This window comes from Mobula birostris, chromosome 1 (genome assembly GCF_030028105.1).
Source record: "Mobula birostris isolate sMobBir1 chromosome 1, sMobBir1.hap1, whole genome shotgun sequence".
Taxonomy (NCBI): domain Eukaryota; kingdom Metazoa; phylum Chordata; class Chondrichthyes; order Myliobatiformes; family Myliobatidae; genus Mobula; species Mobula birostris.
In genome coordinates this window covers 46,158,344-46,280,239 of record NC_092370.1, presented here as the reverse complement: position 1 = coordinate 46,280,239, position 121,896 = coordinate 46,158,344, and the positions used below count along the sequence as shown (strand labels likewise).

General features: G+C 39.5%; 2 protein-coding genes across 8 annotated transcripts; one reads left to right on the top strand and one right to left on the bottom strand.

The window, feature by feature from the left end:
* Positions 1–2,983: 2,983 nt before the first annotated feature.
* tmem68 (transmembrane protein 68) lies at positions 2,984–61,031 on the bottom strand. 4 transcript variants are annotated; one of them, XM_072254844.1, is made up of 8 exons: positions 60,896–61,029; positions 59,851–59,938; positions 55,769–56,187; positions 43,803–43,970; positions 32,412–32,605; positions 15,086–15,146; positions 12,666–12,805; positions 11,460–11,684 (listed from the first exon to the last, which is right to left on the bottom strand). In XM_072254844.1, exons 3-8 carry the CDS (start codon positions 56,091–56,093, stop codon positions 11,580–11,582), a joined length of 993 nt encoding a protein of 330 aa, XP_072110945.1. In that variant the 5' UTR covers positions 56,094–56,187; positions 59,851–59,938; positions 60,896–61,029; the 3' UTR covers positions 11,460–11,579. The 4 variants fall into 4 exon arrangements, with proteins under 4 accessions (XP_072110965.1, XP_072110945.1, XP_072110955.1 ...); XM_072254854.1 differs by having other exon boundaries at positions 59,860–59,938; XM_072254864.1 differs by lacking the exons at positions 11,460–11,684; positions 59,851–59,938 and adding an exon at positions 2,984–3,797 and having other exon boundaries at positions 60,896–61,031.
* A 72-nt stretch (positions 61,032–61,103) lies between these two features.
* Positions 61,104–118,042, top strand: tgs1 (trimethylguanosine synthase 1). 4 transcript variants are annotated; one of them, XM_072254810.1, is made up of 13 exons: positions 61,104–61,301; positions 64,072–64,133; positions 78,209–78,372; positions 78,859–79,630; positions 89,256–89,370; positions 90,421–90,507; positions 94,706–94,859; positions 95,290–95,701; positions 96,857–97,018; positions 101,404–101,547; positions 104,262–104,478; positions 105,722–105,800; positions 117,878–118,042. In XM_072254810.1, the coding sequence occupies exons 1-13, from the start codon at positions 61,186–61,188 to the stop codon at positions 117,986–117,988; spliced, it is 2,595 nt and encodes an 864-aa protein (XP_072110911.1). In that variant the 5' UTR covers positions 61,104–61,185; the 3' UTR covers positions 117,989–118,042. The 4 variants fall into 4 exon arrangements, with proteins under 4 accessions (XP_072110911.1, XP_072110904.1, XP_072110915.1 ...); XM_072254803.1 differs by having other exon boundaries at positions 89,253–89,370; XM_072254823.1 differs by lacking the exon at positions 61,104–61,301 and adding an exon at positions 61,332–61,406 and having other exon boundaries at positions 89,253–89,370.
* The last annotated feature ends 3,854 nt before the right edge of the window (positions 118,043–121,896 follow it).

Genomic DNA, 121,896 nt, shown 5'->3' with positions numbered 1-121,896 from the left:
TATTATATACACACTTACTGTAATTCAGTTCTTTTCTGTATTTATCATGTATTGCATTGTGCCGCAAAGTTAACAAATTTCACGATATATGCCGATGATATTAAACCTGATTCTGATCTTGATTTTTGAAAAACATTATCGTTCACATTTCCATTGAGGACAATATTATATTACACATGACAAAAAAGTCATTGGACAGCTGTATTTAACAGAAAGCACGATTGTTACCACTCATTTCCCTGTTTGTCATTATAGGGCGACATTTTTAATTGAACTTCCATAATCTAAAGAAATCCTCAGGAAACTCAAGGACAGGAGAACAATAACAATCACAGAATTTAAAACAAAATGGCACATAGGTACATCTTATTACAACAAATAGTTGGTAACATCTAATTATGTTAGTCATGGGGTTCTGAAAGAAATGTAATGGCACTCAAAAATAATTCCCCTCTGCAATAGTGCAGCTGTCATATGCTGTAATTTTGCTAAGAAATTAGTAATGATAAAAGTATTTATTGGATCCTGTTATTGAACATTTCAGATTTCTTCTGTTAATGACTATACTTAATCTATGCTCCTTTGCAAATTTAGGCTTCCATCTATTTAACAATATATAGTAATGGCATGTCAACCGTTAAGTTGGATATTAAATTATTTCATTATCACACAGATTGAAGTACATAATGAAAAAAAATCAACAAATTCATCAAGATCTCTGGGAACATGTCATATCCTGCCACAATATCCCATATTCCTTCCAACCTACTGTCATGTGAAAATGGTACTTCCAATACCTTTTGCCCAGATCTTATTGAAATGTCATTAAATCTTGGAAATGACATCTCCACCTCACTGACAATCAACACTGGCGCACCTCAGGGATGTGAGCTTGGTCTACTGCTCTACTCTCTCTACACCCATAACTGTGTGGTTGGGCAGAGTTCAAATGCCATCTACAAAGTTACTGGATGATACAACTATCGTTGGCAGAATTTCAGATGGTGACAAGAGGGCATACAGGAGAGAGATGTATCAGCTAGTTGAGTGGTGTCACAGCAACAACCCTGCACTCAGCTTCAGTAAAACCAAGGAACTGATTGTGGATTTCAAGAAGGGCAATATACCAGTCCTCAGAGGGATCAAAAGTGGAAAGAATGCGCAATTTCAAATTCCTGGATGTCAATACATCTGAAGATCTAACGTGGACCCAACATATCGATGCAGCTACGAAGAAGGCACGACAGCAACTGTATTTCATTAGGAGCTTGAGGAGACACTCGCAAAGTTTTACAGTTGTACCATGGAGAGCATTCTTACCGTCTGGTATGGGGGCGCTACTGCACAGGATCAAAATCAGCTGCAGAGTTGAAAACTTAGTCAGCTCCAACATGGGCACTGGCCCCCATAGTATTTAGGACACCTTCAAGGTGTGATGGCTCAAAAAGGGGTCATCCATCATTAAGGACCCACATCACCCAAGTCGTGCTTTGTTCTCATTGCTACCATCATGAAGGACGTACAGTAGCCTGAAGGTACACACTCAATGATTCAGGAACAGCTTCTTCCTCTCTGCGATCTGATCTCTGAATTGACATTGACCCGTGAACAGGTCCTCATTTTTAATTGCTATTTTGCATTAGTTATTTAACTATTTAATATATACTTCCTGTATTTTTTCTGTTATTATGTATTGCATAATAATATGCAATACACAAGTTTCTAACTTACCACACTACTTGTCCAATATCTAAAACAGATAAGAAATTTTATACAGCTATTGTGAATACTAAAACCAAGGTCTTAGCTGTTCACTGAAAATATAAGCCGCACTCCAAAGCCACAGACTGCACTTCCATCCTAAGTAATACTCGGGGCAGCATGAGATCCTTGATGTTATATTCACCTAAGAACTGCCAATGCAAATCCACTTAATCAAGACAATGTACTTCTGCTTCCATTAGTCTCTCAGATCAACCACCGAAACAAACACTCATGAGATATGTCAAGGTTTTTTCCCAACCACAAGAAACCCAAAAGAACCCAATTAAAAAAAAGACCAATAGTCAATGCCCAGAGAAACAAAAACATGCAAGCAATAAAGCAAGCAACATTATTCAGAACAAAATTGACTCCATAGACCTGAAGCCTAGAGCAGGCCCACAGACATAGTCTATCATACCATGGGGCAAATTGCTGCAAAGCTCACAGACACTAAGCCTAGAGCTGCACCCCTGCATGATTCACGGATCGGTATCGGTCTGTGGCTCGGAGGTTGGGGACCACTGGTCTATCATACCATGGGGCAAATTGCTGCAAAGCTCACAGACACTAAGCCTAGAGCAGCCGGAGCAGGGCACAGCCTCAGCGCTGAGGAGAATCTCAGAAACGTCACAGAGCAGAATCTCAGGTTCGTAAGGATTTTATTCCATCTGCCTTTTTTTTACCCATTTCAACACATTATCTCTTCGTAGCCTGGCTACTTACCATGCTCTCAGCTCCTCTATCATTCTGCATGTCATCCACAAAATTACTGGTCTTGTCTCCCAAATGCACATTATTCATGTATACTGTATTACCAACAAGGATCCCTACACCAATCTTTGTAGGGTACCACATCACAGGCATCTAATTGCATAACCAATCCTCTGCCATCAACTACTACCAAACTAACACCTATGTGGGACCTTATCCAATACTTAACTAAAGTCCATGTAAATCCAATCTACTTCCATTTCTTCATCAACACTTTATTAGCTCTTCAAAAAGTTAATTTAAATTGCTCTGCCCTTGACAAAGCCATGTAGGCAGTCTCTGATTAGTCCCTGCCTTTCCAAATTATCATTAATATCATTCCAAATTATCTACTAAAATGACAGTAATCCCTACATTATAACAAGTAAATAATATTTCACACAGTCAGAAACCATTAATTGACAGTTCAAAAAGGTATTTTATTGGAATGTATTAAAAACAAGTAACTTTAAAAATTTCAAAATAAGCCCGATTTTACAATGATCAAATGCATTTAGCAATTAAAATTGTTAATCAGTATTTAATCACTAGATAAAAAGTTTTTAATCAGAATAAAACAGCTGACAGCATGTTTCTTACAATTAAAATAATCATTACTGTGCACGTTGTATCGATAGTAGCAAGATTAGTTACAACTCCATTTCCATTTCACTATAAGACTTTTAACACAGTATAATGAAACTCTACAGAACAGATAGCAGTGTGCTGACATGATAACACTTATGCCATTTGATATCCACCGATTTTGGCTCCTGACCAGCAATGAAATTTCAACAACTTGAATTCGGTATGACCCTCATAATAATTGCTTTACAAATGCAAAATTAGTATCCACACCCTGATAAACTTGAGTACTTTTTCCGGAAAGATTTAAGCATCAGAGAATACAAATCTTAGAACAAGATCTCAGTATATCAGAAATATACCACTTTGCCGAACTATTTCATAGGTAACATTAGTAAGGGAGGGACAGCTTGTGTCAGTACAATGTATTATAAACCTTGCTTTCTATCGAAGCACATTATGATTAGACCCATCATTGCTACTTTTATAACTCCATTAAGGACACATGGTTGTTTCAGTTGGAAACGTAACAAAAAAGACATTCAATTTTTTGAATCAGTACCTTCCCCTGAATAACAGCTTCTGTCACCAGTGCTAAATGATTGCTGACAATACCACTTACAGCAGAAATGCCTTCCACCACACCCACTCCAGCTGTAGGCAAATACACAGCCCTCTCTCCACATTCACACAAGGAGCTGTTGATAAAAAGGTAATGAAAATGTCACAAACAATCCTTATGCTTGGAAAGATCACAAAATAGCACTGTTACAAATAAGCTATTAATTTTAATTCCTGTCAGAGAATGTGAAGTTCTGAAGTGTACTTCTGGATGCACAAGACATCAATACAAAGGCTGTATATTACAGCTTTTATGAAAAAGAACTCAGAATGTTACTGTCACTGCCAAATTATCTAAACTATTTAGCTTTGTCAACACTAATACATTTTCCAGACTGGCACAAGTGTATTTTAAAAGGCAATTTTAAATTCAGTCCATTCTCAATGAACTCTTGTATACCAGCAATTTAAATATAATACCACTTATAGGTATTTTACATCATTATGGTAGCCAATTTGGGTGAACATATTACTTATTACATTTTTCCATATTCATTGTAGTTCTCTGCAAAAACCTTTTAAACATAACTGGTCTCTTTGATCTTATTTAAGTTCAGTTAAGCAAGAAAAGTGGCCTGAAATGTTTTAACACATTGGATTTACACAGAATTTCAGTAGTACGCAGTATTTGCAGATGGAAAACTTGATATACAAATACAACTGCTGTACAAAAGCAATTGGAAGAAGTAAATTTGATGAGTTGTTGATTTTTGAATCCTGATTTTGTACATCACCAGTTCAATAGAAAATCCAACCTATTCAGATGTCACAAGATCTTTCAGTAACTGGAATAGAACGGCTTTCTAACGTTAGTATCTGCTCAATTACATAAAATTGATCATTTAAAAACAATGGGAAAGAGACATTACCATTATCTTTTACATGCTGGCAAAATACTTTGCTCTGCTAAGTTGGCTATTCCTCATGATGAAGCATAGGCAGTGATAGTAATACATTAGGCAGTCTTCTGAGAACACTTTCCTTCATCCTTTTCGGTTATTTATTTTGATTTACACAATCCTAATAAAAAATTAATGCACAGTACTCATGATATAACAAACTTTCTAAAAAGGGATAAAAGATAATGGTAATGTAATAAAAACTACTTTGCGGCCAATTATGCACACAATTACTTTACCACAATGAAGGATTCAAAATCAATCATGTACATAGAAACATTATATGTGGTGTACACCTCTGTCCCTGAACAACGTAAGATTTTATTTTTGTGCTCCTTTGGTAAATATGTAATCTTAGTAGCTTAACAAACTTTGTGCTCATTTCATTGTGCCACCAATACAAGTATAAATGCCTGCACCTTCGCAAGCTTTACCCAAAGATGTTTGGTTTCTTTATCCTTTTCTAAAGCTAGTGTCTCACATGATGCATTAGTATGGTCTGTTACCAAACCAAGATTGAGACTAGACATTGATTGATCACTCTACTTAACCAGGATACAGGCTTCACATTTTTTACACTTTGTCAATTAGTTTATTGACAAGACCTTAACAAAACAGCTTTCTTTACATCCCTAGCTCAACTATTGAATTGACCTAGATGTCTAATATAAACAGCATGAATGTTAGGCAAGTCTGAGAAACAAATCAGGGCCTCAGTAGTCTGTTGATTTCATTAACTGATACTGTTAACAAATGAGGGGGGAATAAAAGTGATTTGCATTTAAATTCAGTTGGGAATAACTTGATTGGAATTTTCAGATGATTTTTGTATTAGAACACTTTATTAAGACCCATCTAAAGAGAACACCATGATTATAACTAGAGAAAAACTTCACCTCCGAGTAGCAGAAAGTGGTGTTTCATCTTTTCTACTGAACTTCGATTTCAACCCTACATGAAAATATGCATTGGCTTAACACTATTATGGACCAATTTCATTTAAACCTAGTAAGCTCTGGATTTTAATAATTGAACTCAAATACCTAATTAAATAAATACTATATTGTTTTCTTTTAATCTTTTAGGTATTCTAGATAACAAATATTTCAGCACATTTTCATGCTCAAACATAAATTATCCGATACTTCTCAAACAGAAATATTCTGAAAGTTGAAGAGCTTTAAAAGGCAGAACCTTTTCTCTCTAAAAATTGTATTAAAATGGCTTTGTGCAAATTAGGTCATGTCTAAGTTACCAGGAAAGTTGATGAAGGAAAGGCAGAAGATATGGTCTACAGAGACTTTAGCAAGGCCTTTGACAAGGTCCGTCATGGGAGTTTGGTCAAGAAGGTACAGTCACTTGGCATGAGGTAGTAAATTGAATTAGACATTCTTCATAGGAGAAGCCAGAGAGTGGTAGAAAATGGTTACCTCTCTGACTGGTGGCCTGTGACTAGAGGAGTGCTGCAAGGATCTGTGCTGGATGCTGTTCGTCATCTACACCAATGATCTGGGTGGTATGTAGTAAACTGGATCATCAGATTTGCAGAAGACACCATCATTTGGGGGTTAGTGGACAGCGAGGAAGACTACCAAAGCTCACAGTGTGATGAGGATCAGCTGGAAAAATGGGCAAACCAGGGTAGGACTTACTCAGTGATCAGTAGGACATTGAGGAATGTGGTTGAACAGAGGAATCTGGGGATATAGATTCATAATTTGTTGAAAGTGGCATCACAGTAAGATAGGATTGTAAAGAGAGCTTTTGGCACATTGACATTCATAAATCAAAGTACTGACAACAGGAGTTGGGATGTTATGTTGAAGCTGAATAACACATTGGTGAGGCCTAATCTGCAGTATTGTGTGCAGTTCTGGTCACCTACCTACAGAAAAAAATCAATAAAATTGAAAAAGTGCTAAGAAAATTTACAAGGATGTTGCCAGGACTCAGGTTTGGGCCCAAGTTACAGAGAAAGGTTGAATAGGTATGAATTTATTCCCTGGAGTGTGGGAAAATCGGAATTTATCTGGACTAGAACCAGAAGTTTCTCTTTTTAAAAAATTACTTGGTTCCCCTGCTGCAGCATAGTAAGCCTCTCAATAGAATCAACACTTTAAAACAAATAAAGATACTCAAAAACTCTCAGGAAAACAATTGTTAAAATAAGATCTGTTCCTTCTGAACGATATTGCTACTGAAATTTTATATTGCTCTGAAAAAGGTGCTTAATGGTAAGATGCAAAGTCAAGTCTTATTTCAACAAGTGGCAAAGGCATTTCAAGTTTCTGAATAGCAGGCATTGGCACTTGTATTGACAAAGGAACCAAGCAAATTACATTATTATAAATCATATTTATAAAAGCAATATAAAGAGAGAAATAAAACAAGTTGAGAATTTAAAAGTTTTCATCCCTAACGAATACAAGCAATTTAGATACAACTTTACAAAAAGTGTCAAGGAAGAAATCAGAAATCTGCAATAGCCAACTTAAAATAAGAACCTACAGCAGAATCTCTTGTGTTAACAAAAAATATTTGCAATTTGGCATTTCCAATGGTCTGGGAGGAAATAATGAAGAGTCTGTTCTAAACAATTAAATGTCAGCAATAATAATCAATATTTAAACTTTAGCAAGAAAGACATTTTAAATATACATACAATAATTAAATTCAGGATACGATATAAGCACAAATACCATCTAAAGTAGGTTTGAAATTTATAAGCCAATTTCCAACCTCAATTTATGTGCACCTGAGTAATCCATTCCAGACCATTTTTTTCTTCAAAATCTAGAAATGCTTTATAACTTTAATTTAAAAGCAGTATACAGTGAATTCCAGTTAATTGGGCCATCAGTTAATTAGTGCAGCCGCTTATATGGGACAACTCTTAAAGAACAAAAACTAATCGAGAAAGTGGTCAGGATTCCCTTCATTTAGTTGGGGCACTGTGCTGCTTAGTTGGAACAGGATATTGTTGCCCAACAGTTTCTAACTAGCGTCAGCCACATGCATTCATGTGGCCATTAGACACCACACCATGCTCAGAGTGAACAGCTTTTAAATAGCATCAGTTGCATGTGTTGTATCAAAAAGCAGTGATTTTTGTTATTGATAACTTGGTGACAAATAAGCATCAAGACAATTCAGAACTGTTTTGCTCACCGTGGTTTCAAGTATTTAGGCTTAGATGCCAGAAACAGCCAGGAGTTAAAATGAAATGATTTCACTACTTCAGCAAGTTAGGAACTATGAAGAATTAAGGTACTGACAATCATCTTGAATGTCACAATGAAAAAAAAGACTTGAAGGATATAATCATAGAAAACATTGGATGAAGGCAGTCCATTATTTGCACGAGGTGCCTACGCTGATTTTGTTCATTTAGTCAATCAAAAAGAATGCAGCAGCGTACACTACATGAATTCCTCCATCAATAACTATTTGGAACTAACACACAATTTTATAGTACTGTAGTAGTATTATTAATATTCTAATTTGTTCCGTATTTCATTTAAATATATAATTTTGCAGTTTGTCTTTCTTATACCATTCAACTATTTTCTTGAATCTTTGGCTTATTAAGGCAGCCGCTTTATTGGGCCAAAAATGTACTGGTCCCAATGTGTCTCAATTAACCAGAACCCACTGTATAAGGATTATCACAGCAAACAAAGTACAGATCAACATTACTAAGAGAATTTATTAAGGAATGCAAAAGAAAAATATTTTGTCAATGTTATGACATCAGGACCCTAGAATTTCAAGTACAATTTCCTACTTACAAATATTGCAATCAGGATTTTAAATTTTATACGAGGAACATGAATGAGCTATGACTGGCCACAAACAGGATCACTGAAAAAGTAATCAAAATATATTAAATGTTTTGACCCATATGCAAGCAGAATCTGCTCACATAGAATATTACAGCCCAACATTTGATATTGTTCAATTCAAATAAAAATTCCATATTTAAATACATTCATTCCATGGATCAGCAACTATGGATAATCTTAAAGGGATATTCACATTAAAAAAGTGAACATTACAAAAAGCACCAAGAGGAAGTTTCTGAAGCTGTGCTTCTCAGAATATTTAGTGCAGTGAAGTGCAGCATATGGATCATTCATTCTTTATTGTGTAAGTGCTCTGGCTCACAATGCAAGAGTCTTGTACAACTGGGAGCCAAACCTGAAATAAACAAGTTGTCTTTACTAAATGTAATGGCTGTTCTTTCCATGCCTGCTTTCTTACAGTAAATGGGATCACATTTTATACTTGGAATATTTTGTTATGCAAAATATCAGCTTTGTGAATTATTAAAAAACATAATTTAAATCTAATGTTTCTATCTTTTTAAGTGTAACAAGATGAAAAACATATTTTGTGTGTATTGCTTTGCAATAAGTACTATATGTTATCAGAACTCTTCAAGCAGCCATTACAAGTTAGATAAATTTGCTGCCCAATTACTTATTCCTGTATTTATTAATTTGGTTCAGTCTTGGAAAAAGAAAACACTTTGGCAACAAATTAATGACAGCATTGCTAGAGGTGAAATTTCTTTAAATCTTATTTGGTATCTGGATTGATCATGTAGAAATGGAAAAAAGAATTTAAATAGATGGAAAATAAAATTGCAACTGTGATTTCATCCAGAATTGGTCAGTACTACTTCTACTCACCTATACTTTACTATAGTGCTCATCTAACAGGAAAATTTAACTTCCACATTGTTCACATTGGAACACAAGATACTAGTCCAAACAATAGAAATACCAACTGTAGGACAAAAAAAAAGCTTCCGCAAGCTCAAAGTTGACTGGATTTAATTGGAATGTTCCAATTTGCATATAAATATCTAAATGTTGAATAAAATGGGACGATGACGGCAATCTCAGCCCCAAATTAGAATGTTGCAGGACTCATGATCAGCAACTCTTAAGACTTGACAAATAATACTGCTTAAGACAGCAAAATTGACTACAATACACAGCATGTACTTGAGGAGCTCAGCAGGTCAGGAAGCATCTGTGGATGGGGATAAACAGCTGACGTTTCAGGGCCCCTGATGAAGTGTCTTGGCCAGAAACGTCGACTGTTTATTCTCATCCATGATGCCTGACACACTGAGCTCCTCCAGCACATTGAGTGTATTGCTCTAGACGTCCTGCATCTGCGGTACCTAGTGTCTACGTTCAACTATGTGTTTTGAATGAGTTGTTAAATCAACTTGCTATCTGCTTGTTCAAGGTACTGCAAAATATTTCATTAACATTACTCAAAAAGTCAGGGGAGTTCTCCTTGCCCATGAACATTCAAACCTGGCAATGCTTCCAAAATCAGATTAGTAGCACATTTGCTGTTTGTGGGAACTGCTCAGTACATACAGGCTCCTGTATTTACTAAATGTGATTATATCAAAAGAAAATCATTGTAATGTGTTCTGGATTATCCTATTGTAAAATAAACTATATAATTTAAATTTCTTTGAGGCCTGTATTATAAAACATTGTTTTCTTTAAGAAACTGTCCAAATTTCAAGAGATGGCCAAAAAAAAACAAATCAGCCCAACTTAGTTAAATTCCACTTTATCATGCAATGACATAGGCATGTTATTATAGCTTAAAATTTATAAGGGTACCATCCAGATACACTGAGAAAAATATGTATTTTAAATAATAAATTCCTTAACTTTTAAAATTTAGATCTATGGTCATGTCACTAACTGAAACAATATAGTCGTTTTTGAATTAAAGAAATAAAATTGTAATGCTTTGAATTAAAGAAATAAATTTGTACTTAGAAAGGTTATTTTAAATAAAAATGATTTCAAGTTGTCAAACATGATGGCCAGATCATACAAAAGTGATCAACACCAGTTAAAATATGGATTGCTGGTTCCAGTTATGGTGTAAATGCATTTGATAGGCATATTCCCCGCCCCCCAGTAAAGCTGGGTGTTGAGCATCTTAGACAGGAAATGCAGAATAATTTACAGTAACTTTTACAAATCAATTTATTTCCTACAATTTTGGAATTGTATTCTATTTATCTTAGACTCTGGAAATGCTGAATCAGTGCAAGATCTCTTGATGTCAGATTGTAAATTCACATAAAGCTACAACCTACAACTCATTAATAGTAGGCCAAGGTAAACCGAACAGTTTTTGCTACACGTGATCACCTCGAACATTCTCAAAACAGATAAAAGCATTCAGTTTTAGGTGGTATGCACTGTAAATATATCCCAAATCAATGAGAATTACCTCGCCGACTGCTAAAGAGCATACTATTGGGAGAAGACTACTTGTTTTATTAAAACATTACTATGTGCACAAGCTGCATTAATGGGTTATGAGCATAGAATGAAATATCAAAATGAGATAATATCATCTATTTAAAAACAAAAACTTGGAGACAAAAGAGTGACATCTTTAATGCATGTGGACGTTCTGGTATCAGCCTGGCATCATTAATAAACATTTCCAATATTTAATTTGGTGAATATATTTTCAGATGTTTATAATTATATCCACTACCCACAATTTGACAGGTATCCATCTCCTGTGGAGGTCGTCTCCATTACTCTAGCAATCCTATTCTCCAGCCCACTTATGAAGGCATTTAGCACCTCCGTTTATGACCACCTACCAACAGATTCCAAGGAAAAGCTTCTGGTCCTTCCTTCCTCAGTGTATTACACTATATCTATATCTAACTGAGGTCAAGAATGTAATGGAGAGAGGTATTTGATACAGCATATTGAACATCCAACTTTTCATACCAAAGCTGATAGGAAATTGATAAGAACATTAATACTGGCACAAAAGAATTGTTCAATAGAGTAATTTTAATGCATAACAAGAGACATTATTCAGTATTTGTATAGATTCTTGAAAATGAAAATGTTTTAAAAAGTGTTCTTTAAATGAGTTCTTAAAAGCATACAATCATTCATTTTTTTGTCTCCAGTGAACACGCTCTAAAAGGGCTCGTAGAATATTTCCAGGTATTATTTGGTGTTTGTCTATTAGGTTCTGCACAGCTTGCTTTGCCTAGGATGAAAAAGTTACATGTGAAAATGTTACAGCCTTGAGCCTTATACAATAATAATGCTAACTTCAAAACATATTACAGTTTGCAAACAACCTGCCTCAATTCACGCGGGAACCAGCAAATACCGTTTTTAAATTCTTCATACGTCCACCAACTCAAACCAAATCTTGCTGCTCACTTAAACTGCACAAGATAATAATCACAAACTTGCCTTTGGATACTGCAACAACTACACAGGTGAGCATTCTTACGTCTTTCTTCATTTCTGGAGACAACTTCCAAACACAAAGTAAAACTAGGAACTTGTTTCATGGAATCCTCAAGCATATAATTATGTGAAATAGTGAGGCAAAAAAAAAATCAACCAGACAAATCACACTAGCTATGGCTAGAATGTCCAAGGGAATGCCAGGTATTCAACATTCCCACACAAACATGCCTTAGACTTATGTTGCTCGATTGTCAATCCAGACTTTTAACGGTGCGGTAGACATCACAAGATTTGGCACTCTGCTCCATTATCAGACTCCAGATTAGCCATCTATCTCAGTCCTATGCATTTCAGAAGCTGCCATCAAAACTGATAACCTATTCACCTTGCTGACTAGAGAAATTGAAAGCATTTATTTCAACAATTTACTGATGTTTAACGTGACTATTTGTAACTTTAAAAATCAATTCATTGAACACTTCTATCAGGTTTTAAACGGGTCAATATCAGAAGCATAAAAAGTTTTAAAACCCTTACAGCCTTTGACAGAAGACAAAGTTCTGATCCCCAGCTTAGCCTTCTATCAAAGGTCATCACACTGAGGTCTTACTTCGCTTCAGAACCCAAATCCAGGGTGAAGGTGGTCAAAGAGATTAACTCTCTAGCCCTTTTACAGTGCAAGAAGCAGGGATCATAAGCAGTAATTCCAGAATTTGTCCCATGCTCATTATGAGAGAACCCAATAAACTGTAACAGAAAAATAAGTTACCTTTTCAGCCAGCTCAGCAGCAGTTATATTGGGATCATAAGGAATAGGGTCACCCAAATAGGTGCAAAACTTGACAGGAAATCCTCCATAAATAGGAACAAATGGCCATTTAAACTTTTCATACATCCATTTACAAATGCCTGTTAAAAGATTAAACGTGATGAAGTTAGTCTGCCTTCCATAGAGCGTGTCATTTCAATATGAAGAAAGTGAACAATTTAACAAGTCTGATAAATAAGCGTTTGGCTTAAATATACTACTTACAACTGAATCTAAAAACCTGCACAAACCAACTGTCTATTTGTTTAGGAATATTGTTCATTATTTGTCACATTATTAGCATTACTATTGTTACTCATAAGTTGTTTTTAAAAGTGATATGGAATTGCATCCTACTTTTTCCATCAAAGCCATTTTGATTAAGAAAGGGATTTCTAAATTAAAAGGCATACATATTAATTTATACAATGTTAAACATTCATTCAATTATGGAATTGCTATCTCTTTCATCTCAAATCCACTTCTTTTTCACCCATCTTCTTATCAAGACATTCCTCAAATCCACACCCCTCTGGTCCCCTCCCACACCTCCCTGGGCCCCTGTTACTCAGTTTCTTCCCCCCCCCCACCAGATTCCATCTGCCTATAATGCATACACTGAACCCACAAGTTTACCTCCACCCTCCTACTACTGTCCCCAACTTGCTCATCATCTCTGTCAGCTGGTTCCATTCAACACCTTCCTTGCTTATCCGATTCCATAATCTACAATCTTTTTTGTCTCCACTTATCATCTCTGAGCCTCTGCTGATATACAATATCTATCCTTCTCTCCCCTATCTGCCCATCAACCCCTCATTACCTGGATCCACCTATCATTTGACAGCTCCTGTCTTAGCCTCCCTTTACCTTGTTATGCTGGCTCTCTCCTCTCAACAGCCTCAGTTCTAATGTAATGTCTCAGTCTGAAACATCACTACCCTTTTGCCGCCACACATGCTACCCGAGCCGCTAAACTCCTCCAGCAGCTTGAATTTTTATTCCTGAAAGGATCTATCACTTCCGCAAGATTATGTTATCATTTCGATTACTATCAGGATTACTCCCAATTCACATGTAAATCATTCTTATTCAGTCAAATGCAATTTATGTAATAAGAATGCTCGAAATTCAAAGATTGAAGTAAAAGTGAAACATTTTATTTATCTTATTTTGTTTAACAGTACAATATGAAGTAGGTCTTCCGGCCTTTCAAGCCATGCTGCCCCAGCAACTCCCGACAAATGTCAGACATCCCAACCTGCAAAAACTCATTTCAGGGAGGTAGCACCATCAATTTGCGGGAGACTTCCGGGAGAGGTGGGATGTCTGCAATAGAGTAGCTCCTTAGCAGCTAGCCAGCTAGTTTAAATAATGTTAGCTATGCTAATGAACGAATGACTCCTGTTAAACTCACCTCAACATGTCTTTTACAGTCTTAACCCACCATGGGCAATAGAAAAGTCATTGTTGCAAACAGTGCAGCGAGCAACACTGTCATTATTTTGACCCCTATTAGGCAGGGGTACACTTTAGTGTAGTCTGGGGTGACATACATTTTATATTTTTTTGGAACAGTCTGCAATGGCGCGCTCTCGCTCTCTCTCTCTCTCGTGGTCGCTCACACGCTCTCACTTGCTTTCTCTCTCGCTCACGCACTCACTTGCCTTCGCTCTCGCGCTCTCTCTTGCTTTTCTCTCGCTTGCTCTCAAAAAAATTGATTTCCGTGATATTGTATATAATTTGCGGGCATCAGGGAGCCACTATTAATATGCGGGAGACACCCGGAAGTTCCGGGAGAGGTGGGATGTCTGAAATGCTAACCTAATCACGGCACAATTTACAATGACCAATTAACCTACCCAGTACATCTTTGGCCAGTGGAAAGAAGCCGGAGGACCTGGAGAAAACCCACACATTCCACAGGGAGGAGGTACAGAGACACCTTACAGAACAGCGGCAGAATAGATCACCAAACTCTGGGATGCTCTGAGCTGCAATAGTGTCGTGCTAACCACTACACCACCCTGGCACCCCATATAACACAATGCAGTAATTGAAATCCACATCTTTCCCAAGATTCAGCAACAACTGTTCGCTTATTCTGAAACACACTGGAAACTCCAGAAGATAATAAAACTGGAGCAAAATGTGAGCTGATGCAAGACGGTGTGGTCATTCCATCAGATATTTGAATATGCATATTACTCCAATGTGAGTATTTTTAAAAACAAAGCCCTTTAACTGTAGCAACACACATAAAAGTTGCTGGTGAACGCAGCAGGCCAGGCAGCATCTCTAGGAACTTTAACTGTAGACAACATTGCTAACTCTTCAACTGTGCACTTAATACTCAGCAGAACAACTTTGAATCTACTTACCAAAGCATCCAAATGTTCTAAATCCTTCTCGAATATTCCGTGTAAACATAGGAATAATGGGCTAAAATTGTAAATAATCATAGAATTAAACAGACTATTTAAAACAGATTACAAAAACATTTCACACCTCTGAAAATCTTTATGAAATACATCTTATAACGATATAACAATTACGGCACGGATACAGGCCATCTCGGCCCTTATAGTCCGTGCCGAACGCTTACTGTCACCTAGTCCCACCTACCTGCGCTCGGCCCATAACCCTCCATTCCTTTCCTATCCATATACCTACCCAATTTAAAAGAAATTTTTAAATCTTAAACAGTAATAATTTTGCAGAGCTGATTCATTGAGGAATTAATGAGAAAAAAGTTCCATTTAAAATCAGAGAAATGCATAAACATCCTGAAATTCTTCTTCTCCTCAGACATTCACGAAAACAGGAGTGCCCCAAAGAATGAGTGACAATTAGAATGTTAGAACCCCAAAGCCCCCTACTCTCCCTCCCATGCACAAGCAGCAGTACACTCTCCCCCACCCACTTCCACAAAAAAAGCATCAGAAACTTCCACCCGCCAAGCATGCAGTAGCAAGACTTCTAATAAAGACCATGATCTGCAGTATGACATAAACTAATCGTTCACCTGACAATTTGACATGCCAAAGGTTCTCTCTCTCTCTCTAATAAAGGGAAAAGGAGGTGTTCCTTTTTCACAAGAGAAAAAGCAAAACATTAACATGCTTTTGCACTATTTCGAAGACTTGCGGTCATGCGTGTTATTTACAACACAGAAAGCTAGATTTGAGCAAATATCATATTCAAATAGGTTCTTCTGAAAAGACTTCTATATGAAAGAATGTTTTAAACTAACCGATGCAAACATCTAAAAACTTTAAAATGGAATATTCTTTTAAAATTAAGGTGATCTTCATTGTGATGTTAATATACTATACATTCAAAATGTTTTTAATGGTACAATACTGAGTCATGTCATCTGCAGAAATTCTCTGATGACTCAGCAATAGTTGGGTGAATACAGGGCCCTGGTGGCGGACTTTGTCAAATGGTGCAAGTTGAATCATCTGCAGCTCAACAGTAGCAAGGCAAAGAAGATGGTGATGGACTTTAGGAAGACTAAGCCTGCACTGAGCCCTGTTACTATTGATGGTGAGGATGTGGATGTGGTGAGAACCAACAAGTACCTGGGGGGTGCACCTGGATGACAGACTTGAGTGGAGCACCAACACAGAGGCTGTGTACAAGAAGGGTCAGAGTCACCTCTACTTCCTTACGAGACAGGTCCTTTGCAGTATGCAGGCCTATTCTTCACGTGTTCTACAAGTCTGTTGCCACCAGTACAATCTTCTATCTGGTGTCATCCTGGGGCAATAGCATCAACACAGGTGATGCCAACAGGCTCAACAAACTGATCACAAAGGCTGGCTCTGTTATAGGAGTCAAACTGGACATACTGGAGGCTGTGGTAGAACAAAGGACACTGGAAAATCCTGGCAATTCTGGACAATGTTTCTCACCCTCGGCATGAACCCTTGGTTGAACAGAACATTTTTAGTAATAGACTAAAACAACTGTGCTGCTCCAAAGAACACTATACCAGTTCATTCTTACCCTCTGCCATTAGGCTCTATAATGAGATGACCAATAGTGATGATCCCCTCCTGTTAGACTGTTTGAGGTAACTTTTTTTTTTATTCTTTCCTATTTCTCTTCTAATATTTGTATGTTTGTAATTTCATTTGGGATCAATAAAGTATCTATCTATCTATCCAAAACCTGTGCACAACAAACACGATTCCTGAGGTTCTAATAAAGCCAAATTAACCTCAAGATCTCGGGATGCTACAATTAAGTTAACATGGGTACTTCTTCCAACTTAGGTATGTACTTCTTATCCAATTATGGAAAATGTTGCTGTATTTATCACCAGATGCTTATGGACACAATAAGGCTAACCCGTGGTTGTGAAGAAATTTGATTGCTTCATCAATAGTTTGTTTCCAATTAACTTGCTGGATGAATTGTAAATGCAGGGCTATTAATCAAAGATAGCAATTACTTCCAGGAGGCTTTGACATAGAAGGGGTCGTAAGATTCTCCATGTCAAATCGGAAAGACTGAGCATTGAGGGTGTAACTGAAAGCTTAGGATTTTAAAAATGGTCAGCTGGAGACCAAAGAAAAACAATGAAGTTCAAGGACAAAAAACCACCAGGCTCTTATACAGCAGATACACCCCATAAATTTGATCATCATAGCTTGTCACACCAGACAGCCAGCCACACTAGTGTTGTTTGGTTGATGTTGAGCAGGCCAGTGTCAGCTAAATCAGGTGAGAGTGGGCAGTTGCGCAGAACGTCTTCATGTTCTGCACCCTTTCACCACATTCACAGGATTTGCTGGTCTTTAAACCCCACTTTACCATATTGTCTCCCATCCTATAAACTCCCACTCTCGCTCGGTTGAGAGTGCATCACCTCCATCTGTCAAGCAGTGCCCCGTCTGGTAACATTTCTGTGGGGTCTTGCACTGTATTGTTTGGTGGGGTTCTGGCTTCTGTTTATTGCCAGAGGTCAATCCTGTATGTTTGGGAGGATGTTCTGTGTGGTAGTTCCTCCTCTGTAGCAAAGTTTTTCCTCGATTTTAGGCGGTGGGAAACTGGCACATGATGGTGTAGCGGGTGCCATGGATCAGAGTTCTGTTTAACTGTTTCAATTTTTGTTGTAGTGTGTCTTCGGATCTCCGGGGGAGCGATGCCTGCAAGTCTCTAAATGATGTTAGTGGAATTGGGGTGCAATGTGCCTGTAATTATTCAGCAGGCTTCGTTAAGCAACAGGTCTATTTTCTTAGCATGGGCTGATCTGCCCCACACAGGTGTACAGTATTCTGCAGGTGCATAGTAGAATGTTAGGGCAGTTGATCTAAGTATGTGAGCATTAGCTCCCCATTTCATGCCTGCTAATTTTTTCAAGAGAAAATTGGGTTGAGTCAGGAACATTCACGCCGTAACCCTCTTAATCCGAAAGGAGACCAATCCTGACATTACACACCAGACCAAATGATCCAGTGGGTGGTAAAAGGATAAAAGGATAAATTTGATGACTGGCAAATATGACTTAAGTTAAAGAGGATGCAATAAATCCATAACTAAAGCTAACCTTTTCCCTTCGTCATTTTTTTGCAATGGGAGATACTTTCTTTCACTCAACTAATAGGAACAACAATCAAATTTTCCAAAACTCCGACACTGCTAATCTTGAATTGACAATATGACAAGAGCTGCCACAAGTCAACAAGTAAAGTTGTATGACTGCTGAGGTTTAAAATTAAGTTCCAATTTAGAGCTCAGCATAAATTTTACAAAGACTTATTTTAAATTACAAACTACTTAACTGTGGTATTCCTGAATCCATTATTTTCCTTTTCACAAAAACAACCTATTCTCATTAGGCATGCTCCCCAATCCAGGCAACATCCTTGTAAATCTCCTCTGCACGTTTTTTATGGCTTCCGTATCCTTCCTGTAGTGAGGCGACCAGAAATGAGCACAGTACTCCAAGTGGGGTCTGACCAGGGTCCTATATAGCTGCAATATTACCTCACGACTCCAAAATTGATTGATGAAGGCCAATACACCGTATGCCTTCTTAACCACAGAGTCAACCTGCGCAGCTGCTTTGAGTGTCCTATAGACTCGAACCCCAAGATCTCTCTGATACTCCACACTGCCAAGAGTCCATAAGACCATAAGACAAAGGAGCAGAAGTAGGCCATTCGGCCCATCGAGTCTGCTCCGCCATTTTATCATGAGCTGATCCATTCTCCCATTTAGTACCACTCCCCCGCCTTCTCACCATAACCTTTGATGCCCTGGCTACTCAAATACCTATCAATCTCTGCCTTAAATACACCCAATGACTTGGCCTCCACTACCGCCCATGGCAACAAATTCCAGATTCACAACCCTCTGGCTAAAAAAATTTCTTCGCATCTCTGTTTAGGATGGGTGCCCTTCAATCCTTAAGTCACGCCCTCTCGTATTAGACTCCTCCACCATGGGAAACGACTTTACCACATCCACTCTGTCCATGCCTTTCAACATTCAGAATGTTTCTATGAGGTCCCCCCTCATTCTTCTAAACTCCAAGGAGTACAGTCCAAGAGCGGTCAAACGTTCCTCATATGTTAACCCTCTCATTCCCAGAATCATTCTAGTGAATCTTCTCTGTACCCTCTCCAACGTCAGCACATCCTTTCTTAAATAAGGAGGCCAAAACTGCACACAGTACTCCAAGTGAGTCTTACCATTAATACTATATTCTCCCATCATATTTGACCTACCCAAATGAACCACTTCACACTTAAACAACAGGAATTCTGCAGATGCTGGAAATTCAAGCAACACACATCAAAGTTGCTGGTGAACGCAGCAGGTCACCAGTAACTGTGAAGTGTGTCACTTCACACTTATCTGGGTTGAACTCCATCTGCCATTTCTCAGCCCAGTTCTACAACCTATCAATGTCCCGCTGTAACCTCTGACAGCCCTCCACACTATCCACAACACCTCCAACCTTTGTGTCATCAGCAAACTTACTAACCCATCCCTTCACTTCCTCATCCAGGTTATTTATAAAAATCACAAAGAGTAAGGGTCCCAGAACAGATCCCTGAGGCACTCCACTGGTGACCGACCTCCATGCAGAATATGACCCATCTACAACCACTCTTTGCCATCTGTGGGCAAGCCAGTTCTGGATCCACAAAGCAATGTCCCCTTGGATCCCATGCCTCCTTACTTTCTCAATAAGCCGTGCATGGGGTACCTTATCAAATGCCTTGCTGAAATCCACATACACTACGTCTACTGCTCTTCCTTCATCAATGTGTTTAGACACATCCTCAAAAAATTCAATCAGGTGCGTAAGACACGACCTGCCCTTGACAAAGACATGCTGATGATCCCTAATCATAGTATACCTCTCCAAATGTTCATAAGTCCTGCCTCTCAGTATTTTCTCCTTCAACTTACCAACCACTGAGGTAAGAATCACTGGTCTATCTCTACTCCCTTTCTTGAATAAAGGAACAACATCCGCAACCCTCCAATCCTCCGGAAGAAATTTCATTTTAGATATAGTCCTAATGATTGGAACATTGTCTTGCAAGATAATTTGAAAGACTACTAATACAATCATTTGACATCAATGAACAAATATCAAAATAAAATGCTGATAAAGATCAATCAACACAAATTAAAAAGTTCCAAAGTTGACAGGACAGAAAAGTGAATTGCATACATGCATGCTAATGTGGTCCAACAAATTAATTTTCCCCAATCACTTAGAAAACATAGAAACAAAGAAAACTTACAGCACAATACAGGCCCTTCAGGCCACAATGCTGTGTCAAACATGTCCTTACTTTAGAAATTACCTCGGGGTACCCATAGCCGTCTATTTTTTTAAGCACTATCTACCTATCCAGGAGTCTCTTAAAAGACCCTATTGTATCTGCCTCCACTACAGTTGCTGGTAGCCTATTCCATGCACTCACCACTTGCTGCGTAAAAAACTTACCCTTGACATCCCCTCTGTACCTATTTCTAAGCACCTTAAAACTGTGCCCTCTTGTGTTAGCAATTTCGGCCCTGGGAAAAAAGCCTCTGACTATCCACACGATAGCCTCTCATCATCTTATACTCCTCTATCAGGTCACCTTTCATCCTCCATCGCTCCAAGGAGAAAAGGCCAAGTTCACTCAACCTATTTTTCTAAGGTATGCTCCCCAATCCAGGCAACATCCTTGTAAATCTCCTATCTGCACTCTTTCTATGGTTTCTACATCTTTCCTGTAGTGAGGTGACCAGAACTGAGCATAGTACTCCAAGTGGGGTCTGACCAGGGTCCTACATAGCTGTAACATTACCTCAGCTCTTGAAATCAATCCTATGGTTGATGAAGGTCAATGCACCGTATGCCTTCTTAACCACAGAGTCAACCTGCGCAGCAGCTTTGAATGTCCTATAGACTCGGACCCCAAGATCCTTCTGATCCTCTACGCTGCCAAGAGTCTTACCATTAACACTGTATTCTGCCATCATATTTGACCTACCAAAATGAACCACCTCACACATGATTTAAAATATTGATCCTATTCAAAACTATAATAGGCTGGATCATGCTGGACTATGCTCAGTGCACAACTTTGCAAAGGAATTATATTGCCTCAAACTGAAGCCCAGATTATTGTGTTGTGTAAAATGACTGAAGAGCATGAAACTTAAACCAGAAATCCTAGAGTAGCCTAACATTCTGACCAAAACAATATATCTGAGGTAATGTGAGGAGCCACAAAGAAATAAGGAATGTTGCAGCTACATAGGACCCTGGTCAGACCCCACTTGGAGTACTGTGCTCAGTTCTGGTCGCCTCACTACAGGAAGGACGTAGAAACCATAGAAAGGGTGCAGAAAAGATTTACAAGGATGCTGCCTGGATTGGGGAGCATGCCTTATGAGAACAGGTTGAGTGAACTCGGCCTTTTCTCCTTGGAACGACGGAGGATGAGAGGTGACCTGATAGAGGTGTACACGATAATGAGAGACATTGATCATGTGGACAGTCAGAGGCTTTTTCCCAGGGCTGAAATGGCTAGCATGAGAAAGCATAGTTTTAAGGTGCTTGGAAGTAGGTACAGAGGAGATGCCAGGGGTAAGTTGTTTTTTTTTTTTTTTTTTTTTTTTTTACACAGAGTGGTGAGTGCGAGGAATGGCGGCAGTGGTGGAGGCGGATACGACAGGGTCTTTTAAGAGACTCCTGGATAGGTACATGGAGCTTAGAAAAATAGAGGGCTATGGATAAGTCTAGGTAGCTCTAAGGTAAGGACATGTTCAGCACAGCTTTGTGGACTGAAGGGCCTGTATTGTGCTGTAGGTTTTCTATGTTTATGTGAAATGTTGGGAAGCTCTACAGTGGAATAGTCAACATTCAAAGGCATGACTAACAACACAGATACAGGCTATTCAGTCCAACTCATCCAAGCTGACCAAAATGTCCATCTAAGTTAGTCACATACGCCTGCATTCAGCCCAAATCTCCAAGCCTTTCCTTTCCATTTATCAGTTAAATGTCATCTAACTGTTGTTATTATATCTGCCTTTACCACCTTCCCTGACAGTTCATTCTGTGTGAAGCAGCTGCCCCTCAGGTCTCTTTGAAAGATTTCCATTTTCACCTTAAATTTCTTGACAAGTTCTTAAACATGCAGTAACAACAATTAGAAAGTGTTTAGCTAAATATCATTTAATTAAAGGCAGCTTTCTATTTTATTCTAGCTTCTAAAGGCAATGCCGCAAAAAAGTGGCACCTGCCATTAAAGACCCTCATCATCTAGGACGCGCGCGCACACACGCACACACACAAACAAAAGTCCTGGGCACATATTTGTAGCTAGGGGCCTAAGACTTTTGCACAGTAATGTACTTGTCAACGTGGAGCAGACAGTGAGTATGTAAATCTGGTAGAAGCAAAGGATGTTGAGAATAGTGAGGGTGGAGCGCCGCGGGAGGGATGTGGGAGAGGAGTGCCAGGAGATGAATTCTGATGTGGGTGCAGATACACTCAGCCCTGAGACATAAGGCAAGGTCATTTGCTTCCAAACAATAGGTTTATTGATCATTACAGAATGTCTCTCCGGTGCTTCTTGTTCCCTCCTCTCTCCCTTCCCCTTTTCCCAACTATAATTCCTCGCTCCCTGCCTCCTTCCCACTCTCCATCCACAATAAGAGATCGAAATCAGAATCAGGTTTATCATCACTGACATATATCATGAAATTTGTTTTTTTTTTTGTGGTAACAGTACAATGCAATACTTAAAAATTATTACAGTACTGTGCAAAGATCTTAAACACCCTAACTATATATAAATGTGCCCAAGATACTTGCAGTAGTGTGTGTGTATATATATATATATATATATATATATATATACTCTATTGTAATTTATAGATTTTTTATTACATATTTGTAAAGTACTGCTGCCACAAAACAACAAATTTCACAACAAATTCTTGTGATATTAAACCTATTTCTGACTCTCAATTATAGGCTTAAAAAAGAGAAAAAATTACATCACCAGCATGACCAGGACTAGGATGTGGTATCCTGCAAGCACCAATGAGGCAAATACAGCATGGGATTTGACAAGCAGATGGAAATTTGGCAATAGTTCAAGAAACAGAGTATGTAATAGCTGTGACTGTAGTAACACATAGCAATCAGTGGACTACAAGATTTAACCTTTTGAATTTATTGCCATTGCATCGGGCCGCTTACTTGAAAACAAAATCTGGGCGTGAAACTTTAATCACCAGATAATGGAAGTCTCTGGTCCCTTGCTGTTTTCCAGAAGAAATTAAATGGATGCAGGACTGAAGCTGTTATATCTATGTAACATGCTGTAAGGTTTCACTGCTAATGTATGGTTTCTCTGTAGCAGCAATGTTTGGGTTATGACTAGAGATTATAGGGTTTGGAATGCTGGGGCTATCCAATGAGAGAAATGTTCTTTCTTGCGAGTCTGGGGGAGAGATTTTCCCTGTCTTTTGCCAGAGAGAGATGAGGACAGAAGGCACGAATGGAGAGAGTCAGTAGACTGCCGGACGGAGTGGATTTGAAGTGAGGGTCTGAAGGTCAGTGACGATCGGAGGAGGTCGATGGTGGACGACCGCCTTATCAGTAAGCTCCAACGTTGTGCAACAGACTGTTTCATGACAATGGGCCCTTTTTCTAATTTTTGTTTACTAACCATATAGTCAAAATAAGAACTATAAAGCTCAATTGTTTAATCGCATATTGTGTACTGTTTGTTATTTCGGGGTACTGATTTGTAATACAGGACACATCACGTAGCATCCACCCAAACGAGATTTCTTAAGTTTGGCTGGGCCGAGGGTTATCACCCCATATATAAAGCTGCTAGCTGAAGCGAGAGTTACAATTGTGGGGGCTACGTTTGGGATTGATTCCGTTGGATGCTGTGTGATTACCCTGAGCAATGAACCAGTGGGGTAGATATTTGAACTCCAGATGAATTGTTAATTCACCTGTTATGTACTGTTAAAGTTGTGATTGTGGGCAGAGGTTTGATAAAATGGCTGGCGCAGCTCTCATTTTAATGCAGACCAGCGCTGACGTAGCAGTAGCTGGGAGCGGAGATTTCAAAGATAGAGTTTGATTGTTTCTGAGGAGCGAGGGGAAAGAGTGGTTGGATTTGGAATGTCTAATTAGTCCACATCCACCAGTGAAGAGTGAGAATTCTGAGTTAGTATCTGCCCTTACTTCTCTGGCGAATTGATAGAAAAATCAGATTCAAAGTCCCAGCTATGGCAGGCTCCGCCTATTTGCTGGAATAACACCCACCCCTAAAGGGGAAAGGGAGTATGAGGCTTGGGCGGAGCAGTCCTCTCAGTTGCTGGATGAGTGGCAGTGCTCGGATGATGTAAAGCGGCAGAAATAGGTTGAAGGTTTGAACGGGTGGGCCGCTGACATTGTGAGAGCTGTCAGGTTGCAGTATCCCGTAGCGACATCTGTCGATGATCTGCAAGTACTGGACAACGCTTTTGGCCCAACAGGAAGCTCAACGGAGCTCATGGTGGGGTTTCAGAACATGCGTCAGGAGAAGGAGAGAAGCTTTCTGCTTTTATTTTTTGGCTAGAGAGGCAGATAAATTGCTTGCAGTGCAGAGGAGTCATTCAGGCAGCTGAGGTGGATCAGTTAAGAGTCGACCAGATAGCCAGGGGCGCCCAGTCCCATGACCTGATTGCTTGGGGTCTCCAACAGTCTCGTAAGATGCGCCCCCACCCCCATCTTTTGTTGAGCTGATCAGAGAGGACAGGAAGAGAAGCGTCTGAGGCACGTGAGGGCTCCATCAGCAGGGTACAGTCATCAGTAGTAGCCCCCTGTGGTGAAGTGACCACAGATAGTCTACCTCGGGGAGCAGTAGAGGAGATTGTGGTAGAGTTGAGAAAGGAGATATGTCAGCTGTTATCACAGGTGTGACCCCCCCCCCCCCCCATATGATGGAGCTGATGACAACGCGGAGGGCTGCTGGCAGCTGGTGTCATGCCAGTAGGAGAGTGAGCCCTCAGGTACTTAAGCAGAAAGAGTCATTGGGAAAACTTAGAGGAGACCCAGTGAGGGAACAGCCTGGTGTCTTGGGGGAACACGTTCCCAGCAATGTACCAAGGAACCCCGAAAGCGAAAGGCCCAATTCTTGAAGGCTTAGTGGGTCCATGCTTCAGTGTGTCGCTACGAATAGAAGGTATTTATGCTAAAGCCATACTGGACACCGGGTCGCAGGTCTCATTGTTGTACCATTCATTTTATAAACAGTATCTGAAGCATTTACCATTGACACCATTCAGGGCACTGGAGATCTGGGGGCTTAGTGCTAGTGATTATCCATACAAAAGTTATTTGTCAGTGAAGTTGGAGTTCTTGGAGGCTGATGTGGGAGCGTCTGAGGTCCTTGATACATTTGTGCTGGTTTGTTGAGAAGGGTAGTGTTTCAGTTCTGGTGGGGACCAACACCCCTCTTGTGAGGAGGCTCATGGGGGCCTGCAAGGAGAAGGCTGGCAAAAGCTTTCTGGGAACATTGTCTGTGCACCTGGTGTTTAGAGCTGCTTTTGAGGAAGTGCATCAGGCCGGATACCAAATTTAGACGAAGGACTGTGTGGTTCAACCAGTCGAAGACAATGGTAGTACGGCCCAGGGAAGTAGTGAGAGTGATGGGAACCCCCAAATTTCCGGAAGTACCTGAGGGTGAAGCCCTCCTAGTGGGTGCTCTGGCATACCACGAGGGGGAGTTGGGATCTCTTGCTGGGGTACTGGTGAGACCCAAATTGCAGAAGCCCTCGGTTGTACAGACAAGCAGGACGGCAGTGATTGTCAGGAACACTACGAAGAGGGAGGTCACCTTCAAGCGGGAAATGTCCCAGTGCATTTGTTCCTGGTGACTGTAATGCCTAGTGCCCCTGTGAGACATGCTGGGAGAAACTATTGGAAAAAGGGGGAAAGTTGACCGCTGAGTCATTCAACTTCGGGGACTCCCCGATTCCTGCGGATTGGAAGAGGAGGTTGGTAGAGAAGATGTTGAAGCTGGAAGGTGTCTTTTCCACTGACGAGTTTGATGTGGGTTGTTCCAAGAGCACGTGCAACACTATCCGGGTGACTGAGGATACCCCATTCAGACAAAGGTCTTGGTGACTGACTCCTGCAGAGGTCGAGGACATTCGGCAGCACGTGTGTAAGTTGAAGGAAGCTGGGATCATCACCGGGTCCTGAAGCTCCTATGTGTCCTCAGTAGTAGTGGCCCGAAAGAAGAATAGGAAGGTACGGATGTGTGCCGACTATAGGACTCTGAGCAGGTGCACCATCCCTGACCAGTATACTGTCCCAAGGATAGAAGACGCGCTGGCCTGCCTGAGTGGTGCGAAGGGGTTCAGTGTGCCGGACTTAAGAAGTGGCTATTACCAGATGCCCATGAATGAGACCGACAAAGAGAAAACGGCATTTATATGTCCCCTGAGATTTTTCCAATTCGAAAGGATGCCCCAAGGCATCTCAGAAGCTCCTGCAACCTTCCCGCGGGTCCTGGAGAAGACGGTGGGGGATATGAACTTGCTTGAGGTACTGGTACAGTGGCATGAAAAAGCTTGGGCACCCCTGGTCAAAATTTCTGTTACTGTGAATAGTTAAGTGAGTAGAAGATGAACTCCAAAAGTCATAAAGTTAAAGATGAAACATTCTTTTCAACATTTTAAGATTAGTGTATTATTTTTGTTTTATAACCATATAACAATTACAGCACAGAAACAGGCCATCTCAGCCCTTCTAGTCCATGCCGAACTCTTACTCTCACCTAGTCCCACCGACCTGCACTCAGCCCATAACCGTCCATTCCTTTCCTGTCCTAATATCTATCCAATTTAACTTTAAATGACAACATGACAACAATTTTGTACAATTTTAGAAAGGAAAAAGGGAAAGGAGCACCATGCAAAAGTTTGGGCACCCCAAGAGATTTGAGCTCTCAGATAACTTTTACCAAGGTCTCAGACCTTAAGTAGCTTGTTAGGGCTATGGCTTCTCACAGTCATCGTTAGAAAAGGCCAGGTGATGCAAATTTCAAAGCTTTATAAATACCCTGACTCCTCAAATCTTGTCCCAACAATCAGCAGCCATGGGCTCCTCTAAGCAGCTGCCTAGCACTCTGAAAATTAAAATAAATGATGCCCACAAAGCAGGAGATGGCTATACGAAGATAGCAAAGCACTTTCAGGTAGCCGTTTCCTCAGTTCGTAATGTAATTAAGAAATGGCAGTTAACAGGAACAGTGGAGGTCAAGTTGAACTCTAGAAGACCAAGAAAACTTTCCAAGAGAACTGCTCATAGGATTGCTAGAAAGGCAGATCAAAACTCCCGTATGACTGCAAAGGATCTTCAGGAAGATTAGGTAGACTCTGGAGTGGTGATGCACTGTTCTACTGTGCAGCTACACCTGCACAAATATGACCTTCATGGAAAAGGCATCAGAAGAAAACCTTTCCTGCGTCCTCCCCACAAAATTCAGCGTCAGAAGTTTGCAAAGGAACATCTAAACAAGCCTGATGCATTTTGGAAACAAGTCCTGTGGACTGATGAAGTTAAAATAGAACTTTTTGGCCGCAATGAGCAAAGATATGTTTGGAGAAAAAAGGGTGCAGAATTTCATGAAAAGAACGCCTCTCCAACTGTTAAGCACGGGGGTGGGTCAATCACACTTTGGGCTTGTGTTGCAGCCAGTGGCACGGGGAACATTTCACTGGTAGAGGGAAGAATGAATTCAATTAAATACCAGTAAATTCTGGAAGCAAACATCACACCGTCTGTAAAAAAGCTGAAGATGAAAAGAGGATGGCTTCTACAACATGCCTCAAACACACCTCAAAATCCACAATGGACTACCTGAAGAGGCGCAAGCTGCAGGTTTTGCCATGGCCTTCACAGTCCCCTGACCTAAACACCATCGAAAATCTGTGGATAGACCTCAAAAGAGCAGTGTATGCAAGATGGCTGAAGAATCTCACAGAACTAGAAGCCTATCGTAAGAGAGAATGGGCAAAAATCCCCCAAACAAGAATTGAAAGACTTTTAGCTGGCTACAGAAAGCGTTTACAAGCTGTGATACTTGCCAAAGGGGGTGTTACTAAGTACTGATCATGCAGGGTGCCCAAACTTTTGCTTCGGGCCCTTTCCCTTTTTTGTTATTTTGAAACTGTAGAAGATGGAAATAAAATTAATCTTGCTTAAAATATTAAAGAAATGTGTCATCTTTAACTTTATGCCTTTTGGAAATCAGGTCATCTTTTACTCCCTTAGCTATTCACAGTAACTGAAATTTTGACCGGGGCACCAAAACTTTTGCATGCCACTGTATATCTGGATGACCTCATAATATTTGGATCCGCCTCGGAAGAACATGAAGTGAGGCTGCTGAAGGTGCTGGCCCACCTGAAAGCTGAAGGATTAAAACTTTCCCTGGACAAGTGCCAGTTCTGCCAAACGTCTGTTAGCTACGTTGGCCACCCAGTCTCATGAGATGGGGTAGCTACAAACCCAGCTAAGATCAAGGCGGTTACCACGTAGCCAAGACCCCAGACTGTGAGCACTCTGCGCTCGTTCCTTGGGTAAAGTGGTTACTGGTGGAGGTTTATGAAAGGCTATGCCAAAGTGAGTCACCCTTTGAATCAGCTTCTGTGCAGTTACCCTTCCTTGGGGAAGAAAGGGAGGGGAAAAAAAAGGACAGGAGGGTGGAGAGTATCTTGGCCCGTCGGAGCCCTTTAGACCAAGGTGGGATGCAAAATGTGAGGAGGCCTTTCAGTCACTGAAGGAGCTGCTGACCCACCCCCCCCCGACTGCCGTATGTACTGCACACGGATGCCAGCCGAGAGAGTGTTGGGGGTGTCCTGTCTCAGGATCAGGGCTCCAGGTTGAGGCCCATTGCGTTTATTGGCCGGAGTCTATCGCCCGCTGAGAAAAACTGTCTGACGCACAAGTTGGAATTTTTGGCGTTGAAATGGGCGGTGGTGGATAAGCTGAGTGACTACCTCTACGGGGCCAAGTCTGAGGTGAGGATTGACAACAACCCCTTAACTTATATCCTGACCTCAGCAAAAATGGATGTCACAGGCCATCAGTGGTTTGCAGTGTTGTCTGCCTATGATTTCAGCCTGAAGTACTGGCCGTGAAGCAGGAACGTTGATGCTGATGCTTTATCTCGACGGGCACATGAGGGACTGGTCAGGGACGAGAAGTGGGAGAGCGTTCCTGCTCCCGGGCCAAAGACCCTGTGTCAGTTTGCCAACCGTGAAGGCAGAGGAAAAGGAGGGGCAGGAGAGAACGGTGGATCAATTGGGGGCTTCTGATGACACCATCCCCCAAGTTTATTGTAACCTGACTGCTCAGAAGATAAATCAGCTGCTGAAATTGAGTTCCGGGGAAGTGGCTGCCGCTCAGCGAGATGATCCAGGCATTGGTACCATTTGGGCGGCAATCGAAATGGGAGACATGGCTCAGGCGGAGAGGACGAAACATGCCTCAGTGTCCATTACTAAGAGAATGGCCTCAGTTGGAGTTGAAGAACCAGATCTTATACTGGAGTCACGTCACCCCTAGACCGACCCCGGTGTTGCCAGCTGGTTCTGCCCGAGAAGTATCGGAGGAAGGCGTTGAAATCACTTCATGATGATTCTGGACATTTGGGGGTGGAAAAGACCTATGCATTGCTCAGAGACTGGTTTTACTGGCCTCGAATGAAGTCGGAGGTCAAAGAATACTGCAAGTCATGCATTCGATGCATATGGCAGAAGACACTGCCTAACGCGGGCAGCTTCCTTGTCCCACCTGCAGAGTGCAGGCCTCTGGACTTGGTGTGTTGGATTTCCTGTCAATAGAACCCGATGCCAGCAACACGGCAAATGTCTTAGTCATCACAGACCACTACACCAGATATGCTCAGGCTTTTCCTACCAAGGACCAGAGGGCATCTACGGTAGCAAAATTGTTATGGGAGAAGTATTTCATTTATTATGTCCTTCCCAGTCGAATACATAGTGATCAGAGACAGGATTTCGAAAGCAGACTCATCCATGAGTTACTGGGCATGCTTGGAGTCGAGTAGATGAGGACCACAGTCTATCACCCGCAGGGTGATCCCCAGCCAGAGAGGTTTAATCGGACCTTGCTAGACATGCTCGGGACCCTGGAGATCAGCAAGAAGAGCAGGTGGAGTCAACATATCAGGCATCTGGTTCATAGTTATAACTGTACATGAAATGAAGCTACTGGGTACTCACCATATCATCTGATGTTTGGGCGCGAGGCAAGGTTGCCCATTGACCTTTGTTTTGGGACTGACAAGGGTGACTTACCACCGAAGACTTATCTGAAGTATGTGTCTGACATGAGAAGAGAGTTGAAAAGGGCTTATGAATTAGCTGGGGTCACGGCTGCCAAGCAGAATCAAGGGAATAAGAGGAGGAATGATCAAAAGGTGAGGTTCTCCTGCTGGGAGACCGAGTCCTCATAAGGAATTTGGGGCTACCTGGAAAGCAGAGTTGGCTGACCGCTGGGCGGCTACGCCCTATGTGGTGGAGAGTCAGATGCCAAACCTTCCAGTTTTCCGGATGAAACCAGGGGATGGGAATGGGCCTGTCAAGATTCTCCATCGGAACCACCTGTTGCCTCTGGGTCAAGAGGTGCAGATAGACCCAGAGCCCGACTTGGAGCCTACACCTAGTAAGAGGACTCTGCAGGAACGCAGGGCGACTACTGGGCCCCCAACAGGCGAGGTTAGAACGGCCCCCACCCCTGAGAGGGATACTGATTCGGAGGATGAGGACCTGGACGTGTGGTAACATGCTGCCTTTCGCTAACTCCCCATTGATTGAAGAGACTCCCGGCCCTTCTCCCATTGAGACAGGTGAAGTGGGGGGGGGGGAAACGGGTGTTATCTGTGGGCAGCCTAGGTTGCAGCGGGACTCTGCATGGGGATGAAGTGAGGTTTGACCACAGGACAGAGGGCTCCGAGTTGCAGGTGGCCTCGAGTGATAGATCAGGGGAGGCCTCGCCAAGTAGACTGGAAATATCCCCAGTAGTGTCGGAACCTGAAGAGTTAGATGAGGGGGTGCGGAGGTCTCAGAGAATTAGGAGAGCACCAGATAGGCTGGCTTACATAGCACCAGAGGAACAGAGTGTGTTGGGGAGCTATGTCACTGCCTTTTATACCTGGATTGGGCTTTGTGTTTTGCAGGAAGGGGTTGGCGAATTATCTCAACATAATGAGGACATCACTAAATTTGGTGAGGGTAGAGTGTAACATGTTGTAAGGTTTCACTGCTAATGTAGCAGCAATGTTTGGGTTATGACTAGAGGTAATGAGGTTTGGAGTGCTGGGGCTATCCAATGAGAGAAATGTTGTTCTTTTTGTGAGTCTGGAAGAGAGATCTTCGTGGTCTTTTGCCAGGGAGAGATAAGGAGAGAAGACGCGAATGGAGAGAGTTGGTAGACCGCCACACAAAGTGGATTTGAAGCGAGGGTCTGAAGGTCAGCAACGATCGGAGGAGGTCAATGGTGGACAACTAGCTTATCAGTGAGCTCCAACATTGTGCAATAGACTGTTTCATGAGAATGGGCCCTTTCTCTTTTTTTTTTGTTTTCTTTTCTAACTATATAGTCAAAGTAAAAATTATAAAGCTCAATCATTTAATCCCATATCGCGTACTGTTTGTTACTTTGGGGTACTAATTTGTAACAGGGGACACCGCGCAGCATCCACCCAAACGAGCTTTCTTAAGTTTGGCCAGGCCGGGGGCTATCAGCCCCTATATTAAGCCGCTAGCTGAAGCGAGAGTAACATCTGAATGCATGTAACATATGGAATAAGCCCTTCATTGGGACAGCTGGACTCGCTGTCCCATCCTGAAAAATCAATTGTACATTTCACTCCACAGATGCTGTTTGACCCACTGATATCTTCCAACATTTTGTCGGCTGTTCCAAATTATAGCATCTGCAGTCTCGTGTCTTCCATGAAGGAACACGTAGACTACTTTTGGCTGGAAAGATCAGGAAACAGTAACAGCAGTGAGGGAATTCATCTTCGAGGAGAACATTGAAACAATATGGACAGACACAAAGAAAGGCAAAATCATGTTAAATGGTAAATACATTCTCCAAAAAGAGAAGGTTAGTTTAGTTATACTCACCACTTGAGCATCAATTGCCACCTGGGCAAATCCTTTTCGTCGTCTCCAAAAGATTCTATAGGTCTCATCACTGAACAGTGCTTCCCGGACTCCACCTGGTGAGATGGCCAACAAGTGTCCATTTTTCAAAGCTTTGACACATTCCTCTTGAGGACCATGCATTGCACTAAAAACTTCCAACAACAATTTAAAACCTAAAAAAACAAATTTTAAACTCTGTTAGTAATATTAACTATCAGTTATCAGAGTGACATTGAAGACAAGAAAGTGAAGAAACTGAACTATATAGTACTATAGTCTCAAAAGGGTTGATTGCTTAATACTTAGCATGGTTTTCAAAATCTACTAGTTTTCATACTCTTACTTGAAATCTTATTGTTATTTTCCAGCTGCTTGATTCATTTGACGTCATCCATCAACACTTAAATCTTGATTGATTCCAAAGGAAATTCAGCAAGGAGAAAGAATGGAGGATATTGTGCAACTGTAAAACTGAAATTGGATTCTAGGTTACACAAGAATTTGTTACTAGGATGGGTCAAGTTATAGAAGGTTCTTGAAGTATATTCTTATTCAGACGTAGAACCAATGAGTATCAACAATAGGATGAGACACAGCAAGACAGTATAACAAGTTATTGTTCTGAATGTTTTATTTGTAAGATAGAGCTGAAGAGAGCACAAAAAGCACTGAAAATAAAAAGCAACACACATCAAAGTTGCTGGTGAACGCAGCAGGCCAGGCAGCATCTGTAGGAAGAGGTGCAGTCGACGTTTCAGGCCGAGACCCTTCGTCAGGACCTGCAGAATTTCCAGCATCTGCAGAATTCCTGTTGTTTGCGTGAAAATAAAAAGGATAGCTTTGAAGATGAAAGCGCATATGAGTGAGGATTTCAATGGTAATAAGACAAGATGAGATAAAACTTTATTTATCCCAAAGGAAATTATTGTTGCCCAGTTGCTCAGTCAAAAATATATACTTTAAAAAATACAAAATGTAAGCATTGAGGTATGAAAAGAATAGGAAATGTGCATTAAAAAGTAATAGTACAAAATACAGAAGTGCAATGAAACCACATACTCCTATACTTAAGGAGGAGTTGTAGAGTCTTAACCACAGGGAGAAATGATCTCCTGTGGAGTTCAGTGGTGCACCTCGGTGAATCAGTCTGTGGCAAAAGGTGCTCGTCTGTTTGCCTAGTGTGTCATGGAGGGAGTGAGAGGGGTTGTCCATAATGCTCTGTAGCTCCTGCATCCTCCTCTCAGACACAACCACCAGGTAATCCAGTTCCACCCCCAAAACAGAACCAGCCTTCCCGATGAGCTTACTGATCGTCAAAATAGGAGAAGATCTGATGCAAGATCCAAGTAGTATTGCCAACTGATATATGGTGGGTTTCAAGTACTTAGCTCAAAACAGACAATATGCTGATTTTCTTTAAACTTCACATTCAAGCTGAATGAATAGTATTTTTATGATGTCATTTATATACCAAAATCAGACATTTATTAAACAAAATTCATTAAGCTACAAAAGATATAAAAATGTCTTCAGATAAGCTTTAAGACATGCTCTTAAAAAAAGAGTATGTTAGAAATTTGAGACGGAAATCATGTGACTGCAGATATTGTTTTAAAATGTCATGAAGTTCTCTGCTGAGATTTTCTTTCACGAAAATTATTTATCAGAATGAAAGCATTCCAGTAACATTGTAACTCTTAATAGTTTTGCCACAGGCAGCTGTGGAGGCCAAGACTTTATGTATATTTAAGGCAGAGATTGATAGATTCTTGATTGGTCAGGGCATGAAGGAATATGGGGAGAAGGAAGGAGATTGGGGCTGAGAGGAAAATTGGATCGGCCATGATGAAATGGCAGAGCAGACTCAATGGGCCAAATGACTTAATTCTGCTCCTATATCTTATGGTCTTAGGGTCTACATTCACTACAGGCATAGAACACATATTTGCAGCATCACTCAATGTAAAGTTCTCAAAAAAATTTTGGGTAAAATATTGGGGTTGCTACAGTTTATTAATACCAGAAAATGGACTACATCTTTAAGCAGTCAGTCAATTATAGTCATCATCATTATCATTAAGTGCTGTGTTGTTTGATGCAGGCGATCATAGTCTCATGACCATTACTGTTCTTGGTAAATTTCTCGGCCCAAGTGGCTTGCCACTTACCCTGATTTTGGTGGGGGGGGGTGTTGGTAATTATTAATTTATTCATTTATCAATTATAGTACATCTTTAAACAATTATGGAAAATTGATGATAAAGACCTGCTGACAATATCTGGACATAATACCTGAGGTTTTGTTTGTTTAAAAAAAACACGAAGTACAGATAATAATATATTGACTACATTGAAAATAGTTATTTCTCTGCCAACACTCCACCCAACAAAGACCACAAACTGAAGACCCACTATGATTCTGCCACTTTTGTTGCCTTCCCAGCCATTTGACTGCAATTTCATACCAGCTGTGTAAATACCAGCACAGAGAGGGAGTGGAGATCAATTAATTCAAATGATCAACTTCCCTTCTGATGTAGCAGTGATAATGAATTCTCTTTAAATTAGTGATCATAACTGTCAACTCAAGCAGATTTTTCAAAATTAGTGGCATTTAAAGTTCAATTCAATAGATATACTTGAAATAAGGAAGAAATAGAGTAGGATACAGAGCCACAGATTGATTCCCAAAGTAAACAGATTTTGTACAGGATTCACTTTTGCTTTTCCAAGAAGTGTGCAGCATGGAAATGTACTGATGCACTAGTTGAAGCCAAGTTTGCAATCTGGAATATATTTTTTGTTTTGTTTAATGTGAAGCAGTGGAGATTCACGATGTCATTGACTCGAAACATCAGCTCTGCTTTCTTCCCCACAGACGCTGCTTGACTGCTGAGCACTTACAGCCATTTGCTTTCATTTCAGAACTTCCAGCATATGGAGGTTTTTATAAAAATCTTCAGCAAATAACGTGCTCCTTAGTCAATGTTGGGAGTTTACAGGGTAAACCTTAACTACCTTAAAAAGCTGATGGGATTTCAGTTAACATCTTATCCTCAACTTTTTTTTAAATCTATGAGCAAAACATCAGTCTGCATTCAAGTCCACATGATTGTTATACTCATGCTTCTGCAGTGAATGCCATCCACAATACTTGGATTCAGTGTATTCAACTGAGATAGAGTTGGACATCGGAAACAGGAAATAATTAACCAATGTTTTCTGTCAATGATGGTCTGAGAGTGGTGAATCTGTGGAATTCTCTGCCACAGGAAACAGTTGAGGCCAGTTCATTGGCTATATTTAAGAGGAAGTTAGATATGGTCCTTGTGGCTACGGGGATCAGGGGGTATGGAGGGAAGGCTGGTGCAGGGTTCTGAGTTGGATGATCAGCCATGATCATAATAAATGGCGGTGCAGGCTCGAAGGGCTGAATGGCCTACTCCTGCACCTATTTTCTATGTTTCTATGTCTCCTCTATATACTTCATAGATTCACTGATGTCAACTTACAAACCAGAAATGTACTGATCCAAATAGTGAGCTCCTGCATCACAGGAAGCCCTTGCATAATTCAGTCTTGCACGTGGTCATAACACATTATGTCCCGTCCCATGAAATAGATGAAAAAAGCTTGCAGCAAAAGAATGCACATCTCCACACAAAGTTGAATGACAAATCTGTCAAGGTGCTTGAAAATATCCCTTATATTGGTATCTGAAAACTTATAATTTAATGCAACAATGAAAAATTTCAAAACCCCAAAATACAAGCAAACATTATTAAAGTCTGATGTTTACCATAATCCCTCAACAATGGCTCCTCTTCCATTGAAACACAGATTTGCTATCACTGTCTAACCTGCTACAGGCTCAGCAAGAACCTTCCAAGTGTCATGGAAATACAGCACGTCTGAATTCCATGACAGGAGTATCTTAAGAGTGCAAGCCACAAAACCCACACGAGGGACAATCAGCAACTTTGTGATATCTGTATTCATGCGAGAATCTCAAATGGTGTCATTTAGGGCAAAGTACTGGCAATTCAGTGAAGAGTTGATAGTCCTTCAAGACAACTTCTGAAGAAATACTTTGGGAGAAGACTTTGGGCCAAGCCTACTTGAGGCTATAAATTACATTGATCCATTGCACTTACAAAGGAGTTATTCAAAGAAAACTTACTAATATATACTTAATAACAACAAACATTTTCTTAGGTGGAATACGAAATCTAGTGTAAAGTAAATGCAAGGAAAGTATGAAAATCAGATTTATTATCATTCACACATGATGTGAAATTTATTACTTTGTGGTAGCAGTACAATGCAAAGACAAAAAAACCCACCTATAATTTAGTTCAGAGTTCAAAGTAAATTTACTATCAAAGTAGATACATGTTACCATATACAACTCTGAAATTCACCTTCTTGCAGGCATACTCAATAAAGCCAATAACCATATTAGAAGACCAGACCAACAGGGCAGATAACAGTGTGCAAAAGCCAACAAACTGTGCAAATACAAAATTAAAAAATAAATAATAAAAAAATAAACAAACAATAAATATTGAGAACATGAGATAAAGAGATGAACTCTTGAAAATGAATTCATAGGTTGTGGCAACAGTTCAGTGATGGGACAAGTGAAGTTGACTGACGTTATCCACTCTGGTTCAAGAGCCTGATGGTTGAGGGATAATAAGTCTTCTTGGACCTGGTGGTGTGAGTCCTAAGGCTCCTGTACCTTCCTGGACGCAGTGAGAAAAGAGCATAACCTGGGTGGTGGGAGTCCCTAATGATGGATGCTGCCCAAGTAGATGGGCTTCACCCACGATGGACTGGGCCATATCCACTATTGTTTGTTGGATTTTCCATTCAAAGGCATTGGTGTTTCTATACCAGGATGTGATACAGCCAGTCAATATGCTCCCCAGCACACATCTAGAGAAGTTTTAGATACCATGCCAAATCTTCGCAAACTTCTAAGAAGGTAGAGGCACTGTCATGCTTTCGTCATAATTGTACTTACATGTTGGACCCATATAAATATAAATAAAAATAGTGCAAAAAATGGAAAAGCAGGGTGGCATTCATTGGCCATTTAAAAAGCTGATGGACAAGGGAAGAAGCTGTTCTGAATTTGTGGAATTATGGAAATCAGGACTATGGGTCGTCAGATTCCAGTACCTCTTCCCTGCTGGTATAATGAGAAGGTGGAATGTCTCATCTACTGAGGGTCCTTAATGATAGATGCGACCTTCTTGAGGCACTACCCTTGATGGTGAGGAGGGTTGTGCCCATGATGGAGTCAATAACTTCTGAAGCATCTCACTATCCCATGCATTGGAGGCTCCATACCAGGCTCTAATGCAACTAGTCAGAATGCAATCCATTGTACATTGTGTGACAAGAATACACATAGATTTAAGATGTAGCTGGCCTGGGCTGGCACCAGTGGAATCAGCAGTTGGTCTGACACCTGTCTTCAGGGGAGAGAGAGAGAGAAGGAAAACAATCGAGCAGCATTTGGAGATGTTAATGAAGGAAGGGGAGCTGGCAAGAGCGGCTCCCCCTTTGAACCCTGAACTGTTTGAAGTGATGGACAGGCGATACCCCAGCAGGAGGATAAAAAGGGACAGGTTCGCTAAGGCAGGACACACACGACACCCGAGGTAACAAGACCCTGGAAGCGGTGCGTCTCTCACAAGTCGGTGGGAAGTACCGGGCCATAAACGCACAGGGTGGAAAGGCACGATCGGCGGGAACCTGGTGTGTGTCCACCCTTGCCTGGGTGCCAGGTTCACCGCAGGGAAACGATCGTATCTGGAAACGGAGGGGTCACGGTCGGTGACCTCAGATGACATCACAAAGGACTCGCCCGAAAGCTGACTGCGAAGGTCTGTGTGGAAGCCTTGAATATTCATTTGTTTTTGCTCTCTTTCTCCTTCCCCCCACTGTCCATTGCCACGGCAGCGATTACTGCGAACTGAACTGAACTAAATTGAACTGAACTTTGCGTCACTTACCCCTAGACAACGATAGAGCTTGATTGATCCTGTTATCAGAATTCTGTGTACATGTATGTTTATCATTGCTGAACTGTTGCATTCATTATCCTTTTGATTAGAGTACTGTGTTGCTTGTTTCTTTAATAAAACTTTCTTAGTTCTAGTAATCCAGACTCCAACTGAGTGATCCATTTCTGCTGGTTTGGCAACCCAGTTATGGGGTACGTAACAATTGGTAGAAATTTCTATGAGTCTTTGTGGTGGCATACCAAATTTCACAAACTCCTGCAAAGTAGAGCTGCTGGCGTGCTTACTTTGTGATCATATTGATATGTTGGACCCTGGATAGATTCTCTGAAATGTTGATGCCCGGAAACTTTAAGCTGCTCACCATTTCCACTGCTAAGCCCTCAATAGTGGCTGGCTGGTGTGTATTCTCCTGACTTCCCCTTCCTGATGTCCGCAATCAGTTTCTTGGTCTTGCTGATGTTGAGTGTGCAGTTTTTGAGACATTATTCAACCCCCAACTGATGTATCTCACTCCTCACCACCATCTGAGATTCCATAAACTACATTGGTGGCATTGGCGAGTTTATAGACGGCATTTGAGCTGTCCTTAGCCACAGAGTCATGAATGAAGAGAGATTGGAGCAGTGCGCTCAGCACACATCCTCGAGGTGCAACAGTGTTTGATAGTGAGAAGGAGTTGTTATGACCTATCCACATTGACCGAGGTTTCCTAACAAGGAAGTTGATGATCCAACTGCAGAGGGAGGTACAGAGGCCTAGGTTTTGAAACTTAGTTGTTGGTACTGAAGGAATAATTGTGTTGAATACCAAACTACAATTGATAAATAGTAGTCTGATGTATGTCTTATGGTTGTATAGGTGCTCCAAAGTAGTGGACAGCCAGTGAGCAGTATTTTGCTATTGCACTTCATGCAGCCATTTGTCTTTACTGCTATTTCTGCTTCTCTGAAGCAACATAAACAAGGTTCACAACTTCTTCAGAAAACTATCACAACTCCATTGCTTTTCTAAACATCTATGAATGTGAGCAAACTAGAAAAAAATTCAGGTGCACTAACCCATAAAGCATTTTGATGATAAAAAGAGATTTAAGTTAATACTCTTTCATGAAAGCATCAAGAAACAGAAATTATCTAAGCCAAAATTGTGTGAATTAGTACAATTGATGTCAACGTTTTCCTCATAACTCATGCCACTGCACCGGTGGCATCTGTAGGAAATCTCCATGAATTAATCCTTAGCTTGGGGAAGGTGGTATATAATTGAAATAATGAAAACCTTCAGCAGATTATCTTGAAAGCAGTAGAGATCATGGAGGAAATTCATAACCAATGTTACAACACAGGCTGCATTTAATTAAGAAAAAAATTTCCTGGGAGACAGCAGGTGCCATATTCCTACACCAAAATGTTCCAGTATTTCTGCATTTTATTTTTAACACAACAGACCAGTTTTCATGATTCTGCATTTGCTAGGGTAAACATTCTGTCAAGCTTTCTATTTTGCTATATGTGCTTTATCTTTTTTTTTAAAAGTGACACTCCAAAAATATTTATTTTGAATGGCAAACCAATCTCTCCCTAATTTAGAAAAGGATACTTTGTTGTATCCTTTGTTGTACATTTGAAGAAAAAAGTATTCAGCTTCAGACTGGTTAAAGTATTCTGAAAAATTATCTTTGGTTGAAACCATTAGAATTCTGCTTTCATGTTATGTTTCTTGTGCGCTTGTAATTAGACAACACATTTACAAGCTCATCATAAGTTAGGAAAAGTCAAAAGAATTGCTGAGTTCAATATGTTGTTAACAATTTGAAAATAAAACTACACAGGAGAGATGGTTAACACAACAAAGCTGAAAGAATATCAATCTTAAAAATTGCTCAAATATAATTGCATCAGTTTTGCAGAGAGCAGACAGGAATTGTTCCTAGCTTGAAAAGCAACCAATATAATCCCTAAATATTTAACTGCTTTCACTTTTCTTCAAATTTGTCTTAAATTTATTACTGGATGTATTAGCATTTGAAAGATTAAAAAGGCTAACAAGGTTATTACTGGGGCTTGAGAAATTTAGGATTATAAAGGTTTGGCTCAATGGGGGTGCTTAAGAACAGGAAAATGAGAGAACATTTGATTGTGCCCAAAATTGTGAGAACCCTCTACCAAATGAACCTTAACAGAACTGCCAATAACCTGATGGCATAGGCTTAAATTTATTCAGATAGTTAGTTAACAATTCTTTTGCCCCACTTGAAGTTCAATGAGTATGGAATTCTGGAAAGCTCAGACTGAAAGGACTGTGGAAGCAGTTACTTCTCTCACATTTAACAATTATTTGAATAAGCACCTGATGTTCCGAAAGTCTCAGGGCCAAGAAATGGGAAGTGGGATTAATTTGAAGGGGACATTTTTGGGTGGTTTGGATACAATGGCTTCCTTTTGTACTGCAAATTTCTATCAAGCTATGATAATAACTTCCTTAAAGAGATCTTGGCATATTAACACCTTATAACCTATTTTCTGATCATATTGCTTTCAACAGATTTGGAGAAATATTGTGACCAATATCAAAGAAGATACTAAAAGATTTTTTAAGTATATAAAGGGTAAAAGAGAGTTGAGGGTAGATATAGGACCAATAGGAAATGATGCCTCGTGATGCTGGAGATATTGTAATGAGAGACGCTGAGATGGCAGAGGAACTGAATGTGTATTTTGCATCAGTCTTTACAGTGGAAGACACTGCAGTATACCAGACATTCAAGAGTGTCAGGGAAGTGAAGTATGTGCAGTGAAAATTATGACTAAGAAGGTGCTCAGGAAGCTTAATGGTCTGAAGGTGGCTAAATCTCCTGGACCTAATGGAATGCACCCTCGGGTTCTGAAGGAAGTAGCTGGAGAGATTGCAGAGGCATTAACAATGATCTTTCAAGAATTGATAGATTCTGGCATTGTACCGAATGACCGCAAAATTGCAAATGTTACTCCACTATTTAAGAAGGGTGGGAGGCAGCAGAAAGGAATCTATAGACCTGTTAGCCTGACATCAGTGGTTGGGAAGTTGTTGGAATTGATTGTTAGGGATGAGATTACGGAGTACCTAGAGGGACACAACAAGATAGGCCAAAGCCAGCATGATGTCCTGAAAGGAAAATCCTGCCTGACAAACCTACTGCAATTCTTCGAGGAAATTAAAGGCAGTGTAGACTAAGGAGATGCATTAGATGTGGTGTACTTGGATTTTCAGAAGGCCTTTGACAAGGTGCCGCACATGAGGCTGGTTAGCAAGATAAGAACCCATGGAAGTTACTAGCATGGGTAGAGCATTGGCTGATCAGCAGAAAATAGAGAGTGGGAATAAAAGGATCCTATTCTGGCTGGCTGCCAGTTACTAATGGAGTTCCACAGGGATTGGTGTTGGGACCACTACTTTTTATGATGTATGTCAATGATTTGGACTACGGGATTAATGGATTTATGGCTAAATTTGCCGATGATACAAAGATAGGTGGAGGAGCAGATAGTGCTGAGGAAACAGACCACCCACAGAGAGACAGAGATCGTTTAGAGGAATGGGTAAAGAAGCGGCAAATGAAATACAATGTTGGAAAGTGTACGGTCATGCACTTTGCTGGAAGAAATAAACAGGCAGACTATTATTTAGATGGGGAGAGAATTCAAAATGCAGAAATACAAAGGGACTTAGGAGTCCTTGTGCAGGGTACCGTAATGGTTAATCTCCATGTTGATGGTGAAGAAGGCGAATGCAATGTTGGCATTCATTCCTAGAGGTACAGAATGTAAGAGCAGGGATGTGATGTTGAGGCTCTATTGATAAAGTTTAAGGGAATGGGGGAATTCTCAGATTCCCGTAAACAATGGATTCAGTACTGTCTATGTCTGTGACTGCAGTGTGTTTGAACAATGTCTCACAGCTGCTTTCTTTGGAGCAAGAGAAGGGTTAAAGTTTGCCCAGATCCACATAAGAGGTCTCTGGGCTTTACACACCTTTCGATTTTAACAAAAACCAGTACCTGATGGAAATTAGACAGAACATTCCTTTCTTAATTAAAGCATAAATTTGACGGACGTTCTTATCTTTGTCATTAAGTTGTGGCTCCAGCGGACCTGGTAGGACATTCCTTTCTTTAATTAAGGTGGCTGGAGTGACTAACAAATTGATTGTACTTTTGTATCAATAGTCCATTGACTTGATGGGAATAGTTATCAAACTGATTGTTCTCTGTATCAGTAGTCCATTGATTTGGCCTGAATGATTATCAAACTGATTGTCCTTTTGTATCAATGGCCTTATAACTTCTGACAATTCTGACATCAGGCAGTGAACTTGTAGAACCGTTGGGGAGATGAAAAAGATTCTCTCCCTAATGTCGGGTCCAAATTCACTCACCGGCTGAGCTCAAAGAAATAAACGGGTGAAAAGATAAGTAACGATCTTTTTGTGCTGTCGTTATTTGATCCAGCAAAGTTACGTTTACACTACAAGGCACTCGTGAGACTACACTTGGAGTATTGTGTGCCGTTTTGGGCTTCTTATTTTAGAAAGGATATACTGACATTGGAGAGGGTTCAGAGAAGATTTCCGAGAATTATTCCAGAAATGAAAGGGTTACCATATGAGGAACTTGGGCTCTTGGGCTGCATTCCCTGGAGTTCAGGAGAATGAGGGGGGAACTCACAGAAACATTCCGAATGTTAAAAGGCCTGAACAGATTAGATATGGCAAAGCTATTTCCCATGGTAGGGGAGTCCAGGACAAGAGGGCACGACTTCAGGACTGAAGGACGTCAATTTAGAACAGAGATGCGGGGAAATTACTTTAGTCAGAGGGTGGTAAATCTGTGGAATTTGTTGCCACAAACATCTGTGGAGGCCAAATCATTGTGTGTATTTAAGGCAGATAGCTAGATTCTTGATTAGCCAGGACATCAAAGGGTACGGGGAGAAGGTAGGGGAGTGGGGATGACTGGAAGAATTGGATCAGCCCATGATTGAATGGTGGAGCAGACTCAATGGGCCGAATAGCCTACTTCTGCTCCTATATCTTATGATCTTATCACAATATTTGTAATTTATCAGGCTATATCAAATTCAAGCTTAACCATGCCATTATTTTCTATACATTTCAAAACAAAAATTAGAACAGGAAACAGTTAAAATATACAGGCTTGGTATATTGATATTAGTATGACAATTTACATTTCACGTATAGTAATTTCAGCTTCTGTAAAATAAGTGCCAGTGACTTTATATTGTATCGTTTGTAAACCATGAAAATCCAGCAAGAATGAACAGAAATAGAAGAAATGTACCTGGTAACTTAAAAAGGAAATGGTCAGCTACAGAATGGCAGGTTCTTCCTTTCTGGATAATTACTCGAGCTAAGAAATAGTAATAGTCCACAGGTATGGCTCCATGATAATAAACGATCAGGGCAGGTCCTGCATGAGGGATTTTTTCCAATCCGTGAACTTCATAACCTAAGGAAAAGTGGTAAAGAGTTAGTTTAAATGATAAAGGATTCATGCATTTTATGATAGAGAGTACAAAATTATACAAGCTACAGTATAATTGTTATTTTATGTTGACTGTTCAAAAAAGAAAATTAATTGCTAAAGATTCTGATTACAGCAAACATTCAGTCATATAAGCTAGAAAAAGCAAATGAGCATTAAACTGCTGTCTGAAATCTTCCGTCTGTCTCTAACCTACCAGCTAATCTATGTACCTCCACGTTCTTAAGACATTATCCTTTCCTTCTACAATTCTACCCTTCTTCATGTAGTCAAGCTTATTTAACAAACTGCAGACGTCATTTTCCAAGTCATTTATATGAACAAATAATTATTTTCATACATTAGTCTTATTATCAATTTCTTAGTTTTAGATGCATTGTTCCCATTTAAACTTGCCAAGCAAATCAAGAAAGCAGTGCCTGCTATACATTAATTTATAATTATCCAAGTATATGAAGAATTTACCACTGCAAGGTGAAAATGCATCAATCACCTCTCTTTAGTGGATGATGGTTATAGTTATAACAAACCCATTACTTTAACCAAAGTTCAAAATAAATCTATTTTCACTATATACAACTCTGAGATTCACTTCCCTGTGGGTATACTCAGCAAATCTATAGAATAGTAACTATAACAGGACTAATGAAAGACAACAAACTATGCAAATACAATATAAACAAATAAATAGCAATAAATAACGAAAACTGGAAATAATAAGATAAAGAGTCCTTGAAGTGAGATCATTGGTTGTGAGAACATCTCACTGGATGGGCAAGTGAGTGTAGTTATCCCTTTTGATCAAGAGCCTGATGGTTGAGGGGTAGTAACTGGTCTTGACCTGGTGGTATGAGTCCTCAGGCTCCTCTACCTTCTACCTGATGGCAGCAGCAAGCAAAGAGCATGGCCTGGGTGGTGAGGATCTCTAAAAATGGATACTCCTTGTCTACAACAGCTTTTCATGTAGATGTGCTCAATGGTTGGAAGGACTTTACCTGTGTTTAAGCCTAAATGCCTGAAACCACGGTGAGCAAAACAATTCTGAATTTTCTTACTGCTTATTGCTCATCAACTATCAGTGATAAAAATCACTGCTTTTTGAACACAAACACACATAACTGGCGCTATTTAAAAACTGTTCATTCTAAGCACAGTGTACTGTTTAATTGATACACAAGTGCACATAATTGACACCGGGTTAGAAACTTCGGCAACAGTCTCCTGTCAGAATTAAGTGACACTGTGTCGCAAATAAAAGAAATGAATCCTGCCTAATTTCTCGACCAGTTTTTGTTCTTTAAGAGTTGTTCCAATAACTGGAATCCACTGTATATACAGTATATAAAAAATATATATGTTCATTGCCCGATCAGAAATCTGTTGGCAGAAGGGAAGATGATGTTCCTAAAACATTGAGTGTGTGTCTTCAGTTTCCTGCTCGTCCCTCCTGATGGCAGCAATGAGGACAATACATGCCCTGTGTTATTGGGTCCTTAATGATAGGTGCTGCCTTTTTGTGGCATTGCCTTTTCTTTTCAACATTTTTATTAGTTTCTACATAGAAGAATACAGAGTACAAGAAAGCATATATAAAAAGTCACAAAAGATAAGAAAAAACTACCAATTACATTATATCTATTCATAATAACAATCTCATTACCTAGTATTCACGTAGGTTAGTCAATAGTTATATTGAAATATACTAACTTATTACAAAAAAAAGGTCTAACCCCTACCAAGACTGAAGCTGTTTATTAAGGAGAAAAAAAGGCAAAATACCTTCTCGTATAATAACAATCAATAATAGCCAACATCTAAATTTAAACAACAAATTGAGCGTTTTGAAAGTTTTGAAAATAATTCAGAAAGGGTCCCCACAATATTTGAAAGTCTTGACGAGATTCAGAAATTGAACAACGAATCTTGTCTAAATCTAAGCTTGACATAACATCGCATAACCATTGAGCATGAGTAGGAGGAGAAACATCTTTCCATTTAAATAAAAGCACCCTCCTAGCTATAAGAGAGCTAAAGGCCAAAATATGTAAATCAGATGTCTTCAGCTTGATATCTTGTCCTGCAACAATACCAAATAGGGCCGTCAGAGCATTAGGCTTAAAATTGACTTTGAAAAGTATAGAAAAAGTTTGAAAAACTTCCCTCCAATATTTTTCAAGACATGGACAAGTCCAAAACATATGAATTAATGAAGCTTCTCTCCATTATTACATCTTTCACAGTACGGAGATATATCTGAATAAAAACGAGATAGCTTATCTTTAGTCATATGGGCTCTATGTACCACCTCAAATTATATGAGGGAACAGCAAGCACATAGTGATGAAGTATTAACCAGTTTAAAAATTTCATACCAAGTTTCCCCAGATATTGATGTCTGTAAATCTTGTTCCCAGAGATTCTTAATTTTGTCTAAAGGAACATTCCTCGTCTCCAATAACATACCATACATATTAAATATTGAACCATTATGAAAAGGTGTCAAATTAAAAATTACATCTAGTAAGTTCTTACCTGAGCTTATAGGAAATGTGCATAATTGAGATCTTAGAAAGTCTGATTTGTAGATATCTAAAAAAGTGAGTTTTGGGTAAGCTATATTTAGTTGACAATTGCTCAAATGAAAAAAGATTTCCTCCAACAAACAGATCCCCAAAACATTTAATACTCAACCAGCCTATTCTTTAAAAACTAAATCAGTCATGGAGGGTTTAAAAAAAAATTAGAATAAAGGGACTAGAAAGGGAAAATCTCAATAAACCAAAATGTTTTCTAAATTGTATCCAGATCCTGAGTATGTTTAACTATTAGATTATCAGTTAGTTTACTTACAAATAAAGGAAGTGAGGATCCACGAAGAGAAATAATAGAAAATTTATTAACAGAGTTAGTTTCTATAGAAACCCATACCAGACAGTCTACACGATTAAATATAATATAGCCAAAATGTAAGATATTGTATATTAACTGCCTGTGGCGGCTCGCCCATGCAGCAAGTGAACTGGCTACAGCAGTCGCTGGCGAGCCCGCATCCAGCGGCAACCGAGAGGACTGTGAGTGCGGGGCAGACCTCGGCCCGGAAGCCGACGTTGCTTCTGCCCCGCAAAAAGCGGGGGTTGCTGGGAGCGGGTTACTTAAGTACGCGCCAATTCAAACAGTAAAGAGTTCAACCCGACCCTGCTCGACTACATTGGTGACCCCGACGTGATTCGAACATGCAGCCACCCAGGGACCTTCAACAGAGCAAGTATGTTTTCGTTCACCGAGGCGCACACAGACCACCCCTGCAACGACCATACGAGGGACCCTACAAGGTGGTATGCTATAATGGAGAGACCTGCGTTCTCGACATCGGTGGTCGGGATGAGACTTTTACCATTGACCGTCTCAAACTTGTGCATCTAGACCTTGAACGCCCGGTTGCGGTACCACCCCCACAACGTCGAGGCCGGCCACCTAAAAGAACTGAGAGTGTGCAGGCTGTGGACTCTGCACCTCCTATCGCCGGTTCTGGGGGGGTGGGGGGGAGGGTCATGTGGTGGCTCGCCCATGCAGCAAGCGAACCGGCTCCAGCAGTCGCCGGCGAGCCCACAGCCAGCAGCAACCGAGAGGACTGTGAGTGCGAGGCAGATCTCGTCCCGGAAGCCGATGTCGCTTCTGCCCCGCAAAGAGCGGGGGTTGCTGGGACCGGGTTACTTAAGCGCGGGCTGATTCAAACAGTAAACAGTTCAACCCGACCCTGTTGTTTTCACTCGTCGCATATCAGCACAACTACAGCCCAGTAATAAAACCTAAAATTAGGTAAGGCTAAACCTCCAGACTTTTTAGGTTTTTGAAGATGAACTTTATTTAAATGAGGACGCTTATTTTTCCATATACAGAAGGATAAAATAGATTCTAGAGAGTCAAAAAAGGATTTAGAAATAAAAATGGGTAAGGCCTGAAAAAGATATATAAATTTAGATAGAATATTCATTTTAATAGAATTAATTCGTCCAATCAAAGATATTGAAAGTTGTCCAATTTAATGATATCTTTTTTACATGGTTCAATAAGGTAAGAAAGTTTTCTTTAAACAGGTGTTTGTAATTCTTAGTGACAGTTACACCCAAATAAGTAAGTTGATTCCTTACAATTTTAAAAGGGAGATTAGCATTAATACCAAATTATTTAAAGGAAATAATTCACTCTTATGCAGGTTCAATTTATATCCTGAAAACTGGCTAAAATGGGAGAGTAAAGAAAGTATGCAAGGTAATGACGTCTCAACATTACAGATAAAAAAGCAATATATCATCAGTGTAAAGTGAGATTTTGTGGGTGATACCGCTCCTTAAATACCACAGATATCATTAGATTCTCGAAAAGCAATGGCAAGGGGTTCTAAAGCTAGATCAAAAAGCAAAGGACTCAACGGACAGCCTTGCCTAGTTCTGCGGTGAAGTTTAAATGGTTTGGAATTTTGAAAATTAATAAGAACCCGAACAGGAGATATATAAAGTAATTTAATCCATTGAATAAAGTCTGGCCCAAAATTACATTTTTCTAAGGTTTTAAGTAAATAATTCCATTCAACCCGATTGAAGGCCTTCTCAGCATCTAAGGATATCACACATTCTGATATCTCCTGAGAAGGAGAGTAAATAACATTTAATACACAGAGTATATTAAAATTGGAATGTCAGTTTTTAATAAATCCAGTCTGATCATCAGAAATAATAGAAGGTAAAATATTTTCAATCCAACGAGTCAGAACTTTAGAGAGAATTTTAGTATCAACATTGAGTAATGAAATTGGCCTATATGAAGAGCATTCAGTTGGGTCCTTGTTCTTTTTTAGGATAAGCGAAATAGAAGCTTCATAAAAAGATTGAGGTAAACTATCCAATTTGAAAGAATCCGAAAAGAGTAAGTGTAACTTGGGTTTAATTAATGAAGAAAAAGCCTTATAAAATTCTCCAGAAAATTCATCTGGACCTGGAGCCTTCCCCGAGTGTAATGAACGCATAGCCTCGGTGATTTCCTCATAAGAAATGGGTTGATCCATCTGTTTGCAATTATCTGCAGAAAGTGCAGAGATATTTAATTGATCTAGAAAATTGCTCATTACAGTATTATCTTCAGGGGAATCAGAACTATAAAGTTTAGAATAGAATTCTCTAAAGGTATCATTTATTTCAGAGTAATCAATTGTCCTATCGCCATTAGTTTTGCAAATTTCTTTAATTTGTCATTTAACTACAGAAGTTTTTAATTGGTTGGCCAATACTTTGCCTGATTTATCTCCGTGAATGTAAAACTGAGTTTTATCTTTAAGAAGTTGAGTTTCAATTGGATATGTTAACAGAAGATCATATTTAATTTTAACTTCAACATGTCTTTTATATAAAACAGGATCTGGAGTTATAGCATATTTTTGATCTAATTGTTTCAATTAATTGGCTAATTCAATTCTTTCTTTATTAGCTTTATTCTTAACACTTGCAGTATAAGAAATAATTTGTCCTCCAATATAGGCCTTGAAAGTATCCCACACAATAAGATTAGACGTCTCTTCCTTTTTATTCTCTTCAAAAAACAAAATAATATGTTTCTCTAGAAATTTAAAAAATTCATTATCAGATAACAAAGTTGTATTAAAACGCCAAAATCTGTTGGTTTGAGGAAAACCAGGGAGTTTTAAAGATAGAAATATAGGAGCACGATCTGAAAGAGCAATCTCTTTATATTCACAGGAATGAACTGATGAAATCATTTGACTATCAATAAAAAAAATCAATCCTGGAATATGTATGATGAACATAGGGGGAAAAAAAAATACTCCCTATCTAAAGGATGTAAAAAACGCCAAACATCAACTATACCACACTTCAATAAAAAGGATTGAATAAACAAAGCTGATTTATTAAGAGATGCTGGTCTAGAAGATGATCAGTCCAAAATTGGATCTAGCCAACAGTTAAAATCTCCTCCCATCACCAAAGAATAAACATTCAGATTGGTAAAAACAAAAAAAATGCTCAAAGAATCCTGGATCATCTACATTTGGGACATACGCATTGGCAAATACTATTAATTTATCTAGCTTTCCTGAAACTATAACAAAACATCTATAAAAATCGAAACTCCTCTAGGTTTGGCCTGAAAAGAAGAGTGAAAACAAAGTCCGTTCTAACAGCTAAAAAAATGTAGATTATCACATTTGCATATGTGAGTTTTTGTAAAAACAAATAGGGACCTTAAATTTCTTAATATAAGCAAAAATCTTATTACGTTTAACAGGGTGATTTAACCCTTTTACGTTAAAACTAAGTAAATTAATAGTTTGGTCCATTTTTAATATTATTTAAAGGAAAGGTTAAAATGGAAGTTAAAAACCAAGCCATAAACTTTGAGAAATGGTAACCAAGCAACAAGGCTAAAAATTTGAAAACAGCTTCTGGGAAAAAAAAACCATACCCCCACCCACCTCTCAAAGAAAAACAAATTGACCAATAGAAAGTCAGCATCTATAACTACGGACAACCCCTCAAAAAACCTGGTGATCGCTCCAATTAGTTTCAAGGTTATTTATATTCCAACCTAAACTATATCCAAACAAGAGATTCAATTCTCGTATATCAAAAACGCAGTATTAAAAAATATGAAAGGAAATTAGTTACAAAGCTTTACCAAAGTAAAAGGTATAATTATTCATACAGAAAGACATTAAGCATTAATCTTATATCTTCATGGAAAAGCAGACTAAGCAGTTAGCCTTCAAATTTAAAAAAATCTTTATGCTTCAGCATTCAAACGAAACTATTCAAAGGATCCATCTTAATGGGATTCTCAGTCAAACTGGGTAGTCAAGAGGCGGGTTAAAACCCTTATTTAAAAAATTCCAACAGAGCTTGTTTAAACTTAGCACGTTACTGCATAACCTCAAGCGAATAGTCTTCAAAAATCTTAACATTCCACCCTATAACCTGTTACATACCTCAAGGAGATCTTGTGACTTTCTTGTGAGAATGATGTAATGGTCTTTTGGAGGTCACCTGATGTAATTTTCCCACCAATGTGAGGTCACGTGATGACATATTCACCACGGGTATAAAAAGGGGAAGACCCCTGGTGACGCAGTTAGTTTTTTCCACTTAGATCGTCAGTGAGATACTCAGCTCCGCTGCGTATTTGCATTATGACGCAGTTTTGATTTTAAACGGAGATTTATGCTCTAATGTAAGGTACAGAAGTCTGAGCCAGCAGTTTAACAATGGCTGGTAGGTTTGTTAATGTATCTTTTCAGTAACATTGGAAAGTGAAGATGGGACCCTGAAGGAGACGTTCGATGGGTTTGGAAAGGATCGACCATTACTGAATTTGTTCAAGAAAGGGTGATCTGCATGAGATAGCCTCTGCTAAAAGTGGCAGAAAGGCTGTGCAGGATCTCTTATACGGAGGAGGAAGGTCACTGCCTTTAAAACTGTTTTATTCCCGTTGTCCTGAATTCTGTGGATGAGGCAGGATCCAACTGGGAGTGGCAGTGACGCCGTGTCTTCAAGGAATTTGTTACTTCATGAAAATCTCTTCTAATTGACTATATAAATCTCTTGGACTTTAAAATTTACCATTGAAAGAACTGTGCTTGAATTTATCACTTTAAGAACTGGTTTCGCATTATCGCTTTAAGAAATAGTACTGAGTAGTGGTTTACTGAATGGCCGCATAGCCATTTACTTCCAGTTAGGGTTTTCATTTTTTTTTCATTGTTTATCAGGGCTTAATAAATGTTTATTTGTTTATAAATCCTGACTCGAGATATTCATTGTTGCCGATCACGTGACAAACCAATCATGTCCCTTCGACGGGATTTGCAAATTAAAAGTTTAATCTTGTGTATTCATGTAAAGAGAAACTAAACAGCTAGCCTTTGTATTTTAAAAACTTTTGTGCTTCAACAGCCGAGTGGAACCAATCGATAGAACCATTTTTAAGTGTGATTCTGAGTCAGGCTGGGTAACGAAGGGAAGACTTGAAACCCTTATTAGAAACCTCGGACATAACTTCTTTGAACTTAACACGTTCCTGCATAACCCTCAGGCGAATAATCTTCGACAATTCTAATCTTGCGACCATATCATGCCTCTTCGACTAGATTCGCGAATTAAGAGTTCCTTTATTTTAAATTCCTGAAAACAGATTATTACTATCTTGGTCTCTGATCGTTAGGTCTAAACGTAGGAGATTTGTCAACTCGATCGATCATAGGCACAGACGTCAAAATCTCCAGAAATAATTCTTGCAAAAAATTCCATAGGATGACTACCTTCGATTAATTCTTCGAGAACCAGAACCCGTAGGTTGTTCCTTTTACTTCTATTTTCTAGGTCGATAATCTTCTGTCTTAACTTTTCGTTGGACTTCAATTGCTTTTCACAAAACTTCTGCAATTCATCCACTTCCGTTTCCAGAGCCGACAAAATTTCCTCATTTTTAATACATTTATCGTGTTCATTAAGAGTTTGTTGAACAGAATCCAATTTACCGTCTATTTGTTTAAATTCAGTGCTGAATTGCTGAAACTTCTCAGAGGCTTCTCGTGTATGAGTTTGCAACAAACCCATAATACAATCCAAAGAAGCAGGAAGAGCATCCTTTTTAGTACTTCTGGCACTCCTTCCAGCCATAGTGAAAGAACATCACACTTAAAAAAGTTTCAAGACAGGTTGGAAATGGTAAGATAATTAGAGTTGGAGCAACGGTAGATTGCTGTTACTCCATCAGCCACCACCAGGAAAAATCAGCATTGCCTTTTGATGATGTCCTTGAAGCTGGGGAGGCTAGTGCCCATGATGGCATCGACTGAGTTTGCAACCTTCTACAGCTTTTCCCAATCCTGTGCAGTCGCCCCTCCATACCAGTGAAGCAACTAGTTAGAATGCTCTCCACAGTACATCTATAGACATATACTAGTACTCTGAAAATAAATTTACTTTGGACTTTGAACTGTTTGAATGCTAAAATTGGCCTAATCAGTAACCCTCGGTAGACCAAACCGAGCATTTTAATGATTTTTCCTTCCAGTCAAACACAAGGATATGACTGCACAGGCAGAACTCCAGGTTATTTACCTCTCCCTCAATGTCACAAAAATAAAAGAGCTAGTTGTGGACTACAGGAGGAATGGAGACTGGCAAACCCCTATAGACATTAATAGAACTGGGGTTGAGAGGGTGAACAGCTTTAAGTTCCTCGGCATAAACATCACCGAGGATCTCACGTGGTCTGTACGTACTAGCTGTGTGGTGATAAAGGCACAACAATACCTCTTTCACTTCAGATGGCTGAAGAAGTTTGGTATGGCCCGCCAAATTCTAAGAACTTTCTATAGGGGCATGATTGAGAGCATCCCGACTGGCTGTGTCATTGCCTGGTATGGGAACTGTACTTCCCTGAATCGCAGGACTCTGCAGAGAGTGGTGTGGACAGCCTAGCGCATCTGTAGATGTGAACTGCCCACTCTTCCCACATTTACAAAGACAGGTGTGCAAGAAGGGCCTGAAGGATCATTGGAGAACCGAGTCACCCCAACCACAAACTGTTCTAGTTGCTGCCACCCGGGAAATGGTACCACAGCATAAAAGCTAGGATCAGGACAGCTTCTTCCACCAAGCCATCAGACTGCACAATTCATGCTGACACAACTGTATTTCTTTGTTATATTGACTGTCCTGTTCTACATAATATTTATTATAAATTACTATAATTGCACATTGCACATTTAGGCAGAGACATAACGTAAAGATTTTTACTCATGTATGTGAAGGATGTAAGTGATAAAGTCAATTCAATATTTTTCCTCTTCTTGACTAATCATCTCTATAAATCTAACAGTCCCAAATTCACATGGAATGTTTCAAACAAATTCACAAATTTTCTTACCTTCAAGATTGGTCGCATATATGATCAGAACTGACCTGTGTTTAAGATAACTTATGCAGCTCATCTGCACAAAACCAAACTCCTTTGAAATAGTACAGCAAATTATTCCTGTCTACAATTTCTTTTCCTTTTTTTCTCTCAATTATTTTAGCTAAGGAAGCATTTCTCTTGCAGATTCTAGAGTAGCTATTCTCCCTACTCTAAAAATGTCCATTACATCTACAATATCCACTATATATTCTCACAATCTAATCATTACTCAGTTTCAATTTAATTAACAACTTTGAGATTTCTCGACAAGAAAACATTTTTAATGGTTCCTAATTTTTAACTGTTTCCTCTAATCACCACCCTCTTTCTACATGAGATCTCTGAATATCTCATCATCCCACAACTTTGTATCTATTCCACTCCACACATGGATCTTTTCAGCAGAACTTACACCCTTTCTGCATCAATAAAAATGGTTTGAAATCATATTCAGTCACAAAGGTGAGTTATCCATTCTTTCCCTTTTCATGGTATTCAGCAATGTCACAAAATGCCCTTGAACAGTCCATTGCTATCAGACCAATTTCTATAATGATTCAGGTGGCAGACTGCTACCCTGACATTCTCCTGTAAAATGTCTTGATACAATTTTGAATTCATTGTTCTCTCAATGATTGTAAGCTGAGGCTGCAAAACAGCCCCAAACCATGATGCTCCTTCCATAATGTTTTGCAGTTGGGATGAGGCTTTGATGTTGGTCTGCAGTGCACTTTTTCCTCCAAACATAGTGGTGTACATTTCTGCCAAGTTCAACTTTTATCTCATCTGTCCACAGAATATTGTCCCAGGAGTGTTGTAGAACATCCAGGTGGTCTTTGCAAACTTGAAATGTTCAGCAATTTTTGTTTTTTGGAGAGCAATGGTTTCCTCCATGGTGCCCTTCCACGAACACCGTTCTTGTTCGGTGTTTTTCTTATAGTGGATACATGAACAGAGACTTTAACAAGTTCTAGAGATTTTCTGCAGGTCTTTTGCTGTTATTCTTGGGTTCTTTTTCACCTCCTTCAGCATTACATATTGTGCTCTTGGTGTGATCTCTGCAGGATGCCCATTCCTAGGGAGAGTAGCAACAGCACTGAGTTTCCTCCATTTGTAGACTATTTCTCTTACTGCAGACTGATGAACACTCAGGTCTTTAGAAATACTTCTGTAGCCTTTTCCAGCTTCATGCATCTCTACAACTCTAAGGCCCTCTGAAAGTTGTTTTGATCAAGGCACAGCGCATATGAACAGATCTTTCCTGAGAAGTGCAGGCTCTGTCAGTAACCTGATAGGGCAAGGCACCTCAACAATCTACACCGCCAACTCATCTCATTGACTGGAACACCTAACTCCAAATAGCCGTTGTAGAAGGCACTACCCCTGAGGTTCACATACTTTTTTGAACCAGGGCTGTGATTGTTTAAATGGTGTACTCAATATTGACAAAAATAAGTACAATTGTTCGTGTGGTTAGTTTCAACAGATTGTGTTTGTCTATTACTGTGACTTAGATGAAGATAAGACCACATTTTATGAGTGATGAATGCAGAAAACCAAGTATTATAAAGGGTACACAAACTTTTTCTTGCAACTGTATATTTCAAATTAATATAAAACATTTTGCTAAACTTACGATGGCCTATTATATTATACATTCTGTAACTCTGAAACAAAGTTCACCAAAATTTAATGCAAGATCATGTCTTTTCCAATAGAATTTTTCCACCACAAACACAATTTTGGTTAGGGAAATATTAAACTGACATTAAAGAATTAAAATTGCCTACCATGCCAGATAGTTGCATGTCCATCCCAAAGAGTTGCCAAAGTCTTCCTTGCACCATCCCAAACATTATTTGAATAAGCTTCTTTCAACTCCCTCTTTCTTTTATATACATGTAGAAAAAGAATCGAAAGGTACAGGAATAGTATTATAAACAGTGGGAGGATGAAGACAATAACGAGGGGAGTGAAGACCCACAAGAGATAATCCAGGTAATTCAAGGAGCCTTCCAGGATTTCCAAGCCAGTCCATTTCTCCACTATTGTAATCAAGTAGGAAACAAAACTTCCATTTTGCCCTTCCACGTAGGATTCATCAGCAGTAGCCATACCAAATATCAAACATCAGTGCAGGAACTGTGTTTGGGAATCATTATGGCAGGTAACGATGCACCTTCCCAGGTCTAAAACATGTCTTGGCTAACTATAGGAAAAGGAAAAAAAAATTGAATGTTTACAAACTACACATTGCAAAGCTAAGTTGCACTTTAATATTAAACAGAAGGAAATATGTAGACTTGTCAGGTTTTTTACCTCTTTCGCTGTATAAACTTCCACAAAGTTGACTGCCACAACATAACAATACTAGAATCCACAGAGAACTAAAAATGTTTAGTGGATAAAGAACATGGAAAAGTGGAGGGACAAGTTTAGTACATGAGAACAATGGAATTTGGAGTGAATGAAAGTGTTTGCAGTTCCACAGCAACAACAAAAGTTTAGACAATAATGGAAAGGAACAATAAGGTCGATGGTAAAGTAACAGGAAAATGATGTTTTACAAATATTCACTTAACTTGTATGTTTTCAGTGTGTACTATTGTATTTAACATTAGGAGTCTATGGATTGCCTTAGCAATTGAACTTTCAGAAATATTTGTGAGCATCATAGATATCTGGTTCAACGAGGTAGTTTCACTAAGTGTCAAAGCAATCAGTAATGTCGTGTGGTGCACAGAACCCCCAATTATCGCTTCAGTGCAGGATTCCTTGTAAGTCGTTGCATGGGACCTGTTGAGTTAACAGTTTTGATTAGCAGCCTCAAAGAAATTGCAGGCTTGCATGAAAGCATTACTTTAAACCAACTATGCAGCTCATTCTAGAACCAGTGGCTATAACTTTTGCTGTAATCCCATTCATCTTTAGATATGTTCTAAAATAATCTATGAGGTACAACACATTAAAACATTTGCATCTGCTTCTTCTCGTACCAGACAGCAAAACCAAGCCTCCAATTTAGCCCCTCTAAAGCTTCAAAATAATTCCACTGTATGGAGACTAGTCAGTGTTACACAGATTATCCACAAATTCATCAATACTGCTTTCATAACCTGCTATTAATCTCTTACAATCTGCAATCCCCGTAAACATGAATTCACAGGTTTACCACGGATGTTTACAACGGAATTGATGTTTTACAACGGATAAATTCCATGATACTTGCTCTCCCACAAGACCAATTTTAGATAGTTTTTGTTATCTTTAGCCAGCATGCACCAGCATACTTTGCCTTATATTGAATATCATCTGCCATTTTTGGCCCCTTTCTTATTAATATCAGAATTTTACAGCACCTCTAGAGAAATGACTGGGCCTATTTCACTATCACTTTGGTATTATTTTACTTAGTTAAAAATAAGTGAGTGGTGCTGAATTAAGAATAGTTGCTTTAATATTGCAATGACTTCTAGTCCACAGAGAAACTTTGGAAAAAATAACTCCAAGAACTAATACTTTTGTGCAGTATATCACTTGCATGTTTCTGAACACATTATACATGCCTTTTCATAAAAGAAAGCGGTATTAACCAATGATGAAAATTCTTCACAGCCAACCAACTTGACTGAGCATACTATGATTGTGAAAATATTAAGGTCCAATGCAAACAAGAATGAATGTATTATGACAGAAAGGTGACATCTCAAACTAGATATGCTAAACAGAAATATAATAATAACTTGCATCTTCCTCCTGCAAGCTGCTGTTTCAAACACATGGGGGTGGAAAAAGTGAACACCATAATGGAGCTGAAAATAGGTCACCGACAAAATTTCTTTTAAATTTGAAAGAAAAACAAGAGAATAACTGTGAGATGTGAGATTCCAAAGAGCAACGTATCATGAAATGTATCGAGTGATAGGATCTGCGAGAGGAAATCATGACTAATAATCACTGAAGATCGAGGTAGGAGGAGTGACTAAAACTTAGCCAGGATGAGACCAAAAGGACAAATGAAAGGAATACTCTTAATGTCCCAGATGCAGTCGATGGAATATGGAAGCAAAGTGGCTTAGCTTTATTCGTAACGTAGAGCAAGCATGAAATTTGGTTTCCACAGTGGCTGGAGGTGGGTGATCAAACAGAGGATAAGGAAAACATTGGACTATGCCAATAACTTTGTAGCTTTAGTTTTGATATCATTTTAGTAGATTACATTTGGATGCTAGTGAAAAACCTAATATGACCTAAAACCTAATCAGCATAAAATTAAAATCACTAATGCAGAATCCCAGATTTATACATCACCTAATATCAACTATTGGCCACTAGTACAGAAATTTAATTTTTCTTTTAATATAGTTAGATATAGAATCAGTATGTTGCTTATAGTGAAGCCAACAAAAACTGGGTCTAATGGGTTGATTGTAATGCATTTTTCTTCTTAAAACTTCAAAATTTTTGCAAGGCACTCTTAAGAAAAAGCATGTAAATGTTTACAAATTGTCACTTCAATAATCACAGAATGCTGCAGCACAGTAACAAGTTATTTGTCTGATCAAGCCTATTCATCTAATCTAGAAACTATCCAATTCCCTTCAAAACTGGCCTTGAGTGTAACTATTCTTTGTAGTATAAACCAATCACCCCCCACTTGACTATCTAAAGACTGCAACAATTTCCACTCTTAATTTTTCATTAGCGTCAACAACACTTTCAAATGCTGTAATTTTATTATAGCTGTGTATTTCTAGTTCTGAGCTAATTTATCACACGGAGTGGAGTGGTGCTATGGCATTTTTTTGTTGTTGCTGAAGGTCAATTATACAAGATTTAAATACAATGTTAACATATATTTATATTATGGTGCCACCAATTCATCTAATGCTTTTTGGGATCATTGTTTGAAGGGTGAACAGTGGTGAATAGCATTATTATAGTTAATTAGAATGAAAAACAACCTTCAGAAAATAAAAGCTAGATACAATTTAACTTCCTGGTTTTGGCACATTGTTAAAGGCATATCCCTGCCACTTAATGTACAGTTCAGGACAGGACTTGAAAATTTCTAAAGATGTAACGTGGAGAACATTCTGACTGGCTGCATCACCATTTGGCATGGGGGTGGGAGGGCTGTGAAGATTGGTACTGCACAGGATTGAAGTAAACTGGAGAGTAGCAACAAAATTAGTCAGCTCCATCATGGATACTAGCTTTTGTAGTACCCAAGGACATCTTCAGGAACGGTGCCTCAAAAAGGTGGTGTCCATTATTAAGGATCTCCACCATCCAGGACAAGCCCTCTTCTCATTGTTACCACCAATCTGTAAATGACAGTATTCCTGAGTCTCCACCCAGGACCTGCGTGACTGACAGTAGTGAAAACTGAGCTACTGACATGATGAAGGAATCCCTGAACACTGCCAGAGATGGAGGATCTTCACTGCTGCCCTAAACACCAGTGGCATAATAGGCAGGAGGTTACTTATTATTATTTTGTATTTGCACAGATTGTCATCTTTTGAATATTGGTTGTTTGTCAGCCTTTGCATTTAGCTTTTCATTGATTCAACTGTATTTCTTTATTCTACTGTGAGCCCCTAAAAGAAAAAGAATCTTAGGGTAGTACTGTATATGGTGACATATACATACTTCGATAATAAGTTCTCTTTGAACTTTAATTATTTATTATTATCCTTATGTTGACAGATTATAAATTGTCTGAGAGTGAGATTCTGTTGAATCTTCTTGGACTCTCCCTCCTCTGAAGGTGTTCTGTGAGTAGACTTTTATAATTTCCAGTTAGCTTTCATGTGGCTCAATTTTAGGCAGTCACAACAGATGCAAATAGTAAAAGATCACAGGTTACCAAATACACCTTTATCCAAGTTTAACAATGCAGACGAGTCCAACTTTCTTTCCATGAGTATTAGCCTTTCAGGTTCTGCTCTTCCAAACTGGACAAATGCAAGGAAATTTGAATGAATTGATACGAAATACAAGTCCAGAGGTCTTAATCTAGCAAGCATCACACCAAATAACCCTTTGCCACCTTCTTATAGCTTCTGCCCTCTTCCTTTCCAGTCTTGATTAAAGCAGTCATATTGACTGCTTATTCCTCTCCACAGATGCTACCTGACGTGCTGAGTTCCTCCAGCATTTTGTGGGAAATTTGAAACGTGTTTGCTAACAATGGAATGTTCATGAAAGATACCGTACATTTCTTACTTCAGTAGAAACTAATATACTTCAATTTCAAAAACAGGAATCACCCACCTCAAGAATATCTATTTTTGATAAATATGCAGTTATTTATTCTAGGCATAGGTTTAGAAGTCATTGTACTTGGCACCGAGAAACTATGTAAGTGCAAAGTATTTTGTTTACGTACCAGAAAATACAAAATTTACCAATTTTTGCAAACTATTTGTTATACATAAAGGAAATTAAGCACATTTTGGCATTTAATTGCAATATATTTTTAAAACATAAACACTCCTTGATGCAAGCTTTGCACTAGACGGATAGAAGTACTACACACACACCTGCGAACAGCCTCTAGAAACAAATGCACTGACTATTTTGACTGTTCTGAGTAACTGAGATGACGACTATTAGATAGATCGTGCTTCTATTTTGCAGCGAATATTTAGCTTGTTCAAGTAACTACCTGATCTACCTTTCCCCTCTCCAGCTTGGAGGCGGAATAATTAAAGATTAAGTATTTCTCATTTTTTTTAAGAAAATGCTCTGAAAAACCTGTTGCCCTCTGAACCATTTACCCAGCCCTCCCACTCTGCTTGACACCGTGCCTCCTATGAGTTCTTCCACCATTCCAAATCTATGAATTTCCATTCAAGGAACATCACCTTTGCCACAGCAGAAGTCAATCACTTCCGAGACCCGTCCCTTACCTCAAAGCCCAAATTCTGCGTGGCTGCTGCCTCCACTGCCAGGCGCTAACCGCCGCTCTCCACTTTACCGGGGAACTCCGGTGGCAGAACGCTTCCGGTGGAAAAAAAATCCTTCAGCTGGGAGGGGGTGTGAGGCTAGCACACTGACCTCACTCACCGGAAGTAGGGAGGAACAAGACGGGGACTGCACGGACCGCTCTGATGCACCGGAAGTTGGTGCTGACTGTCAGGAAGCGGGTGTGGGCTGTGCGAGGTGAACAAACCGGAGGCGTAGTCAGGTTGTTGTTGAGATGCGATGCACCATGTGCGATAACTGGAGCACTGTGGCGGAGATCTTCCTCTTCTTGGAAGGCTTCAGCGCTGAGGCAGAGCAGATCCGGTGTTTTTGCAGTAGGGCCTTTGTGCAGTAAGTCGATGGTGTTGGTGTGTGGCTCGCGATTACTAACCGTGTTGTGGTGGGTTCTGACGGTAGAAGTGATCCGAATAAATGTTTTGGGTGTTATATTTTTCGGTGAGTGGAAGAAAAACGATTGTTTAGGTGTCAAAAATTACAATTTTATCGATTTAAATGAGGTTCAAACTGAGGTAAATGAAACGATTGCATTCGATCGCCAAAAGATTATTCAGAGCCCGGAGTTTTCAGTGTCTCGCATTCCAATTAAAAAAAAGTTTCTGGAACATAGTTCAGTATCTTCTCACCTGAGTTATTTGGTCAAAACACTCTGCCTTTCTGATCTATAAGGTATATATGTATCGCTTCAAAATTTCTCCGACATTTAACAATGAATGACATGTTTTTGTCTACTGGTGACCTCAGAGTTTGTATTTTAGCTCGGTGAGTTGTATCAGTGGATGACATGCCTCCCTATCCTTTTTGCCGTGACGTAGAATCCCCATTAATGTCAGAATCTTGCTGGATGTAAATGTGGGGCTGAACCCAACCTACCTCTTGATTCAACAATTGGAATATTAAAATTGCACATTTTAAATGTCATCACGCAGCAAAACGTTAGTATTTTCAGAGAACTAATCTTTTCTCATCAGAATTGTATGATGTTGAGCTCCATCTTTGCCCAATTATTGAAAAATTGTTTGCCTCTGGTGCTGAAAGAATTCAAATCAGTGGGGTAAATTCCCAAGAAAGCTTGATAATATGTATTTTCCGCAAGATTGTTAATACTATCTACAAAGCAAATTAAAAAGGCAAGTAAAATAAGAATTTTCAGCCATTTCTGCTTTTATTGGACTTCTTGGGAATGGTGCAGAAATGTTACAGTTTTCCATATATACAGACTGCTTGCTGAGATAAGCATGATTTGTAGAACTAATTTTCAAGTAGTCTAGTCTCACTTAGGGAAAACCATAATTCTATAAATATATTCTTTTGTTTAAAGGCTGTCTTCTAGTTTTTAGTGCGTTCTGTAAATGGATCCCTTTAATCTATGCTCGTCCATGTTTCTAAATTTTTTCATCATAATCTCCCCCCCCCCCCCCCATTAGGACATTGCTTCATTGTGCAAGAACACTTGAGACTGCTATAGGCATTGGTCATTAAGATACATGTATCACAAGATCTGATTTGGTATTTCTAACCAGTCCTCCATCTGGGTTTTTTAAAAATGCCTTATTAAAGAGTTAACTTCTGGATTTATACAGTTCATCTAGGTATGTGCCTTGTCTTATGATGTGGGCGATCATGGTCTTTCCATGACCACGATTGTTCTTGGCAAATTTTTCTACAGAAGTGGTTTGCCATTGCCACCTTCTGGGCAGTGTCTTTACAAGACGGGTGACTGCGGCCATTATTAATACCCTTAAGAGTTTGTCTGCCTGGTGTCAGTGGTCACATAACCAGGGCTTGTGATGTGCCCCAGCTGCTCCTATGAACATCCACCATGTGCTCTCACATGACCTTGATGGGGGCAGGGGCTAGGCAGGTGTTACACCTTGCCCAAGGATGACCTGCAGGCAAGCAGAGGGAAGGAGTGTCTTACACTTCTTTTGGTACAGGTGTATCTTCACCCCAAATCTAGGTATGAAGAGTTCTAAAAAAATTCATTATCATAGTTATACAACACAGAAACAGCCCATTTGCTTCAACTCATCGATGCCAATCAAGTTAACTACCTGAGTTAGTTCTATTTGCCTTTGTTTGCCCTATGTCTCTACAAATCTTTAAATTTCAGAGTGACTGTTTCAATCATGTACATTATGTGATCACCTTAGTTTTGACTATTCAAGTTTTGTTTGCCACCATTTGGTAAATTTTGCACTACTGATGCCGGGAAAAAAAGTCCCTTGTACTACAAAGTGGTCGTAGTGTTCCTATATACAGGTAAAATCAGGGTGGTGCAGATTTGTTCAATAGCCCGACCTTTGAAGTGAATTAGATGTTCTTGAACTTGGTGCTGTTGGACTTCAGGCTTCTTTGCCTTCCGTGCAGTGGTAGCTGTGAAAAGGTACTCTTGCCCAGATGGTGCAGATCTTTGATAGATTTTGGCTTCTTGAGGCAGTACCTCATATAGGTAAAAAAAAAACAGTGGTGGGGAAGGATGTGCCCATCGTGTATTCCTGATGTTTTTTGTGTTCATACTCATTCGAGCATGCTGTACCAGGTCATGATGCTTGTGACGTGCTAAACCTTCCTTCAGCTTCAAAAATAAGTAAGCAACACTGGCACACCTTCCCAGTGATGGCATCTATGTACTTGGCCCAGGGCAGGTCATTTGAAATATTAATTCCCAGGAATTTAAAGGTGCTGACTCTCTCCACCACCAACCCTTCCCCCCGTTTGCCCTCCTGCTTCCTGAAGTCAACAATCAGTTCTTTAATTTTATTGATGTTGGATCAGCTCCATTGAAATATATGGGTTGGGCAATACCTGTGTCCCCTTGTTTAAATGGAGAATTCAGGATACAGGCACAGAAAATTGTCCTACCATTGAATTCCAGGAGTTCTATATTGAGTACAACTGGCTTTCCGGTGACTGACAACTGACAGCAACTTCAGGACTTGCACGAGGTCTTGGATGGAAATGCTGAAGTTGCTGACAGTCCACCCCCACAAAAACAATCAGAAATGTGCTTGCAGACAATAACAATGAGATTAGAATTAGAACGTGCCATAAACTTGCTTTGACATATGCCTGCATTTAGCTTGTCTTGAATTTCTTTCAGTGATCGAGAGCTTTATCGAATGGGATTAAAAGGAACATTTCATACCAATGAAATTAATGGAGGTAAATCATTAAATATTTGATTTAAGAATAAAAATTGCTTGCAATTTCTCTATTTTTTTTTCCCAGTAGTGTTTTTGTTTTGGTGCCTTTTTCAAGTTACTTTTTAGGACTTCTGGAATGTTCTTTTTGTTAGCATGATGTTAAACAAACTTATCAGGCATAGAAACAGAAAATGCTGCCACATTCTTTGGAAAAAGAAACTCAAATATTTCAGGTTTGAGATCCTTATTCAGGTTTATAAAATCATGAGGGATGCTTTTAATCAGTAAAGGAGTTGAAAACTGAAGGTGTATGTTGAAGGTGAACACAAAATAATCTGCAGATGCTGGGGTCAAAGCAACACTCACAACATGCTGGAGGAACTCAGCAGGTCGGGCAGCATCCGTGGAAAAGATCGGTCGACGTTTCGGGCTGGAACCCTTCGTCAGGACTGTAGAGGGAAGGGGCAGAGGCCCTATAAAGAAGTTGGGGGGAGGCTGGGAAGGAGAAGGCTGGTAGGTTCCAGGTGAAAAACCAGTAAGGGGAAAGATAAAGGGGTGGGGGAAAGGAGGCAGGGAGGTGATAGGCAGGAAAGGTGAAGAAGGAATAGGGGAAAACACAATGGGTAGTAGAAGGAGGCGGAACCAAGAGGGAGGTGGTAGGCAGCTGGGGGAGGGAGCAGAGTGACATAGGGATAGGGGAAGGGAGGGGGAGGGAATTACCAGAAGTTGGAGAATTCTATGTTCATACCAAGGGGCTGGAGACTACCTAGATGGTATATGAGGTGTTGGTCCTGCAACCTGAGTTTAGCCTCATCATGGCAGTAGAGGGGGCCATGTATGGACATACCTGAATGGGAATGGGAAGCAGGGTTGAAGTGGGTGGCAACCGGGAGATCCTGTCTGTTGTGGCGAATGGAGCGGAGGTGCTCGACGAAGCGGTTCCCCAATCTGCGTCGGGTTTCACCGATGTAGAGGAGGCCACACTGGGAGCACCGGATGCAAAAGATGACCCCAACAGACTCACAAGTGAAGTGTTGCCTCACTTGGAAGTACTGTTTGGGGCCCTGAATGGTGGCAAGAAAGCGTGTTGTGAATGTTGAAGATGAGAAAGGGACAATTTAAATAGAAGCTGAGGGACATTTTTTCCACACAGAGTTTGGTGAGTAAATGGAATGAGCTGCCAAAGGAAGTTGTAAAGGTCGGTCCAATTGTAATATTTAAAAGATGTTTGGACACATTTATGGATAGGAAAGGATTTGGGGATATGAGTCAAATGTAGATGTGGGACAAGCTCCAGTAGACATCTGAGTTGGTATGGATCAGATGAGCTGAAGAGCCTACTGACTGCTATACAAATCTGGCTGTTAACTACCAGTTTTTAACTGTTGTGATTAACAATATGATATGGGTCATTTGCTTTCTTTTAGTGAAATTGTATCTTCACCTGATATTCAATTTTCATTGTTTTAATTTGGGTTGCAGAGAATCCAGGGAGTGCTTGGCTAATTGAATACACAGTTGGCTTGATTGCATAAAGCAAAGGGTGATGGTAGATGATTGTTTCTCAGACTAGAGTCCCATGACTTGGGGGTCATGCTGGGCCCATTGTTGGGTGTCATCTATAGCAGTAATTTTGATAGGAATATACAAGGCATGATTAGTAATTTTGCAGATAACACTCAAATCGATGGGATTGTGGACAATGAAGAAGATTATCAAAAATTACAGTGGGATCTTGATCAACTGAGTAAGTGGGCCAAGAAATGGCAAATTGAGTTTAAGGGTGTTGCATTTTGAAAAGCTAAATCCAGATAGGGCTTGCACAGTGTACGGCAGGGCTGAAGGGGAGTGTTGTAGATAAGAAGGGTATTCCAGAATAAGCACAAGGTTCACAAACAGTGGATTCACAAGTTGGCAAATGGTAAAGAAGGCATTTGACATGCTAGCCTACATTAGTCGGGCATTGAGTATTAAGTTGGGAGGTCATGGTGCAGGTGTACAGGATGCTGGAGGAGACACACGTCTTCAATTTGGTTACCTTGCTATAGGAAAGATGTTATTAAACTGAAAGGAGTGCAGAAACGATTTACAAAGATGTTGCAGGGACTTGAGGAGCTGAATTTAGGGAGAGGTTGAATAGGCTGGAACTTTATCCCTTTGAGCATTGGAGACTCCAAGTGATTTTATTAGAGGTACAGTGGATTCCGGTTAATTGGGACACATCAGGACCAGTACAGTTTGGCGTAATTAAGCTGCTTCGCCCAATTAGCCCAAGTTTCATGAAAATAGTTAAAAAGGTAGAAAAAGACAAACTATTGTTTAGCTGAGTAACGAATTATGTGTTTAAATGAGATACAGAACAAATCAAAACACTACCAATACTATGACAGTACTATAAAACTGTGTATTAGTTAGTAATAAATATCAGCAGAGGAATTCATACAGTGTAAGCTGCCATTTTGATTAACTGTAAATGAACAAAATCAGTGCAAGCAGAGGGCAACTTTATTCTGGCTAGCGTCAAATCTTTTTGTGGCCCCTTTACAAGGGTCTGAAATTTTTTTTAATGTCAAAATAAACAAAATGATCAAAAGTCACTGCTTTTTGAATGGATAACACAACAGATGCTATTTAAAAACTGTTCACTCTAAGCACAGTGCAGTGTCTAATGGCCACATAAGTACAAGTGACTAATGCTGGTTAGAAACTGTTTGACAACAGGCTCCTGTCACAATTAAGCAGTATAGTGTCCCAAATGAACGAAGGGAATTCTGACTATCCTGATTAGTCTTTGTTCTTTCAAAATCATTCCAAAAAATGGCTGCCCCAAAGAACTAATGGCCCAATGAACTGGAATCCACTGTATATAAATATTGAGGAGCATAGACAGGGTGAATGCATTCTTCTTCCCCCCCCCTACCCCCCACCCCCCCACTTCCGAGTCGCTACAAAGAACTAGAGGGCATATAGATTTAATGTGAGTGGTGAAAATTTTAAGAGGAGGTTGAGGGGCAACTATATATGTATTTGGGCCACATGCTGGTTTAGATGGGGCATCTTGGTTGGCATGGACTACGCATGTGTGTGACTATAGCAATATTTGCCAATTTTTTTTAAAAAAAAGTTTGAAATGAGCTGGTGATCTGATCTAGAAATTAGCAGTAAAAAAATTAGTAAACAACTTGAAGGTAATGTTTTCCTACCCATAAACTATCTGTGCCTGTAAACTTCTGCACTTTGTCATTTATTATTAGTTCTTTCCAACGTTGGCCTGCCGAAATGGTTATCTCATAGATGGTAATCTCTTAGTAAATTAAAACCATTGTCCCACTTCTGCCCACTTCAGGAAGCCAGTGATGACTTCATGTGTTCTGCAGCTTTCTGACTCTCAATCACATGCTAAAGTTCTGGTTCATAGAGGCTTTTTTAATTGTTATTCAAATGAAATAAAAATTTGAGTTCTCACTTGCTGAGTATTTCTAGCATTTTCTGCTTTTATTTCAGATTTCCAGCATCTGCAATCTTTTTGTTTGTTTTGATTATGACTCTTACATTAACTGATTTTAGAACTAGAATTGTAGCATTGGGCACCACAGAACTAATTTATACACAGCATTCCATTGATTGTTACCCTTGGCTTCCTTCCACTGTGCAAACTTTGGATTCAGTTTATCATTTTATCATGAGCTTTTAATTTGATCTGCCAAGTAAGCCTTGTCAGATGTCTTGCCAAGATCTTACTGAGATTATCAAAAACTTTAACCTTATTGCCCTACTTGTTACCTCTCGAAAGATTAATCAAATTACTTGGACAGTAATCTCTCCATACTTGTGCCATGGTAGTCATCTTGTACCATCTCTTGGATGTTTCCAGTAGTACCCCAACTGTCTTTAAATTGTTATAGACAATAGATCTGTACAAGTGGCTTTATGAATTTGGGACCACATTTATAACCACCTTTTTTCTCTTTCTCTCACCATTTGAAACAAGGAGGTTGGCATCAAATACTAACAGCTCTGTCACAAAATGCTTTTGAGAGTTACTGGAAGTACTGACGTCAAACCTTTTTTAAGGAAAAAAAGAAAAAGAGAGTATCCAAATTTAGACTTTTTTCCTCTTAATAAAAGGGAGGTGCTACATATTGTGAACCTGCAAAGTCCTCATTATACAGAGAGGAGGACAATCCATGCAATTGCCCCATTTGGGCAGTCCTACCATTTTTCTTTCAGTGAATATATTTCCTCTGAATTTTTATCATTCTACCTGTGAGTGTTTCCAACTCTAGCAAGGCTGGTTTTTCTTTCATCAGATGTTATGAAATCTATAAAAATAGTCCCAATTGCTAACAAGAGAGACTCTGCAGATGCTGGAAATCCACGCAACACATACTAAGTGCTGGAGGAACTTGGTGCTGGCAGCATCTATGGAAAAAGTATAGTTGACGTTTCGAGCCAGTTGCTAATTTCTTGTCAGTTTTTATTCATGTCCATGTTAAGCATACTTAATTGTGATTAAGTATACTTAAGACTCAATTAATCCTACCTGACATTATTTGACACAAAGTTTAAAACTGCCCCTTGTTGGTCTTGCTGTATACTGACTTCTATGGTTTCTTAAATAATATTAAATTATCCTTTAAGGGTTTTTACCTATTGGTTAAGCCAGGGGTGTCAAACTCATGTGAGGTCACAGGCCGGATTGGGCAAAATGCGACTTCATGCGGGCCAGATCCGTTGTGCACACGCAAACGCATGTGCGCGTGCTCCCACAGCTCTCATTGCCTTCATTTTTTCAATCTGCTCTCATGTGTCTCAGTCTCTGCTATAACTACAAAGTGTTTAACTTTACGAATTTTGTTTCTTATGAAGAAGATTGCCTAGCAAGCATTATTTTTATGATTGGTATTAACTTACAGTCGTAGGCTACAAGAAAGTTGTGATGAGAGAAAGAAAAAATGATGCTCTTTTGGCTAATATTGTTTTGGGAGTCACACCCTTTCCATTAATAAACCATTTGAAATCAGATATTAGCAGACACAAATGTAGACCTAACGAAACAAATTGTAAATGTAGGCAACACAACTGCACCTATTTTTTATTAGCCTGCTTCCAGCAATCAAACTCAGACAATGAACACGGTTAGCCTCTAATTTTTATTGAAGTGATCACATTTGCAATAATAGAATAGTCAGAAAATGAATGAATCACAATTATGACACTCAATATTTCATAATGCGAAGACTCCCGGTAGCGCTCATGGAGTGAAGTTGCGTTCTTGACTCGCTCCATTACCTCTGAGTTTTTCTTCTTATGATCAGCTATATTTTAATTAACCATTAAGGCACCGACTCTTACAATAATTTGAAACAAATTGGGCTCTTTGATAATCGGATGCGTTTAAGGTCTGCTATGTCTAAGAATGGAAAAAACAGGAAGGACGGCAAACCTCCGGGTAGACCGAAAGGTACCGATTTCCCTCCGACTGAACCACCAGTGACTTTGAAAGCTATATCGGAGCTAATTCAAAGGGAAATTTCAACCTCTGTTACGGAGCTGATTCGTGAGGAAATTTCAATTAGTTTCCAGAAAATTGCTGATTCAATCGAGAAGATACAAATATCTATTACGGAACATCAGTCGGCTATATCTGATCTTCAAAAATCCACGCAACAAAGTGAGCACAAGATGGAGAAAATCGAAGAAAACAATTAATGTAATGAAGAAGAAACTCGACTTTCTGACCTTTAAAAACTCTGACTTAGAATCCAGAATGCGACGGCAGAACCTTCGAATGATTGGGGTGCTTGAAGCTGTTGAATCTGATAACCCTATGAAGTATTTTTCTCAACTTTTAAAAGATGCATTTCCTACTGTATTTCCTGACCAACCACCGTTATTGGATCGTGTTCACAGAGTTCCATCATACTCGCTTAGGTCAGATAAACCTCGACATGTCATTTTACGTTTTCATTACTTTCAAGACAAGGAGAAACTGTTTCGTTTCGTTCGATCTAAAGGTTACATTGATTTTCTGGATCTTAAGTTCCGATTCGTGGAGGATTTCAGTAAACTAATCCGGGATCAACGGGATCGTTACAGATCTGTGATGTCGGAACTCTACAAGATGGATTTAAAACCAGCGCTGCTCTACCCTGCACATCTAAGGATTCGTACGTCGGATGGAGCCCTCCGTTTTTTTGAATCTCCATCGGATGCCCAGAGTTATCTGGATCAATTTTCACCTTCAACATCTTAATCGTAATTTTTAACTATCTCCGTTGATCAAAGGTTGTGAATTTGTCAGTCTTAGTTTTTTTTTTGTCCTATATGGGCAGAAAAGTTTATTTTTGATTATTTAATATGGTTGCTAAACTTTCTTTTTTAACTGCGTCATTCCTTTCTTTTTCCCAGGGGATTCTGGGTGGCTATTCCCTCACCGTCATTTTACGTATTTCCTTTGTGGCCTTAAATTTTGTAGTTTTTTAAAATCTACTTTGTTTTGTAGGTTTTCATAACTAGTTTATGTTAATAATCTCATTTTTTTTTGTTTTGTTTACTTATAGGGTTTGGGATTTGTTGCGGTTTTTTTTATATTTTCTGGCTTTTACTCTGTTATATTATGTGTTTGTTTTAATTGAGTTACCTTTTTCTATTCTCTTACTGTTTTATAATTAGCTGATCTTTTTTTATATTTACACTTTTTTTAGGGAGCGTATACCAGAAGTCATGGGGGTAGTTTTAGTGCTTGCTTCTTTCGGGCTGGTCTGCGTTAGATTTAGCCTTGGGGTTATGGGGTGGGGGGTGGTGGGAGGGGCTTCACGTTTTAGTTTCTTTCTTCTTGGGCTATGTACATTATTGAAGTATTGGTTGCGTTCTTCTTCCCGGTATCTCTTATTTGTTCTGTTCCCTTTCCGGGTTCGTGGGTCGAGCCTATCGTCAATCCTCCTTGATGCGGGTTGACTTTAGGGTTTATGGAGTCTATTATAATTTTGTCTCCTGGAATACTAATGGTCTTAATCATCCTATTAAAAGGAAAAAAGTTTTTAAAGTGTTACGGAGACTTAAAGCACAAATTTTATTTTTACAAGAGACCCATGTGCGGAGGGGGGACAGACTACGTTTTTTTAAATTCTGGAAGGAACAACAGTTTCATTTGAACTCCAATGCTAAGATTCGAGGCATCTCTATTTTTATAGACTCCTCAGTTACTTTTATACAACATGATATTATTTCTGATCCGAATGGTAGATTTTTATTGGTTAGTGGTCTACTATTTAATAAAAAGGTAGTTCTGGTTAATGTTTATGCTCCTAATATGGACTGTCCGGAATTTTATAAATCATTATCCAATCAGTTCCCGAATTTGAATGAGTTTTCATTGATCTGGGGTGGAGATCTTAATACCTGTCTATCTCCAGCTTTGGACCGTTCGGCTCCTCTACGGACCTTACCTAATAAATCTGCAACTTTGATTAATTCATTCCTCTCTGATTCTGGGTCGACGGACATTTGGCGTTTTTTGCATCCTCAGGAAAAAGATTTTTTTTTCACATGTTCACCATTCCTATTCAAGAATTGATTATTTCTTTATTGATTCTCGTCTTATTTCTTCAGTGATTAAATGTGATTATGACTCTATAACCATTTCGGATCATGCTCCACTTAAGCTTTCTATTAAAATTCAGGCCAACACACAAAATAATAGACAATGGCGTTTTAATTCGCTGTTGCTTCAGGACTCGGACTTTGTTAACTTTATGAATGACAGATTGATCTTTTTTTTCCAATTAACTATACAGAGGATATTTCTGTGAACATTCTTTGGGATACTTTTAAAGCTTATATTCGTGGTCAGATTATCTCGTATTCTACTGCTTTGAGGAAGAAGCTGAAACAGGAGGAGTTGGCAATCGTGGACAAGATTAAGGAAATTGATAAGAAATATGTTATAGCTCCTTCTGAGAAGTTATATAAACAAAGAACTGAACTTCAAATGGAACACAGTTTATTACTTTCGTCCTTGATTGTAAACCAATTAAAGAAAACAAGAAGTGAATTTTATGTACACAGTGACAAAATTGGCAAACTGTTGGCTAATCAACTGAAGTCTAATTATGCTAAATCTCAAATTAATCAGATTTATAACCAAAATGACCGACTGATACTTGATCATGTGGGGATTAATCAAACTTTCTGTGATTTTTATTCTTCCTTATATCAATCAGAGTCTCCTCGAGATTCTAAATATATGAATGATTTTTTAGATAATCTAGACTTCCCTGAGATTTCACAGGATATGTCTTCTATGTTAGATACTCCCATTACCACGGATGAGATTAAGAATGTTATTTTCTCTATGAATTTGGGGAAAGCTCCTGGCCCTGATGGGTTTACCGTAGAATTTTATAAATGTTTTGCACCTTCATTAATCCCTTGGCTCTGTAGGGTTTTTGAGGCTTCATTAAAACTTGGTAAACTTCCTGAATCTTTCAATAGAGCGTCACTCTCTCTAATATTAAAGAAGGATAAAGATCCTGCTCAATGTGCATCTTATAGACCAATATCTTTATTAAATGTTGATTCTAAAGTTTTTTCTAAGTTATTAGCAAATAGATTAGAAAAAGTACTTCCTTTTATTATTTCGGAAGACCAAACGGGTTTTATTAAAGGTCGTTACTCTTTTTATAATATTCGCACACTGTTAAATATTGTTTATACTCCCTCACAAAATGTTCCTGAGTGTGTTACCTCTTTAGATGCTGAGAAAGCTTTTGATAGAGTAGAATGGCCTTATTTATTTAAGGTGCTTGAAATGTTTAATTTTAGCTCGAAATTTATATCCTGGATTAAATTGTTATATCATTCTCCTGTGGCCTCGGTCCGTACTAACTCTCTAAGCTCACCTTTTTTCCCTCTTTTTCGAGGTACTCGACAAGGGTGTCCTCTTAGTCCTTTATTATTTGATATTGCATTAGAACCTCTTGCAATTGCCATTCGAGAATCTCCAAATATTACTGGGATGACTTGGGGCTTAAAGTCCCATAAAATATCACTCTATGCTGATGACTTACTTTTATATATTTCTAATCCCCAAAAATCCATCCCTGCTGTTTTAGAGCTATTAGCACAATTTGGTCTTTTTTCAGGTTATAAATTAAATCTTAGTAAGAGTGAACTTTTCCCAATTAATAAACAACTTCCCTTATATCATAACTTTCCATTTAAATTGATTAATAATTATTTTTCATATCTTGGGATTAAAATTACTTGTAAATACAAAGATTTATTTAAGATTAACTTTTTACCCTTAATTGACCATATTATTCAACTTTCATCTAAATGGTTTCCTTTATATTTAACTTTGATTGGTCGTATTAATGCAGTTAAGATGTTTTTTTTGCCAAAATTTTTATATATATTTCAGGCATTACCAATTTTTGTTCCAAAATCTTTTTTTGATAAAGTTGACTCCAAAATTTCTTCATTTATTTGGCAAAATAAAAACCCGAGACTGGGTAAAATACATTTACAGAAAGCTAAGAGAGATGGAGGCTTAGCATTACCTAACTTTAGATTCTATTATTGGGCAATTAATATTCGACATATGAAATTTTGGTTACTTGACCAGGATATACTATCCATTCCTAAATGGGTAGCATTGGAATTACAATCTGTTCAGGGCTATACACTTGGCTCTATTTTAGGTTCCTCTCTTCCTTTTGATTTGAAACGCCTTAAACAGGTGTCCAACCCGATAGTTAAATATACCTTACGTATTTGGTTTCAATTCAGAAAATTTTTTGATCTTAACCAATTTGGGCTAGCGATTCCTATTTTAGGTAACATATTTTTTCCTCCCTCTTTTATGGATCGTGCTTTTCAAATTTGGAAGACTAAAGGTATTTCACGGTTTTTGGATTTATTTTTAGATGGTTCCCTTATGTCTTTTGAACAATTATCTAATAAATATAATTTATCAAGAATACATTTTTTTAGATATCTACAAGTTAGAAATTTCCTAAGTACTATACTTTTTTCCTTTCCAATGCTTCCTCCTACATACATTTTAGATACTATAATTAACCTTAATCCATGTCAGAAAGGTGCATCGGCTATTATTTATAATATTATTATGAAACTTAGGAAAGCTCCATTTGATAAGATTAGGTCAGATTGGGAACAAGAATTGGGATCTATTATTTCCGTGGATGACTGGGGGCAGATTTTACAATTAGTCAATACTTCCTCTATCTGTGCTAAACATTCCCTAATTCAATTTAAAGTTGTTCATAGAGCACATATGTCCAAAGATAAATTAGCTCGCTTTTATTCTCATATTAATCCTTTTTGTGATAGATGTCCAGGGCAGATAGCCTCTTTAGCTCCTATGTTTTGGTCTTGTCCTACTCTGGAAACTTTTTGGAGAGACATTTTTAATATCTCCAAGGTATTGAATATAGATATCTCTCCTCACCCTATTACTGCTATCTTTGGACTACCTAAAATTTCCAGTAATCTTTCTCCTTCAGCCCGTAGAATGATTGCATTTCTTACTTTAATGGCGAAAAGATGTATCTTACAACATTGGAAAGAGCTTAATGCTCCAACTACCTTTTTATGGTTTTGTCAGACGATATTATGCTTGAATTTGGAGAAAATTAGAAGCAATCTTTATGATTCCTCATTTAAATTTGAACAGACCTGGAGATCTTTTATTCAATATTTTCATTTAATGTAATATATACCCTTCTTGTTTTTTTTACTGTTTTTAATGGAGGTCGGGATTGAGGACGTGATTTTAAGTTTTTTAACTCTGTTTGGTTTCAAGTTAGCCCATTGCTTTGCTTTGCTTTTAGTTAGTTGCACGGTGGGTTTTTTTTTGGGTTTTTTTTTCCTTTTCTCTATTGATATATATATAAAAATTAGTATACTATTATGTTACCTTGGTATGTTATATTTAAATTACATTGTTTGTATCATTTTTTTTGTATTAATGTTTCCTGTAATTTTATTATATTCTAACAGTGTATTAGTGCCTATATGGCTTACCTTTTTGTATACTTATTCAATAAAAAGATTTAAAAAGAAAAAGAATATTTCATAATGCATTTTGCTTACATGTCGCAGTGCATCGAACAGTGGTATTCATTTTTCACTTGCTGCTTCCAGACACTTGACACCTCTTGGCTTTAACCAGCCTGTCAACATCAGGGACCAGTTTCTGGGCAGTTGTGATTTTCATAATGTCATTTAGATGTCTGTGTGTCAGCTGCGAGTGCAGTTTGGATTTGTTAATGTTCATTATGGAGAACGCCTGCTCACAGTGATGTGTTGTCCCAAACACGCAAAGGATCTTTGAGTAAAAGTCTGCCATCTTGGGGTACATCAGTCCCAGGTATTGATAGAATGAGTCCAGTCCCACAGTCTCAAATTTATATTTCAAAGCCGAGCTACACTGAATTTCAATTAGTTCCATTTGGAGTTCCTCCAGCACATTTGATGCTGCGTTGATGGCAAACGGTGAGCAAAATAGTGAGAATTCCTTCTCAACCTGAGTGAAGACTTGGAAACAATTCTGAAATTCACTTTTCAGCTGTGATATCTTGTCCTTGTTCCTGTCCATGTTGTCATTATTCCCGTGAGCGGTACGCACAGACTGCAAAGAGGGGAAATGAGCTGGGTTGCTCCAGGATAGTTGCATCTCCCACAGGCCTAATTTAATTTGAAAGGCACGAATGCTGTCGGAGTATTCCATAACAAGTTTGTTGCGGCCTTGCATGTTAACATTAAGCACATTTAAGTGCTCTGTTATATCCACCAAAAATGCAAGATAATGAAGCCGGTCTGGGTCATCCAACTCTGCCATTTCTCGTTCATGAATAGTCCAATGTCCGCAGGTAATTGAGAAAAACGTTTGAGCACAACCCCTCTGCTCAACCAGTGGACCTCAGTGTGGTAGGGTCGGCCATGTCCAATATTACTTTCAGACAAAAGAGTGTCAAATTGCCGATGGTTGAGTCCCTTGGCTCTAATAAAATTAACCGTTTTGATCACTACATCCATGACATTGTCCATTTTCAGGCTCCTGCTACATAACGCCTCTTGGTGTACAATACAATGAAAATTCCGGAATTCCTGCTCTGGATTCTCTGTCAGAACTTTCTCTCTGAGTTTCGCAACAACACCTGCCTTTTTCCCGACCGTGGACGGTGCGCCATCTGTTGCCACGCTGACAGCGTGACTCCAGTCAACCCCCAGTCTCCAAGGCCTCAACGAGGCTAGAGAAAATGTCATTCACCATGGTGGTGTTTTTTCATGGGCACCATCTCCACAAACTCCTCGGTGACGGTCAAAGATGCATCAACACCACGAATAAATATTCCCAATTGAGCTACATCAGTCACGTCGGTGCTCTCATCAATTGCAACAGGGAAGGCAATAAATGACTTCACTTTGTCTTTTAGTTGACTGTTCAAATCTCCTACAAGGTCCCCAATTCTCTCTGCCACAGTATTTCTTGACAAGCTGATATTGCCAAAAGCCTGTCTTTTCTCAGGGCACACCAGCTCAGCTGCTGTCAGCATGCATGCTTTGATGAACTTCCCCTTTGAGTATGGCTTCGACGCAGCAGCTATTTTGTTGGCAATAATATAGCTGGCCCTGACAGCTCCATCATGAGTCTGTCGACTTTTGGTGAACACTGATTGCTGTTTTTTCAGAGCTGCTTCAAGCTCGTTTACCTTTTGCATTCTGAGTCATCCTGCGTACTTGTCATATTTTTCTCCGTGTGACGTCTCATAGTGTCATTTGATATTGTATCCCTTTGCCACAGCCACTTGTTGCGAGCATATCAGACACATAGGTTTGCCGTTGACCTCACAGAAGAAAAAAATGATCTTTCCAATTATCGTTGAATATCCGACCTCCAATGTCAACTTTTCTTTTCTTGGAAAGCATTTTGAACCACAGCAGCAAGCAGTCTCAGCCTTGCTACAGGTGTTACTTACCTGGGTACTCTGTGTGTTTATACTGTGTCTGACAACGCGAGTGGGGCCCTAGTGGTCTTCAGCGCAGGGTTCTAGGTGCTTATGCACAGCGGGTGGTTAACTGCTGCCTATTGTTTTCTAAGTACACACAACAAGCTGTCCGCGCAGCAGGCGGCACAGACAGCGGTGGGAGAGAGAGCAGCTGCCGTACAGATACATAATAAATGGTCGTGAATGTACTTGTTTTTTCCCCTAAATCATCCTGCGGGCCAGATTGGACCCCTTCGCAGACCGGATGTGGCTCGCAGGCAGGTAGTTTGACACTCCTGGAATGATACTGTTATTATCTGTAACTATTGGTCCCAACCCTGAGGAGGTATAATCCAAAAGGTGGAATTTTAAATATTTACAAAACTGGACAGATATCTGTCATTGACTTATTTGAAATGTTTTAAAAACAAAGTTTTTTTTTCAAGCTTCCTTTATTTTAATCATTTTATGCAGGCATCACTTCAATGAATCTGCATGATTTTTTTTTTAATTGCTTTAGCCACCCAATGATACTCATGACTGTTGCTTCAGCTGCTCAGGCTGGATATATACCCAATAATACTCAGCTGAAAATTTCCCATGTGTCCGAAATTACTTGTGTTCTGTCCACTTGCATGATCTCCAGCTCAACACATCTTTCTATTGGATTTTTCTTCTAAACACAGTCCTAGTGTGCCTATTTTGCGTACTTTGGACCCATTAAGTGACTTGTGACAGTAAGGTATAAGGTGGAAAGATTTTTAGTCATTCTTCCTTATGTGATATCTGCAAAGCACCAGATGTTTTATAAAATTGATTAATATCAGCAGTCCCTATAATACAAAGTTAATTAAATATACTGTGATTTTTGTTCGCGTTAATTGGTTGATTTATTTTTGAACATCTAAAATGCTAATTCTCAGCAACTGACTTTGAGCCTCTGGTATTTGCAAAGCTGAAAATAAACATACAAACTTTGGAACATTGAATAGAGACTAAGTATGCTTTTATTATTGCGCTGTTTCAGTATTTTATGGAATAATATGTAATAAATACATCTGTTAATTGATGTCTTTAGATTTTGTGGAAAAGTGTGAAGAAGAGTCAAATATTGATGATGAATCCAATGTTAATGCCTCAGAGGTGCAAGAAGAAAATGAATTGGATAGTGAGTCAGAATTGATGGCAAATATGGGGCTGCCCTTGCACTTCGGTAGTTCATCAAATCACTGGCAACCAATGGTAAGGAAAACTGCTTTATTCATGTCATAGGTTTGTGTGAAAATGTTTGCAAGTGATAACAAAATTTTAGTTTTGAAGTACATTTATTATTTTGGTTTTCAACCTCAAGTGTTAAAATTATGGTGAAAGCTTACAGGCAGATTTAGGAATTTTATTTAGTAGCAAACATTTCCAGTTATTTGATACATTATTTATCAGGCAAACATGTATAACCTGTTGTCCTCAAACCTGTAGTTTACGAAATTTTTGCAAAAGAGATTACTTTTAAGTAACTGAACACAATAATCAAATTGGGTTCTCTGGAAGTATAATCAGTTTTGGCAGAACCTTATCTACCATTTCAAACACAGGCAAGAGAATAGATCTATAACAAAAAAGAATTTACTTCATAGTAACTTTATACATGAAGCGTACAATATTAAGTTACAGATTTATATTCGTTCATATTGTCACAAATGCACAAATTGTAACCTTTTATTTTCCAAGACCTGCAATGTTTCAAAGAAAAGATTCAAAAAGAAAAAGGTGAATCGCAAAAATATTGAAGTTTGTAAGGAACTGCCAGACAATATTTTGAATCAAGTTTCTGACATCACTAGCTTGGAACTGATTGAAAACCAAAACAATTTTGAAATAGAATGTAATGACCCGAATAAATCATGTGCGGGAGCAACAGACTCGGAGCTGGAATCCAAAACAGACTGGGAAATGTATTGGAGACTGTATGGTGAAGGTATCGTTTGGGAAAATTGGCTGGGAAAACATCCTGATTGGATAGAAGACACACCTGCACCATGGAACTGTTCCAATATGAAAGATGAATGGCAAGAGTTTTACACTGAACAATATTGGTTATATTATGAACAGTTTAATTACTGGAGAGCTCAAGGATGGTCTGTAGACCTGACCAAAGATTCTGACTGTGGCAAGGATTCATCCTGTACAAATACACATGATTCAGAAGAATTTCTTGACAGTGCTGATTGTGAAAACATCAATAACATACTGCCAGTGGAGTCCACCATTGAATTAAATGGAAAAAGCACACTTGCGTGTAATGAAGTTGATTGTAAAGAGGTTGCCAGTATGATAAATAATATAAAGCTCAGTGCAGGAAGTGAGGTTGAGCAATTCACAGGTGGGGAAAACAATATCTGCAACTGTCCTGTTGATGCTTCCGAGGAGAAAGATCAACCTGCAGGAGGAGGCAACGGCAAGACATGTGCAGCGAGTGGAAGAGACTCCACAGTTCAGTCAGGTAAGTGTTGCTAAAAAACTTCTCACCTTTTTTCCAGAATTGTGATCAGTTATTTTAGAAATCCTCTTTAATAACTGGGTATAAATAAAATACATACATGTTTTTTTAAAAAACTAGTTTAGACAAACATCTTTTGCACTAAATTGTGTCATACCTAACCCCTTTAAATCACTGTTGATTTGCAGAATGTAAAGCATCTCATGCCTGCCATTTGAACTGCATATATACCGTATGTTGTTCTGGTTCTGTTGTGCATGTGGTTCTTCCACAGAATAAAAATTGTGATGGTAAACTGATATAGAGTATTGCGGAAAAAGTCTTGGGCACCCTAGTTTTTTTATATGAACTGTGCTTTAGGTGTTTTTTTTTGTCTTCTGCATTAGTGTGTCACAAGAACAGAGCAAGTTTTAGATTTCCACAAGTTTTCCACAAAAAAATCATTACAGAGAAAAGACATTTTGTTAAATAAAGTAATATTTTTAGTAAAAGACCAGTTCTCAAATAAAAGCTTGATTACTTTGTAGGCATATAACCCAGTGCGTGATTAAACAAAGAAAACGAACAGGTGCTAATGATCAATGACATTGAGTTGAATGAACTAAATTGAAATAAAAAAAGTGTAGAAAGAACTAAACTAGCCATAGGACAACCAAACTAAAAGGCGAGGGTGTGGCAGATGTGATGTTTAACCTTCAGATCATCTATTCAGATCATCTATTGTACACCACAGCAAGAATGAGCATAGCAACAAGACACAAGGTAGTCATTCTGCGTCAGCAAGGTCTCCCAAGCAGACATTTTGGGGTAGATGGGTTTTAAGATCCAAGATGGCAGCATGTTCAGATGCAGCGACCGCTTCGTCTCTGGGTGTAATAGTTTGTCCATGACCTGTACGTCTTTGTTAAGATCGTAAAACACTGTTGGCTATTAAATATTCTGAGCACAGCAATTCCACCACGCTAGTGAACTGTTGGACTACAGAGGAGCTCTGCAGCTTGGGCTTATTGTGTACACAATGGTCTGCTTCAGACCTCTGAGTGATGCTGTAAGAAGAGGTGCACATGGAAACAAAAAGGGAACAACACACTGGAATCCCTTCAGCCCGGCTCACCGCTCTTTCTTACTGGCAAATCTCCGCTCACTTGAAAATAATCCAGACTACATGTGCCTGAGACTAAACCAGCGAGAGAAAAACACCTGTGCACTCACCCTCACAGAATCATGGCTTCATGAATCAATCCCAGATGCGGCCTTCCAGCTGGAAGGATTCAACGTGATTCAGGCTGACAGCAATCTCAGGCAAGACTCACAGTGGCAGTATTTGTGTTTACATAAATAAGACCCTTCGTCTCGGCCTGAAACGTCGACTGCACCTCTTCCTAGAGATGCTGCCTGGCCTGCTGCGTTCACCAGCAACTTTGATGTATGTTACCCTAATGGTATCTTCATTATCACAGGTGATTTTAACCATGAAAACCTAAAGATAATCCTGCCTAAATTCCACCAGCATGTTGATTTTCTATCAGAGGCGAAAATACACTAGACTTGGTTTACACTAAGATATCAGGTGCCTATAAAGCACTCCCTCGACCCCACATTGGACTGTCGGATCACTTACCTGTAATGTTAATTCCAGCAAACAAACCAGTGATCACACGGGTCAAGACAGTTCTAAAGGTGGTGAAAACCTGGTCTGAGGGTGCAATCTCTGCACTGCAGGATTGCTTTTATAAATCAAACCGGAGAACGTTCAGGGAGGCTGCTACCTATGGCGACCATATTAACGTCAAGGGATGTGTTGATTCTGTGACCAGCTACATAGAGAAGTGAACTGTGGATGTTACCATCACAAAGCACATCCAGGTGAGCGGAAATCAGAAGCTCTGGCTTACTGCAGAGATCCATGCCAGGCTGAGGGATCATGATGCTGCTTTTAGATCGGGAGACGCGACAGCTCACAGGGAAGCAAGAACTGTGCTTTCCTGCTCCATCAGGAAGGCGAAATGGGATCATTCTCAGAGAATTTACAGTTACTTCTGTGATAGCAGAGACACAAGGCGCATGTAAAAGCAAAAGGGATAGCATACAAAAAGCAAAAATTAGTGGCAAGATAGAGGATTGGGAAGTTTTTAAAAACCTACAGAGAGTAACTAAAAAAATCAGTAGAAAGGAAAAGATGAAATATGAAATCAAGCTAGCAAATAATATCAAAGTGGATAGCAAAAGTTTTTTCAAGTATGTTAAAAATAAAAGAGAAATGAGAGTGGATATAGGACCACTGGAAAATGAGGCAGGAGAAATAATAACGGCACAAGAAGATGGCTGCTGAACTAAATGAGTGTCTTGTGACAGTCTTCACTGTGGAAGACACTGGCAGTATGCCTGATGTTGTAGTATGCAGTGGAAGAGAAGTGGATGCAGTTACTGTTACAAGAGAGAAGGTGCTCAAAAAGCTGAGAGACCCAAGGGTACCTAAGTCACCTGGACCAGATGAACTGCACCCTAGGGTTCTGAAAGAAGTAGCGTTAAAGACTGTGGTGGCATTAGAAATCCGTTAGTCTCGTGAGACCATGGATTTGCACCTTGGAAGATTTCCAGGGCGCAGGACTGGGCAAGGTTGTATGGAAGACCAGCTGTTGCCCATGCTGCAAGTCTCCCCTCTCTTTTCCACTGATGTTGTCCAAGGGAGGGGCATTAGGACCCATGCAGCTTGGCACCGGTGTCGTCGCAGAGCAATGTGTGGTTAAGTGCCTTGCTCAAGGACACAACATGCTGCCTCAGCCAAGGCTCGAACTAGCGACCTTCAGGTCACTAGACGAACTCCTTAACCACCTGGCCACGCGCCAACACTGGCATTAGAAATGATCTTTCAAAAATCATTGGACTCTGGCATGGTGCCAGAGAACCTGAAAATTGCAGATGTTACTCCACTCTTAAGATAGGAGGAAGGCAGCAGAAAGGAAATTGTAGACCAGTTAGCCTGATCTCAGTGGTTGGGAAGATGTTGGAGTCAAGTGTTAAGGATGAGGTGATGGAGTACTTGGTGACACGGGACAAGATAGTACAAAGTCAGCGTGGTTTCCTTCAGGGGAAAAACCTGCCTGATGAACCTGTTGGAATTCTTTTAGGAGACTACAAGTAGGATAGATAAAGGGGATGCAGCGGATGTTGTACATTTGGACTTTCAGAAGGCCTTTGACAAGGTGCCACACATGAGGCTGCTTACCAAGTTAAGAGCCCATGGTATTACAGGAAATTTACTAACATGGTTAGAGCTTTGGCTGATTGGTAGGAGGCAGCGAGTGGGAATAAAAAGATCCTTTCCTGGTTGGCTGCCAGTGACTACTGGTGTTCCACAGGGGTCGGTGTTGGGACCACTTCTTTTTATGCTTTTTATAAATGATTTAGATGATGGAATAGGTGGCTTTGTTTCCAAGTTTGCAGATGATAGCAAGGTTGGTGGAGGGGCTGGTAGCGTTGAGGAAACAGTTAGGATGCAGAAGGACTTAGACAGATTAGGAGAATGGGCAAGAAAGTGGCAAATGAAATACAATGTTGGAAAATGCATGGCCATGCACTTTGATAATAGAAATAACCGTGCAGAATATTTTCTAAATGGGGAGAAAATCCAGGAATGCGGAACACCCTAAAGGTTAACTTACAGGTTGAGTTGGTGGTGAGGAAAGCAAATGCCATGTTAGCATTCATTTCGAGAGGTCTAGAATACGAGAGCAAGGGTGTGATGCTGAGGCTTTAAAAGGCACTGGTAAGGCCTCACCTTGAGTGTTGTGAACATTTTTGAGCCTCTGATCTTAGAAAAGATGTGCTGGCATTGGAGAGGGTCCAGTGGATGTTCATAAGGATGATTCCAGGAATGAAAGGGTTATCATATGAGGAACATGTTGGCTCTGGGTCTGTACTCGCTGGAATTCTGAAGGATGGGGGGATCTCATTGAAACCTTTTGAATGTTGAAAGGTCTAGACAGAGTAGATGTGGTAAGGCAGTTTCCCATGGTGGGAGAGTCTAGGACAAGAGGGCACCACCTCTGGATAGAAGGGCGCCCTTTCAAAACAGAGATGTGGAGAAATTTCTTAAGCCAAAAGGTGGTAAATTTTGGAATTTGTTGCCACATGCAGCTGTGGAGGCCAGGTTGTTAGGTGTATTTAAGGCAGAGATTGATAGGTTCTTGATTGGACATGGCATCAAGGGCTACGGGAAGAAGGCTGGGAACTGGGGTTGAGGAGGAGATAGAAAAAAGGATCAGCTGTGATTGAATGGCGGAGCAGAATCAATGGTCCGGGTGGCCTAATTCTGCTCCTATGTCTTATGGTCTTATGTAGCAGGGAATTCTGAGGATTATAGACTACAGGTCTACCCTGCACGTCAGTGACTAGGATGATTCACTCCCTGAGAGGCTGAATGTCTTCTGCGCCTGGTTTAATGCACAGAACAAAGTGCTGGCGAGGAAGACCCTGGCCAGAGTCAACCCATGCAAAGCTGCGCGGCCCAATAATATACCAGGTTGGGTTCTGAAAGACTGCGCAGCCCAGCTGACGGATACATTCAACATCTCTCTGGAACAATCCATTGTTCTCTCAGTTTTCAAGCGGCAACCATTATTCCAATGCCAAAGAAGGTGCCAGTAACCTGCCGAAAATGAATATCATCTTTGAGCAGTTGATCACAGAGCACATTAAAGCGTTTCTCCTGGCTACACTGGGCCCTTTCCGGTTCACTTACCACTCAAGTCGATCCACTGATGGTGCAATAGCCTCTGCTCTCTACCCTGTCCTGTCCCTCCTGGAAAATGGGGACTCGTATGCCAGACTGCTGTTTATAGTTTGGCGTTCAACACCACCCATACCCCCGCCTCTCTGGGTCTCAATACCTCCCTCTGCAATTGGATACTGGACTTCTTAACAGTAAGGCCACAGTCAGTCCGTGTGAGCAAGAACTTCATTCATCTGATAATGCTGAACACTGGCATTCCCCAACGCTGTGTGCTCAGCCCGTTGCTGTGCCCACTGCTGATGCATGACAGTCGCAGGATCCAACTCAAACTTTGCCGTCAAGCTTGCGGATGACACAACAGTGGTCGGCCTTATCAAGAACAATGATGAGATGGATTATAGAGAGGAAATAAAGCAGCTGGTAGATTGGTGTAAAAAGAACAACCTAAGCTTTAACCTGAGGAAGACAAAGGAAATCATTGTGTGCTTCAGGAAGTTGTTAAGAAGTGCCGCCATTTCCTAAGAAGATCGGGAACATTTATATGCAGGGCCATCAGTATTGTTAAGGATCCCACTCATTCATCCAGCTTCCTCTTTGACTTTTTACCACCAGACTGTGATGCTTTAAAAACAAGAACGGCCAGAGCGAGAAGCAGTTTCTTTCTCAGGCCATCAAACTTCTCAACACCCGCCCGCATCATATTCAAAGTGTCATTGGCTAATCTATTCTGTACCTTACAATATTTCATATTAATGCACTTTAGCTTGTTACTTATATGTGATTCATCTGCAGATTTTACCCTTGCCTTCATAAGTTATCATGTGTTATGTGCTTTACACCCTGATTCGAAGAAACATTATCTCATTTCTATATGCATTATACTGTACATTATATACATGTATGTAGTTAAATGACATTAGACTTGATTTGAAAATATGCTGTCCAAGATCTTTTGGAGAAGCACAAAGAAATGCCGTAGTCAGCCCTGGGAAATGAGTGCAACAGATGAGAGATACATCAAACTGATGTCCCTTCTAAATCAGAAGAAGTCCGGCTCTGCTATGAGCTCTGAATTCACAGAAACCATTGGAGCCCAAGTACACCCCCTACAGTCCAGAGAAGTCTGGTCAGAAGCGGTCTTCGTGGATCAGTTGCTGCCAAAAAGCCATTCATCCCAAGTAGAACCGAAGCAAAGAGACTTACTACGCACAAAAGCACACAAGGATTGAGGTGCTGAACAATGGCAGCAAGTGCTCTGGGCTGATGAGTCAAAATTTGCAAATTTTGGCTCAAACAGGAGGCGGTTTGTCCATAGAAGTGCTACATGGATAAATGTCTGCAGCAACAGTGAAGCACAGCAGAGGTTCAGAGCTCCATTTCTGCAAATGAAGTTGGTGATCTGGGTACAATTAATAAATCCTCCATGCTGAGAAGTACAAGCGGATTCTTATCCATCACACGATAAATACCATCAGGGAGTTGTCTGATCAGTCCCAACTTTATTCTGCAGCAGAACAATGACCTCAAACACACAGCCTTGGTCAATGATCTATTTTCAGTAAACAGAAGAACAAGGAGTTCTGCAACAGATGGTATGGCCTTCACAGAGCCATGATCTCAATATCCTCAAGGTTGGCTGTGATTACCTGGAGAGACAGAAGTAAGTAAGATAGCCAAAGCCAGCAGTATGCTGTGGTAAATTCTCCAAGATGCTTGGAACATCTTAGAACAACCTACCGGCTGATATTCTTATAAAACTTCATGACAGTGTATCTAAGGTAATAGTTGCGGTTTTGAAGACAAACAGTGGTCACACCAGATATTGATTTTATTTATTTATTTTACTGCTCTTTAGAATTGTTTAGTATTTAGGAGCTTCTCATTTCATTATTTTTCGAAAGCATCTTTGCTTTACAGCATTGTTTTTACATCTGCCTAAGACTTTTTACTAGGTTATAAAGGAGTCCAGCTCAGTTTGTTGGACTGGACTCATTTGAGCCCAGTAATTGTTTCGGTTTTGCTATTGGCAAATAGCAAAACGATGCAACTGATTCCTGCGCTTCATTGTTAAATGATAACGTTTTTCAGATCGCAAGAGAGGGAGTTTGTTAAGTGCCTCCTGAGGTGTTTTTTTTTTAGAGAATCTTGTGGTTGAGCCTTCTCGGGGAAAAGGCTATCTTAGATTGGGTGTTGTGTAATAATCCAGATCTTATTAGGGAGCTTAATGTAAAAGAACCCTTAGGAGGCAGTGATCATAAAAAAATGTGATTGAATTCATACTGCAGTTTGAGAGGGAGAAGCACAAGTCACATGTATAAGTATCACAATGAAATAAAGGGAATTACAGAGCCAGAGAGAGGAGCTTGCCCAGGTAGATTGGAGGAGGGATGACGGCAGAGTAGAGGTGGCTGAAGTTTCTGGGAATAGTTCATATGTCCCACAGAAGTTGTTCTCAAATGGCAGGCATAGGCAACCGTAGCTGACAAGGGGAGTTAAGAACTGCATAAAAGCAGAAGTGAGTGGGAAATTGGATGATTGGGAAGCTTTTAAAATCCAACAAAAGGCAACTAAAAAGAAGGGAAAAGATGAAATATAAGGGTAGACTAGTCAATAATATAAAGGATATTAAAAAGATTTTTCAGTTATATAAAGAGTAAAAGGGAGGTGCAAGTTGATATTAGACCACTAGAAAATGATGCTGGTGAGGTAGTGATGAGGGACAAAGAAATGGCAGATGAACTTAATATGTACTTTGCATCAGTCTTCACCGCGGAAGACAGGAACAGTATGCCAGAGGTCTGTGAGTGTTAAAGCAGGAGTGACTACCATTGCTATTACAAAGGAAAAAGTACTAGGCAAACTGAAAGGTCTTGAGGTGGATAAGTCACCTGGACCATATGGACTAGATCCCAGAGTCCTGAGAGAGGTTGCTGTAGAGATAATCGATGCTTTGGTCGTGGTCTTTTTAGAATCACTTGATTCTGGCATGGTCCCAGAGGACTGGAAGATTGCAAATGGCATTCCACTCTTTAAGAAGGGAGGAAGGCAAAAGAAATCTCAGTGGTTGGGAAAGTATTGGAGTCTATTACTAAGGATGTGATTTTGGGGTACTTGGGGACTAATGATAAAGTATGTCAAAGTCAGCATGGTTTCTGTAAAGGGAAATCTTGCCTGACAAATCCGTTAGAGTTCTTTGAGGAAGTAACAAGCAGGGTGGACAAAGAGGCAGTGGACGTCATTTACTTAGATTTTCAAAAGGCATTTGAAAAAGTGTCACACATGAAGCTGCTTAACAATGGCGTTACAGGAAAGTAGAATGGCTGACAACAGGAGGCAGCGAGTGGGAATAAAGAAGGCCTTTTCTGATTGGCTGCCAGTGATTAGTCGTGTTCCTCAGGGGGTCAGTATTGGGACCACTACTTTTCATGTTGTTTGTCAATGATTTGGATAATAGAATGGCTGTGTCGCAAAGTTGCAGATGCTATGAAGATAGGTAGTGCTGAGGAAGCAATGCGATTGCAGCAGGACTTAGACAAATTGGAAGAATGGGCAAAATAGTGGAAGATGGAATACAGTGTTGGGAAATGTATGTTAATGCATTTTGGTAAAAGGAACAATATTGTGGATTATTATCTAAATGGGGAGAAGGATCAAACATCAGAGGTGCAAAGCAGCTTAGGGGTCCTCGTGCAAGACTCCCACAAGGTTAGTTTACAGGTTGGGTCTATGGTAAAGAAGGCAAGTGCAATGTTGGCATTTATTTCAAGGGGAATAGAATATAAAAACAAGGAGATAATGCTGAGGCTTTATAAGACAGTAGTTAGGCTGCACTTGGAGTATTGTCAAGTCTTGGCCCTTTATATCAGAAAGGATGTGTTGTCATTGGAGAGAGTCCAGAGGAGGTTCACGAGGATGAAGCGATTAACATATGAGGAGTGTTTAGCAGCTTTGGGCGTGCACTGGAATTTTGAAGAATGCGGGGGATCTCATTGAAACCTGCTGAATGTTGAAAGGACTAGATAGGGTGGATGTGGAGAGGATGTTTCCTATGGTGGGGCTATCCAGGTCACAGGCTCAAAATTGAGGGGTGACCTTTTTAGAACAGAGGTACGGAGATTTTTTTTTAAAGCCAGGGAGTAAGAAACCTGTGGAATGCTGTGCCACAGACTGCAGTGGAGGCCAAGTCTGTGAGTATATATAAGGTGTAAGTTGATGATTTTCTGGTCAGTCAGTCCATCAAAGGATATGGCGAAGGTAGGTGTATGTGGTTGAGTGGGACCCTGGATCAGTCATAATGGAATGGCGGAGCAGACTCAATGGGCTGAATGGCCTAATTCTGCTCCTGTGTTTTATGGTCTCATGAAATATCTGAAGAGACTCTTTTAATAGATATTCTTGAGCACATTTTGCTTAGGAGATGAGTCAGAATAGTTGTAGGTCTCATTTTACCCTGGCTTGTTTGAAGGTTGTTGAGGTACATCACACTGTTTGGCTTTTAGGGGAACAATCATTTTAAATACAAAGGAGAAAAAAAGTCATCATTACAATTGTCCTATACACTAACTTTGTTCAAAAAATTGGTTAATTTTAGAGATACTAGATTAGATGTGCAGTATTTTAAAAAATTTTTTGCAGTGCTATCTGCAACTTCTTACATTAGTTTATTGCTGTATCGAGATGACAATTAAAAATGGAATAAAGTTTGCTACTAAACAAACGGTTTTAAAAATAGTTTTTGTCGAAAGGTTGAAAGCTGGAAGCTTAAATTGTGTTTGGATATGGTTTGTATGTTTCACTATGAAGTTGCCGGTGGAAGCTGCAGTTATTGGGACACCCTTTGAAGGCTGTTGAGAATTATTCATCCTAACAATTTCTGATTTATTATGTTAGCAGATTCTCCTAACACTTTAAGCAAAACATTAAAAAACAGCACTGCAGTGGGGAAGAATCAAAGCAGTGAAGATGAGGATGATCCACCAAAACCCAAACCAGTAAGGGTGAAAAAAAGGTAAGTAATCAAAGTTTCTTTGTAACCTTGCTGTATTTTCATCATACTTTTATATAGTGTGTAGGCACTATATTAGTCCACCTTTTGGACACTCCGAGATCCCAATAGATGGCGTCTGGCCCACCAGATATTTGCCTTTAAACTCTCTGGAGCTTTCATAGACCCTTGTCACTTAGTTGGCTGAATAGGCAGGTTATAATTTTATTGCTTAAAATCAATTAAAAAAAAATGCTGAGGTATTTATAGAAATTGCATACAGTACTCTTAAACTGTGTTAATCTGGTACCAAAGTCCCAAATATGCCAGATTTTCAGAGTATTACTGTACACAGGATAGAAACTGAAATTAAATGCTATGTAACTGGTCATGTTGAGAAAACAAACCGGTAAGATGGAAAGAGCTATAGTATTGGATGCACAACAGGATAATAAGTAATTAAGTAGTTAATACTTGTATCACATAAAAGTTGATATCTGTGCAATTATTTTTAGTCAAATGTAGAAGCACTCTCAAATTCTAATATACTTGTTTTTTATGGTTCTGATATTACCAAAAGTAGCATCACAGCCCCAGACTAATTGAAAGGTGGGAAAATTTCCAACAAGTTTCAAAGACAAAAATAAAAACTTGAATTTCTTTCAGTGACATTAATTCTGTTCTTTTTCCCCAAGAGAGTTTTAAAAAAAACTTTTAGACCTTCATGGCTTTGCAAGAGTTTTTTAAAACTATTCCAGTGCCCTTTCTGCATAGAAATATTTCTACTTGTAATTTTTCAGATTCTGTGGATGATAATGATAATTATTGAAAATTTGAAGAAAATACTATTTCACCATTATAATATGTGCATGATTTCACTCTGTGAACAGTAAATTCTCCTTTTGTAAAGGAACCATTTTTATAGTTTACTTTATAAATTTCTGTTTTAAATCTTTTTAAAAATTAGAAGCCCTGGAGAACACATTAAAGTAAATGTTCTTCTGTGTATCATTTAGCAGGTCTATTTCTCCTTTGACTAATTACTTTATTAATTTTAATGCTTTTTTTTTGTAGTCATGAATTTGATGCTGAAGAGTATCCTACTGTGGCAGTGGAAGATGCCTATTCGGCTCTTGGCTTCAAGCACCATACTAGCCAAAAGTAAGAATACTGTAGGATAGTGGTCGCTAACCTTTTTAAGCCTAAGATCCCCTACCTCGGCTTTAGTGAAAGGCAAGATTGACCTACTAAATCGTTTAGAGAAAAAACAGCTCAGATTGTACTTTCAACTTGAGGCCTTTTACTTGGGCTGATTGTATTTGAATTACACAAAATGCTTTTGTCAAACTTTCAAATTAATTCAACCAAGAAAGCACTGTAACTAGCATATCAAACAAGCCATAGCTGTCTTTCTTCAAGAATATTACAATACTTCATACCTTTAATTCTAAGTTTCATACATTTTATTTCAACACGGAAAATAAATGAATAAAAATTGACCATTGAACTCAGTGTGATGACTGGGGCTGAATACTTTTTGCTAGTTCCCTGAAATTTGGCTCATAACTACAGTCTGTGAGACAGTCTGTGAGGTGTAGGGTTGCCAACTGTCCTGTATTTCCCCCGCTAAGGTAGAGCGTTCCTATGAAACCTTTCGTGCCAAAATGCTTTATGCCGAAGAAGCAATTACCATTAATTTATATAGAAAAAATTTTGAGTGTTCCCAGACCCAAAAAAAAACCTACAAAATCATACCAAATAACACATAAAACCTAAAATAACACTAACATATAGTAAGACAGCTCCTGTACTTAGATTTAATAATTTTCATCTGTGAAAATGCAAATTCACACAGATAAGTTGACCCGAAGTAGGCACTGGCCTTTAGTGTACATGTGGTGAGATGAGGAAACTTCTCCCTGCTGACAAGCCCCCAAAAGTCACCGTCCCTTGTTCTTGCTTTAAGCTCGATGTCATTTTGCAAATCAATTATTTCCTTTTCAGTATCACTTGGCACACCAAATACTTGCTGGAATTTGGCTGCTATCTGTTCTATATCGATCGGCAGAAATGGGTTTGAAATAAATGCAGCAATATCTTTCATGACGTTTAACTCCCCAAAACGCCGATCGAACTCTATTGCTAGTTTGTCTAGGTAAGCACAGTACTGCTCAGGGTGAAAAGCATTTTTTTCCTTGATGGCCTGTAATGTTTTCTCCAAGTTGGGAAAGTGTGTCAGCCTCCCGTTCTTTAAATTTGAAATCCAAATACTGAGCTTTGACCTTAAACGCATTTACTGCGCTTATCATGTGGGGCAGGTGTCGGTCTTTTCCCATGAGCTCGTTGTTAAGTGCACTTAATTTAGCCATTAGATCTGTCAGAAACCCTAAATCCAGTAGCCATGCATCATCTGACAGTTCCTCGTGCTCCTCGTTTCTTGTGGACAGAAAAGTCTTTATCTCAGGCAGCAGGTCAATAAATCGTTGCAGCACTTTGCCACGACTCAACCACCAAACATCAGCATGAAGAAGTACGTCTCTGTAAGCAGCATCGAGCTCATCCAATAATATCTTGAATAAGCGGTGCTGAAGCGCTTTTGCGAAAAGTCCATGATCTTCCCAGCCCAGGCCTGCTGATGAATCACACAGTGGTAATTCAGGAAGTCGGGAAAATCAGGGTCATTACGGCACAGTGCTATAAAACCAACGCGCACACTGCGCATTGCTGTGGCTCCATCAGTCATAATTGCCACCAGTTTATGAATGGGGATGTCATTTTTACAGACATACTTTTTAAACTTATTGTAAATATCTTCACCTCTCGTTCTCTCCTTTAAGTGCAAAAGAGTGAGGAAGTCCTCCTTTGTTGTAAAATCCTGGAAAGCCATTCTGACAAATACAACAAGCTGAGCTGGTTGCATTACATCCAAGGATTCATCGAACTGTAGTGAAAAATATTCACAGAGTGACAAGTCCTTTAAGACTTGTCGATCCACATCCTCTGACAGTGACTCCACCCTCCTTGTCACTGTTGCAGGGTCAAGCGGTATATTATGTATTGCGGTTTTGATGTCGTTTTTGTTTTTAAAGTCAGTCTCTGCAGTAATGGCCATTGCTTCCTTGAATAAATCGCCATCTGTAAAAGGCTTCTTGTGTTTAGCCAAAAGGTGACTTATACGACATGATGCTTCAATAGCAGCCTTATTTTGAGCAGCATGTTTTGCTGGGCCTTCAACCCCGATTTCAGCTCCTCGACTTTCCTGGCACGGATTGCGCTCTTTGGGGGGTAGGCGTCTTTAAATTTCTGGTGGTTGGTGTTGTGCCGCTGCAGATTCCCTCTTTTAGTCGGTGCTTGTGTTTGGTGGCACAAAATACATACACACTTGTCTTTCACCAAGGTAAATAGAAATTCCTCTTCCCATTCTGGATGGAATTTTCTACATTTTTGCCGCCTTTCGTGGAGCCTCTGCCATGCTAACTAACTACCTTGCAGGATATCACCAGCAAGTGCCGTATATTGATGTTTGCGACAGTCTGTATTCTTTTCTAATCTAATTGGTCACTTTGATGCAGCACAAGCTACATTGAAAAAATACAACAGCTAAATCAAAAGAGAGAGAGAGGCACTATTCAGTAAAAACTAAAATTAATGCTAATTACTAGCACACTATCTGAAATGCTAAACATGAATTCACGCTATCAAAAGCAAAAAATTCGAAGGAAAGAAAGAGCAGTACAATTGATCAAACTTTTGCATAACCGATGTAACATAAATAGCAGCATAATAGAGTCAAAACCGATTAAAGTTGATCAAATTTTAGTTAAGTCATGAATGCATAAGTGAGTCACTTTTACCCACACGTGTGCTTTTCTTTCGCCATTGGACAGTTTGCCCGTTTGTTTATGTTTAAGATAAACAGCTCTCCCACGCTCCATGGAAATTTGACAGACTGTGGCAATAGTCACATGATGTCAGCACACATGTGATGCACGATGCTGGGCAGTGGAAAAAGAGAAACACAATAACCAGGGAAAGCAACTAAGTGTGGGTTAAAAACGACTCACATATGCGCTGTAGGGGTAAAATTTGCTTTTGCATCAAAAGGTTTATCAGGCATAATGTACTTGTGTATTTATTTTTAATTTTTTTTCGGGATCTATTGGAAAAGTCTCTTAGATCCACCGGTGGATCGCGATCGACTGGTTGGTGACCACTCCTGTAGGTTCAAAAGTACCCTGCAGTAGAAGCTAACCATTGGGTTATTGGTCAGTTTTCATTTCATCAGCTTGAGAATTGAATCAAAAGTAAATACAAAATATGCAGATGCTGGGGTCAAAGCAACACTCACAACATGCTGGAGGAACTCAGCAGGTCGGGCAGCATCCGTGGAAACGATCAGTCAACGTTCCGGCCCGAAGTTCCTCCAGTGTGTTGTGAATCAAAAGTAAATAGAAGTAACAAATGAGATTATATTATGAATGGAGCAGCTTCTTCACCTCCATCATCATATTTTTGAACAGTCTATGAACCCGTGACACTATCTCACTATTCTTCTTTTGAACTATTTTGTAACTTATAGTCATTTTTATGTCTTGTACTGTAATGTCTCTAAACAACATAATAAACTTGAGCAACACACAAAATGCTGGAGGAACTCTGCAGGCCAGGCAGCATCTATGGAAAAGAGTACAGTTGAAGTTTTGGGCTGAAATTTGATGAAGGCTCTCGGCCCGAAATGTTGACTGTATTCTTTTTACATAAATGCTGCTTGGCCTGCTGAGTTCCTCCAGCATTTTGTGTGCATTGCTTGAATTTCCAGCATCTGCAGATTTTCTCTTGTTTGTGAGTAATAAACCTGATTCAGAATCTGAAAACAATTATTTCATTCAGCCATATTTTAGACTGTGCACAAAACATGCGACTAGAAACATATAAAACATTCCTGAAGGAACTTATAAGGAAATGGTTTAATATTTCTTGAGCTGAGAGGTGTTCTTGTTGAAATGTCAAAGTCTTATGGGGGTTCCACAGAGTAGATGTATTTATGATATTTCCACAGGCTGAGGATTCTGTAAGGAGTCAGTCTCAAAATATGGATTGACCATTCAAGTCACAAAAAGTTTCTTCACATAAGTACTATATCTGTGGGATTTTGTAATCAACAGGGCAGTGGAGATTGAGAAGTTCATGAACATTTTATAAATTGTTAGGTGATACAGGAATTGAGACAAAAGTTCAGTCATGATCTCATTGAAAGTCAAGGAAGGTACATGTTGATGACAAGCCTATTTCCTTTTTCTGCTGAAAAGAACTAATATTTGTAAATGCCTTTTGTTTTTTCTATGATCTTCGCATTCAGCATTTCAAAATTTACTCATGGACACGCATTCTATCATAAGGACATTGAGCAATTTAGGAATCTTGATATGCATAGACCAGTGATTTCCAGAAAGAAACATATATTCTTTGGTGAAGGAGAAGTCCTGAATAAGAAGAGCAAGACCTTAGAAAAGGTAATATAATGTATGATGGTACTAAGTAATGTGAAGGATTAGGACCTCTGGTAATGCTTATGGTTACACCTCAGATTAATGGGTTGAATCACCTTCCTGGCATTAGTGAATTGCAACTAACTTAGATCCTATGCTCCATATCAGTAATGTTCAAATGAAGGCTTAGCATTTGACATTTCCCTCACCTTTGCCTATGTTACTTTTGGATGTTTTGTGTATTTTTAGACACTTAATAAAGCTCACTGTCTTGACTTTTAAAGTATATTAAAGCAAAACCTGATGTATCCATTATGTATTAAACTTTGATAATGAATTAACTGGAGGTATTTGGAGTTCTTTTGCACATAGATTAGCTCTAAATAAGTTAATTCTTCATATTTTGACTCTAAATAGCTTCATATTAGTTGATTACTTGCTGTTTGTCTTTTAGGTACAAAGATTTCTAAAACAAGTCAAATCATCAAATGATTCTGTTAATTTGGACATTTCATCCTCTGTGCCACACGGTCCTAGGGAATATAGTAGCAGGGAACAACCATACAGTTCCATTGAAAATTGTTCCTCAGTGTGTGAAAATAGCAACAGTGAAAATGAGACTGAAGAAACTGCCGATGATGGACCAGCTTGTATCCATAAGCCCTCAAAATTTAGTATCTGCAATGAGGGCAACAAAGAAGAGCTGATAGAAAAAGATGATGAGGCCTCTATGCCTGCTGAAAATTCTGAATTCTATTCTGATAGACAGCTCGTTCCTTTGGATATTCCAGACTTTCTTTTACCTGATCCTGATGTAACAGAGAAGACTGATGAATGTGCGTTTCAAACTGAAGAACTGAATCAAGGTACATTTATTTTTGAGTTGCTGATTCAAACTATACCAGGCTTATTCCATTTAGGAAAATAGAATGACAATTGGTGGTCCTCAGTGTAAGTTTAAAATCATCATTAATTGATTGCTTCAGCTTCTGATTTAAATGCATGAGCATATCCTTTATGCAATACATAATGCTAAGTATTCTAAAGGGTACTTTACTGAATAATTTTTAAATATATGTGTAAAAAAACTGCCTATTAATGTTTTTCAACATTTTTCTTGATGCTCCTGCCTATCATTCACAAGTCAGTGAGCGCAGAAAAAGAGAAGCTTGCATTTATATTACTTCTTTTCATGTCCCTCTTAGTCAGTTTTAATCGCTTTTCAATTATGTTCATTTGTAACGTATAGAAATTTTCTGCAGTATTTTGGGCATGTGGCCAAGTGGTTAAGGCCTTGGACTAGTGACCTAAAGGTCGTGAGTTCGAGCCCCAGCCAAGGCAGCGTGTTGTGTCCTTGAGCAAGGCACTTAATCACACATTGCTCTGCGACGACACTGGTACCAAGCTGTATGGGTCCTAATGCCCTTCTCTTGGACAACATTGGTGTCGTGGAGAGGGGAGACTTGCAGCATGGGCAACTGCTGGCCTTCCATACAACCTTGCCCAGGCCTGCGCCCTGGAGAGTGAAGACTTTGCAGGCACAGATCCATGGTCTCGCAAGACTAACGGATGCCTTTACTATTTCCTGTAGCAGGTCTCTCAAATGGCAGTATGATTATGGCATATAATCTATGGTTACAATATTGACTTGAGGATATATATAAGTTGGAAAACTAGGATGATATTAGCTCTTCAAAGTAAAACCACAGGATCATTCTGATCCACTTGAGAAGAAAAACAAGGTCTTAATTTAATATTTCTTCCAAAAATGGAATTAACACTCCCACAAGCACTGGTCTGTTGACCAACATTTTATATGCTAAAATCTCTGGACACCATTTACTTACAATTGAGCTTGTACACATCCATTGTTAGCATTCTCCTGTAATTGGCCCATTTTGATGCATTTGTAGTTTGGTTGAAATATCTAATAGCGCCCCCTTCCCATGCTATTAGACATTTGAGCTGAAAAATAAACTGATTTCTGTTAATAGTGTTAACATATTGCAGATCTTTTGCAGTGCAAAAGCTGAAGAACCTTAAGAAAAACAAAAAAAGAAGAAAGAAGAAGAAATTTTGTCATGCTCCATCTGACGTAGTAGCTGTTCCAGAATTGGCCAAATACTGGGCTCAACGCTACAGATTATTTTCTCGTTTTGATGAAGGAGTCAAACTTGACCAAGGTTATTAAATCTTGTTTCTCACATGTTCAAACTCAGTACCTATGTGCATCCAGATAATAATTTAGATTGCCATGTTTTCAATGTGCCACATTGTATCAGACTAAATTAGGGTTGCTGTAGGCAAAGACTTCTCTTGAATATTGTTTGCATTCCTTTGGGATAACCATTCATTCATTACTCAGATTGTTTTCCATTGTCTTCAGTATACCATTTCTAAGACTGGACAATCATTTCTCGGCAGTGCTTGAAGTTTTATACCCTTGTATCACTATTTCAATTAATTTTGCTTAATCTTGGCTTAAGAGCCTTCATCTGTAGTTGTCAAATCTACAATTGTTGGCCAGAACTACCAGTTGCCTGCCAGGCTCATTCTTTCAGTTTTAGAATTATTGTTCCCATGGAGTTATTCAACAGGCTTCTTATCTAAATCTTTCTACTTTTTTCACTGACTTATCCTCTTCTGAATTTACAGCGCTGCGCCAAAGTCCAACCCTAATTTCATTATAGCTGTTGATAATAGTGGCATTGTTGTTATTTGGCAAACTATTCTTTGTGGAGCAGCATGTGCAAAATGCTGGAGGAACTCCGCAGATCAGCCAGCATCTATGGATGTGAATAAACAGTCGACATTTTGAGCCGAGACACTTCACCAGGACTGGAAAGGAAGGGGGAAGAAGCCAGAATAAGAAGGTGGGGTGGGGGGAGGGAGAAGTACACAAGGTAGAAGGTGATAGATGAAGCGGTAAAGCCAGGTGGGTGAGGAGGTAACAAGCAAGCAGGTAACGAGTGGATAAAGTAAAGAGCTGGAGAAGAAGGAACTTGATGGGAGAGCGAAGAGTCGACCATGGGAGAAAGGGAAGGAGGAGTAGCACCAGGGGGAGGTGATTAGCAAGTGGAAGAGGAGAGAGAGAACCAGAATGGGGGATGCAAGAAGGCAGGAGCAGGAAAAATTACCAAAAAGTTGGAGAAATCGATGTTCATGTCATCAGGTTGGGGGCTACCCAGACAGAATATGAGTTGCTGTTCCCCCAACCTGACAGTGTCCTCATCGTTGCAGTAGAAGAGTGTTGGAATAAAGGACATGTTGGAATGGGAATGGGGTTTGGGATTAAAATGGTTGGCCTCTGGGAAATCATGCTTTTTGCAGACGACCCAAAGGTGCCCAACAAAGCAGTCCCCAGACTACATCACGTCTCGCCAATGTAGCAAAGGCTGAATCGAGAGCACCGGATACAGAAGGTGACTGCAACAGATTTACGGGTGAAGTGTTGTCTCTCCTTGAGTGGAGGAGGTGAATGGGCATGTGTAGCACTTCTTCCACTCACAGAGATAAATGCCAGGAAGGGGATTAATGGGGAGGGACGAGTGAACAAGAGAATCATGGAGGGATTGGTCCCTACAGAGAGTTGGGGGGGAGCCGAATTATGTCCCTACCACTAAATATTAAGCTATAATTTTAGTCTATGCCTTCCCACCACCTCACCTCTTGCCCCTCTCCCCAATACTGAAGATCTTTCCTGTATAGTTTCCAACTTCATAAACTGCTCTGCTCTTTGCAACCTGCCTCGGCCTCTCTCCTCACAATCTAGTTCTTCTCTGGCAGATCTGTTTCCTTTTTTTTCTCTCCGGTCGTTTCCAAGTACATTTTATAATCTCTAGTACTTTTAACATATTTTATTTCCTGAATTAAAATAGTTTAATTGTTTATTTTTTAATAATTTTAGTTCCTTGACAACTCCAACTCCTACTTCCCTTGCAGCCTCCCTCCAATCCCCAACCATGGTCACAAGAAGTCCTATTTCACTCCAAATGCATCGTGATCCTGTTCCACCTGCCTCAACTTTTTTTTTAATCACACAGAACTGTGTTTTCCTTTGATTCATTCTTTGAATAAGAATTGTTGGTTTGAAAAGTTCTTGAGTTCTAACTATTCCAGTTTTCTTTCACAAACAAGAGAATATCGGAAGATACTGGAAATCCAAGCAACACACATAAAATGCTGGAGGAACTCAGCAGACCAGGCAGTACCTATGGAAAAGAAGAGTCTGTGCTGGAAATATCAATTGTTTACTCTTTTCCATAGATGCTGCTTGGCCTGCTGAGTTCCTTGAGCATTTTGTCTATGTTGCTCAGCTTTCTACTTTAGTCATTTTCCCCCTTTTTATAACATATTTCTATTATTTTACTTCCATTCAACCTCAACCATTATTTCTGCTTCGCTCTCCACAAATGTTCGAAAGCCTTCTAAGCACCTTATCATTCACTGCTTTCTACTTTTCTGCTTTTTGCTTCACTCAGTGAGGGACAGTTCCCATCAGCTTGGTGTCATATAGTCAAGTATTGCCTAGATGTCAAAGCAATCTCTTTCACCTTAAGTTTTAGCTAAGATTGTGACCTGGTCTGAAGCTGAGCTGTTCTGGAGGGCTTGAGCTAAGAATCAGTCACAGGTTATTGGTGACCAAATGTTGCTAGATAGCAGGGTTGACAACATCTTTGATCGGTTCATAAACAAGAGAAAATCTGCTTCACAAACAAGAGAAAATATGCAGATGCCAGAAATCCAAGCAACACACACACAGTGCTGGAGGAACTCAGCAGGCCAGACAGCATCTAGGAAAAGAGTGCAGTTGACGTTTCGGGCCTATGCTCCATCCACCAGAACAAGTAGGATCTCCCAGTGGCCACCCATTTTAATTTTACTACTTCCATTCTGATATGTCTATCCATGGCCACCTCCACTGTCATGATGAGGCCACACTTAGGTTGGAAGAACAACATTTTGTATTCTGTTTGGGTATCCTCCAACCCGATGGAATGAGCATTGATTTTCTAACTTCTGGTAATGCCCCCTACTCCCCGTCCTTCACCATTTCCCATCCCTTTCCCCCCCCTCACTTTTTCTCCTCGCACGCCCATAGCTTCCCTCTGGTGCTCCTCACCCTTTTCTTTCTTCCATGGTCTTCTGTCTCTTTCACCAATCAGCTTCACTGCTCTTTACTTCATTCTTCCCCCTCTAGGTTTCACCTATCATCTTGTGTTTCTCTGTTCCCTCCCCCTACCTTTTAAATCTACTCCCTAGCCTTTTTTTCTCCAGTCCTGCCGAAGGGTTTTGGCCTGAAACGTCAAATGTACTCTTTTTTTTCCAGATGCTGCCTGGCCTGCTGAGTTCCTCCAGCATTTTGTGTGTCGTTGATCACTTAGATGATTCAGAGTAGTCTAATGGGACTGTAATTGATCAAATTGAATTTGTCCTGCTTTTTGCAGATGACATGACTGGTCATCTACATTAGGCAGGTGCTGTTAAAAGTTCTGGAGTAACAATCTTCTGCCAGTTTAACTAAATTGTTGGTCATTTGCCAGCAACAATAAATTTTTTCCTCTATCCCTGACCTGCTGATTATTTCCCATGTTTTCTGCTTTATTTCTGATCTTCTGAATCTGCAGTGTTTCCTTGAAATTTAATATTTTGTATTCAGTATTTGTATGGTTATCGCTACCAAATTATTGTGACAAAGTGACAAAACTCACCTCTATTCATCCTGCAGGTTTGATAACAAGCATCCTGTTGCCTGTCTCTTTAACTTCCTGCTGCCCTTTTCCTCTTCTGATCTACATTTTCCGATGAAGCTTAAAATTAATTGGTGCATTACCTCATTTTTCTAATAAACTTGTTACATCTTTGCAATTCTTACTTTAAAACTCCTTTAGACACTGTTGACATGTTGCAGTACCTTATATCATTTATTATCTTCCTATTATCACCCTCTTCTGTTTCTCCTAAATTCCGCACTATTCCTGCAATAATGTTACGTCTAAGTTTCACAAGTTTTGATATACTTTACTAACTTTGTTATTCTTTTCCTTTGCCCACAGAAACTGGTTGACTTCCTCAATATTCCAGCATTATGTTTTTATTTCCTCTTTGCAGCATATCGAGTATTTTGGTTTTTTTTTTGCTGTTCTTGCTGTCCTCAGTGTATTGGCCTTTCTGGTCTTTAAACTTGTATGCATTGTTATGGGTGTCACTTACTATGTTTATGACACAATGTTCTATCTTGGCCTCCATTCTATACAACTTCATATACATTTGAAATTCTTTCATTTATCTGAATTTTAAATCTTGAGGGTAATCTTTTTGTGGTGAATGTAGTGTTTTCTAGATTTCTACCAAGGCAGAGTTAGTAGCTTGGCAGTCAATTACCATTCTTTTTGCTCATCAGCTTTTCCTATATTCTTGGGAGGGTGATGTATCCTTCATCTATAGATAAGATTTTTTGTCCTGTTAATGATTTCAGTGCTAATGGGGAGCTGAGAAATGTCTAAATGGTATCTTATTCTCATTATCAAGCAACTTGCTATGTGAGAATTGCATCTTTGTCTTGTAGAAGGCTGGTTTTCGGTCACTCCTGAGAAGATTGCCGAGCACATTGCCAAACGTGTCACGGAGAGTTTCCACTGTGATATTATCATTGATGCATTTTGCGGAGTTGGAGGCAATTCAATTCAATTTGCATTGGCAGGAAAAAGAGGTACTGTACCATGACTTAAACCTGCTTACATTAACATCCTGCAGAAATCAAGCTATGACTTTTTTTTTTAACACAAACTAGTATTTCACAATCATTTATCAGTTGAAAGGAGTAGGTTTTAAGCATGATGGTGCAGGAAACTAACCTGTGGCGCTTTGGAGATTTTGTATTTTCACTTTTACAGAGCCTTTCAATTCAGATCTATAAAAATTGCTTTATGAATAGTGTTTATTCCTTTTATGTGATGAACAAATATCAATTTGAGCAATTTCAAGTGATAACCATGCATATGACAATCAAGTACTGTGTGAGCAGATTTTCATTTTTGTTTAATATTATCGATGTTCAGGTCTTGTAAAGTGCAAGTATGTGCTTTCTGGAATTTTTCGGTGTTTATAAGAATAGAGAATTTTCTGGTTCACATTCATTTATCCATCACGTACATCAAAACATGAAGTGAAATGTGTTATTTGCATTAATAACCAATCTAAAGATGTGCTAGAGGAAGCCAGATTCTGGTGCCATCGTAACATGCCCATCATAATCATAGGACCACGCAAGCAACAACAGCAAATCTAGCCCCTTACCTCCTTCCCATCCACCTATATGTGTGTGCACATAGGCAGTACTTTAAACCCAGAATAAGGTGTCTCTGGCCCTTCAGCTTCAAGTGGACTTGTACTCACAGCCATTGGACCAACTTCCCCACTGGCCATCAGGCCTCAACATTCAGGCATCTGATTGTCCTTTGGGCTTTGATCTTCAATATCGATCCAAGGACTTAACAGTGACTATGAATGAGGACCCCAATCTCCAGTCCTCGAACCCCAGACTCCCCAATGATGGGACCCTGAGCATCAAGCCTGGAACTCTGGTCTCACCAACTCACATACCTGGAGGGTCACCAGCCCTCATGCCTTCTACCGGCATAGAGCCCTGACCTGACCTCTAATTCCCCCACATCCCTGCCCATAAACCCTAACCTGACCCTCTAACTCCTTTCTCTGTCCTCAAAACCATCCCTACGAACCCAAAAGACAACCCAGTCTAAGCCATGACCTCAGCAGAGACTACAGCTTGGTGCCTTCTTGATCAGAAGCACAATTCAGACTCGTAGTTTAGTAGTTTACATCTACAGACAGCTTCAAACATTCTAAGGTTGTATATTACTAGATTTAGATTAATGCACTTTGGTCTATTGCAATCTAAGAAAGACATAGTGATTACTGTAAAACACTGGAGGAACTCAGCAGGTGAGGTAGAATCTATGGAAAGGAATAAACAGTTAATATTTCAGGCTGAGACTCAATCAGGACCTGGGGGATTGCTGTGTACACTTTGATAAAGCTGCTCCATAACTCATACCTTAAAGACATTGGAAACATAGTCATTGTGTTCTTGGTGTTCCTTCACTTTCCATTTTTATCCAGAATTACCATGCTGTAATGTGAACATTGATTACGGTCACTCTTTGAAAAGTTTTATCAAAGAAGAAACTATTTAACTGGCAGCAGAGGTTATCATGTCATCTTCCAGGGATCTCAAGGCTAAAGTGAGCAACGTAACATTTGACAGTCACATTTTTAGCAGTGAGTAAACTGTGATCTTCATAATAAGTTAGTTTCAGCAGATAGGAAAGCCGTTTGTAAGAGCATGGCACCTAATCCCAACCCACCCTATCCCCAAAGCCTTGCATTTTTGTATTTTGAATGCTGGCTCAATTTTCCTTTAGAAATCTGCATTTTGCTCCACTTCCAATCAGTCATTCACACTTGTAACGCGCTTGATGATCAAAAAGTGTTCTTTCCTTACAATGCCTTGGGTTCTTTTGCTGATCTATATCCATTGTTGCTCCGGATTTTCGGCATCCGCAGAACCTTTTGTAATTCAGTGATTCAGAACCAGTGGCTCACAATTCTTCCATAAATCAGAATAGATTCTCTCTATTACATCTCTTCCTAAGGTTCTTGCCTAAGGGCAAATAGTCCCAGCTCCTTTTCAGACAACATGTTTCTTATCCCTGAAACTGTTAAGACAAATTGCTTGTTTCCTCCCCAAGAGACAGTGTCCAGTTCTGTATTATTTCATACTCCATGCCTTTATTTATGAAAACAAAGTTAAAATGGACTTGTTGTAATTTGACATCATATTCAATTTGAGCACTGAGTTCTCATTGCAAAGGAACAATTATCTATTTTAATTTGATTGAAAGATAAATAGTTGTTAGGATATGGAGAAGTGCATTGCCTAGAAAACAATCCTAAAGGATTGTGCCACAGAAAGGACTGTTTAATATTCATCTGAAAAGAGGGTATTGATACCTGACATTGAAGGAGTCGCCACCTTTTTAAAGTGAAGAAATTGGAAACTTAGAATCAAATGACCTACAAACGTTTGTAGATTATAGGTGTTTAGGTACATTCATTTCTGCTTTCAGCACAATTTCAGGCTGGCGATTTCGCATCATGCCAGTTGTCATTTGCTGCTTTTGCCCTTCATACAGATGTACCTTTCATCAGTTAAATTTCTTGCCAAAATAACTCTGTGACATAAAGCCTAAAGGAATATTTCCTCGTAGGATGAAGCAGTACTTAATTGAACCTGGAATTTGATAGGTTTTCAAAATAAATATTTTGGCTAAAAGTGATCTTTGACAGTGAAATTTGTTGATTCTTTTTGACCAATCTTTTTTTGTTCATTTTTTTTTGATCCAGTGATTGCTGTTGACATTGATCCAGTGAAAATAGATCTTGCACAGAACAATGCTAGAGTCTACGGTGTGGCTGAACAGATCGAGTTTATCCTTGGTGATTTCATGTTACTGGCTTCTGACCTGAAGGCTGATGCTATATTCCTCAGTCCTCCATGGGGTGGCCCAGATTATGTCAATGCAGAAATCTTCGATCTAAAGACAATGATTTCCCTGGATGGATATCCTTCTAAGCTTGTTCTAAGACCTTGACGTGTTATATATTTTTGTAGAAACCAGTCTTGTTAACAATTGTATTGAAGGTTAGCGTAAGAAAAGTAATTAAATTGAATGTTTGGGTGGGTGGAAGTAGGAGGTATATTTTTGGAAGGTGGTAATAGAATATTGAAACAACATGTGACTATGATCTTAATTAAAAGATAACATTAGATTGGCCGTAACAATAGTACCATTATAGATTTTTGTAAGTCAGTAAAAATCTATTGAGCACTTCAGAGAAGACAAAGTGAAGCTTAGATGAACAGTAAGCTGATTACCACCACAATGATGTCTTCAATGGTAAAATGGATACAAACGGTACAATGTGTGTAATTGAGGCAAATATCAGAAACTGCTAGATTAATTCACTGTACACGCCAAGTAAACTGACAAGGAATTGCTGTTGGTTTCAGGTTCAAGGACACAATAGCCCTTGTATTTCATAAGGGAACAATGGGGCTGTTTTGCATTCCAGAAAACCAGAACAATGCGCTTCCTTAAGGGTGGCTCGCTCAGTGGTGGCAGTGCCGCCTCACGGCTCCAGAGACCTGATTGCTGGTGCTGTCAGTGGTGTTTGCACATTCTCCTTGTGATTTAGTGAGGTTCTGCTAAGTGCTTTCTTTATCCCCCATGTCCTATTCCCACTGGTAGGGGACAACAATCAAATAGCAGTTGGTGGGTATGAGAGTATGTTGCAGGGTCATAGGGAAATTAAAGCAACAATGTAACTAATGGGATTAGTCTGCCTGGAGCTAGCATGAAATCAATGGGCTGATGGTCTGCTTTGGTTTCATATGTAAATTCCTCTTTAACATATTGGATTGCCTTTTTCCTTGCTGAAAGTAGCCAGATTAAAAGATTTCATCTTGGACAAATAGGGTTTCAGGTCCTTGGCATCAGATGGAGCTGGGCTAGAGAGAGACCAAACTCTATTCATAAAGTGAAAGGCTAGAGATCTGAAATTTAAGGAAGTATCTAGCATCCATCAAAATTTTCTGAAATAGACCAAGTAAGACATTGTATACTTTTTTATTTTCCATTGGATGTTTTAAAATTTTATAAATTTCCAGCTACTCAATGTTGTATTTCCAGTATTACAATATTTCAGTATTCTAACCTATTGCAAGGTTATCATTCAGCCTGTATTTTTGTTGCTTACTCCAAATGGTTTTTATTCTTCGCTATTCTGCCTTGACATTATTTTACCTTTGAAATTTTTACACTCTCACAGAAGATTACTCCAAATATTGTTTATTTCTTACCACGAAATGCTGACGTAGAACAGGTAAGAACTGTATTTTTTCAATGCATCAGTATCACTGTTCCTTCTAAGCTTCATGAGTGCGCGACCATGCAGTAACTGAAATGCTCCCGTGCACATAGCCTTTCTTGCCCACACAGTGGAATTTGCTTTTATATAATATAATTTTGAAATCTGTTAATATAATTGTGAAATTCCCTGTAATTAGTTATGCGTTAATGAACATAATCCAAACATTTTCTAAATAGTAAACATACCACAACTTTTACTTTGAAACATTTAAGATCTTCAGTGTATTTACATTGCAAATGTTTTAAGTTACAACACTGTTACAAATTGTAACAATAAACATGGAAGTCAGTAACTCATTGTTAATAAATCACCAGCCCGATGAACACCAATACTGTTTAAAGTGCTGTGTAGTTTTCAGGATGTGTAAAAACTTCCCTTTCAAAGCAATGCTTGGTCTGCGCAGCTGTTTTAAAGAAAATAATGGAGGGAACATTGCTCAGTATCTGACATTAAAAATGAACCACAGTACCAGTTGATTAAAATTTTGTGGATTAATAACTAACTATCTCTTGCTCTGTTGCACATGACTAACTTGTTTTGTCCTTGGGTTTCATGTGATTTAAACTCATCTTAGGAAATGTCTGCATACTTCAAAAAGTTAGTAGTTGTGTTTTGATGAGTTGGATGATCAGCCATGATCATACTGAATGGCGGTGCAGGCTTGAAGGACCGAATGGCCTACTCCTGCACCTGTTTTCTATGTTTTCTATGATCTTTGCTTTTGTAGACACTCAATTGTGATTTTTGAACAGCGTAAGCCTAAACTATATTATTCAATAAACTATTCGAGCTGAAGGAATAGAACTATTGCTTCCAACACAAGTGGCACCACGGTAGCATAGTGGTTACTGTTATTTCTGTGAGGAGTCTCTGTACATCCTCTCTGCGGAATGCATGGGTTTTCTCCAGGCCCTCTGGTTTCCTCAAGCAGTCCAAAGATAAACCAGGTAGGTTAGTTGGTCATTGTAAAAGTGTCCCATGATTAGATTAGGTTTAATTTGGGGATGTCAGGAGTTTCTGGGTGGTGCAGCCTGAAGGGCTCGTTCTGTGCTGCATCTTAAAATTAATTTAGAAAAATCAAGCTGTTTTTCATTGCGCAGTGAACGCATTTATATAAAATAAAACAAAAAATATTGGAAATACTCAACAAGCCATATAGCATCCTTAGAGAGGGGAGTGTTAATCAGTTTGCTGACTTTTTCATAAATTTGTAATAAGATACCTTAATTTCATCCAGGTATGGATTTTGTTTTATACTTTCCTCTTGGTGTAAATGCAATTACTCAGTGTTGGAAATTTGAAGTTTAAAGGAGTTTCAGAAAAAAGTTTTAGTTTCAATAAATCTGACTTTTTGCAGAAACTAAATACTGTAGGAGGAACTTATTGGTATGCATGTCTATTTTTTAATTAATCATCTAAAAAAAAAAACAGTTGCAGCTGAAATGTTGTTGTAACATTTTCACTAATAGTAATAATTGTCTGACTTCCTATCACAAATCCGGAATAAACATGCTCTCTACATTTACATTATATTTCCACCAGATGGCATTTGTACCACACTGACAAGTAGATTAAATGTGTATTATTTTATTTTAATTTTTGTTTAGTAATACAGTGCGGAGTGGACCTTTCCAGAAACGAGCACCTGGGGAAGAGAAACACGCATCCCATGGGGAGGGTGTACAGAGACTCCTTACGGAATGGTGCCGGAATTGAGCTCTGTACTCTGGAACACCCCAAGCTTTAATAGTGTCGCGCTAACGGCTATGCCACCATGGCGCCAAATTACTATCAACTTCATGGTCAGGTTATTGGTGTTTCTTGTGATGACTGCATTAAAGTCAGAAGAACACCTGAAAAGGTTCATGAGGGATAAAAGGCTTTCTGGTTGGTTTTCAAGTGGTCTAGGTCCAGAGGCGTAACAATATAACAATGAAAGATGGGGGAAATGGTATTGTTTGAACTGTTGTATAATCAGGGCTATAAATATAGCAAAAAATCAAATTGAAAGCTAAATGCTGGAAATCTGAAATTTTAAAAAGACACGTGGCAGACTGGCATCATCTGTGGAAAAAGAAACGGATAACACTTAGTGTCTGACCCTTATGTCAGAACTTATCTGCTGAGTGTTTCCAGCATTTCCTGATTTCACTTTGTATAGAAAATCTTCTTTCTTTTCATAGTCTAACCTTGTTGATAAATAATTATTCTACTATCCTTTCTGACTATATTCTACCAAACCAATGTGTATAGGTAGTTATGTGCAGGGAGATAAATTTCTTTGAACAAGCAATATTCCCTGATCTTCACCATGTACCAAGTATTAATCTAACATTATTTTTGGTTCAGTGGGTTGATTTAACAATTACACGAGGAAATCTGCAGATGCTGGAATTTCAAGCAACACACATAAAAGTTGCTGGTGAATGCAGCAGGTCAGGCAGCATCTCTAGGAAGAGGTACAGTCGACATTTCAGGCTGAGACCCTTCGTCAGGACTAACTGAAAGAAGAGCTAGTAAGAGATTTGAAAATGGGAGGGGGAGGGGGAGATCTGAAATGATAGGAAAAGACAGGAATCAGAATCAGAATCAGAATCCTTTATTATCGCCAAGTATGTGGACACATACAGGGAATTTGATGCCGGTTTCCCTGAGCTCTCGCTGTACAGAATCAAAAAGCAAACAAAACAATAGTGCAAATAATCGTGAACTATATACAATGAGGTATACCTGTGTATGTACAGGTGGACTCGGTTTATAATAGACTAAAATTCAAGTGTTCATAAGACTGATGGCATACGGAAAGAAACTGCTCTTGTACCTATTTGTCCTGGCATACAGTGATCTAAAGCGCCTACCAGAAGGAAGGAAGGAGTTGGAACAGGTGATGTCCAGGGTGTGATGGGTCTACAATGATGCTGCTTGCTCGCTTCCTGACTCTAGATGCATATAAATTCTGGATTGAGGGCAGCTTCACACCAATAATCCTTTCCGCAGCCCTGACGGTTCTTTGGAGTCTATTTTTGTCTTGTTTGGTAGCTGATCCAAACCAGATGGGGGGGGTGGGGAGGGATGGACCCGTGTGGGTCCCAGCTATGCCTGCCTTTTTGTTGGCTTTGTAGAACAATTCATGTTCCAAACCTATTCTGGTATCTGTCCCCCACTTTTCCTTCACTACATCAACGACTGCTTTGGTGCTGCTTCCTGCACACATGCTGAGCTCATTGGCTTCATTAACTTTGCCTCCACCTTTCACCCTGCCCTCAAGTTTACCTGGTCCATTTCCGACACCTTCCTCCCCTTTCTAGATCTTTCTGTCTCTTTCTCTGGGGACAGCTTATCTGTTGATGTCTACTATAAGCCTACTGACTCTCACAGCTGGACTATTCCTCTTCTCACCCTGTCTCTTGCAAAAATCCCATCCCAGTCTCGCAATTCCTCCGTCTCCGCCGCATCTGCTCTCAGGATGAGGCTTTTCATTCCAGAACGAAGGAGATGTCCTCCTTTTTTAAAAGAAAGGGGCTTTCCTTCCTCCACCATCAACTCTGCTCTCAAACGCATCTTCCCCCATTTCACGCACATCTGCTCTCACTCCATCCTCCTGCCACCCCACTAGGAATAGGGTTCCCCTCGTCCTCACCTACCACCCCACCAGCCTCCGGGTCCAACATATAATTCTCCGTAACTTCCGCCACCTCCAACGGGATCACACCACCAAGCATATCTTTCCCTCCCCCCCCCCGCCTCTCTCTGCTTTCCGCAGGGATCACTCCCTACACGACTCCCTTGTCCATTCGTCCCCTCCATCCCTCCCCGCCGATCTCCCTCCTGGCACTTATCCTTGTAAGCGGAACAAGTGCTACACATGCCCTTACATTTCCTCCCTCACTACCATTCAGGGCCCCCTACAGTCCTTCCAGGTGAGGCGACACTTCACCTGTGAGTGGGCTGGGGTGATATACTGCGTTCGGTGCTCCCGATGCGGCCTTCCATATATTGGCGAGACCCGATGCAGACTGGGAGATCATTTCGCTGAATACCTACGCTCTGTCCGCCAGAGAAAGGAGGATCTCCCAATGGCCACACATTTTATTTCCACGTCCCATTCCCATTCTGATATGTCTATCCATGGCCTCCTCTACTGTCAAGATGAAGCCACACTCAGGTTGGAGGAACAACACCTTATATTCTGTCTGGGTCACCTGCAACCTGATGGCATGGACATTGACTTCTCAAACTTCCGCTAATGCCCCACCTCCCCCTCGTACCCCATCCTCTGGGTTTCCCCTCTCCCCCTTTTCTTTCTCCCTGGGCCTCCTGTTCCATGATCCTCTCATATCTTTTTTGCCAATCAACTGTCCAGCTCTTGGCTCCATCCCTCCCCCTCCTGTCTTCTCCTATCATTTCGGATCTCCCCCTCCCCATCCCACTTTCAAATCTCTTACTAGCTCTTCTTTCAGTTAGTCCTGACGAAGGGTCTTGGCCCAAAACGTCGACTGTACCGCTTCCTAGAGATGCTGCCAGGCCTGCTGCGTTCACCAGCAACTTTGATGTGTGTTGATTTAACAGTTATCTGTGTTTGAACTTCATTTCGTTAATAATAAGTTTCGGCTTTTCTCTGATTACGTGGACGTTGAACCTAACTTTAAAATGAGGTTTTCTGGTGTTTAATTGTAAAGTTTTCTTCATTTAGAAGTGCATAGCAGATTTTGTATGTAGTACTTTTGTCTGCACACTTTAAATTTGGCTAAATGCTTACTTTTTTTTAGGAATTAGATTGACACTAAACCAGTATGATTTCAGAGCAATTATCTGCCTCTGATATTATCAAAAAAATTCTTTCAAATTGAAGGGAAGTCACAGCCCTTCGCTGTTATTGTTCATTTGCTGCAGTAACCAATTATCTATTTCCGGTTTAGAATCTAATTCACAGAGCAGCCTGAGGACTTGCCCTATCAAATGTTTAAAATACTAAGTGAAATCTAACTGTTCTATTGAGGATATGTTTAAAAAGTTATTCCCTTTTTGCCCTACCTCACCCAAAACTTGTATTTATTTTGTATTGCCTTCTGTTTGTTTTTGCTTTTTTAATCATTATTGCAGTACGTGCTGCCCCCAGCAGAAATTGAACAATTCACAATTGTAGCAGATTTGGCAATTCTTTAGCTTAGTTGAAGTATGGTTTTAAATTGCGGTGTGATAATGTTGTTTAATTCCATTTGGAATTGACTTGTGGGAAGCAGCATTCTTCCTCTGTTGCTTATGGAACTGCAGAACATATTTGGGGGCATTAGAGGATTTGAACGTGTTAGAGTAATTTTCCTCTTCTGTTGCTAGAGCTGGAGATTTTGGCATGGCCCATTACCCTATCTTTAGTATTGAAGTATTTGTACAATTCATTGCGAGATTATATGCACTGATGTTGTAATTGTGCAGTCTACGCTGGGCATAAAATTGTGTAACTTGTATTCAAACTCTATACATCTGTAGAGTATTCACTGTCATTATTTAGAAGCCAAAAAGGACATTGGTATATTGAGTTTTGAGGAAAATTAGGGTGGATAAGTCCCCGGGACCTGACCAAGTCTCTCCTCAGACCTTGTGGGAGGCTAGTGCAAAAATTGTAGGGGCCCTGGCAGAGGTGTTTAAAATGTTCTTAGCCACAGGTGAGGTGCCAGATGACTGGAGAAGAGCTAATATTGTTCCATTATTCAAGAAGGGCTCTAAGAATAAGCAGGGTAATTATAGGACAGTGAGCCTAATGTCAGACATGGGTAAACTATTGGAAGTATTCTAAGGGACTGGATGTATTAGTATTTGGATAGATATGGCCTGATAATGTTTAGTCAGCATGGCTTTGTGCATGGAAGGTCATGTGTAACTAGAGCTTTTTCCCCCAGCAGGTTTTGAGGAAAGATGATGGAGCTTGCCAGGAACTTTAGAGAAAAAGCAGTGGATGCTTCCCTGGATTTTACCAAGACCTTTGAGAATATCCCATATGAAGGAGCAGATCATAAAGATTCAGTCACTTGGTATTCACAATGAGGTAGTAAATTGAGTTTCCAGGAAAAGCTAGAGTGGTAGTAGATGGTTGACTCTTTGACCTCCAGTCTGTGACTGGTGGTGTGCCACAGGGATTGATGTTGGGTCCGTTGACATTTGTCATCTAAAACAATGATCCTGGATGATACTGGGGTTAAATAGATCAGCAGATTTGCAAATGATTGGGGGCATAGTGCACAGCTGGGAAGGTTATCAAAGCTTGCAGCGGGGTCTAGACCAGTTGGAGAAATGCACTGAGAAGTGGCAGATGGAATTTAATGCAGACAAGTGTGAAGTGTCATGGTTAAATATTTGCTCAAATATATAACAATTTATCTTGTACATAGTCTATATTCCTTCTGCTACTGTTTACTTAGCAGAGAACAGACTAAAAAACCTTTTGTATGAGGTTCAGATTATTGTAATTTTGTTTTTGCAGAGAATTATTACCTTTCAAATTGCTTATACAGTTGTATCCTGCTTACTCAGCACCAATTACTGATATCAAAGAACAATGCGGAAAGAATGGTTTATCCTAAACTTGCTGACATTCCATGTCATTCCCAGGCATCTGATCTAGATCTTGCCAAAAGTGAAGAATCCATGTTTCAAGTTGATACTTTTAAATTTTTTTGTTAAGCATCATCCCTTCCACATGCAGTGGTGCTAGAAAGTTTGTGAACTCTGTGTAGATTTTTCTCTATTTCTGCATAAATATGACCTAAAATGTGATCAGATCTTCATGCAAGTCCTAAACTAGCTAAATAAATAACACAAAAACATTATACTTATTCATTTATTTATTGAGAAAAATGATCCAATATTACATGTATTTGAACCTTTGCTTTCAGAAACTGGTGTGACCCCCTTGAACAGCATCAACGTCAACCAGACGTTTCTGCTAACTGTTAATCAGTGCTGCATATCGGCTTGGAGGAATTGTAGACTATTCCTCCTTACAAAACTGCTTCAACTCTAGGATGTTGGTGGGCTTCCTTGCGTGAACTGCTTGCTTCAGGTCCTTCCACAACATCTCTGTAGGATTAAGGCCAATTCAAAACACAAATTTTCTTCTTTTTAAGCCTTCTGTTGCTGATTTACTCTTATCTTTCAGATCATTGTCTTGTTGCATTATCCACCTTCTATTAAGCTTCAGGTGACGGTCTGCAACCCTGACATTCTCCTGTAAAATGTCTTGGTACAATTTTGAATTCATTGTTCCCTCAATATTTGCAAGCTGTCCAGGCCCTGAAGCAACAAAGCAGCCCCAGACAATGATGCTCCTTCCACCATGCTTCACAGTTGGGATGAGGTTTTGGTGTTGGTGTGCAGTACTGTTTTTCCTCCAAACATAGCAATGTGCATCTCTGCCTAAAAGTTTAACTTTTGTCTCATCTGTCTACAGAATATGGCCCCAGAAGCATTGTGGAACGCCCTGGTGGTCTTTTGCAAACTTGAGATGTGCAGCAATTTATTTATTTTTCTTTTTTATATATTTTTTGGGAGAGCGATGGTTTCCTCTGTGGTGTCCTTCCATGAACACCATTCTTGTTCAGTGTTTTTGTTATAGTGGAGACATAAACAGAGACGTTAGCAAGTTCTAGAGATATTTTGCAGGTCTTTGCTGTTACCCTTAGGTTCTTTCACCTCCTTCAGCATTGCACATTGTGCTCTTGGTGTGATCTTTGCAGGATGCCTACGCCTCGGGAGAGTAGCAACAGTACTGAGTTTCCTCCATTTGCAGGCAGTTTCTCTTACTGTGGACTGATGAACACTCAGGCCTTTCGAAATGCTTTTGTAGCTTTTTCCAGCTTCATGCATCTCTACAGTTCTTCTGTGGTCCTCAAAGTTGTTTTGATCAAGGCATGGAGCATATAAACAGATCTTTCTTAAGAAGAGCAGACTGTCAGTAACTTGACTTTATGTGTCTTTTTTATAAGGCAGGGCACCTCTACAGCCCACACCTCCAATCCATTTTCATTGAATGGAACACTGGACTCCAAATAGTTTTTGTAGAAGGCATTACCCCAGTGGTTCACACACTTTTTCCAACAAGTACATGTAATATTGGATTATTTTTCTCAATAAATGAACAAGTGTAATGTTTCTGTGTTATTTATTTAATTGAGTTCTCTTTATCTAGTTTTAGGCTAGCGTGAAGGTCTGATCACATTTTGAGTCATATTGTGCAGAATTAGAGAAAATTCTACAGGGTTCAAACTTTCTAGCACTACTGTAGATCAAAGTTAAAATAATTGACTTAATCAGCACTGAAAGAGATCATGACACTGCCAGCTCTTTGAATGAGCTGAGCAAGTAGTCCTGCTCTCTCGCTCTTTTCCCACAACTGTAATGATTTGTAAATTTTGTACTTGTAATCAATTACCATTTGAAAGTTACTATTAATCCTTGTTCCATGGCTATTTCAACTGACATTCAACTATGGAGCCCTTCAACATGGACTTGAACTTCTGCCCAGGCTCTTCATTTACTTACTTGGCATCTAACTGCCCTATCCCTAAACCGGAACCTGAACCCTTAATTCCCTGCACTGTCCCCAAAACCAACCCTACAAACCTAAACAAAAACAACTAAGTCTGTGCCATGACATTCTTCTGTGGATTGAACGTTGGCGTCCAAGCTCCCTTTTTTTTCTCCATCTAGTGGTTATATCTTGTCTGTGCACAAACTATGTCTACTTAAAAATCCTTCCATTACTCATTATTTAACATGTCATGGATTTTTTTTTGTTGAAAACATTTGGATCTTCTTGCTTGCACTTTTTTTTCTCTAATGCACAGTGAAGTATTTAAAGGTCATGTCAGTTTTGCTGGTTTTTACATGCACAGAAAGAGGAAGTCCTGGGTAAATATAGCGTTTAACACTTGCATAATTCTCAATGGGACATGAAAAATGTGAAAAATATTTTTGTGCATTTTTGTTTGTTTATTGATGAAGGAAGCTAATTTAGTTCGATTAAATCCTCAGGTTTTTGTATTTGCTTTTTTTTCTTTGTTCACCTGAAATCTAGATGTGAGCAGCATGATATACTTGTTTATTTTCATTGTTATATTGCTACTGAATCTGCTTTCATTTTTACCATTGGCATTGGTATGGAAACAATCAGCATGCTAATGGATCTAAATGCATATAATTGCATTTATTCATTTTTAAGAAGTGGCTCCAGTGGTTCTGTATTCTTAGGAAGGCACATCCATCATTAAGGACCCTCTCCGTCCAGGATATGCCCTGTTAATGCCACCATTAGAGAGGAGGTATAGGTGCCTGGAGATGGAAATGCAATATTTTAGGAACACCTTCCTCTCTGCTGTCAGATTTCTCAGTAGTCCATAAACGTTACGTCACTAGTCCTCTTTTGCACTATGTATTTATTTTTTATATTGTAACTTTGTTTTGCTCTGTACTGCTGCCACAAAATAACAAATTTCAGTGATAATAAATTTGATTCAGACTTTGGAACCATCCTGATAACTGTTGTTTCGACATGGTTATAAAATAAGAAAAGAAAAGCAATGGTGTAGTTAGCTTGCATATACTTGTGTGCTACATTTGATGTCATATTGTGTTGCTGGACTGTTGATTAATGTTGTACCTTGTGTACAGCAGTCTTCCGCCATATATTACATTAATTTACATGATTTCCCTCTAAATATTCAGCCCACGCCTAGTCATTCAAGGCAGAAATACTCCTTGGATCCACTCAACATGATTCATATCAAGCACAAGTAGTTCACACATTTTTATTAGAGATCTCATTCTCATCAGTTTTCATCCCCATTTTACCTAATTGTGTTCCCAGCCCAAAGTCTTAGAACACCCCTCCTCCTATGTAGGTTTCCTGTGGCCATAACAAACTTCCCATACTGTGAACAGGTGCGCTGTTATAAATTATACTAAAGGGCAGATGTCTAAAGTTAAAGTGCTTAATGGTTAGTCAGGCTGTTTTACAAGAAAGCTAGCTATCTGATTGATATATGTCAGCAGTATGACAAATCATTGCAAAGTGATCTTCAGACAAAAAAAAAGGTGGAAATCTGAAATGAAAATAAAAATTGCTATAAGTATTAAGCAGGTCCAGCAACAAGCATTGAAGTGAAAACAGAATTAGCACTTCAGATTGACAAACATTATTCAGGGCTGATGAAAGTTTTCTGGTGGGGGGGAGCAGCTCTGAAAAGTACAACCTGCCTCCTTAGATGCTGTTGACTCATTTCCAAAATTTTGTTTTCAATAATCTTATTCTTTTTGATAATTGTATCAGTTATTGTTTATTCTCACTACTTAACAAGATCATCTCTCACTGCTGCAGGAGGCCCAAGATTTTCCAATGTAATGCAACCATTGTTTTCCAAAATTCTGCATACAGTCAGAGAAAACTTTTTGGGATTAAGAATCAGAATTAGGTTTAATATCATTAGCATATGTCTTGAAATTTGTTGTTTTGCAGCAGCAGTGCAGTACAATACATTAAAAAAAATTACAATTTTATATAGAACAAAAAATGTTAGGTAGTGTACATTGTTAATTCAGAAATCTGATGGCAGGGAGTGTGGTGGGATGGGGAGAAGAAAAAGCGGTTCCAAAAATGTTGGGTGTGTGTTTTCAGACTCCTGTACCACCACCTTGATGGTAACAATGAGAAGAGGGCATGTCCTGGGTGATGGATGCCCCTTAATAACAGGTTACAGCCTTTTTTTTTATAATATAAAAGTGTCACCTTTAGAAGATGTCCTTGATGCTGGGGAGGCTAATGCCCATGATTAAATGGAGTATGGCTCAGTAGAGCACAATTAAAAGCTCTCACTTATTAATGCTAACCAAATCAGTGAGGGCTGCATTGTCAAACTTCAATAGAAAAATACTTTTATGTGCACTTCACAATCCTTTACATTTCAGTTTTATTAGTTACATTGGTTCCATTTGTTTTCAGGGCAAAGATAAACAGAGTATTAACATTTCATGGTTCTCAAATAATACCAGAAAAATTGTATTCATTCCATCTTATGACACAGAAGGAGAACATCCCACCCGACAGTTCTGACTTTGTGGCCCTGTAAATTATTTTTTTCTCCCCTCACAGGCTAATCAACTCCTAGGTATCTTAATTTACACTAGATTGTAACTTACTGTAGCAATTAACTTCCCAGTTCAATAGCTGTAACACAGATAGCACTCAACATCAGGATTGAACCTGGATCCTTGAACCTGTAAAGCAGCAGCTGCATCACAATGCTGCCAGGTAGTCCTTGCATATGCAGCTGTTCTCATCAGACTGCAGCAAAGTCAATGTTATGAATTGAAGAGATGACTGATAGCATCAATGGAAGATTCTTTTATTATCACATTTCTTAGTTCTGTTGTTCCTGATTTCACACAGCAGAGTGTCTGTGGTACCTTTCTCAAATCTGTTTCCTTAAAAACACATGCAAGATTTTGTAACAGAGAACAAGATGGCATTTAATATCAAAAGCTACTTGGTTGAAAACTAGTGGTATATATTTTAAACCATGTGGATAAAAAGTGATCTGTTTGACAAAGATGTTTAAATAGAGTGAGGTGCAAGGTGGTTAGCAATATGCAGCCATGCCCCTTTGGGTTTTCTCCGGGTGCTCCAGTTTCTTCCCACATTCTGAAGACTACAGTAAGTAGGTTAGTTGGTCATATGGCTGTAATTGGGTGGCACTTGTATTCTGCTTATCATACAGAGATGAGGAATTTCTTTAGCCAGAGAGTGGGGAATTTGGAATTTTTTTGCCACAGGTAGTTGAGGCCAGGTCTTTAAGTATATTTAAGGCAGAATTTGATAGATTTTTAATTGGTCAGGGCATGAAGGGATACAGGGAAAAGGCAGGAGATTGTGGCTGAGAAGGAAAATGGATCAGCCATGATGAAATGGCGGAGCAGACTCGATGGGCCAAATGGCCTAATTCTGCTCCTGTATCTTATTCTCTTATTTATTATTACAGGTGGCATCCTTAGCTGGACCAGGAGGACGAGTGGAAATAGAACAGAATTTTCTCAATAACAAGCTGAAGACCATCACGGCATATTTTGGTGACTTAATCCGAGATGAATAGATCAAGATTGTGTGATCTGCTTTTTTTTTAAAATAAAGTCTTTTTTTTACTTAATGGTGTGTAGTATTCATTGCAGTCATCAACCCATACTCTCAATTTTTTTTTTTAAATTTTAGTCTTCACAAATCATGGGTTAGGCTGACTGTTTAGTTATGATTGCTTTAACATAGAAAATAGGTGCAGGAGTAGGCCATTCGGCCCTTCGAGCCTGCACCGCCATTTATTATGATCATGGCTGATCATCCAACTCAGAACCCCACCCCAGCCTTCCCTCCATACCCCCTGACCCCCGTAGCCACAAGGGCCATATCTAACTCCCTCTTAAATATAGCCAATGAACTGGCCTCAACTGTTTCCTGTGGTAGAGAATTCCACAGATTCACCACTCTCTGTGTGAAGAAGTTTTTCCTCATCTCGGTCCTAAAAGGCTTCCCCTTTATCCTCAAACTGTGACCCGTTAAGTATTACCAGGGTCTAGCAATCACAAGAAAAACATTTAAAACACACATTGGCACCATTTGTTGGGCATGGAGAGCCCACTGCAAAGAAGTGCATCGCCATCTTACTGGAAGCCAACTTCCACATCACTCTGTTTGCTTTCTGGTCCTCCTGAGGGGGTAGGAAATACGAAGGAGGCGGTAGACAGAGAACACCTGCATGAAGGCCAACCATGACTGCCTTCAACATAAAGAGGAAGTCTATTGGATACAGTATTGAGCTGCCCATTCTGGTTCGTGTATTGTGGTTGAGCTCCACCTGCAGGGGTGCTGAAGGTCTCGCAAAATATTTCTGCTAGCTGCCCATTGTACTACCCTTACTGCATTTCGTTTGTGGTAATGTAGGGAAAGCAGTTTCAGAAGTAACCTTATGGACAACTGGATTTGCATTTGGAAAGGAAATATTTACATATATATATATATATATATATATATATATATATATATATATATATATATATAGAGAGAGATAGATATATAGATATATATACACACACACACATGAGAAAAAATAGAATTTTAGAAGCACTGGTGCAAATGATGACAGATTCTTGAATGGACCACTTGTATGATGAGATGGACTCTTGGCCTCACAGTCTCATTTTCCACCAGTGTTTAACTGCATTGCACCCTTTTGTTAAATTTACTTTGTTATTGCTTTACCTTATTCTATCTCAATGCACCATGTAATGATTTGATCTGTGTAAACAGTACACAAGATCATCCTTTCACTCTACCTTGGTACATATGACAATACCAAAAACTCCGGTTTTACAAATCAAAGATACAAGAATTGACTTTAGCCAAAGCAAAACCTGCAATTTGACTGATGGTTAATTTAGTGAAGTATTTTCTTTTAGTTTCTCTTATTCTCACTTATTCACAAAGTAGCAAGTCATCTTGGTAGATCCCGTCCTGCTTGTTTGTGATTCACAGTCTGAAGATGATGCTCATTTCTAGATATTAAATGTTGTTGTTCGTCCATCGTTGACGTCGATGAGGACCTCGACACCATAATGATTGTGTCGAGATTAGCGCGTGATTTGGATTTAAGTGAGGGAGAGTTGCGCAGCGTCAGCCTCACTCTCTTCCCAATTCCCATCTGGATCCAGGGGCTAGACAGAGTCTAGACGGCTGGAGATGGGACTAGGCGCAGTGGATGACCAGGACGTCTTCCGTGTCTTGTCCTGCTCTACACGTTCCACGATGTTTGCAGAGACCGCCTTCTTGACCGTTGGACCTTGTATTGGTCTCGTCCGCTCAATCCGCCGGAGTCTGTTTGCACATGCTGGGATAGGCAACTTCCCATCTCACCGAGGGTTTGAGACCCGTCGGCTACCCTCACCTGGTTTAGCCGGCTTGTCGAAGCCGTTGCCCGGGGTGTGGCCGCTGTCACATGCAAACAGCTACGGGGAGCCACAGGTGAGAGCTGAGTGCCAGGTGGGGACCAAAGGTGGACTAACCGCCCTGAAAAGGACGCGACATGTTCTCCCACCAGAGGTGCTACCCCTCCCTGCCACCCCATATACCCCAGATATTAAATAACCAATAGTAATTCACTGCAATATCTCCAATATGTCTCCAATAGTAATTTGCAACTTTAATGTAGTAAAATACCTCAAAGCTTATCATAAATAATTTAACCCGTGAAAGGAAGATGAAATGACAGCTGGTCAAAGAGGTAGATTTAATGCAGAATATTGATGGAAGGGAGGCAGCAAGAGTGAGTACTTGACTTGAACATCCAAACGGTGACAGCAGAACCAAATGCACGATGAGCTAAGTAATTATGGCAAATGTTGAGGGTCATAAAGTTCTCAGATATAAAACAGAAATCACTTGCCAAGTCCAGTAGCACCAACAGGAGGAGAAAAGATGAATATTTGATGTGAAAGACATTTGAATTTCAGTTTATCTTTTATAAATCAAAGAGCTAAATTGTATTACAGATTCTTTATTCCTGATGTTCTTTAGATAGGTGAATATTGTGATTTAAAGCTGTAATGTATGTCTTCTGGTTTCATGTTGTCTGCTGTAAAGCAGCTGTAGGATTTGTGAGGACTTGGATCAATCTAACAACAAATACATTAAATCATTCCTGGCAGCAGATATGGGAGTTCTTAATATGGGCAATGTAATATGGGTAAAAAAAAAACACATGGCAGCTTCCTTCGGGTGCCAGCATCTGTTATGTCTTCTCCCAAGTCTTATCAGGAATGCAAGAGTATGATGTATATTCACTGCATTTTGCTAGCATGCTGTCCTTTGAGAAAGCTGTTCTTCAATGTCAGTTCTCATTCCCATCTCTTACAATATCACATTTGTTTTACCAGCCATGAAATACAGCAAGTAACCCAAACTATCTACCTGTGATGTTTTATAACTCCAGAAACTAATCAATAAAAACATGGGATCTATAAATATGCCTACTTAATCTCCTTTTCTTTAGTGAGGTGTTCACTTGTGACGTGGTGATGTAATGATGTATGCTATTTGCATGTAAAGCATTGCTCTCTAATCATATATATGTATACATACACAGTATACTATGTAATACAACTACTATAAACACCTGCACATCATAGTAAATTTTAAATTGACCTATTCAGGCCTAAAGATTTAATTGTTGTGGAGGTAGTCACTCTGCTTCTGGGGCCTCTTCTGTGGTGCTTGTATGAATTGACTGGAACTGCAGAAAGTGGTTTTGACAGCTCTAGCCACTTCTCAGCAGCATGTACTACTACCAAGAAATTTGTGTCCTTGAAACCCACATGACTCATCTGCCAGGGCAATACAGGCTGAATCATGCTGTGGGGATATTTCGCTGTGGCAGGCCCTGGAAAACTTGTGAAGGTAGAGGGCAAAATGAATGGAGCAAAATACAAGGGAAATCCTGGAGCAAAATACAAGGGAAATCCTGGAGCAAAACCTAATGCAGTCTGCAAGAGAACTGCGACTTGGGAGAAGTCCTGACGAAGGGTCTCGGCCTGAAACGTCGACTGCACCTCTTCCTACAGATGCTGCCTGGCCTGCTGTGTTCACCAGCAACTTTGATGTGTGTTGCTTGAATTTCCAGCATCTGCAGAATTCCTGTTACTTGGGAGAAGATTTGTTTTCCAGCAAGTCAATGGCCCCCAAGCATAAAGCCAAAGCTACACAGAAATAGCTTAAAAACAACAATGCTAATGTCCTGGAATGGCTAAGTCAGAGTCCAGACCTCAATCCAATTGAGAATTTGTGGCTGGACTTGAAAAGAACTGTTCACGCATGATCCTCATGCAATCTGACAGAGCTTGAGCAGTTTTGTAAAGAAGAATGGGAAAAATTGTACTGTCCAGATGGGCAAAGCTGATAGAGACTTATCTACAAGAATTAAGGCTGTAATTGTCATCAAAGGTGCATCTACTAAAC

Bases quoted from the DNA above. Each gene is read 5' to 3' on its own strand.
- tmem68 (XM_072254844.1), bottom strand. From the start codon at position 56,093: ATGGCTACTGCTGATGAATCCTACGTGGAAGGGCAAAATGGAAGTTTT. The intron at 43,971-55,768 runs GTAGGCAATTTT...ACTTTTCCTTAG, and splicing joins ACATGCAACTATCTGGCATG to GTTATGAAGTTCACGGATTG. The intron at 11,685-12,665 runs GTAACTTATTTT...TTTTCATCCTAG, and splicing joins CTGCTGAGCTGGCTGAAAAG to GCAAAGCAAGCTGTGCAGAA.
- tgs1 (XM_072254803.1), top strand. From the start codon at position 61,186: ATGCGATGCACCATGTGCGATAACTGGAGCACTGTGGCGGAGATCTTC. The intron at 104,479-105,721 runs ATATCCTTCTAA...ACATTATTTTAC, and splicing joins ACAATGATTTCCCTGGATGG to CTTTGAAATTTTTACACTCT. The intron at 105,801-117,877 runs GTAAGAACTGTA...TTATTATTACAG, and splicing joins GAAATGCTGACGTAGAACAG to GTGGCATCCTTAGCTGGACC.